Below are 144,179 nucleotides of genomic sequence, written 5' to 3' on the forward strand. Positions count from 1 at the left end.
ATATTTTCCAAACATTACGTTTCTGGCCCTGTCTTCTCCATATTTTCAACTCTCCTTTCGCAGTTTATTTTCTGTCTTATTGCATTAAACTTCATCATTTTTGCCTTCGTGGCTTGACGTTAACTTTTTCTGCCCATCCAAAAAGCATTATTTGGCAATTGGCTGTGTAGGCTATTTGGCTGTGTAGGATAAGTTTAGGCTTATGCAGTAATACCCGATAGCCGAAAACAATGAAAGAAAAACCTCAATGTAGCCTATATAAACTGAACAATAATTATATTTTTGAAGGTATTGTTTCTCTTTATTCAACCCGCCATTCAGCCACCCGCCCTTTAGCCACACATAATTTAATGACCTTAAACCCATGTGCCCCGTGGAGTTAACTGTGGGGACTGCGGGTTATGAGTCAATCTGCGCATCACTAGGCCATACCTGTCACGACTGTCTGAATGATCCGACCAAAATGCAGCGTGTTCGTAGTTCCACATATTTATTTATTCCATGAAACTAAATGCTGTACACTAAATACAAACTGTGACGCAGAGAGGAAAACACACTACTCAAAAGATAATAACCCACAAAAACAGGTGGGACAAACATCAACTTAAATATGACCTCCAATTAGAGGTAACGAGGATCAGCTGCCTCCAATTGGAGATCAACCCAAACAACACCAACATAGAAATACAAAACTAGAAACTGAACATAGAAATACAAAACAGACAAACACCCCCTGTCACGCCCTGACCTACTCTACCATAGAAAATAACAACTTACTATGGTCAGGACGTGACACTACCACATGAAGCTGAAATTTAAAGAGGTTAAGGTAAGGGTTAAAGTTAGGGTTTGGTAAAGGATAAAATGAAGGTAAGGGTAAGGGTAGGGTTAAGACGTCCCAAGGAAACCGGATAGCACGCACTGGTTGGAGAGTATCTGAGAGTGGCTCGGGTGCAGGGCTGTGATGCCCTGGACCAGAACTAGTTGGAAAACGTAGAAAATTCACTCAAACTCTGTTTCATTTTTCCGATCATGCTCACTGTAAATATAAGATTAATAAAATCTATCTATAAATTTGATAGCAAAGGAGATATTCTTGGTTTATTATTCCCACTAAAAAATGTATCAATTTGCTGGCCAGGAACCTTGGGAATTGGACAACTTGTATATGGACACATTAGTAGCAGTACTCAGCTACTAATCACTAAAGATGGAGCATTGTTTGTCTTTGAAATTATTGAATTTTAAATTGTTTTGTATTCAATTGTGTTATCTAACTTGTTCTTGGAGTTATTTTTCTTAATGAATGTGTGAGGCAGATTGCAAGATGAGCTGCTAGCTAGCTGGTTAACCATTTTGACAAATGCAAACGTTAACTAGCTAGCTAGATAGTCAGCTAGTTAATCAACACATTGATAACTTCAATATGCTTCTGTTGTTCTTGAAGTTGAGTTAGCAAATTAAATTAGCAAGTACCACTTTAAATCTTATGAAACAATAATACATTCCCTCATTCCTCTATCTTCTTTTGAGTTTGAAGTTGAAAATGTTTCACCCTAATAACTATTCACGTATTAGCTATAATGCAATGGCAGTGATTCATTGGCCCACCTTGTAGATAATTGTACGGTAGAGAACGTAGACAAGTCAGCATATGAGAGTAGATATTTAATTGTGGGTTTGATTGTGTTTGCATACTTTAGCTTATCAAATCTCTTAGGACAGAGTTAAATGCCCCTTATCTAAGCCTGTCTATGCATACTTTACAATAACACTATAGTTAGATAACGTTAGCTAGTTAGTTTTAGTCATGATGAAGGCTGAAGCATTTCATGAGGCTAAGGAGGCTTATATAAAATGAAGCATAGCAGTAGCTTTTGTTTAGCATTTTCTGGTCCTCATTCCTATTTTCTGAATGCTATGTTGAGAATAAAACATATAAGCTGTTGGTGCTTGATTTAAAGTTGTAGTTTTAACCAACCCTTGTGTGTCAAACCTTTACACACACACACACACGCACACACACACACACGCACACACACACACACACGGAAGCACTTCATAAACTATATTAGCCTATCCTCTTCTCAGGCATGTTAAAGCAAATGGATTTTTCCTTCAGAAAAAAGAACACTGAAATGGCTATAGCTAACTACTCCTACTCTCCCACCAATTAAAACATAATTGCTTGGATAAATCATGATAACCTAGCTAGATAAACATGTCAGATTAGAGTTGACGTTATCTGCTGTCTGAGAAACAGCCAGAGACCTGTGTTAAAACAGCTTGTCAGAGTGATGGATTATCACATAATAGCTGTAGGGCCTAAATCTTAAATGGAAGACAGACAAAGTTAGTTTATGTATTTTGAGGACATTCTATCCATAGCCAAACAAAGTTGCGATGAGCGTAATAGATCATCTAGGCTGTATCCTGTTCCTAATACGTATGCTTCAGTAGTCAAAGACACTGACTTACTGTACGGTTTATGAAGGATCACAAATTATATCCTGTTAGCACAGCACGCTGTAGGTTAATCATGAATCAGAGGCTGTGTCCCAAATGGCACCCCATTCCCTATGTAGTGTAGTGCACAACTTTTACCAGGGCCCATATAGGGCACTATAAAGGGAATAGGGTGCCATTTGGAATGTAAAAAAAAAGCAAGCCATCCCTCCTACTCCACGGCGGTTGATGGTCTCCCAGTCTGGTAGTGGTTTCCATTATAAAACAGGATAGGATTATGAATGGTTAACGTTAGCCGTCCTAATTCATTGTCTTCACTTCATAGATCAGTGTTCCATGTCATTTGATTCCTTGTTCATACTATTGTTTAAGCATAGCCTAGTCTTATTTGTGATGCATAGGATACATATTTTGTTTTCAACTGTGCTCCATTTGTTAACTTTCATTATTTGTCAGTGTTCCTGTGCAAGATAAAACAAGCTTCATATCAGACCGAGTCCACACTGTATTGTAATCTTTGCAACAGGAAACTGTAATCTGTTTTTCATTCTGCCAAAAATGGCAGCCATGTTATTAGATGGCAGCTATGTTATTAAATGGAAGCCATGTTATTTTGTAAACAGAATAAGTTAATCAGTTAATCAGATAAATGAGGCTTATTGATATGGTTGTTGTTCCTGCTACGTCATGCAATAGATGTTAAATAAATTTGACTATTAGGCCTAAATAATTTGTTTGTGGTAGAAATCCAAATTGCCTGGTGTGTACATCTAGGCTGTCAACTATGTGTGCGATCTAGGCCTAAACATGTATTCATTATGTGTTTAATCCTCACTGAGCTCTTCAACTAAAGCAAGTTTTCCCTCTCCTTCCTTCCTTCCTTCCTTCCTTCCTTCCTTCCTTCCTTCCTTCCTTCCTTCCTTCCTTCCTTCCTTCCTTCCTTCCTTCCTTCCTTCCTTCCTTCCTTCCTTCCTTCCTTCCTTCCAGACTCACAGCTTGCGGGATATGAAGCAGCAGGCGGCTACTGCTGCCAAAGTGTTCATCCAGAGAGACTACACCAGCGGCACTGTCTGCCATTTCCAGAACATGTTCCCTTCTGAACTGGAGAACAGGCTACGCTATAGCACTCTAATAGCACTGTGATCACAATAAATAAGATTGCATGGACAGAGAGAACCAAGGTCCGTATCCAAGCATCTCAGAGTAGAACATTGGTCGTAAGTGCTCAGAATAGCCATTTTACTCCTACTCTTATGAGTAAAAATAAAAGCTATGCATGAAGCCTCTTTAGTCACAAATCCAACCTAGTTGGCGGATATTTAGGAGACCTCATGAGGTTGAGAGTTAACAGCATGTGTCTTGATAATAGAAAAATTCAGTCAGGAAGTCAGTGGTTCCTGCACCACATACAATTGCTTTGGAGTTGTTCAAATAATATGTTGATATTTCTATATGATCAATCCATAAATAATCTAGGGTTACATGCAGCATAATCTCTTGCGCTTTTGACAATTATTTCATATGAGGCTTATTTCACATGATATGTCTAAATACTTTTTTGCCACTAGGCTAATAAATAAACATATTTTCAAATATTTAATGACCTACATCATGTTATTTCATGTTATAATTTTGGAGCACAACATCACGTTGTTAAAAAAAGATGCCTAAATTAGGCATGCCTATAAATTGGTCAATTAAAGGCTTCTAGGGGGCTTACAGTGCATTCGGAAAGTATTCAGACCCCTTGACTTTTTCACATTTTGTTACGTTACAACCTTATTCTAAAATTGATGAAATCGTTTTTTTTTTCCCTCATCAGTGTACACACAATAACCCATAATGACAAAGCTAAAACAGGTTTTTAGAAATGTTTGCAAATGTATATGGATATCACATTTACATAAGTATTCAGACCCTTTACTCTGAAGATCCTCTCAAGCTCTGTCAGGCTGGATGTGGAGCGTCGCTCCACAGCTATTTTCAGATCTCTCCAGAGATGTTCGATTGGATTCAAGTCCGGGCTCTGGCTGGGGCACTCAAGGACATTCTTAGACTTGTCCTGAAGCCACTCCTGCGTTGTCTTGGCTGTGTGATTAGGGTCGTTGTCCTGTTGGAAGGTGAACCTTCGCCCCAGTCTGAGGTCCTGAGCGCTGTGGAGCAGGTTTTCATCAAGGATCTCTCTGTACTTTGTTCTGTTTATCTTTCCCTCGATCCAGACTCGTCACCCTGTCTCTGCCGCTGAAAAACCTCCCCACAGCAGGATGCTGCCACCACCATGCTTCACAGTAGGGATGGTGCCAGGTTTCCTCCAGATGTGACCCTTGGCATTCATGCAAAAGAGTTAAAACTTGGCTTCATCAGACTAGAGAATCTTGTTTCTCATGGTCTGATAGTCCTTTAGGTGTCTTTTGGAAAACTCCAAGCGGGCTGTGATGCGCCTTTTATTGAGGGCTGACTTCCATCTGGCCACTCTACCATAAATGCCTGATTGATGGAGTGCTGGAGAGATGGTTGTCCTTCTGGAAGGTCCTCCCATCTCCACAGAGGAACTCTGTAGCTCTGTCAGAGTGACCATCGGGTTCTTGGTCACCTCCCTGACCAAGGCCCTTCTCCCCCGATTGCTCAGTTTGGCTGAGTCTTGGTGGTTCCAAACTTCTTCCATTTAAGAATGATGGAGGCCACTGTGTTCTTGGGGACCTTCAATGCTGCAGACATTAACCCTAACCCTAACCCTAACCCTAACCCAGATCTGTGCCTCGACACAACCCTGTCTCGGAGCTCTACAGACAATTCCTTCGACCTCATGGCTTGGTGTTTGCTCTGACATGTACTGTCAACTGTGGGCCCTTACTTAGACAGGTGTGTGCCTTTCCAAACCATGTCCAATCAATTGAATTTACCACAGATGGACTCCAATCAACTTGTAAAACATCTCAAGGATGATCAATGGAAACAAGATTCACCTGAGCTTAATTTCGAGCAAAAGGCATGAATTAGCTATTTCAGTTTTTGTTTTAATTAAATGTGCATAAATGTCTAAAAAACTGTTTTTGCTTTGTCATCATGGGGTATTGTGTGTAGATTGATGAGGGGGAAAATATTATTTAATCCATTTTAGAATAAGGCTGTAACGTAACTAAATGTGGAAAAAGGGAAGGGGTCTGAATACTTTCCGAATGCACCGTATACAGTGGACATCTGAAGCGTACTATAAAGTTCACAGCTGGTGATGCCTCATCGCCATTGGTTTTTTCCCCATTTGCAAAAATGTCAATGAGCGTCATCACTAGCTTTCCTTTGCGGTACCTCAAACTGTCGTGATTACCAGCTGAGAAACTTTTATGAGTTGCTTTTACTCCTGGCTCAGAGTGTGTTTGAGCAGTATTTTAACATATCCTTTAACCTACTCTGAGCTGGGAGGTTTTGTAGCCTTAAAACAGGTTTTAACAGGATTCCTTGGACTTTTTTCTGAGATGCTTTGTGGATACGGGCCCTGATCCTAGATCAGCAATCCTACTCTGAGACGCTTGATACATACGGCCCCTGATCTGCTAAGGCTCCTGCTGGTCAGACCCATTTGATCTACAAATCATTTTGAGACATATAACATGTTTATGTCCCGTGTCCAGCTCCTCTGTTCTCCTGCTTTTAGTTAGTGCCCTGTGGGGTTTTGTAGGCTAGGCGCCGAACACGTCAAGAAGTGCCGCTGATGCACTCTTCACTGATCTGGTCTTTATCCTCTGTTGAACTGTCACACTTGAGAGCAGAAACTGGTTTGAAAAGCAGGATTTGGTAATAATCCAGGGAATGGAGTGAAGCAGGTCCATGAGGATAAACACTTCTGCTCTATGCCCACATTAAAGAATGTGCAGCTAGCTAAATGGTTAGAGCAGAGTTCACAGGACAAAAACATATTTTTTTTTGCCATGCATGTGCCACATGAAAAGGGTATCTTTACAACACAGCTTTGTGGCACTTCCCTCTTGATTGGGTGGTCTCTCTTTAGCACACTTTTTTCCCTGTAGGATGCAGTACACATACCACTGCTGAAGAAATACAGCGTGCTACTCCTCAGGGAGTCCATCCACAGCTACAGTGCCTCATCATAAAACCTTTCCAACATTTCTCCCATCCCCTTGCTAGCTGTATATCATAGGAATTGTACTGCCAAACTTTTCAAGTGAGCTTGTAATTTTTTTATACAGTCATATTTATTTCACCAGATTTTCTTTTTTCCTTTTTTTCAGATGTCCAAGTGACAAAATACCAAATGCATAAATTCATAAAATACTTTATTTTATTCAACTTTGGATCCATGTTGGTCTTTTATCTGAAATAGATCATGGGGCAGCACATTTTGTTGATGATTTCCACCTCTATTGAAGAATATTGACTTATTGTTAAATGTTATTTTCTATTCCAAGGTTTAGTACAAGAACATGTCTGGCGAAGCACTAAGCTTTCAGTGTATTTGGCAGGTAGCGAGCCAGACCAGCCAAGGACAATAAAATAAATTGGTAATGCTGTCAAATTTTCTCCACATCCCCTTTCCCTTTCATTTTCCTTATTCACATATCTACAGTAGATTGCTTGACACAAAGTAGGCTAAATAACTTGTTTAAGATGGTATCTATCCTCAGAAACTCCTATCGTAGCACACTCTTATCCTAAAGCCTGTGTGCCATACACTTTTTAATGTTCAAATTACTGCATCCAACGTAATGGAAATATGTTCAGACGAAGGAGAAATGTGGTTTGAATCCCAGCCTTTAGATGGGAAATTAGAGGGAGAACAAAGACTCCTCACGGCGGGCACCAAACATGCCTAAGACAACTGATCTGTTGGCGCTTGTTGTTACATTCCTTGGGCAGTGGGTGCATGGGAACATAACTTGGAGGCTGTTCAGAGGCCCAAAAGGCCTGGCTGCTCTCCTCATCTGGTCTGGTTTGCAGGACACTGCAAGTCCGCTCTCTTATTTCTGTCCCAAATGGCACCCTATTCCCTATATAGTGCACTACTTTTGCCCAGTGACCTATGGGCCCTGGGCAAAAGGAATGCACGATATGGACAAAATATCTAATAGCGGGGAAAAAACTGTTGGGATATTGTGACTATGAATTGCGATTTTTCAAACATTTGTGTGAAAACATGGTAATTCCAGCAGACAAGGTTAAAATAAGTGTCAGGGTAGAGAACATCACTTCTAAAATGAGATCATTTGAATTAATACTTACTGTGCTAAATGAATACAAAACCAAATGAAACAAATATTTTCCATAATTGTTCTACATATGATAATAGGATTAGTACACCTACTTATTAACAAACATAACTTTTTAACATGATCATCTAAATATATAAGCGCAGCATTTGTAACACGTTTCGTCGGAAGGAGTGGACCAAAGCGCAGCGTGGTAAGTGTTCATGATTTTTATTCTCAAAAAACACTCAAACAAAATAACATACGGGAAAAACGAAAGCGCACAGTTCTGTCAGGTACAGATAACAAAACAGAAAACAACTACCCACAAACACAGGTGGGAAAAGGCTGCTTAAGTATGATTCCCAATCAGAGATAACGATAGACAGCTGCCTCTGATTGGGAACCCTACTCGGCCAAAACAAAGAAATAGATAACATAGAATGCCCACCCCACATCACACCCTGACCTAACCAAATAGAGAAATAAAGCCGCTCTCTAAGGTCAGGGTGTGACAGCATTAATTAATAAATTAATAACATCAGTTCCTATTTTACCATTATGAGTTCTTAACTAACCTAAGTAATTTATTCAGGCAGCTATAGGCTGCAAATGCAATAGGTAGCTTATGATTCTGTAATTATGTAGAAGTAGGCATTATCATTATTAGAATATAAATTATAAGCCAAAGTGCCTTAACATGTAACACATACCGATTGCAAGGTGCAGCCTGTGTCCAAAACATTGGAGTCTGGTCCAGTCAGTCAACGCGATGGCCTTTACCACGTTTGCGCTGATATCGTTATGCACCCTTGCTGCTACTTATTCAGATCACAGGCGGCTAAAGCTTCTCATCAATAAAGTGTTCTGTAAAATGAATATAGGGCTCAGTTGTTCTACTGGACCAAATGTCCGTTGTAGTCACGTAATAGTCAACATGTGAGCTCCTTCAACTTCTCCCTTAAATGCATACTTTGGGATTCCCCAGAGTCCAATGAACTCGTGGATACTATTTGTATGTCTCTGTGTCCAGTATGAAGGAAGTCAGAGGTAGTTTCGCGAGCCAATGCTAACTAGCGTTTATGCAATGACATTTACATTTACGTAATTTAGCAGACACTTATCTAGAGCGACTTACAAATTGGTGCATTCACCTTATGATATCCAGTGGAACAACCACTTTACAATAGTACATCTATATCTTTTGGGGGGGGGAGTTAGAAGGATTACTTAATCCTATCCCAGGTAGTCCTTAAAGAGGTGGGGTTTCAGGTGTCTCCGGAAGGTGGTGATTGACTCCGCTGTCCTGGCGTCGTGAGGGAGCTTGTTCCACCATTGGGGTGCCAGAGCAGCGAACAGTTTTGACTGGGCTGAGCGGGAACTGTGCTTCCTCAGAGGTAGGGAGGCGAGCAGGCCAGAGGTGGATGAACGCAGTGCCCTTCATTGGGTGTAGGGACTGATCAGAGCCTGAAGGTACGGAGGTGCCGTTCCGCTCACAGCTCCATAGGCAAGCACCATGGTCTTGTAGCAGATGCGAGCTTCAACTGGAAGCCAGTGGAGTGTGCGGTGGAGCGGGGTGACCTGAGAGAACTTGGGAAGGTTGAACACCAGACGGGCTGCGGCGTTCTGGATGAGTTGTAGGGGTTTAATGGCACAGGCAGGGAGCCCCGCCAACAGCGAGTTGCAGTAATCCAGACGGGAGATGACAAGTGCCTGGATTAGGACCTGCGCCGCTTCCTATGTGAGGCAGGGTCGTACTCTGCGAATGTTGTAGAGCATGAACCTACAGGATCGGGTCACCGCCTTGATGTTAGCGGAGAACGACAGGGTGTTGTCCAGGGTCACGCCAAGGCTCTTAGCACTCTGGGAGGAGGACACAATGGAGTTGTCAACCGTGATGGCGAGATCATGGAACGGGCAGTCCTTCCCCGGGAGGAAGAGCAGCTCCATCTTGCCGAGGTTCAGCTCGAGGTGGTGATCCGTCATCCTCACTGATATGTCTGCCAGACATGCAGAGATGCGATTCACCACCTGGTTATCAGAAGGGGGAAAGGAGAAGATTAATTGTGTGTCGTCTGCGTAGCAATGATAGGAGAGACCATGTGAGGATATGACAGCGCCAAGTGACTCGGTGCACAGCGAGAATAGGAGAGGGCCTAGAACTGAGCCCTGGGGGACACCAGTGGTGAGAGCACATGGTGCGGAGACGGATTCTCGCCACGCCACCTGGTAGGAACGACCTGTCAGGTAGGACACAATCCAAGAGTGAGCCGCGCCGGAGATGCCCAACTCGGAGAGGGTGGAGAGGAGGATCTGATGGTTCACAGTATCAAAGGCAGCAGATAGGTCTAGAAGGATGAGAGCAGAGGAGAGAGAGTCAGCTTTAGCAGTGCGGAGAGCCTCCGTGACACAGAGAAGAGCAGTCTCAGTTGAATGACCAGTCTTGAAACCTGACTGATTTGGATCAAGAAGGTAATTCTGAGAGAGATAGCAAGAGAGCTGGCCAAGGACGGCACGCTCAAGAGTTTTGGAGAGAAAAGAAAGAAGGGATACTGGTCTGTAGTTGTTGACATCAGAGGGATCGAGTGTAGGTTTTTTGAGAAGGGGTGCAACTCTCGCTCTCTTGAAGATGGAAGGGACGTAGCCAGCGGTCAAGGATGAGTTGATGAGCGAGGTGAGGTAAGGGAGAAGGTCTCCGGAAATGGTCTGGAGAAGAGAGGAGGGGATAGGGTCATGCGGGCAGGTTGTTGGGCGGCCGGCCGTCACAAGTCGCAAGATTCCATCTGGAGAGAGAGGGGAGAAAGAGGTTAAAGCATAGGGTAAGGCAATGTGAGCAGGACCAGCGGTGTCGTTTGACTTAACAAACGAGGATCGGATGTCGTCAACCTTCTTTTCAAAATGGTTGACAAAGTCATCCGCAGAGAGGGAGGAGGGGGCGGGGGGGAGGAGGATTCAGGAGGGAGGAGACGGTGGCAAAGAGCTTCCTAGGGTTAGAGGCAGATGCTTGGAATTTAGAGTGGTAGAAAGTGGCTTTAGCAGCAGAAACAGAGGAAGAAAATGTGGAGAGGAGGGAGTGAAAAGATGTCAGGTCCGCAGGGTATGCCCATACACTTCCAGTCCTTGTGCAAGTGATAGTTAGCAATTGCTCTCGCGCTAGTAAGCAACTTCCTTCAAACTGCACACAGAGACATAAAAATGGTATCCACGACTTCATCTGACTCTGGGGAAGTAGATAAAGGGCATCCTTGCCAAAATCCCTAAGTATTCTTCTGATTTGGTTATACAGTGTTGGGATGGCGACTTGGGGAGAAATGTGTATCTCCTGTCTAGCTTGTTAATTGTTATCCGGGTCATTGGGACGTCCCTACCCTAAAACCTAAACATTACATTTTTAACTCAGTATTACTATTATTTTATTATAAAATTGTCACATGCTTCATAAACAATAGGTGTAGACTAACAGTGAAATGCCAACAACGCAAAGAGAAAAATACAGAAATAATTGAAAAAGAATAACACGAGGAATAAATACACAATGAGTAATGATAACTTAGCTACTGTATATACATGGGGTAAGTACCGAATTGATGTGCAGGGGTACGAGGTAATTGAAGTAGATATGTACATATAGGTACAATAGGGATAAAGTGATAGGCAGCAGGATAGATAATAAAAAGTAACAGCAGTTAGTGCAAAAATGTCAATGCAGATAGTCCGGGTAGCTATTTGGTTAACTATTTAACTGAATATTTAGCAGTCTGAAGTCTTTCACCATTTTAGGGCTTTCCTCTGAAACCACCTGGTATAGAGGTCCGGGATGGCAGGGAGCTCGGCTCCAGTAATGTACGGGGCCATCCGTACTACCCTCTGTAGCGCCTTGCAGTCTGATACCAAGCAGTATGGCAACTGCTCGGCCTCCGACCGCAAGGGACTACAGAGAGTAGTGCTTACGGCCCAGTACATCACTGGGGCCAAGCTTCTTGCCATCCAGGACCTCTATACCAGGCGGTGTCAGAGGAAGGCTCTAAAAATGGTCAAATACTCCAGCCACCCTAGTCATAGACTGTTCTCTCTGTTACCGCACGGCAAGCGGTACCGGAGCGCCAAGTCTAGGTCCAAGAGGCTTCTAAATACACTGAGGGAAAAAAGTATTTGATCCCCTGCTGATTTTGTATGTTTGCCCACTGACAAAGAAATGTTCAGTCTATAATTTTAATGGTAGGTTTATTTGAACAGTGAGAGACAGAATAACAACAAAAAAATCCAGAAAAATGCAAAGTTTTATAAAATTATTTCCATTTTAATGAGGGAAATAAGTATTTGACCCCTCTGCAAAACATGACAGAACTTGGTGGCAAAACCCTTGTTGGCAATCACAGAGGTCAGACGTTTCTTGTAGTTGGCCACCGTGTTTGCACACATCTCAGGAAGGATTTTGTCCCACTCCTCTTTGCAGATCTTCTCCAAGTCATTAAGGTTTCGAGGCTGACGTTTGGCAACTCGAACCTTCAACTCCCTCCACAGATTTTCTATGGATTAAGGTCTGGAGACTGGCTAGGCCACTCCAGGACCTTAATGTGCTTCTTCTTGAGCCACTCCTTTGTTGCCTTGGCCGTGTTTTTTGGGTCATTGTCATGCTGGAATACCCATCCACGACCCATTTTCAATGCCCTGGCTGAGGGAAGGAGGTTCTCACCCTAGATTTGACGGTACATGGCCCCGTCCATCGTCCCTTTGATGCGGTGAAGTTGTCCTGTCCCCTTAGCAGAAAAACACCCCCAAAGCATAATGTTTCCACCTCCATGTTTGACGGTGGGGATGGTGTTCTTGGGGTCATAGGCAGCATTCCTCCTCCTCCAAACACAGCGAGTTGAGTTGATGCCAAAGAGCTCCATTTTGGTCTCATCTGACCACAACACTTTCAACCAGTTGTCCTCTGAATCATTCAGATGTTCATTGGCAAACTTCAGATGGGCATGTATATGTGCTTTCTTGAGCAGGGGGACCTTGCGGGCGCTGCAGGATTTCAGTCCTTCACGGGGTAGTGTGTTATCAATTATTTTCTTGGTGACTATGGTCCCAGCTGCCTTGAGATCATTGACACGATCCTATAGTTCTGGGCTGATTACTCACCGTTCTCATCATCATTGCAACTCCACGAGGTGAGATCTTGCATGGAGCCCCAGGCCGAGGGAGATTGAAAGATATTTTGTGTTTCTTCCATTTGCGAATAATCGCACCAACTGTTGTCACCTTCTCACCAAGCTGCTTGGCGATGGTCTTGTAGCCCATTCCAGCCTTGTGTAGGTCTACAATCTTGTCCCTGACATCCTTGAAGAGGTCTTTGGTCTTGGCCATGGTGGAGAGTTTGGAATCTGATTGATTGCTTCTGTGGACAGGTGTCTTTTATACAGGTAACAAGCTGAGATTAGGAGCACTCCCTTTAAGAGTGTGCTCCTAATCTTAGCTTGTTACCTGTATAACAGACACCTGGGAGCCAGAAATCTTTCTGATTGAGAGGGGGTCAAATACTTATTTCCCTCATTAAAATGCAAATCAATTCATAACATTTTTGACATGCGTTTTTCTAGATTTTATTGTTGTTATTCTGTCGCTCACTGTTCAAATAAACCTACCATTAAAATTATAGACTGATAATTTCTTTGTCAGTGGGCAAACATACAAAATCAGCAGGGGATCAAATACTTTTTTCCCTCACTGTAGCTTCTACCCCCAAGCTATAAGACTCCTGAACAGCTAATCAAATGGCTACCCAGACTATTTGCATTGCCCCCCCCCAACCACCCTTCTATGCTGCTGCTACTCTCTGTTAGCAAATATGCATTGTCACTTTAATAACTATGCCAACATGTACATATTACCTCAATTACCTCAACACCGGTGCCCCCGTACATTAACTCTGTACCGGTCCCCCCTGTATATAGCCCCGCTATTGTTATTTACTGCTGCTCTTTAATAATTTGTTATTCTTATCTCTTACTTTTTTTGTTAGTATTTTCTTAAAACAGCATTGTTGGTTAAGGGCTTGTAAGTAAGCATTTCACTGTAAGGTCTACACCTGTCTTATTCGGTGCATGTGACAAATACAATTCGATTTGATTTGATGCAGCCATTTAAGATGCTCTCAATGGTGCAGCTGTATAACTTTTTGAGGATCTGAGGGCCCATGACAAATCTTTTCAGCCTCCTGAGGGGGAAGAGGGGTCGTCGTGCCTTCTACATGACTGTGTTGGTGTGTGTGCACCATGATAAATCCTTAGTGATGTAGACACCTAGGAACTTTGACCTGCTCCACTACAGCCCCGTGGATGTGGATGAGGGAGTGCTTGTCCCTCCACTTCCTGTAGTCCATGATCATCTCCTTTGTCTTGCTGAAATTGAGGGGTAAGTTGTTGTTCTGGCACCACATTGCCAGGTCACTGATCACCTCCCAATTGACTGTCTCATCGTTGTCTGTGATCAGGCCAACTACCATCGTGTCATCAGCAAACTTAATGATGGTGTTGGAGTTGTCTGCAGAAACGCAGTCGTGGGTGAACAGTGAGTACAGGAGGGGACTAAGCACACACTCCTGAGGGGCCTCGGTGTTGAGGATCAGTATGGCGGATTTGTTGTTGTCTACCCTTACCACCAGGGGGTGGCCTGTCAGGAAGTCCAGGATCCAGTTGCAGAGGGAGGTGTTCAGTCCCAGGTTCCTGAGCTAAGCGATGAGCTTGGAGGCCACTATGGTGTTGAACAATGAACAGCATTCTCACATAGGTGTTCCTCTTGTCCAGGTGGGAGAGGGCAGTGTGGCGAGCATTAGAGATTGTGTCATATGTGGATCTGTTGGGGCTGAATTCTAATTGGGATGGCTCTGGGATGATGGTGTTGATGTGAGCCATGACCTTTCCAAGCATTTCATGGCTACAGATCTGAGTGCTACAGGGTGATAGTCATTTAGACAGGTTACCTTGGCGTTCTTGAGCACAAAGACTATGGTGGTCTGCGGTCTTGTGAATGTTAACCCTTTTTAGGCCTTAATTACATCGGCTACGAGGAATGAGATCAAACAATCATCCGGAACAGCTGGTGCTCTCATGCATGGTTCAGTGTTGCTTTCCTCGAAGCGAGCATAGAAGGCATTTAGCTCGTTTGGTAGGCTCACATCACTGGGAAGCTTGCGGCTGGGTTTCGTTTTGTAATCTATGAAAGTTTGCACGCCCTGCCACATCCGTTGAGCATCAGACCAGGCATAGTAGGATTCAATCTTAGTCCTGTTTTGACTTTTCGATGGATTGTTGGAGGTTGTAGTGGGATTTCTTATAAGTGTCCGGATTAGTGTCCCCCTACCTTGAAAGCAGCAGCTCTAGCCTTTAGCTCAGTGTGGATGTTGCCTATAATCCATGGCTTCTGGTTGGGATATGTACGTACTGTCACCGTGGGGACGATGCAATGCATTTATTAATGAAGCTGGTGACTGATGTGTTAAACTCCTCAATGCTATCAGATGAATCACGGAACATATTCCAATCCTCTAGCAAAACAATCCTGTAGCTTAGCATTGGCTTCATTAGATCACTTCTGTGTTGAGCATCACTGTACTTCCTGTTTGAGTTTTGCTTGTAAGCAAAAATTGGGATGATAGAGTTCTGGTCAGATTTGCTAAATGGAGGGCGAGGGAGAGCTTTGTATGAGTATTTGTGTGTGGAGTAATGGTGATCTAGAGTTTTGTCGCCTCCTAAAACAGATTTCAGTTTCCCTACTTTAAAATCACTGGCCACTAGGAGCGTTATCAAGGATAATGCTCTTGATAAATAGTATGGTCTGCAGCTTATCATGTGGCATTCCAAAACCTCAATACTTCCTTTTAACATTAGAGATCGCGCACCAGCTGATAACAAAGAGACCACAAACCACCCCCTTAACCTTACCCGAAGCTGCCATTTGGTCTTGACGGGCCTGGTCCGGAGCTGGCCCAGAGCTTCCGACTCGCTTCCGACACCAACACAGTCCAGAAGCTGTTTTTTTGGTTATAGGAAATGAGGGTGGAAATATTTTGTAAAACAAAAGTTAAGATCAGCGTAAAAAAAAGACACAAAATGGCCAGGAGCCCATAAGACGGCAGCTATCCACTGCAGCGCCATCTTCATCGCGTTACAACATTTTTACGTTTGACGTCAATGTCGTAGTTGTACATTTTCGGTGAAAATCACTACAATAAATGTTCTTTAGCTGTCACCCTGGCCTGATGTTGGCTACACTATTTAGAAAATGCCCTTTCCTTAGTGCTGCCAGTGGGAGCAAAGGACACTGTCCAGTGTTGTAGTGTTGTTGGCTTGCAGCGCAAACTCTCCCCATTGAGCAGTGTAGACTGTATCACGGTGACAACAGATGGTTACTACCAATATTACAAGTTATTTTTCGTGAAGGCTGCTTTCCTACTAAAAATAAAATCAAGTGGGATGGAACAATTTGGAGATGGTGACCAAATCCAGATGGTGATCAATACTATAAGTTATTTCTCCCTCATCATAAAATAAACATCACATTCTGGTGCAAGTTTCAATGAGCACCATGCAGTTGCCAGCTAGCCAGCATAAACTAGCTGGAAAGGGCAGCAAGGGCTTATCAGGACCGAATCCATTTGTTTCTACACTCGCCTGCAGGCATGTCCGTATAGCCTCTCCCCACCAGCATCTAACTGCGGGCTCTAAGCAGGGATGCTTGTGATTGACCAGCATGTGCATGCTATGCAAAGAATGAGAGAGCTTGCTTGTGATTGGTCTGCATCCTCTGTGCATGTACAGAGTGAATGAACAGAGTCTAGCACATCTCATTGGAGGAGGTACTGTATAGTTTTTGTTGTATTTTCATTTATCAGACACTCTTATCCTGAGTGATTTACAGTAGTGAGCACATAGATTTTCATATTTTTCACACTGGTCCCCTGTGGGAATCAAACCCACAAACCTGGCATTGCAAGTGCCATGGTCTACCATCTGAGCCACATTGGACCCTGGTATAAATTTAAAATAGCCCCCTTTTTTAAATTGTCACCTAAAATGACATACCCAAATCTAACTGCCTGTAGCTCAGGCCCTGAAGCAAGGGTATGCATATTCTTGATATCATTTGAAAGGAAACACTTTGACATTTGTGGAAATGTGAACTGAATGTAGGAGAATATAACACAATAGATTTGGTAGAAGAAAATACAAAGAAAAAAACAATATTTTTTTTCTACCACCGTCTTTGAAATGCAACAGGTCCCAACTCTAGCCATCACTCTGGTTGTAAGTCCGATGGTGTCCACAAGATGGCAGCAGTGTATGTGCAAAGTGTCAGACGGATAACTTGAAGTAGGAGCAAACTACATGACATTTAGTGTGAAGTCACCCAGGTACATTTGGGCAAATCGTGAAGGAGATATTTACATTCACATTACATTTTTCTGCAAGAATATCATCAAATCTGTATACTTGGACTGATTTAGCTTTCCAGTATTAGTAGCCATATTATAAGTTCAACATTTGCAAAACACCCAGTTTTCATAACTTCATAACTCTGCATATTCTTATAATTTTTGTCCAAAAGGAAACGGCTTGCTGTCGCACAAGGTTAGCAGCAACATTTTGCAACAGATACGGGGTTCCCGTAAAGCCCAGCTCTTGGCTATCTAGCTATCGTTATTTGACCCCGATTGGTGCTTATTTGACAAAGTTACAGTCAATCAAGTGAAGACCGCCCGCGTCATCGGCGTGCTATGAAGGCGTCGCTCTCTGACCAAATGTGGTGTCCTATCGGATATACTACACTCCTAATGATATAGTGAAGTCTGGTTACGTTCTAGGATCTCTGAGAAATAAATACGAACGTTATTTGACTGGTTGAAACAACGTTTAGGGTTAGATTTTCACAGATTATTTTCTTTGCAAATTGAATAAGTGGTAATACAAAATCGATCGTGCATGCTATATGGACCTTTTTAGGATATGAAAAAGGATTTTATCTAACAAAACGAGTCTTAATGTTATCTCTGGGACTCTTTCACCTTCAGAGGTGAATTAATTTGTCACGGCTATCACTGTAGCAGGAAGGGTCAGAGTCAAGGGCAGGAGACGGAGGTCCAAAAACACAGATATTTATTAACACAGTTTGGAAAAATAGGCCACCGCAATACTGGGTACGCCTAAACACCCGACAGGAGCACAGCTCCAAAACAATAAAGAGAACGGGGCGCAGCCCGGCAATAATAATAGACAGCTCCACAGAACGCTGAACTAACATGCAGCGTCAAAATACGAACAGCCCTTCGAAATGACACAAAACAATCGAATACCGTACGAATACCTGAACAAAAAGGACAAACTAAATCCCCCCCCACACACACTAATTACAAACAAGGAACAGGTGCAGACCTAGACAGACAAAACCAAACACAGAAACATAGATCGGTGGCAGCTAGTAGGCCGGCGACGACGAGCGCCGAGCGCCGCCCGACCGGGGAGGGGCGTCACCTTCTATGGATACTGTGACATTATTGTTGTTAGGAGCCCTCCTCTCCGCATGGCATTTGTTTGCATTAATAGCTACTGTAAATTGGACAGTGCAGGTACATTAACAAGAATTTAAGCTTTCAGCTGATATGAGACACTTATATGTACTGACATTTGTTTTTTCTCTAAAATCTGCGATCGTGACAAACGGAGCTGCATGATTTACAACTGTCCCATTGATGGAACGCCTATCCCTAATTAACAGGGATAGGCGTGTGTCAAAAAAATGAGAAAATCGCAGCCTCTTGCGAAATGGCTATTGCACATGTCAATATAGCAATTTCGATCTGAATTCTATTAATCCTTTAGCCCTAGTGCACAATATAGGTGATAGGGTGCTATTTGGGACGCAAGCTCAGTCTCTTCAATGGGCTTGCTCAGGAGACCAGATTGGAGACTCGCACCGACAGTCTTCACTACTTCCAGTGGTCCAACACCCCTTGGCCTAACCTGGCATGATGAGTTAATGTTAGCCACCCCTTATTTCCACTCTGTACGTAATTAGGGAGTGTGATTGCTTGAACTCTGTCAGAGCCACATTGCATCTCTCATATCAGCAACACCTATCATCACTGGTTTGATGGAAACCTTGGGAAAGGTTTTTTTTACTATGCTAGTCTGCCAGTAGATAAGGAGAGATTCCTCACTAGAGGTTTTGGTGTGTCCTGCAGGGGTATGAAGTGAAAACATGTGGTGAGCACAAGGCCAAGGCATCCTAATTATTTTGGGAGGCTTGGCCAATAGTGTAGAGGGATTGCAGCATTCTCTGATTCAATAGATTCTGGGAATCAAGCCACTTATTTATCCCAAGGATGAAAATAATGGAAAAATTGTACTTGCCATTTGTTAGATAACTAAAACTCCATTTCATTATTTAAAATAAAAAAATCATAACTTGGTTACTAGCTTGATTGCCATCCCTTAGAGCTCACCATATGTATCATCTTCAAGGGTACAGACTTTGATTTAACATGGGTTGGGTTACTTCCCAAATGGCTCCCTATACAGTGCCTTCGAAAAGTAGACCCCTTGACTTTTTCCACATTTTGTTACGTTACAGCCTTATTCTAAAATGGATTAAATAAATGTTTTTCCTCATCAACTACACAGAATACCTCATAATCACAAAGCAAAAACAGTTTTTTAGATATTGTTTTAAATGTAGAAATTTGCAACTGTATTAACAAGAAAAAACAGAAATACCTTATTTACATAGTATTCAAACCCTTTGCTATGAGACTCGAAATTGAGATCAGGTGATCCTGTTTCCATTGAGATGTTTCTACAACTTGATTGGAGTCCACCTGAGGTAAATTCAATCGATTGGAAAGGATTTGGAAAGGCACACACCTGTCTATATAAGGTCCCAGAGTTGACAGTGCATGTCAGAGCAAAAACCAAGCCATGAGGTCAAAGGAATTGCCTGTAGAGCTCCGAGACAGGATTGTGTCGAGGCACAGATCTGGGGAAGGGTACTAAAAACTTTCTGCAGCATTGAAGGTTCTCCAAGAACACAGTGGCCTCCATTCTTAAAAGGAAGAAGTTTGGAATCGCCAATACTCTTCCTAGAGCTGGCCTCCCTGCCAAACTGAGCAATCGGGGGAGAAGGGACTTGGTCAGGGAGGTGACCAAGAACATGATGGTCACTCTGATAGAGCTCCAGAGTTCCTCTGTGGAGATGGGAGTCCCTTCCAGAAGGACAACTATCCCTGCAGCACTCCATCAATCAGGCCTTTATGGTAGAGTGGCCAGACGGAAGTCACTCCTCAGTAAAAGGCACATGACAGCCCGCTTGGAGTTTGCCAAAAGGCACCTAAAGACTCTCAGACCATGAGAAACAAGATTCTCTGGTCTGATGAAACTAAGATTCAACTCTTTGCTCTGAATGCCAAGTAGCACGTCAGGAGGAAACCTGGCACCATCCCTACTGTGAAGCATGGTGGTAGCAGCATCATGCTGTGGAGATGTTTTTCAGAGGCAGGGACTGGGAGACTAGTCAGGATCGAGGGAAAGATGAACGGAGCAAAGTACAGAGATCCTTGTTGAAAACCTGCTCCAGAGTGCTCAGAACCTCAGACTGGGGTGAAGGTTCACCTTCCAACAGGACCATGACCCTTAGCACACAGCCAAGACAATGCAGGAGTGGCTTCGGGACAAGTCTCTGAAAGTCCTTGAGTGGCCGGCCATAGCCCGGACTTGAACCCGATCGAACATCTCTGGAGAGACCTGAAAATAGCTGTGCAGTGACACTCCCCATCCAACCTAACAGAGCTTGAGAGGCTCTGCAGAGAAAAATGGGAGAAGCTCCCCAAACACAGGTGCGCCAAGCTTGTAGCATCATACCCAAGAAGACTCGAGGCTCTAATCACTGCCAAAGTTGCTTCCACAAAGTACTGAATAAAGGGTCTGAATATTTACGTAAATATACTGTTTCCTTCTCTTTTTTTTGCAAAAATGTCTAAAAACCTGTTTTTACTTTGTCGGTATGGCGTATTGTGTGTAGGTTGATGAGGGGGAAAAAACTCTAATACATTTTACAATAAGGCTGTAACGTAACAAAAGGTACAGTACAGTGCACTACTAACTACTAGCTGGTCAAAAGTAGTGCACTACATTATGGATAGGGTGCTATTTGAGAAACAACTTTTTTTCAATTGTGGTTGGTGTTTCAGATTGATAAGCAGCAGTTTGATGAGACTGTGAGGACATTGAACAACCTGTATGCTGTGGCAGAGATGCTGGGAGGCTCGTCGTATCTGGAGGGCTGTCTGGCCTGCCTCACAGCTTACACCATCTTCCTCTGTATGGAGACACAGTACAAGAAGGTGGGAGACCCTCAACCATCCACACAACTTGGGTTTCCAGATATCGAGATTGGAAGTACAAAAAAAAAGTATGAATGTATGTAAGATTTGTAAGTCGGTGTGGATAAGAGTGTCAGCTAAATGACAACAACAACAAAAATATTCCATGAATCAGAAGGGAATGAGAAGGAAACGTGGAATCCTTCAAGGATTTCTGGAAAACCTGGGAATTTTGAGACACAAAACAGAATCCTGCATGCAACTTAATGTATGCTGACTACAAAGCTCCACCAAGTAGAGCCAATGTACTTTAAAAAATGCTTTGAAGTTATCAAATTTAGATTGAGGACAAACAGATTTAATAGATTTTATGCTAATCAGCAGCCCTATTTTGGAGTTGGAAAGAAAGGCCCCCTCATAGAATTGCTTGAAATTAAAGGGTATTTTGTTCCCACACTGAAGGTCTTTATTGCTGTCATGTAATCCGTCAAGATATTTGATCAATGGTTTTATCTTCATGTTGCAATTTAGTAAGTCTGAATTAGGAGTGAGGAACCCAAACCAGTACAGTGAAGGGAAATGAGATGTGAGGCATTGATATTAATATAATCACCTTTATGATGTACAGTCAGTTAAAATGGCAGCGAGCAGCACAGCTCTAACAGTAGAGCCCATACAAGCAGATATAGACAATCTGATTTTAAATGTGATTTAAAAATGTACCTCTTTAGTAATTTAGCAGACGCTCTTATCCAGAGCGACTTACATAATACTATTACTACACAAATGCCTTTCTCAGATCCAGCTCTACCGGGTGGCACAGACAACCATATAGGATTTGATTTATTTCTGTGATCCATTGATTCGGACTCCTCGTGGGAGTCATAAAGGGGCTTACATGTTAATGTCATCCTACCTGGAAATAATGTGGAGACTTGGTCATGTGCCTAAAGGAAATCCTAGTGGGAAAATAGATCATTGTAATTTAGGAGGATAAATGCTATTCCTCTTGGCCAGTCCTACGCATGTAACAGGACCCCAATAAGAGATATGGGTTATATCCCAATAATCTCTCCATCCTCCTGAAGTGTGCATTCGTTTACTACACCCAACAAATGTAAAAGTTTTAGATTGGTGTAATGAAAGTGCGTGCCTGCCTGCCCCTGTACCTGTTTCGATGGGGCCTGCTGCCCCACGAGGTCTTCTCCTCGCCGACCCTCTAGTGAGCCACTCTCTCTCTCTTTTCCCGGGGGAATAAAATGCTCCGGGAGAAAACAAAGTATTTTGATTGTATAACAACGGTTGGAGAGAGGAGGTTCTCAGATTCCTGTAGGTACCTCTAAATTTTGAGGTCAGTAGCAGAAATTTTACAAAGAAGATATTTGATATGGCTTTGAGATACACGAGCGCATGAAATACACATTGGCCATTGCATTGTGCAGTAGGATACAACTTCAACATTTTTTTTGGAACATTACATGTAATACATGGCTACTAGCAGTGGGTATTACATTTAGAGTTAGTGATCTAGCTAATGTGTTTGAAGTTTCCACTTTCTCAGGTGGTGAATTAGCCCCAAATAAATTGGCCTATGATATTAGATCACATAAAGATGCAGGCAAATTCATCTCTATTAAAAATAGTTTTTAAAATTGGAAAATTCTAGAGCCCTATTTTAACAGTAAAATACAACAATACCTTATTTATTAAATACCATCTCGGTAGTCTATTACACTGTTTAATAAAGCACAATGAATGACTTTATAAGACTATAGTAATAATATACCATTTAGCAGATGCTTTTATCCAAAGCGACTCAGTCATTGCGTGCCTACATTTTATGTTTGGATGGTCCCAGGAATCTAACCCACTATCCTGGCATTGCAAGCACCGTGCTCTACCAACTGAGCTACTGATTGTTTCTATTGTGACACCGCATAAATTTTTTGGTGCAACCAAATCATGGGCTGGTGCCACCAAGTGAAAAACCAGGTGAAAATGTTAGTTTGGAACCCTGGGCTAGCTAGAGGGAATGTCCATATGCCAGTCATTTTCTTTCAAATCCATGAAGTGAACAAGTGCACACTTTGGGAGTACGGTGAGATTATTAGGAAGCAACCCGTGGGCTCTCGTATATTGGTGAAATATTGTTATGTATGACCCAGCATTAAGACTCCTTTATGACCTATCAGATAGCTGGTTGCATAGGCCTACAGAGTACAGCCTACATCCCAAAAAAGCCCAATAAGGCTCATGATATTAGAGACTGTATCGTCCCCTGATGAAAATAAAGTGTCAGGGACTTTGTGAAATTGTCCATCACTGTTTTCATAGACGGAAAAGGAGTTGTAATGGAGAGCATCTATGCGGCTTGGGTGTAAATCGACATTTGACAAAGTTTGAATGATTTATATGAATCTGGTACCATAGAAAAGTTATAGTACGCTATGTACAGGAATAAGTGTGTCTGTCACGTCCTGACCAGTAAAGGGGTCATTTTGTTATTGTAGTATGGTCAGGACGTGGCAGGGGTGTGTTTGTTTTGTGTTGTTGGGATTTTTGGGTACTGTTCTATGTCATGTATTTCTATGTTTGTATTTCTAGTTCTATTTCTATGTTCAGGGTTTTGGTTTGGCCTTCAATTGGAGGCAGCTGTTCTTCGTTCCCTCTAATTGGAGGCCATATTTAAGTAGGAGTTTTCAGCTTGTGTTTTGTTGGTGGTTGTTTCCATGTATAGTCATTGTACCTTACAGGACTGTTTTTCGTCGTTGTTTTGTTTCAGTGTTTTGTATCCTCTTAATAAATAAGAAGATGAGCATTCACATACCCGCTGCATTTTGGCCCACTCAATACACCGTTTGTGACAGTGTCATTGGTGTTCCAATCTCATCTGGATTTCTATTCGACCAGACAGGTTTGATATGGGATGATTTGAACCATTGGCTTGATTTTATATTTTATGAGGACTCATAAAGATTGAAGTCAAGATGAATGATTTGAAATGACTTCTCAACTGAGCACACCCAAAAGATGAACTACAGTAAATTTGACAAAATGTACATCATAAGTTGATTATTATTATGTATTTTTTTTATTTTAGCTAACACTAACCCTTTTCCTAACCTTAACTTGATTCTCCTAACCTGCTATGTTATTTATCCTAACCTGCTGCGTAAGTTCTCCTAAACCTGCTCCAAAAAGTAAAGTCTCACAAAAGCTTGATACAGTACCTTCTAGCCATGACCCTCCTTCCAGTCCACTTAGAACATGAGGGGAAGAGGTCAAGGTTGAGAGAGACACAAGTCTACTCTCCTTATTGGTGAAAGGAAATTCTCCAGCTTGAAAGTAAAGTTGGCAATCTTCCAACATGAAATAATTGAACTTAAACTATGTATAGCAAGGAGAGTTGTAAAATGTAAAATGTTTTATTTTTTCCTTTTTCAGCTTTTGAAGAAGATTTCCAAGTTCATCCAGGAGCAGAATGATAAGATCTATGCTCCACAAGGTCTTCTCCTCATCGACCCTAATGAGAGATGCCTCAGAGGTGTATCCTTCTACACCAAGCAGTTTTATAGACATTAAAGCAACATGTCTATTTTTGAAAGGAGACTCAGACTCAGTGTCCCAAATGTCACCCTACTGTATTAAGGCTACTACTTTGTAAGGTAGTGCACTATATAGGAAATGGTGACATTTGGGATGCAGTCTCAATACGTACTAGGGACACAGGGTAAACCAGTTACTCTTAGCCAATAGCACTTAGAAAAACCTCTATTTAGAATTAGTATTCTGCTTTTTTTCAGTACCCACAGCAAACTCGGCCATTTGAAGGCATTTGAAAACGCCTTCAATGCGTTTTTTAAGCCTTCATTAAGTCTGTCAAATGGTTTACCTTGCAGATGTAAACACAGAAATACAAGCTGCTTGTATTACAATAACAGCACAATGAGTTGTGTGATGCTGTCACGTCCTGACCCTAGTAAGATGTCATTGTCTATAGTAGAGTAGGTCAGGGCGTGACAGGGGGTGTTTTTGGGTTGTTCTATGTTTAAGTTCTAGTTTTTCTGTTTCTATGTTGGGATTATTTGGGTTGATCTCTAATTGGAGGCAGCTGATCCTCGTTGCCTCTGATTAGAGTTCATATTTAAGTAGGGGTTTTTCTTCCTGGGTTTTGTGGGTAGTTGTTTTATGTTTAGTGTATGTCACCTGACGGAACTGTTATCGGTCGTTTTGTTGTTTTGTTTAAGTATATTCATTAAAAGGAAATATGAGCACTTCACACGCCGCGCCTTGGTCCCCTTTATACGACCCGCGTTACAGAACTACCCACCATGATTGGATCAAGCGGCGTTCCCGCGGCAGAAATGGACACCTGGTCACATCAGGAGTGGATTGAGAGACTGGACTTGGGGCCAGGTAATCGAGCGATATCAGAGCCTACCTGGGAAGAACGAGAGGCAGACCCAAAACATTTTGGGGGGTGGGGGGGCACACGGGTAGTTTGGCTGGTCCAGGACTGGGAACTGAGCCAATTCCCCGTGCTTTTTGTGGTAAGCATGTGCCTGCCTCTCGCACTCTCTCTCCAGTGTGCCTCCATAGCACAGTACGTCCTGTGCGTGTTCTTCGCACTCTCTCTCCTGTGCGCATCCATAACTCAGTACGGCCGGTGCCTGCTTTGAGCACTCGGTCCTCAGTGCATCTCCCCAGTCCAATGAGACCGGTTCCTGCTCCACGTACAAAGCCTCCAGTGATAATCGATGGTCCGACGCCTGTAGACATGATCCATGGCACTAAGCCTCTAGTGATGATCCATGGCCCGGAGCCTGTAGGGATATTCCATGGCACGAAGCCTGAAGAGGTAATCCATGGCCAGGAACCTGAAGAAATAATCCTTGGCAAAAAGCCTGGAGGGATTATAAATGGTCCGGAGCCTGTAGGGATAAACCATGGCACGAAGCCTGTAAGAATAATCCATGGCCCGGCACCTGTAGAGATAATCCATGATAAGAAGCCTCCAGTGATGATCCTTGGCGCAGAACCTGTAGAGATGATCCATGGCATGGAGCCAGCAGCAACGGTCACTAGTCCGGAACCTATTATGACGCCTCCCAGTCCGGAGCCTCCGGCGACGCTTTTCCGTCCGGAGCCTCCAGCGACACTCCACAGTTCAAAGCCTCCAGCGACGCTCCCTAGTCCGGAGCCTCCAGCGACGCTCCCCAGTCCGGAGCCTCCAGCGACGCTCCCCAGTCCGGAGCCTCCAGCGACGCTCCCCAGTCCGGAGCCTCCAGCGACGCTCCCCAGTCCGGAGCCTCCAGCGACGCTCTCCAGTCCGGAGCCTCCAGCGACGCTCTCCAGTCCGGAGCCTCCAGCGACGCTCTCCAATCCGGAGTCTTCAACGGCGGTCCGCAGCCCGGAGTCTTCAACGGCGGTCCGCAGGCCAGAACCTCCAGCAATGATCTACAGTCCGGTTCCTTCGACGACAATCCACGGTCAGGTGGTAATAAAGCAGAAGGATCAGCGGGTGGTGCGGGGAATACGCCCCGAACCGGAGCCGCCTCCTATGCTGGAGGTTTATGTGGACTGCATTTGAGCCGCCATAGTCAAGTATCACCCTCCCTACCCTCCCTTTTGTTTTGTGGTTTCTTTTGTTTTTGTTGCATTCGGGGTCTGCACCTTTGTGGGGGTACTGTCACGTCCTGACCCTAGTAAGATATCATTTTCTATAGTAGAGTAGGTCAGGGCGTGATGGGGTGTTTTTGGGTTGTTCTATGTTTTCTATTTCTATGTTTAAGTTCCAGTTTTTCTATTTCTATATTGGGATTGTTTGGGTGGATCTCTAATTGGAGGCAGCTGATCCTCATTGCCTCTGATTAGAGATCATATTTAAGTAGGGGTTTTTGTTCCTGGGTTTTGTGGGTAGTTGTTTTCTGTTTAGTGTATGTTATCGGTCGTTTTGTTGTTTTGTTTAAGTATATTCATAAAAAGGAAATATGAGCACTTCACACGCCGCGCCTTGGTCCCCTTTATACGACCCGCGTTACAGATGCAGCCTGATATTAGATATTAAAGTCGGGGCTGGGCTAGCTCCATATTGATGTGCTGTGCCGTGCTAGCTAGAACAATGAAGTTTCACAGTGACCTGCTGCTGATGTGCGACCGAGTGGTTATATGGTATTACCACGGATGCATCCCAAATAGCACCCTATTCTCTTTACAGTGCTCTACTTTTGACCAGAGCCCCATAAGGAATAGGGTGCCATTTGGGACATATACCCAGAGCACTGTGTGGTATGCTCCCCTCCAGAACACCTTCCTGCCTGTCTGTAAATGGAAACCAGGAGTCTGAACAGCTCACAGGAAACCTAGTGGTACCCTGTAATAACACCAGATAAAAGTTATATTTAATCCATTTCATCTGCATTAAATCATAGGGTGCAGAAACAGTCTCTGTTCTCCAAGTGTGTGGGGTGCAGCCTGAGTGACTGACTCAACATCCAAATTAATTGTACAGAGGGCTGGGGCAGGCAGTGAAATATGACTGAAATTGTTTGCAGCTGAGGACCTCCTCCTCTTGTATGATTTCATTACTGCGTCCTAAATGGAACCCTAATCCCTATATAGTGCACTACTTTTGACAAGAGCTCCATAGACTCTGGTCAAAAGTAGTGAACTATAGGATATGGTGTCATTTGGGAAATAGACCTTGGCTTTATGGAGACCTCTTGGATTATTTCTCCAGCACTGCAGAGCGTCTGATTTTGGCCTGGGAGTGGCAGGGATAGCAGAGTGGAGATGGACAGGAATGTCACACCTGCCTGGTTTCCATCCATGCCCTCTCAATGCACCCAAACAAATTAGATGTATGCATATTCTAATATCTGATATGAAGTCTTGACTATTGCTGCCCAAGTGCTTTACTCATAGCAGTATGTGTCTGTTGATGAACATTTTTAGAGGAATTTTGCATTGCCTTTAAACATTGTACTTTAACTGAACATAAGTAACCATCTTTGAAGACAGGAGCCTGGACAGATAAAATCTACAGTACTATGGTGAGTTTCTATGGAAGCATTTAGCTGCCCAAACTCAATTGGAAATTAAATGGGCAAATCACAAATCAATATCATGTTGAGTTCCTTTTCCTAAATGTGTATGCATTTTCTGTGACAGAATTGTAATTGAAATGCAAAAGAAGATATCGCATGATCATTTTCATGATTGGGTACGCATAGCGTCTGTTAATTTTGTTTGATATTTAATTTCCATTGTATTATCCAGTACAACAGTGACACAATTAAAAATTTGATGTAAATGCTTAAATGACAAATAATTGCTCATGTTTGCCATTTCATTTCCCTGTTGTGATTGCATGAATAGTTATAAAAATAATATATTTTCCCTACTCTGTGGTTTAAGACTGTCAATATTCAAATGATCAATTAAATGTTTTATATGCCATTTAGTTTCCTAATTTCCTCGTTCAACCTGTGTTGATTGTCAATCGAACACTGTGGGTGGCGTTTTGGTAATGTGAGGCGGAAGAGGTTGCCTGTGTTGCTGGCAACAGTCACTTTCGGTCATAGCTATTTTGATGTGATGTGTTTTTTGGCTGTCCCGGCAACAACAGCCAGTGTGAAACCCCACATAAGAAGAAGAAGAAGAACAGACCGTGCGTGCAAAGAGTTTGTGGGAGGAGACTATAAAGCTCAGTGGAGGGGACACGGGAGATACTAATAGCTAGTTAATATGGCTAATTGGGTATTATAGGTAGCTAGCTTCCGATAGGTTAGATAGCTTGCTATTAGCCTAGGAGCATCCAGACACAGATAGAACAATGAGCCAGATATTTCACCGGATGTATGAGTGTGAAGCATCCGGTTGGTGTTTCCACTCTACCAAATATGGTGATGAGAGGAAGCCCAGTTGCCGGCAGTAGGAGAATATGGTGCGAGATGGATTTTGGCAGACGTGCTAATTTTCACATCAAATTAACACTTGATCTCAATACATTTTTCTGTTCCCAAAAGTAGAATCTGTTACTAACAGAGTGGACTAAGTTTTGTGGATCTTACCCTTTCCAAAATAAAAAACAATTGTGTTCTTTAGAAGGAGTGCAAGGGCGAATTGAGTTATTGCATATGCTCACTTCACAGAGTAGGCGTTCCCTAATAGAAATATGAAAATACATGATAGATGTGCCAGTAGGATCTCACTAGCTCGTGCTTGGCTCTGCCACCCTCCTTGCTTGTTCTGACCACTGTGACACATTTTTTCCCATTGGAAACGTCAGGCTTCGGTCTATCTTGGTTTGTTATTAAAAAAATCTTTGATACAGAGAAGGAACTACCAGATGCGTCATAATAGCCTGGAAGTAAATTGAGCTCAGGTGCATCCTGTTTCTATTGATCATCCTTGAGATGTGTCCACAACTTGATTGGAGTCCACCTGTGGTAAATTAAATTGATTGGACATGATTTGGAAAGGCACACACCGGTCTATATAAGGACCCACAGTTGACAGTGCATGTCTGAGCAAAAACCAAGCCATGAGGTCGAAAGAATTGTCCGTAGAGTGCCGAGACAGGATTGTGTCGAGGGACAGATCGGGGGAAGGGAACCAAAACATTTCTGCAGCATTGAAGGTCCCCAAAACACAGTGGCTTCCATTATTCTGAAATGGAAGATGTTTGGAACCACCAATACTTTTCCTTGAGCTTGCCACCCTGCCAAACTGAGCAATCGGGGGAGAAGGGCTTTGGTCAGGGAGGTAACCAATAACCTGATGGTCACTCTGACAGAGCTCTAGAGTTCCTCTGTGGAGATGCGAGAATCTTCCAGAAGGACAACCATCTCTACAGCATTCCACCAGACAGACGGAAGCCACTCCTTAGTAAAAGGCACATGACAGTCCGCTTGGATTTAGCCAAAAGGCACCTAAAGGACTCTCAGACCATGAGATTCTCTGGTCTGATGAAACCAAGATCGAATTCTTTGGCCTGAATGCCAAGCATCACATCTGGAGGAAACCTGGCACCATCCCTATGGTGAAGCATGGTGGTGGCAGCATCATGCTGTGGGGATGTTTTTTAGCAGCAGGGACTGGGAGACTAGTCAGGATCAAGGCAAAGATGATTGGAGCAAAGTACAGAAAGATCCTTGATAAAAACCTGCTCCAGAGCGCTCAGGACCTCAGACTGGGGTGAAGGTTCACCTTCCAACAGGACAATGACCCTTAGCACACAGCCAAGACAATGCAGGAGTGGCTTCGGTACAAGTCTCTGAATGTGCTTGAGTGGCCCAGCCATAGACATGAACCTGATCAAACATCCCTGAAAATAGCTGTGCAGCAACGCTCCCCATACAACCTGACAGAGCTTGAGAGGATCTGCAGAGAAGAATGGGAGAAACTCCCAAAATACAAGTGTGCCAAGCTTGTAGCGTCATGAAGACTCGAATGTAACCGCTGCCAAAAGGTGCTTCAACAAAGTACTGGGGAAAGGGTCTGAACACTTATGTAAATGTGATACCATTTCTTTTTTTTACATATATAAATTAGTAAACATTTCTAAATCATTTTTTTCTATTTCATTATGGGGTATTGTGTGTAGATTGAGTGAATAAAAAAATCTCACGTCTGTGTAGGCTACATGTCATTGTTTCCTCTTCAGAGCGCACTGTGCACAAGTAATATATTGTAGAATTTCACTTGAACATGAGTTCCACAAGTTCTGTTCCACAAGTCTTTTTTGACAAAAGTGATGTGTGTGTATATACAGTATCAGGGATGGGCAACTTTGATGGGGTTGGGGCCTCAAAAAATTTGATCTCATCATGAGATCTACTCATCACGCAGTGGCTCATGGGTCTGCGTACGAGGAGTGACAGCACATATACTGAAGAGAATTTATAAGATTGATTTGGCTTCATTCTCTCGTTGATACATTACACACCTTCCCAATCCAGACCAAAACACACATTTGAGTTACACACACGAGGACTCAGAAAATTGTAAAGGAATAACATTAGGAAACAAGAATATCAACCTACAGCGGTCAAATTATTTATAAGTAGAAGCAAGCACAAACAGCTTAGTAAAATGTGTGAAACACACATGTGAAAACAGAATTATGATAATAATATTGGGAATATATCTATGATAAAAAAAGAGAATGGAATATAATTGGATAAATATCCAAAAAGACAAGTTGAGTTGCAGCCACCAATTGCGTGTGGATCGTTATTTCTAAAATCAATATGGACAGCGCCCGGTGCTGAAAGTTAAATTGGCAAATTTACTAACAAGGCTTTGTTGGCACACTAAGAAATAAGAGGTAGGCTTACCTGTTTGACAGACGCAATTATGCCTTCCTAAAATTGAGTTGCACCCCTTTTTGCCCTCAAAACACCCTCAATTCGTCGGGGCATGAACAATACAAGCTGTCGAAAGCGTTCCACAGGGAAACTGGCACATGTTGACCCCAATGCTTCCCACAGTTCTATCAAGTTGGCTGGATGTCCTTTGGGTGGTTGATCATTCTTGATACACACGGGAAACAATTGAGCGTGAAAAACCCAGCAACGTTGCAGTTCTTGACACAAACCGGTGTGCCTGGCACCTACTATAATATCCTGTTCAAAGGCACTTAAATCTTTTGTTTTGCCCATTCCCCCTCTGAATGGCACACACACAATCCATGTCTCAATTGTCACAATCCATGTCTCCTCCCCTTCATCTACACTGACTGAAGTGGATTTAACAAGTGACATCAATAAGGGATCATTGCTTTCACCTGGATTCACCTGGTCGGTCTATGTCATGGAAATATGTTTTGTACACTCAGTGTGTATAGTGAGTTGTTCAGTATATAGTACAGCTTTGCTTCTCCGTCACTGATCCATAAATACTTTAGAAATTAAGAGTATTTCTGTCTGAGCATAGCTAGCAAGACCAGGCAACCTCTTCTGCCGCACGTTACCAAAACCCAGCCCACTGTGTATGATTGACAGGTCAAACGCAGAGGAGCAATGAGGAAACTAAATAGCAAATTAATCATTACGATTGATTTATCTAATTTGATTGATCATTAGAATTTGGACAGTCTTAAACCACACAGAGTATGGAACATCATTTTCAATTGCAGTTGAGAATTCATTTTCTTTTTGTCACTATCCATGGTGTCACAACAAGGAAATTAAATGGCAAACATGAGAAATGTATGTGCTGTACTGGATAGTACCATGGAAATTACATTTTTGGGCATTTCAATTAGAATGTTGTCACAAATGCATACCCATTTAGAAAAAGGAATTGCAAAAATGATATTGATTTATCATTTAACCATTACAATTTAAGATTGAATTATGTCCCTCATAGGCATCCATAAGTTTCAAGACACAGTCATGCCACACAGGATGTGTACAAGAGATTCCATATGGGCAATTCTACGGGTAATAGAGGGATGTTGAGACTCAGATTCTTCACTTTAAAATGTTTGTCAAACTAAAAACAATGATTGCAAAGTTAAATAAACCATACAACTCTATGCACAAGGACTACTTTTAACAATTTACACTGACATTTGTTATAAAAAACACATTACTTGAAGAACTGCAGATGAAAATTGTGCCTTCACTCTGTTACCAAACTTTGCATCTACGCTGTTCCTCAAGTAAATGTGTTCTTTGTACTATTTTCTGTGGAAATTCTTAAAAGTAGTCATTGTGCATAGAATTGCCCATATGCCTGTCCTCATAGTCTTTCTGTACTGCGTACCAAATTACTCTGTAACAATCGAATACCATCAAAAACTGCTCAATGGGTGAAATCTAAAAGTATCTGTGAGTAGTGAGACTGCGTGAGAGCAATTTCTGTAATCTAATGATGGATAGAAATATGTGGCATGTTATTGAATTGAAATATGGCTGGTCTTGCTTTCCAAGACTGACATTATATTTTTCCTCGTTCACCCCATGCTTTAACTAAATCCAGAAAATCTTTGAGACCATGTCATTGCTCCAGAGCAATTTGTATTTACTCTCCTGCTGTGCAGTTCCCATCTACTCTGTTTTATATTGGTGGAATCATATGACAGTATTACAGCCACTCTGACAGCACAGTGTTTTTGTCCCAAGATTTTCAAGAGCACTAAAAAACATGTCTTGAATCTATTTGCCTCACTCAAGCACATCTTTACGCCTTGTGTAAGTTATTGCATATGACAAAGAACATAATTTTTCCAATGAGATCCCAACCCATTTTCATCAAAAAGTGTCATGCTGTGAAACGGTTTACTAACTCTTAATGACAACGTCTCAACTTAGTGTTTTTCAACACTCAGTCAGGCCTAACCCAAACTGTCTCTGTGAATTTTCTGCCTGTAGAGAGAGCCACCATTTTTAATGGATCGGCTGAAGAACATACAGTAAACAGTGCTTTCGGAAAGTATTCAGACCCCTTTACTTTTTACACATTTTGTTACACACGGGAAACAGGCACTGTACGCCATTTAGCAGACATTTTTATCCATACGTATGGGTGGCTCTGGGAATTTAACCCACAATCCTGGCGTTTCAAGCACATGCCCTACCAACTGAGCCATACAAGACCACATAGCCCTATTTGTTCATCGGGTGCTGGTGCTGCCCTTGTCCTGGTGGAACAAAGTGCATACACAGATAATTTTTTTCATTAGAAATTCCTGCCAGGCACCTCTGTACATATACATGTCTTTGTAAAGGAATGTAAACTGCTCTTTTATAAGTAGCTGTTGAAAGGGGTTTCCGTTGGATCGTTGCCATGTTCAAAGAAAGTATAAACAGCTCTTAGCAAAGGGAATGTGTTCGTGCTGTTTCAGTCATACAGTCTTTTATGACCACTGGACAGTGTTGCAATAGCATCGTCCTGCTGCTCTGCTGCATGCTTGTTCCTGCTTCTCTAGCACAGCAGAAGGCCCTCAGTGGACCTGCCGTGGAATTTCACAGTTCAGGGGGAAGTGTGTGATGAACAGTCCTCTGGCGTAATTGCTCCAGACCGCAGTGTAGGAAAACAGACGTTGAGCAGTTAATGGTTGAAAAATGTGTAATTAACAGATGACCGTGCCATGTCTATTTCCCCATGCTGCTTCTCCTGTTCCACCACAGTATTGTCTAGGAGCAAGACCAATGCCCTGGGTGTTTTCCTGGTGTCAACCTGCCAACCCGCTGATCGCTTTAGAAAGCTGTCAGATGTGAATATGGTATGTAAAATAAAGATACATGTAATGAAATACATGATAGCTGAGGAGTTTTCTCAGAACAGCTTTAAAATAACTGAATGGCTTTGATATAACCAACATTTATTTTGCTCTTCTGCACCCCAGTATCTCTACTTGCACATCATCATCTGCACATCTATCATGTCACAGGCGTCGAAAGGATTAGACCAAGGCGCAGCGTGGATAGTGCTCATTCTTAAATCTTTAATGAGTAACACTTACAAAATAACAAACACGACCAACAGTTCCGTCAGGTACAACAACTAAACGGAAAGTAACCACCCACAAAACCCAAAGGAAAACAGGTTGCCTAAGTATGGCTTCCAATCAGAGACAACGAAAGACACCTGCCTCTGATTGGAAACCATACTCGGCCAAACATGGAAAACAAAACATAGAAATAGAAAACTAGAACAAATTCCCCTAGAACCAAAAACCCCCCAAAACACACAAAACAACCCCCCTGCCACGCCCTGACCACTCTACTATGGCAAATGACTCTTTTCACTGGTCAGGGCGTGACATATCACTCCAGTGTTAATGCTAAATTGTAATTATTTCACCTCTATGGCCTATTTATTGCCTTACCTCCCTACTATTCTACATTTGCACACACTGTACATAGATTTTTTCTATTGTGTTATTGACTGTACGTTTGTTTATGTGTAACTCTGTGTTGTTGTTTTTGTCGCACTGCTTTGCTTTATCTTGACCAGGTCGCATAAAATAAAAAAATAAAAAGTAGAATAGAGTCAGGTAATAAATACTGGTTGAGCACGGTGATGTGTGAGGTGTAGTTGTGTGATGGTGAAGTCAATAGTGTGTGTTTAGAGCCATAGAGATGAGAGTATCTAGCTAACTGACATTTGTTTGACAGATCCCCAAAAAGATGGAAAGGTTTCACTACCTGCTGTTTAGGGGACTTTTTTTCACTGAGCTTTTCTTACATTTAGCAGATCCCAGGCTGTCTGGACTGGAGCTCTGAGGAGGCCGGGGCTGGTTTCATCTGGTTCTGTCACAGAGTCACCTGGTCTTGGGTGGGTGGGTCCACCTCCACACCTCCAGACTGAGGACCACCTGAACCTTCAGACGGCTGAACATTATACCAGCCCTCCTGGCTCCCATTCTGACTACTGTGTCTCTACAATCTCCCCTGTACTCTTCTCCCTTGTACTGTTCTATACTCCACTTTACTAACTCAGCTAGAGTAAATGATGCTGGGGACATAGTACAGAACAACATTTAAATCCCATCTTAAAGTGAGAGAAAATAGGATTTGACAATTAGGATGTTTCTGTAATGCATCCCCTTACTCCTACTCCTCTAGTTTTAAAATCGGTTTCCTATCATGTACAGTATACTGTATTATGCTGGGGCCATATTACCGAACAAAATCTTAAATGATGTACTAAAGTGAAATAAGATAAGCTAGAATATGACAGTTAGGATATTTTCTGTAATATGTCCCCTGACTCCTAATCCTCTAAAAGGTATTTTCTCTCTCTGTATTCATGCATTCTACTTGCATGTTGCGTCAATGCTCAGATGGTAATTTTGTAAAATGTACCTGTGCCATGCATAGTGTTTGTTTTGTGACTGCTGTTCAGTTTGCCATGCATTAATTGACTTGTGTGTATGTGTGTGGGTAGGCTATGTATGCACATTTGATTCCCTCAGCGTTAGGCTCAGAAGTGCTCTTGGTTGTCTCCAATGCCTGTAGTTGCTGTGCAGATTGCCTCAGTCAGTTCAGTGGGTTCAGGGCAGGTGCATCTTAGCATCACAGGTGGCTGGTGGCACCTTAATTGGGGAGGATGGGCTCATAGTAATGGCTGGAACAGAATTAATAGAATGGTATCAAGAATGGTTTCCATGTGTTTGATACCATTCCATTCACTCCATTCCAGCCATTATTATGAGCCATCCTCCCCTCACCAGCCTCCTGTGCTTAGCTGTCACAAAATATGTCGTACTGGAGAGAAGAGGACCAAGACGCAGCGGGAATATGGATACTCATATTTTAATTTCAAAGAAAAAGGAGTAAAGCATCCACTTGACAAAACAATAAGAGATACTCACGACAGTGCAACAGTTCTGCAGGCTATTAAATGCAGTGCAAAAACAACTACCCACAACCCCAAAGAAAAACACACACACCTATATAGGACTCCCAATCAAAGGCAACTCAACACACCTGCCTTCAATTGGAAGTCCCAATCACCAACACAAACATTCACACACACAAAACTGCCACGTCCTGACCCCAAAACTAATACAATAGCTCCATCTGCTGGTCAGGACGTGACAGTACCCCCCCTCAAGGTGCAGACCCCGGAATGCACCTACCAACAGAAAACACCAACAACAAAAAATCCCCAACAACAACCCATTAAACAATAACCCCTAAACAATAAGGGAGGAAAGGGAGGGTGGCTGCCGTCAACGACGGCACTGTGCTACACCCTCCCTCCCCAACCCACCTATCCTGGAGGTGGCTCAGGTGCAGGACGGGGGACCTCGCTCCACCTTCGGCGTCGCCCACTTCGGTGGCGCCGCTAGCTGCGCCGGGCAGACGGGCCACTCGGGCTGACCCTGGCAGACGGACCACTCGGGCTGGGCCGGAGGACAGGAGGGCCACTTGGGCTGGGCCGGAGGACAGGAGTGCCACTCGGGCTGGGCCGGAGGACAGGAGGGCCACTCGGGCTGGGCCGGAGGACAGGAGGGCCACTCGGGCTGGGCCGGAGGACAGGAGGGCCACTCGGGCTGGGCCAGAGGACAGGAGGGCCACTCGGGCTGGGCCGGAGGACAGGCGGGCCGCTCAGGCGACTCCTGACTGGCGGGCAGCTCAGTCGACTCTTGACTGGCGGGCAGCTCAGGCGACTCTTGACTGGTGGGCAGCTCAGGCGACTCTTGACTGGCGAGGCTGGGCTGACGCACTAGACGCCTGATGCGTGGGGCTGGTACTGGACGTGCCAGCCTGGAGACACGCACCTCCATGCTAGTGTGTATGGCGGGAAACACCGGACAGTAGAGGCGCACTGGTGGTCTTGAGCGCAGGGTTGGCATCACCCCTTCCGGCTCGATGCCTACTTCACCCTGGCACATGCGGGGCACTGGTACTGTGCCTACCGGCCTGAAAATCCCAGGCCTCACCACAGCCCCAACCCCAAAGCACGGGACCTGTCCAGTCTGCCCTACAAGGGTACGGGGAGTTGGCCTGGGGCTCCAATCTCGCCCCGCCAAATAGCCCTTGTGCCCCCCCCAAAAAAATTATTGGGGCTGCCTCTCGGGTTCTACCTGCCTCCCAGGCAGGTTGTCACAGTGGGCCCGGAACTGCTCCCATGTCCAGTCAATCCTCTCCTCCAATACTTCCAGCGACCAGGAATCCATCTCCTCCCGAGCGCGCTGCTTCCAATAATCCTCCTGTGGCTTCCTCCTCTTCCGCTGCTTGGTCCTTTGGTGGTGGGTAGTTCTGTCACAAAATATGTCGTACTGGAGAGAAGAGGACCAAGACGCAGCGGGAATATGGATACTCATATTTTAATTTCAAAGAAAAAGGAGTAAAGCATCCACTTGACAAAACAATAAGACATACTCACGACAGTGCAACAGTTCGGCAGGCTATTAAACGCAGTGCAAAAACAACTACCCACAACCCCAAAGAAAAACATACACACCTATATAGCAAAGGCAACTCAACACACCTGCCTTCAATTGGAAGTCCCAATAACCAACACAAACATTCACACACACAAAACTGCCACGTCCTGACCCCAAAACTAATACAATAGCTCCATCTGCTGGTCAGGACGTGACATTAGCATACTATCCTAGCAGCCATCTTATTTAGATTATTCTAATTTGTGCTCACTTTACTCTATAGAATTGACAGCAAGCAAGTTAAAAACCTAAGATGATTGTTAACATCTCCAACTTCTTGATTTTTTTGTTCTTGTATTGATCAAGTGTATGAAAGATGGACATTAGACTGATAATATTTTTGCTGATGATATAGAGATGCAATCACCGTAGGACGGTTGAATATGACATTGCTCAGTGGAACTACATCCATTTCATAGCGATTCCTATAGAATGTTAAATGCTGAGGTTATTTAGTCAGACTGAAATCTCAATGTTTCCCTGTTAGTGCTATATTATTGATAATCTAACACTACAAAATTCTTTAACTATAGATTTTATGGAATGTTTTGAGGATAGGTAAGAATGAAAGTCATAACTAAGTCATTCACATTAAATATCCTCATTTATTGCAAATATTATTCATTGCATTCTGAAAATGACGTTGACCAAAATGAAAATGTATTAAATTTGTCCTTTTTAACTTTTCTGTTTAGTTTGATAAATTAGTATACCTTGTATATGTTATTTTTTTAAGTTGAAATGCAAACTGTTTCTTAACTTGTGAATTGTATCACAATAAATCAAATGTGTACGTCTTCTACACCTGGATGCTGTAGAAGTTCATCTGGATTTTTTTCGCTTCAAGAAAACAAACCGTTCACAAACTGTAATCTGTAATAGAAATGTTATCTGTAAATTGACATCACGTTGTTAAATAGATTTTGGGATAGGATATTGGTCTGCAATCAGCCCTCCTCTTCATCCATACACTAATAGCATAAATGGACTAACATTGGTTTCATTCAGACTGTGTGTACTGATGTCTGGTCAGAGTGTAATTTAGAGAGGAAAAGTTGCAACCTAGGGTTGGAAAAACATCAGGACTTTCCAGAGAGCTGTTTTCAGTTCCAGGTAATATTTTCTCTTGTCCACAAGAGTTATAGGAGAGCACCAGCACTAATAAATCTCACTGAAAATAGTAGTATTTCTCTCTGTTAAACTAAACATTCACAGAAAAGTCATTCTGGGTATAACTAAGGAGGTTGAGAGAGATTTCTAGTAAGATTTGACAAAGGGATACAGCTACGGCTCCGGTCAAAAGTAGTGCACTACATAGGGAAAAGGGTGCAATTTGGGACATAAACACAGAACTTTCCCATGAGCTCTGCGGTAACTCTTGACTAAGAGAAATAAGAGCCCATCACCTGTTCTGGTTCCCAGTCCTCTCCCAAGCCGAGCCAGAGAAAGAGACTGCTCAACCATATCCCCTCTAGTTTTAGCTCGCACATACTCTATTGAGCCATGCCTCAAATATAATTGGATCTCCCTTCAACCTTTAATCACATGAATGCAGCTCTTTGTTACCTCATAGAGTAGAAGATTTTCCCTTGCCCAAGCATGTCTAGTCAAACGAATGTCTGTCGTTAGCCACTGAACTCAGTCTCAAGTTACCCGTGACATTCCCCTCCTGGTGGCACAGCATAGTAGGTGGTCTTCCCTCCCCGGCCACAAAACAAGACCCTCAACCATGTGAGGAGTGTGGTTAGTCTGTGTGTCTTGTTGGACATGTGTGTGTCTGTGTGGACTACAGTATATCAGGGGAATGGGTGGTCTTGGTAGTTGGAAGCGAATTAGACAAACACTTGGATACTAAAAACAAAAACAGTCAGAGGGTGATAGGTGTGGAGTTTATGGTCCTGGATGAATCACATCTTCCATGTTATTAGGCTTTGCATGGCTGGGTATAAATGCTGTATCTATATCTGCGTCCCAAATGGCACCCTATTCCCTTTTTACTGCTCAAGGCTTTTGACCAGGGCCCATGGGGCTCTAGTCAAAAGTAGTTCATTATATAGGGAATAGGGTGCCATTTGGGGCACAATCTATGCTTGAGACCTGGAGCATTTGTCTTAACCTGACAAGCTGCTTCACAGTTTTCTTAACAGCCCTGTTCCTGGGGGTGCTGGAGATAAACCTAACTAGACCTGAGTAGTGCAGGGCTGCTTACATTTGCACAGGAGACAGTCCTAACAAAGAGTAATGAGGCCTGGATTTACTCTGACGAATGTCAACGGGACGTCCATCTCTCTAGTTTTCCCTGAAAGCAGTCACCCTGTGAACAGCTCCAAACGCAATGTATACCATGCTCCTACAAAGCTTGTCATTTGGAGTAGCTTGCTGCAGAAAGTCCAGAACTTTTGTAATACGTCAAACTCATTCTGTCATTTGCTTTATGGACTTTGACAGCGTGTAATATAACTGTATTCCTCTCCTCTTTAGGTGTGGCACAATGCTCACATAACTCTCTAACAAATGGCAAGGAAGCATAAATGAAAGAGTTAAACTAGTTGTGAGAATGTTGCTGATGCCACACTAAAGCAAAGTCACTCCCGTTTAAGTAATTCAGAGTGCAGATGTTAAAGGACATCCCTTGGTCATACTGTAGAAATGATAGGAAAGTCAACAGAGCAGTGAAGAACAAACTGTAATGACTATAAATGACCAGAGGGTGGAGATCCTATATCATCATTGAGAATGATAGAGGCCTCTAGCGGCCAAAAGGCCACATTAGTCCTCTCTATCCCTGTATACACCAAACTGTCGTAGACGACTGCTTTACCGTACATTGTCAAATCACTACCTTAAAGTAAAACAACCAGAAGATGGCAGCAAATTCAAGGACTGAGGAAATCAGCATAGCGTGTGATCATGAGGATGGTGGCATTAGGCATTATTTATATCTGGGTGGCAGATAGCAGTTAAGAGCGCTGAGCCAGTAACGGAAAGGTAACTGGTTCGAATCCCTGAGCCGACTAGGTAAAAAATCTGTCTGTGCCCTTGAGCAAAGCACTTAACCCTCATTGCTCCTGTAAATTACTCTGGATAACAGCATCTGCTAAATGACCAAATTGTAAATATCTGAATATCCAACCAAAAACTTAGATTTGTTTGCTTTAATAATGTTATCAAACAAAGGACATTATGGATTTTTACACTCCATTCAAGTATACAGTTTGCATAACATACTGTAGCCATTCAGCTGTCACTGTACTGTACCCTCATAAAACAGAGGATGACAGTTTGGTAGCACCATTATTTTTTTAAAGTACAATAAAATAATGAGACACATTATTGTACAAAAAAACTGAAAGGAAAAAGTAAAAAAAAATGCAATTAAAATCCCTGACTTTTACAACAATAAGTTACTAATATGATGTTTGCTGGAAAAGGTGAGATTGTTCGTGAATGTTGAAAAGGAAGCATATGCATGAGAAAATAAAAATGACTTTATTTCTCTCAATATAAGGCACTGAGGGGCATTAGTTGTATCCCTCCATTTTAACTACCGTACTACCGCCACTACTGTTGTGGCGTGGAGTAGACTAATGTCTGCCATTTGGTCACAGTTTTTACATTGGAAAAGGAACTTCTCAGGCACTTGGGATGGGTACTGTGGCTGAATACAGATGTCAGAATGGGAAACATGACAGAATAACTTAAAGATAGAGCGTGTTGACCATAGAAATCTATACCACAGACTGAAAGATTGGTAAGGGTAACAACCTTGTACTTCAAAATAATGTCGTCTAAATTTCCAAAGAAAAAGAAAATAGAAGACAGGTGAAATTATTACATCACAGGATATCTGTTTGTTAAACACTTCACAACAACAATGCACTTACTGGCAGTTAGTTATTGGATCCTATTGTATTGCATTGTACTATACTGTGTCCTCAATAGTCATCTTCATTAAGCTACTTAGAGAGTAGCCTATATGAGGCCCTTACTTTATAAAGCCATACAAATCTATTATTAGATAATGATCAATGAAGTCTGTAGTATTCCTAAATATGCCTTTGTTCATAGTTCAAGAAAGAGTTCTTTGTCAGAGACATCCAACCTCTGCGGAAATTACCTTTGAATGTTTATCATTAAAAAAAATAAGAAAGTGCAGCAGGATTCACTTTCATTACTGTACATCAGAGAATTTACACAGCACCCAAAAGTAGTGTACAATATAGGGAATAAGGTGCTATTTGGTCTCATCATCACCTCTAGCGGGGAGCGTTGGGAATGTATATTTCATGTCTCTAACCCAGGGGTGTGGGAAACTGCATCAGTCCCTTCTTGATCTCATCCAGAGAGCTGGGAGAGACTGCCTGCTTTGGGGATGAACTAATGAGAGGGGATCGAATTTGAGATGACAGAAGGATACATTAAATGATCTGCCTAGGAAGGAGAGGGAATGTCTGAAAGAGGCGGGCAGCGGCCGGTGGGCTGCTTGTCCATATAGCATTCCTAACTAGGAGGGGGATTCTTAACAGTTGTAGTCTATTGGTGACAAGATAAAAGAGTTCACCCTGGACTGCTGACTGGGGAACAGAGAGAGAGGGGGGATGTCTAGTGGTTGGGGACATTTTGGCAGTTTCTCTGTGGTGGTGATGGTTGCTCTGTTCTTCTCTTCCATCCTTTTACCTGTGGGTCACCTGGTTGTTCAGTAGCCCAGGGAAGGACTCCTCAGTCTCAGTGCTTAACGATCCACCTGAACACAGGAAAGGGACAAATGGTCACACATTGTTACAATTCAACATTTAAAAACGTCTCAACGCTTTACACTTTCAAATCAAAGTTTGTCAGACGTTTTTTCAATTACTAAAGTAGTGTAATGTCAAGATGAAACCAAGTCCCACAACATCAGTTTTTTAACGGCAACTCCGCCACTTTTCAACCTCATTAATTATCTCCAGTACCAAACCAGTGTCTAAATATGTGAAGAGTGTATTTCTATGATCTGTAGTAAAATTATAAGAAGATTGGTCCTAAAAAAATGCTTGTCTGTGACATCATAAGGTAAGATTAAAAGTAAGAAAAGCAGTGATTTTCAAAACCTTCAACAAGTTTCTAGCCAGAGGGAGGGTATTTTCTTGCTCCCCAAGGCATCTCTCCCCGAATCTCATAGGGTTTGAAAATCACTCAAATGTTGTAATTTTTGATGATGTCATCTGGTAGAACTTATTTTTTTCTACAACACCGTTTTCACATATGTAGACACTGGTTTGGTGCTGGAGATAATGAATTTGAAGTTGTCCTTTAACATCCAGCAACTGAATATACCTCCAGCACAAATGAATGGTTGGATCTATACATCTTAACATTAGTCTACTTGTGAGGTCTGCAAACATCCAACTTTCATTTATGAAAGGGGTTGCGGAACAATGCAGTAACACAGAATTTCTGAGGTAAAACAGTCACACAAATTGTGGCACACCATTGTCTTACCATTATGACAGCTGTACATCCATATACGGTGGCCATCGTATCTACATCTACACTTCATTAAGTTGTTGGAGTAGTCAGACTCAGGCACCTCATAGTTAGGGTTAATAAAAACCTGTTGGAGAGAGCAAAATGCTGTGAATCATTATCCAACACAAAGAATGGAAATCAACATTGATAATCATAGTTTAGGGTTAGGGGTGTACTTTTTGCTCAGTTGAATGAAAAAACTCCATATGCATTTTACATTTGTCCAATAAAATGTATTAATTAATTCACTTCATTAGACCTCAATCGATAACATAGGATAATAGTGTAGAGGAATGACCTTGGTTGCGTCCCTAATGGCACTACTTTTGACCAGAGCCTTATGGGCCCTGGGATTTATAGGGAATAGGGTGCCATTTAGGATGCACTCCTTCACTGGAAAGACCTTACGTAAGCAGAAAGGCAATGTACCTGGAATATGTAATCTCCGGGCTTGATGTCTGTGATGTCAATCCACTGGCAGTCAATATCATGTCTGTACGTATCCCAGCAGCCAACAGTGATGCCTTGCTCTCCAAAGTTGGCACACTCGTATCTTTTCTCAATACCTGTCAAGATGACAATAAATCAAAGTTAATCAAATGACATACATTGGCACAGAATCTTTTGTGAGTGAAAGAGCATGTTGAGCTATTGCTCAGGCTGTATTATATATGTGCTATGCAAGGAGTGAGGAACACTAGGTAGACAAGATAGTATAAGTAGCTAGTCTGTCTGTGTCCCAAAAGGAACCCTATTCATTATAGAGTGAACTACTTTTGACCAGGGCCTTATGGGCTCTATGTAAGGGATAAGGTGCCATTTGGGACACACTTTTATTTCTCCAGGCTTTTACCCTCTTCACAGTCAGTGTCCTCCAGACAGAAGCTTGCCTTGTGTCCCTCAGCCACCTTGGTGCCGTTGAGGCTGAGCAGGTCATAGTGGGTGAATACCTCCATGCTGTGGTAGTGCCTGGGCACAGCAAGAAAGAGAGAGACACTGCATTTATAAATAGACCTGCCATCTACTGTAGAGTCTATTATATTCTCTCTGAAGCAGTTTTTATACAAGAGCTAGGGACTGTTGAAACATATGGCACTAAGGCAGACACTAAGAAACCCCAAATAAACATTTGCTTTCAAAATTGTATATGTTTAGCGATTCAGATTATATGCATAATCCCACAGGCACTGAGGGTTTTATTTGTGTAAAACTGTGTGAAGCTGCCAACATTGCACAGTTCACCCAATGCCTTGACAGAAAACATCTGAGACGTTTCAGTCCGTGGCCAATTACAGGGCAGAGAACGTATGGAAATGGAAAATGAGGCGTTATCTAGAGAGTTCAGTAGAACATTCCCTTAACGTCAGTCTCTTATAAAAAGACAACTAGGTAGTCATGGTGACAGACACAACTATGAGGTAAAATACACTCAGTGACCAGTTTATTAGTTACACCACCCAGTTCACAAAAATGGATCGCTCTTACAGACAGTGAGTCACGTAGCCGTGGCTTGCTTTATAAAACAAGCAGACAGGCATCGAGGCCAAGCAAGCAGACAGGCATCGAGGCATTCAGTTACTGTTTGATTAAACGATAGAACGGGCAAAACAAGTGATCTAAGTGACTTTAAGCGTGGTATGATCATTGATGCCAGGCGTGCCGGATCCAGTATCTCAGAAACAGGTGGCCTCCTGGGATTTTCACACACAACAGTGTCTAGGATTTACAGAGAATGGTGCAACAAACAAAAAACATCTAGTCAGCGGCAGTCCTGCGGGCGACAACAGCTCGTTGAAGAGAGAGGTCGAATGTGAATGGCAAGAATGGTGCAAGCTAACAGGCGGGCCACAAACACACAAATAACAGCGCAGTACAACAGTGGTGTGCAGAATGGCATCTCGGAACACACAACTCGTCAATGCTTGTCACAGATGGGTTATTGCAGCAGATGACCACACCGGGTTACACTCCTATCAGCTAAAAACAAGAAGCGGCTCTAGTGGGCAAGCGATCACCAACACTGGAAAATTGATGAGTGGAAAAACATTGCCTGATCTGACGAATCCCAGTTCCTGATGAGTCAGGATTTGGTGTAAGTAGCATGAGTCCATGGATCCATCCTACCTGGTGTCCACGGTACTGGTGTGGGGAATGTTTTCCTGGAACGCTTTAAGTCCCTTGATACCAATTGAGCAACGAACATTTCCGACACCTTGTAGAGTCCTGAAGAATTGTGTCTGTTCCGGAGGCAAAGGGGGGTCCAACCCGGTACTAGATGGTGTACCTAATAAACTGCAAACTGAGTGTATATCACCATATTAAACAAATAATACAATTCTAGCCTGGATAACGTTGTGCATAGCCCTGGGCTAACAACATGCTGTGTGAACAAAGCATATCTTTCAATTTCACAAACAAACAGGAAGGGCCATGGAGCAACTTGCCTATGGCAGTCATGCCACACCCAGGAGTGGCGTCCAGCCTTGGGTCTGAAGTCTGACTGTCCATTGTTGTGGATCTGGGAGGAGAAGCGCAGCAGGCGGCGGTAGGAGTTGGCAGGGGTCTTGCTGGAGGTGGTGGATAGGCAGTTCTCTTCATAAGCACACTGCAGCATGAACATGGGCCTGTCCTCCATATAGGTGGTCTGCTCCACTACCTGGGGGTTCAGGACCAGGTCAGGGGCCGCTGAGGGGGAGAGCAGGGAGGGAAGAGGGAGAGAGAGAGATAGTGGTTAAAAATGTGAGCATACTTCATCAATACAATGTTACAGTTATTATAGTTATTATGTTATAAAAAGGCCAGGACAGACAAATACATGTTTTGGTATTCAACCATTATTATCAGCAATCAATGTAAGGCATCTAGTACTGGTAGACGACTGAGAGGAAAGCTGCAAGGCATCTAGTACTGGTTGACTACTGAGAGGGAAAGGCAATAGGAGTGCTCTTATGCAGCATGAATGAGGTTTTGGCCACACCACATCCAAGGCTAATTATAATGATAGAGTTAACAGAAAAGTAGCAAATCTGATGTTGAAGAAAGGTAGATATTACTTCACATATTTTGTTAGTGTAACAACTCCCTTACTCTCTGAGCAGGAGACTCCGGCGGCGTTGCGTCCTCCTCCTTTAGGACAGGTGAGGTGAGCTCCGTGGTGCAGGCAGTGGGATAGGGACATCTCCGTGCCAGAACATCTCACCCCACTCATCACCACAGGGTCAGCACTCACCTCTCCAGGCCAGTACCACGTCTCCTAAAGGACAGGGACACAACATGACAGAGATCAGGGATGCTTTTTATCAGACAGAGAATTTGTGGAATTTGTCCTAGGTTATGTGTTTGTTATGCAATTGTTTTATTATATTTTATCATTATACAGTGCCTTCGGAAAGTATTCAGATCCCTTGACTTTTTCCACATGTTGTTACATTACAGCCTTACTCTAAAATTGATTAAATTAAATGTTTTTTCTTATCAATCTACACACAATACCACTTAATGAAAGCAAAAAACTGGTTTTTGGACATTTTTGCAAATGCATAAAAAACAGAAATACCTTATTTACATAAGTATTCAGGTCCTTTGCTGTGAGACTCAAAATTGAGCTCAGGTGCATCCTGTTTCCATTGATCATCCTTGAGATGTTTCTACAACTTGATTGGAGTCCACCTGTGGTAAATCCAATTGATTGGCAATGATTTGGAAAGGCACACACCTGTCTATATAAGGTTCCACAGTTGACAGTGCATGTCAAAGCAAAAACCAAGACATGAGGTCGAAGGAATTCTCCGTAGACAGGGTTGTGTAGAGAAAAAGGGGAAGGGTACCAAAACATTTCTGCAGCATTGAAGGTCCCCAAGAACACAACGGCCTCTATCATTCTTAAATGGAAGAAGTTTGGAACCACCAAGATTCTTCCTAGAACTGACCGACCGTCCAAACTGAAAAATTGGAGGAGAATGTCCTTGGTTAGGGAGGTGACCAAGAACCTGATGGTCACCCTGACAGAGCTCCAGAGTTCCTCTGTGGAGATGGGAGAACCTTCCAGAAGGACAACTATCTCTGCAGCACTCCACCAATCAGGCCTTTATGGTAGAGTGGCCAGACAGAAGCCACTCCTCAGTAAAAGGCACATGACAGCCCGCTTGGAGTTTGTCAAATGGCACCGAAAGGACTCTCAGACCAAGATTCTCTGGTCTGATGAAATCAAGATTGAACTCTTTGGCCTGAAGGCCAAGCGTCATGTCTAAAAGAAACCTGGCACCATCCCTACGGTGAAGCACCATCTCTACGGTGAACATCATGGGGAAGATGAACGGGGAAGATGAACGGAGCAAAGTACAGAGAGATCCTTGATGAAAACCTGCTCCAGAGCGCTCAGGACCTCAGACTGGGGCGAAGTTTCACCTTCCAACAGGACAACGGCCTTAAGTACACAGCGAAGACAAAGCAGGAGTGGCTTCAGGACAATTCTCCGAATGTCCATAAGTGGCCCAGCCAGAGCCCGGACTAGAACCAGATCGAACATCTCTGGAGAGACCTGAAAATAGTTGTGCAGCGACGCTTCCCATCCAACCTGATAAAGCTTGAGAGGATCTGCAGAGAGGAATGGGAGAAACTCTAAATACAGGTGTTCCAAGCTTGTAGCGCCATCCCCAAGAAGTCTCGCGGCTGTAATCGCTGCAAAAGGTGTTTCAATAAGGGGTCTGAATATTAATGTAAATGTGATTATTTAATTCATTTAAATGTTTTATATAAATTTGCAAACATTTCTAAAAACCTGTTTTTGCTTCGTCATTATGGGGTATTGTGTGTAGACTGATGGGGGGGACGATTTAATCAATTTTAGAATAAGGCTGTAACGTAACAAAATGTGGAAAAAGGGAAGGGGTATGAATATTTTCAGAATGCACTGTATAATGGGGTTAGAACAATGTACTGGTAGGATTCACATTCACAATGGATTCAAGGGGAATAGCAGCAAATATAAGCAAAACAATTTTTCTACTAACCACAAGAGGGGGCAGCCTGTTCATTATCTCTCTAGCTGTATTTAGTACTGTCACTATTACTTTATTTTGTCCCTCAGACAGAGGCGTCATGCCCATCGGGGGCACAGATGTCCTGTTTAATTGATACTGTTTATATTATATATATTTATTATACTGAGTGTACCAAAAATGAAGGACACCTGCTCCTTCCATGACTGACCAGGTGAATCCTGGTGAAAGCTATTATCCCATAAACATTGAACAAAAAATATACACGTAACGTGTTGGTCCCATGTTTCATGAGCTGAAATGAAAGATCCCAGAAAATGTTCATATACACGAGGCGTATTTCTCTCAAATTGTGTGCACAAATGAGTTTACTTCCCAGTTAGTGAGCATTTCTCCTTTGCCAAGATAATCCATCCACCTGACAGGTGTGGCATATCAATAAGCTGATTAAACAGCATGATCATTATACAGGTGCACCTTGTGCTGGGGACAATAAAAGGCCACAGCACAAATGTGAAGTTTTGTCACACAACACAATGCCACAGTCTCAAGTTTTGAGGGAGCGTGCAGTTGGCATGTTGACTGCAGGAATGTCCACCAGAGCTGTTGCCAGATAATTGAATGTTAATTTCTCTACCATAAGCCACCTCCAATGTTGTTTCAGAGAATTTGGCAGTACGTCCAACCGGCTTCACAACCGCAGACCACGTGTATGGTGTCGTGTGGGTGAGCTATTTGCGAAGAATGCCCCATGGGGGTGGTGGGGTTATGGTATGGCAGGCATAAGCTACGGACAACGAACACAATTGCATGTATTGATGGCAATTTGAATGCACAGAGATCCTGAGGTCCATTGTGAGGCCCATATTTCTAAAGGTATCTCTGACCAACAGATGCATATCTGTATTCCCAGTCATTTGAAATCAATAGATCAGGGCCTAATGAATGTATTTCAATTGACTGGATTCCCTTATATGAACTGTAACTCAGTAAAATATTTGAAATTGTTGCATGTTGCATTTATTTCATTGTTCAGTATATACAGTACTAGTCAAAGAAAGTCTCTTCTTCTTATTAGTCACCTTTAGTAGTGTTTTTTTCAGCAATTATACCATGAAGGCCTGATTCACCCAGTCTCCTCTGAACAGTTGATGTTGAGATGTATCTGTTACTTGAAGCTGTTACTTGATTTATTTGGGCTGCAATCTGAGGTGCAGTTAACTCTAATGAACGTATCCTCTGCAGCAGAGGTAACTCTGGGGCTTCCTTTCCTGTGGCGGTCCTCATGAGAGCCAGTTTCATCATAGCACTTGATGGTTTTTGCGACTGCACTTGAAGAAACTTTCAAAGTTCTTGAAATGTTCCGCATTGACTAACCTTCATGTTTTAAGGTAATGATGGACGTGTCGTTTCTCTTCACATATTTGAGCTGTTCTTGCCATAATATGGACTTGGTCTTTTACCAAATAGGGCTATCTTCTGTATACCTTGTCACAACACAACTGATTGGCTCAAACACATTAAGAAGTTAAGAAACTCCACAAATTAACTTTTAACAAGGCACACCTGTTAATTGAAATGCATTCCAGGTGACTAATTCATTAAGCTGGTTGAGAGAATGCCAAGAGTGTGCAAAGCTGTCATCAAGGCAAATGGTGTTATCTTTGAAGAATCTCAAATATAAAATATATTTTGATTAGTTTAACACTTTTGGTTCCTACATGATTCCATATTTGTTATTTCATAGTTTTGATGTCTTCACTATTATTCTGCAATGTAGAAAATAGTAAAAATAAAGGAAAACCCGGGGATGAGTAGGTATGTCCAAACTTTTGACTAGTACTGTATATATAGAAGGTCAGCATCCCAGAGTCGCCTCTTCACTGTTGATGTTGAGACTGGTGTTTTGCAGGTACTATTTAATGAAGCTGCCAGTTGAGGACTTGTGAGGCGTCTGTTTCTCAAACTTGACACTCTAATGTACTTGTCCTCTTGCTCGGTTGTGCACCGGGGCCTCCCACTCCTCTTTCTATTCTGGTTAGAGCCAGTTTGCTCTGTTCTGTGAAGGGAGTAAAACACAGCATTGTACAAGATCTTCAGTTTCTTGGCGATTTCCCGCATGGAATAGATTTAATTTCTCAGAACAAGAATAGACTGATGAGTTTCAGACAAAAGGTCTTTGTTTCTGGCCATTTTGAGCCTGTAATCGAACCCACAAATGCTGATGCTCCAGATACTCAGCTAGTCTAAAGAAGGCCAGTTTTATTGCTTCTTTAATCAGGACAACAGTTTTCAGCTGTGCTATCATAGTTGCAAAAGGGTTTTCTAATGATCAATTAGCCTTTTAAAATTATAAACTTGGATTAACTAACACAACATGGCATTGAAACACAGGAGTGATGGCTGCTGATAATGGGCCTCTGTACGCCTATGTAGATATTCCATAAAAGAAACTGCCGTTTCCAGCTACAATAGTAATTTACAACATTAACAATGTCTACACTGTATTTCTGATCGATTTGATGTTATTTTAATGGACAAAAAATGAGCTTTTCTTTCAAAAACAAGGAAATTTCTAAGTAACCCCAAACTTTTGAGCGGTAGTGAATATATTAAAACATTGTGTTGATATTGTTTCTCTGTAATACTACTAGCAACCTAGCAATTTTATGAAGTTGGCTTTAGCTAGCCCAATTAGGTTCCCAATGAGGTACTAGAGTCACTTTCAGCTGTGTCACTACTACCTCATAACTAGCTACCAAGAAGCCATTTCAGACTATCATCAAGTTAGAGTAGCTAGCTTGTCTAACTATCTTAGCTGGCATGCCTGCTGGTATGGTTGGTAGACTTTAGAAAAGCAAGCAATAACTAAATGTACTGAATAAGCCTCACATTCCTTTCAATCTTTTTCCCAGAGGCATAGAATCATATTTAGTTTCTTTAATAAAACAGCTCAAGATGTATGCTTAGATATGCAGAAATATATATATATGGAATCAAGCATAATAGTTATAGCTCTAAAGTGCCGACTAAAGCTGAACAATTATAAATTGTCCACTTTCCCTACGGGGGGCCTAGCCCCCTCCGGACCCCCCCCAGCCATCCTCACGTACTTTGTGCACCCTCAGATTTTTAGGGTGCATGACACCCCTGCCCTCAGATATCGTTATAGTGTAGCCATCACAAATATTAAACAAGCTACAGTCTATGAAATAGATAAGCTTTAAATGTATTCATATTAAGCTGTTTTATTATGTTGTTATTCGGTAGTCATTCCTCTGCTTCGAGGTAAACTAGACAGCCTACAATAACACATTATCCCTACATTGCAATTTCCACTCATAAATCTCTGGTTTGAAAGCAACATAATTTCTACTACTCCAAGGTTTACAGATATTTTCCAAACCAACTATTACTGTTATCAAGCAGTCTTGTAAAATCCATTTGCTCCAACAAATACTCTTCTGTCTGACTGGAAGGTCTCCTTACTGCTTTGCAGGTGGAAACAGTTCACAGAAACAGTTCACAGAAAGAGTTCACAGTCCTACATCAGTGAGAGTTACTGTATATTTCACCCTTGGCAACTACAGACACACACAGACACACACTAACACACTAAGATTTACAGCACTGACTGAAGGCCCTAATTTGGGAAAGCTCTAATTTGGAATGGCAATGCCGTAAAAAAGACAATGGAAAGGTTTAGACTCACAACAGCCAGAAATATTACCTCCTTGGCGATTATAATTGTCAGTACACAGAATTTTTTAAATTCCAAAATCTAATTCCAACCAAACTACTAAAAACACACTTTTTACAGAGTGAAGACCCACACTTCAATATCTTCCCAGTCTGATGTGACTCTGCTCAGAGCAGTCGGTACAGTTTGCGAGGTTGGTGGTGTCAATAAAACATCAAGGAGCCAAGGAACATCATTAAAGGATCAATGATTCCTCTTATTATACGAGACTATAACGAACAACACGGAACGTTCTGTACTTAATCAAAGCAGATTTTTATTTGAGTCTGTTTCTGGTAGGTAGTTGTGTGATCTTATTTTGACACGCAGTTCTGGAACTAGCCCTTCTAAGAACAGTAATCTGTGCCTGTAACACTCCAAGATACTTCACCCCTGAACTACCACTTCCACCTCTGTTACGTCATAGTCTGGAATAGGATAGAAACACATAAACCTTTTTTCCCTTAGGGCCCAAACTTGTGCGTACTGTAAACAGCAGTCATTGTTTTGCCTGCTACAACCTGTATGTCTGTAGATCATACACGTAAGAGAGAGAGGCCTCCTATTCCATCCATTAATTAAATATGAATGTGTAACTGTACTGTAATGCTGCTGAGAGACCTGCTGCATGTTTGGACAAGTGGTAAAAGCAGGAATTTGTTCTTAATTGACTTACCTGTATAAATACCGGTTAAATAAATAAAGAAATGTTTCTCACCTGGAAGGCATTACTGGCGAAGCCCAGGCCTAGCTGTCTGCATACCACCATGGCCTCCATGGTTCCCCAGCCATCACTGCACACCGTGCCCCACACCAAGGAGCCGTTCCTCTCCACCAACGCCTCCACGCGCCCCTCGTATGGGTTACGCCCCCCACTCAGACGCAGCTGCACAGAGAGAGACACAACACGGGAGAGATCTTTAGCTACTATCACACATGGAGCAATAGGAATAGTATAAGATTCTATATCATTATTCATCAACCAATGACTTTGAGACAAAAAAAGAAGAATGCTTATTTTTGATGATTTATGGTTTATCAAGTTGAGCACTCACCCTCTCCTGGAAGCCCATGGCTGGGACGTTACACGTGACGGCTGCATCTTCCTCATGGCTACAGCCCAAAGACTCCTTGTTGAAGAAACACTCTGTGACGGACTTCTCAAACCCAGAGCACTTCACCTCATTCATATGGACTGGGCCCATACCTGGGAAACAGGAACAGAGGAAGAATAATGGTAAGAGCTGGGCCGAGTAGGGTTAGGTTGCATTTACAACACATTTAGCATATTCTGTCTAGTTACATTCATCTGTCTAATTCATAATGGAGCATGTTAACAGGGAATAAATGGAACTGAAGAAAACCTAAGTCAGAGATTCAGTGTGTCAGTTCACAACCTTGTTACATGATGTTTTCATCTGTGTTCCATGATAGAACTTCTATCTGTGACTTATTTTCCTGGAAGCCTTAGTTACGGGGACAGTGTTCTTTCCTCCTTGACAGTAAATCATGATGGAAAATGATGATTTTTCCAAAAGGAAAAACCAGTCCTGAATTCCTGCTCTGCGTCCCAAAAAGGCAGCCTATATAGTGCACTACTTTTGACCAGACGCACCATAGGGCTCTGGTCAAAAGTAGTGCACTACGTGGGGGAATAGGGTGCCATTTGAGACAGCCTCTGTCTGCTGTTTCCAAGTTCCATAATATGCCATTATCCTGGAATTTACTACTCCTTTCCAGTCTCACGCCTGGGTGAACTAGCTTGCAGATGAAACGATTAATAGCTGTACCTATTTGAAAAACAGCAGTGTGCAATTCCTTTCAACCCTGTTATAGAGGTATATTATGAGAAACACAGTTACAAGAAAACATACCATCTACTTCAGCACATCAGACACTTCAATCTTCCTCAAAACAGGTAAATTATTTAAAGACACAGTTACTGTAACCTACATGCAGATCTGCTGACTACATAGTTTTGACTAGAAGAGAGTCAGTGATACATATATGGGGGGGGGGGGGATAAATGCCTCTGTGCCTCAGTTATTGGTTAAGCCCTCCATTTAGTTCTGCAGTAAAAGAATAAACACCATGGTAACCAATATCCCCGTAGGTAACACTGTGAGTTAGAGGACATTTTACCGTCACACCCACAAACCAGGACTTATAGGAATGCACCCCATAATTAGGGAAACTGGTCAATAAAGTGCAGGTCCTCTTTTGGGCAGGACCCATGTCCCTTGAGGGGAAGGCGAGGCCTTCCAAACTGATAAGGGAGTTGATACATTATGTACTCTTTAAATATAGTATTTCTCTCCACTACAGCCTTTCAATTATAGTACTGGAATATAGCAAGTATGGGCTTGCATTGTTCATCTCGCTGTGACTCTGGGCCTTTATTCAGAAAGCGTCAGAGCAGGAATGCTGATCTAGGAACAGGTCCCCCTTTTCCATGTTATCTTAGTCATTATGATCTCAAAGGCCAAACTGATTCCAGATCAACACTCCTACTCTGTGAAGCTTTATGAATATATTACATATCAATATCCCAGCCAGTTCCGGTTCTCCAGGGGACTTCCTATTGTTCAAGTCAAGGTGAATTAGTGTGGAGCTTAAAGAGTCCGCAAAGAAGGGATAGTATTACAGACTATGAGATCTTTTGGACATGTTCCCTTTGTAACATTTGGTGAGCAGATGTAGCTCTACACTACACAATTGAGCTGTTCATGTTAATTTTTCTTTGTATTTCAGGAATTCAAGTGGTTATCCTATTGGTACTCAAGCTTTGTGCAGTTAGGCCCGTGTTTCTTGATTAACTGTTGATTGATAATGGTGAATCAAATCCAATATTTCTCATACAACTGCTCGAAAAGAAGAGACCAGAAAAACCTCCTTGACCTCAGTCAATCCGATTTTGATTACTTCTGTAATAAGAAATATGTGTCTTGTTAATCTATCCAAGGCCTTCTACACAGATTAAATATTCAAATAGTCAAATTCATCTTCAGCCAAGTCAACTGCAAGACTGACCAATATGTTGGCCTGCCCATCATGTACTTGTCCAGATGTAGTATTGTGAATGGCACTGTTGTTATAAGTAGGACTGAGTTCTAATCCCTACCCTGTCCAAGCCGACCACCAGACAGGGCCTCCTTGGCACTCCCGAAGCCCAGTTCTCGACACACCACTGTGGCTGACAGCAGGCTCCAGTTATCATCACAGATGGTTCCCCACTCGCCGTTCCTCAGCACCTCCACACGACCTTCCCCTACAATGGCGCCACCTCGCAGACGCACCAACGGTTGCTGCAGGAACAAGAGAGAGATCACTCATAGTAAGGCTGAGTTATTCGAACACTCAAAGCAAGCTATTATGTTGCATTAACTCATAATGAAACATGAAAGACAATAGGTGGGTTTTCAAGACAATAGAAGGTCAGGTAATTATGCCTTACTGGTCCGAGAAGCAGAATTACAGAGGTCAACTTTCTATAAATGAATGACTCTTGAGCCCGAGAAATATATAACTAATATATAACTAGAGGGGGCCATCCATAAAGAGTTACAAAACTCTGTTTTGAGTTGGCTCTTTCCTAGACGTTCAGAGAAGCTAGAAGAACGGTTGAGTGAAGGCTGTGAGGCTACAGAGTGGGTCGCTTCACATTTACACAGCAGGTAAATGTTACTCCCATTAATGGTTTTGGCAAATTGGAAGTGTTTAATTTAACAAGGGTCTCACGACTTCGACCGAAGGTGGCTCCTCTCCCTGTTCCGGCGGTGCTCGGCGGTCGTCGTCGCCAGCCTACTAGCTGCCAGCGATCCCATTTTCCTTTTCATATTTAGTTCTGTCTGGTTTTACACACCTGTGTCTTGTTTTGTTGATTTCGGTGGCTTTATATTTCCCCGCTGCAGGTTAGGCTGTGTGCGAGATTATTTTGCTGTAGGCAACATGTAAGGGTTGCGTGCCTGCACCACGGGCGTTGTTAGTTGTTTGTACGGTATGTGTTACCGTGGACATTTTGCTTGTAGGCATTACGATGAGATTTCTCCCCTGTATGTGTCGTTGTGTTTTTTCGGATCGGCCAAAATAAACGGTGGATTTTCCTGGAACCCTTCTGCTCTCCTGCTCCTGATTCCACACACCCCCCTCCATAGAGAGGCTACGTTACAAAGGGGATACATTAGTAGCATAACTGTATCTTATTTATGCGGATTTGTAATTACAAACAGCAATGCACAGGTGTTTTCATGCAGTTTAGGATTGGCTCTGCTTTGTGGTTTGTGTTCCCATTCCAAAAAAGAAAACTATGACATGTATTTATTCCCAGTGCAAGAATATTCTAAACAGGTATCTAAAATAAAATGTAAACAATACCAAAACCATCATAAAATGTGTACATATCCAAAAGCATTAAGTATTTGGGTAAGTATGTGTTTTACGACTAAATATTTCTTAGGTGAAACTGTGGCAGTTGAAGAGGGAAAAAGGTTTTAGAAAAGGGGATTGGCACAATCTGAACCCAAGCAAGGACAGGAATGGCATTCTGAAATATACACTACTGTTCAAAAGTTTGGGGTTACTTAGAAAAGTCCTTGTTTTTGAAAGAAAAGCAACTTTTTTGTCCATTAAAATAACATCAAATTGATCAGAAATACAGTGTAGACATTGTTAATGGCGTAAATGACTTTTGTAGCTGGAAACGGGTGTTTTTTATGGAATATCTACATAGGCGTACAGAGGCCCATTAACGGCAACCATCACTCCTGTGTTTCAATGGTACGTTGTGTTAGCTAATCCAAGTTTATCAAATTAAAGGACAATTGGTCATTAGAAAACCCTTTTGCAATTATGTTAGCAGAGCTGAAAACTATTGTCCTGATTAAAGAAGCAATAAAACTGGCCTTCTTTAGACTAGTTGAGTATCTGGAGCATCAGCATTTGTGAGTTCGATTACAAGCTCAAAATGGCCAGAATCAAAGACCTTTCTTCTGAAACTCATCAGTCTATTCTTGTTCTGAGAAATGAAAGCTATTCCATGTGAGAAATTGCCAAGAAACGGAAGGTCTTGTACAACGCTGTGTTTTACTCCCTTCACAGAACAGAGCAAACTGGCTCTAACCAGAATAGAAAGAGGAGTGGGAGGCCCCGGTGCACAACCGAGCAAGAGGACAAGTACATTAGAGTGTCTAGTTTGAGAAACAGACGCCTCACAAGTCCTCAACTGGCAGCTTCAATAAATAGTACCCGCAAAACACCAGTCTCAACGTCAACAGTGAAGAGGCGACTCCGGGATGCTGGCCTTCTAGGCAGAGTTCCTCTGTCCAGTGTCTGTGTTCTTTTGCCCATCTTAATCTTTTGTTTTTATTGGCCAGTCTGAGATATGGCTTTTTCTTTGCAGCTCTGCCTAGAAGGCCACCCTCTTGGAGTCGCCCCTTCACTGTTGAAGAGAGCAGGGAGGCAGGCAGGCTTAGACTACAGCACTTGCTGTGCAAAATAGAGGTGGGAGAAAGGGTGAAATAGAGGAAAGAGAGAGAAATGAGAGAGAGTGAAATGAGAGAGAGAGAGAGAGAGAGAGAGAGAGAGATAAATGAGAGAGAGAGAGAGACAGAGAGAGAGTGAAATGAGAGCGAGAGAGAGAGAGATAGAGAGAGAGAGAGAAAGAGAGAGAGAGAGAGAGAAATGAGAGAGAGAGAGACAGAGAGACTGAAATGAGAGAGAGAGAGAGAGAGAGAGAGAGAGAGAGAGGGGGAAAGTGAAATGAGAGAGAGAGAAAGACAGAAATGAGAGAGAGAAAAATGAGAGAGTGAAATGAGAGAGAGAGAAATGGGAGAGAGAGAGAAATGTGAGAGAGAGAGAAATGAGTGAGAGAGAGAGAGAAATGAGAGAGAGAAATAGAGAAGAATGGAGAAAGAGAAATAGAGAGTAATGAGAGAGAGAGAGAGAGAGAGAGAGAGAGAGAGAGAGAAAAAAAAAATTAGAGCGAGAGAGAGAGAAAGGGAAATGAGAGAGAGAGAGAGAGAGAGAGAGAGAGAGAGGGTGCAATAGAGGAGAGAGAGGGTGCAATAGTGGAGAGAGAGAGAGAGGGTGAAATAGAAGAGAGAGGGTGACATAGAAGAGAGAGAGGGTGAAATAGAGGAGGGGGAGAGGGTGAAATAAAGGATTCGATCACCGCCAGAGGAAATGTCTGTTAGCGCGGATTCCCACAAGATGTTTTCATGGACGAGCATGAATTATCTACTACCCACAGATCCTGAGTCCATGATGAATCACTTGACAGCAAACATTCAAAACATCTGCAGATGGGCTTCACAAAACATCGAGTGTCAGAGTAACAGTAATGCATCTCAGAAAACCCCATTGTCTATCGATCTCCCACAGGATTCATCAGATCAGAGATAAAATAGCCCACTCAGTTTGACAGTATGAAGTTAAACCCCCACAGCTACAGTACCAGTCAAAACAGTACATTCAAAACATCTGCAGATGGGCTTCACAAAACATCGAGTGTCAGAGTAACAGCAATGCATCTCAGAAAACCCCATTGTCTATCGATCTCCCACAGGATTCATCAGATCAGAGATAAAATAGCCCACTCAGTTTGACAGTATGTAGTTAAAGGGTTTTTCTTTATTTTTACTATTTTCTACATTGTAGAATAATAGTAAAGACATCAAAATAACACATATGGAATCATGTAACATTAGTAACCAAAAAAGTGTTAAACAAATCAAAATATATTTTATATTATGATTCTTCAAAGTTGCCACCCTTTGCTTTGATGACAGCTTTGCAGACGCTTGGCATTCTCTCAACCAGCTTGAGTTGACCACCTGGAATGCTTTTCCAACAGGCTTGAAGGAGTTCCCACATATGCTGAGCACTTATTGTCTGCTTGTCCTTCATTCTGTGGTTCCACTCATGCCAAACCATCTAAATTGGGTTGAGGCCAGGTGATTGTGGAGGCCAGGTCATCTGATGCAGATCTCCATCAATTAAGTGTGCCTTGAATTCTAAATAAATCACTAACAGTGTCACCAGAAAAGCACCCCCACACCTCCTCCTCCTTGCTTCACGGTGGGAACCACAGATGCAGAGATCATCCGTTAACCTACTCTGCGTCTCACAAAGCCATGGCGGTTGGTACCAAAAATATCAAATTTGGACTCATCAGACCAAAGGACAGATTTCCACCGGTCTAATGTCCATTGCTCGTGTTTCTTGGCCCAAGCAAGTCTCTTATTATTATTGGTGTCCTTAAGTAGTGGTTTCTTTGCTGCAATTTGACCACGAAGGCATGATTCACTCAGTCTCCTCTGAACAGCTGATGTTGAGATGTGTCTGTTACTCGAACTCAGTGAAGCATTTATGTGGCTGCAATTTCTGTATACCACCCCTACCTTGTCACAACACAACTGATTGTCTCAAATGCATTAAGAATTAAGAAATTCCACAAATTAAATTTTAACAAGGCACACCTGTTAATTGAAATGCATTCCAGGTGATTACCTCATGAAGCTGGTTGAGAGAATGCCAAGAGTGTGCAAAGCTGTCATCAAGGCAAAGGGTGGCTACTATTTGGTTAACACTTTTTTGGTTACTACATGATTCCATATGTGTTATTTCATAGTTTTGATGTCTTCACTATTATTCTACAATGTAGAAAATAGTAAAAAGAAAATAAAAACCCTTGAATGAGTAGGTGTCTCCAAACTTTTGACTGGTACTGCATTTCCCTACCTATATTTTATTTGCCATAACCCTGCAGTGGCACAACATAAATCAGTCCAATTCTAAAGAGGGTGACAGAATCATAGAAATAGAATCACTAGAACAGGAATCCCCATTCAAGTGAATAGGTCTGGCTATATCTGCTCTAGTGATTATATTTCTATGGACAGAATGCATTGGTTTAGTGAGTCCATGGTGCCTACCTCCTGCCTGAAGGCCTTCCGGAAGCCAGTCATGGGGGTTGGGGAGAAGGCTCTTCCTGGCACACAGCTGACAACCACAGGCGTGCCCCCTTCACATGTGCTGTTGGCCTTCGCTGCCACGGCATGGCCCAGCTTGCAGCTCGACAGGTGCGCCTCATTTCCAGTGCAGTTGACAGAGTAGTCCCAATAAGAGGGCTTTCTCCTGCGAGCAAACATCCTGAGAACACAGGGAAAACATAAAGTAGTCAAATAATAACACATTTTAGACAGACATTTCATTCAATATTTACACAAGGCTGCTATCCCATTTTCCCTAACACCTACTGTACATACTACACTACAGCATTAACTGTATGTAGTCAGCTAGTTGCTAAATACTGATAAAGACTCATATCTCCCTCTCTAACTTTATGCACCAGCTGTCAGAGCAGCTCACAGATCACTGCACCTGTACATAGCCCATCTGTAAATAGCCCATCCAACTACCTCATCCCCAAACTGTTTTTTTTTGTTGTTCCTTTGCACCCCAGTATCTCTACTTGCACATTCATCTTCTGCACATCTATCACTCCAGTGTTTAATTGCTACATTAAATTGTAATTATTTTGCCACTATGGCCTATTTATTGCCTTACCTCCCTTATCTTACCTCATTTGCACACACTGTAAATTGACTTTTCTATTGTGTTATTGACTGTATGTGTGTTTATTCCATGTGTAACTCTGTGTTGTTGTTTGTGTCACACTGCTTTGCTTTATCTTGGCCAGGTCGCAGTTGTAAATGAGAACATGCTCTCAACTGGCCTACCAGGTGAAAGAAAATAAAAAATAAAAATAACATCACTAGTCCGATAACAAAGGGTTCAGTATTAGGCTACAGGTGTGCCTGTTTAGTCTGTGATGTGAACAACAGGTGAGGTAATTGAGGTCCTCCAGGCATGCAGGGATGTTAATTAATTCCTTTACTTTTCAATGGTGAGCCAACCAACGTGTATAATGAACGTTTGGGGCAGCACAGCCTGTCCTTGTCCTGTCTCTTTATCACATGTCTTAGATGTGTACATGAAAGCAGATTAAAGAGGACAGGAGCAGACACACACACAGCATTTGTTTTCCATTTGGAACCTGGATAAAAGAACATTGCTGATCACTGTCCGGAACCCATCCAAAGCCTGCGTTCTAAGCCTCTGAGTCTGCGGGGGGGACATACAGAAGTTGTGAGTGAAGGATGGATAAATAGAACTCAGGGAAAGAAGCATCTTGATCCGTTCACATGTGTTCAAGCAACAGCTGTGAAGGTTCAACCAAGTAAAAACTGAACATGGACTGGCGGTAGGAGCTGTAAACTCAAAACATATTACATAAGTCACATTAGGCAATTGGAACAGTGATCTATTGTTACTTTTCATCAGCTTGAAAGTTTGTGCCTGCTACCATTTACTTTGAAAAATTTGCTTTTGGAATGATACATACCACACTACACACATAAACCATTGAAAAGCACGGATGACGTCTGCTAAATCCTATGCTCTCCAAATATTTTGGAATATGCTAAGCGGGCATACAGAGGCATTTGAACAGAGACCAAGTTGGATTATGAAAGAACTGTAGACCTTGGCTGTCTGCCGCCGCCTGGACCAAACGGCAGACTATAAAAACACGTTCTGCACGTTTCATAAGTTTCAAGCGGTTGCATGCCGGCAGTCACATAGATGGAAAGTAGGGTGCTGCTGTACTGTGGTTACCTAAGCAGAGAAAACTTCTCTCCCTCTCTACCCTGAATGAGACAGTAAATTCAAGGTTGGCTTCAGAGCTAGAGACGAGGTCTCAGGTTTGAAGTGATTAATTAACTGCTGGCTATTCCTCTGCAGGTTTCCACGTGTAAATAAGAGTTAGATCCTTCCCCAGCCCAGTCAGTATCCCATTACAACTACTTTAAGGAATGCACTGATCCTGGATATATACATACGAAGGGGGGAGGGGTTACTTAAGTTCTATGAGAGTGTTTGATGTGAAGCAGAATACAGAAAGTTTCTATAGAATTCAGCATTATTGCTCTGTATTAGGGCAAATATGTTCTGTATGCAATATACAGTATAAGTCAAACAGCAAAGATCTAAAAGATTTATCCACCACGGTAGGGTAAGAAGCTCAAAGTTCTGGTGAGTTGTCAGTCTGTTGAATAACAGCCTGAACTTTCAGTAGCATAGTGGGGTTAAAAAGTAACCACATGGGTTCATAATTTTCACAATGGGAGAACTCTGAGTTGACATCCCTCTCCAGAGTTTAAGAATCAAGGTTTCTGTGTAATGTGTACCAAGAATGAATCTTGACTGAGATGAGGTATGGGTCTGTCAACGGCTTGTTGCCCTGGGCCTGGGAGAGTAACTGTCCATGGTACATCGCCTCCCCAGGTTTAACACATCTGAAGATAAATCAAGGGCTGTGCCTGACCAAACCAAACAAGTTGACATAATAAGAATATGTACAGCAGAGGAGGCTGGTGGGAGGAGCTATAGGAGGAAGGGCTCATTGTATTGGCTGGAATGGATTAAATGGAAGTCAAGCATGGGGTTTCCATATGTTTGATGTGTTTAATACGATTCCACTTGTTCCATTCCAGCCATTACAATGAGCCCATCCTCCTATAGCTACACCTACCAGCCTCCTCTGATGTATATTAATGTCCTGTCCAGGGGGTGTACTTGTACATCCAGCTGCCTCACGCTACAGAAACAGGAGATAGACTCCTGCCCTATGTGCCATTCTGGCTTGGACACGGCTTACTTACTTATGTTTACAGTAGTCCTGCTCCATAACACTCCAGTAAAATGGAACCTGCTGCTGCCACTGCCCATCCATTGAGACACATATAGTATTCCTTTCTACACTCCCATCCCTTTCATCAAAGAATGGCAGGAGCTCATTGTGGCCTTAATTCCCAATGAGGACCAAGAGGATTCAGTTAAACAAAGTCCCATCCCTCACTCACTTGTAGACTCTGGCATTGTACTTCCTCTCTCCGGGGAAACCGAACATGCCACAGATAACTCTGCTGTTGTGCTTCGTCCACTCCGCGTCACAGATCTGCTTCCATTTCCCCCCATCCTTCACCTCCACGTAGCCCTCTGTCACAGGGATGCGCTTGCGGTACGATGACAGAATGGCCCGGATACGCACATCCTCCACTTGAATGTTTAAACTCTGTGAAGAAAAATGAGGTATGATTCATTTCACATGAATAGGCCAAGTCGTCTCTTCCTCTGCAGTCCTCTATGGTCCTCTCTTCCTCACTGCTCTCTTACATATTTCTCTGGAAATAATCACTCCAAATCTGTCTGCATTTTGACAGTTTGCCCTTGTTATATAGCCGTATAATGAATGTAAGGCACTCACCCTCCGGCACCAACCCCAGCAAGACACCAACCCCACAAGACTGCATTCCCTTGTAAAGCCTCTCCAGCTTACCCAAACATTTTTACAATCCTATCACCTAGTGAATCACAGGCCAGACCCAGCTGTACTGCAACTGCTTGGCTTTTGAACAAGGATATCAAAGGAGTGACCATGGCAACTCATACAATACTTTCTCGTCATGTTTTAAAGGGTGTCACTGGACAGATGCTGGTAGGTGACGAAGATCCAGTTTAGGATCAAAAGTTGGCCTATTAAACATAAACACTTTCGGAGCATTATGCAAGATTTACTTTTTGATCCTAGTCGTGAAAATCCAATGGCGGCTCTCCACCAAAGATACTTAATTTACTGTAATATCACAAGAATATTTTTGAACTTGCTGAACCGTCTGTGGTGGAATTGACATGCTGACTTGCCTGGGCTGTTATCTCATCTCTTGAAAGCATTACCTGATCAATACCATATAATTTCAAAGGCAATGAGTCTATCCATCTGTCTACATGTCTGTCTTTGTCAAAAAAATGTGGAGACCTTCCTCTGTGAAGCCTGTTGGGGTTTGAACAAACAGCCTCTCTCCTAAAGACCCAGCCCACATTCCTGTGCTACGTGACAGTGCAGGCCATGGGAGAAGACAGGAGGCAAGATGAGAACTGGCGGATGGATATTTGCTTGTCTCAGCAGATGGGCTGGCTGATGGGCTGGCTGAGACACATATCAAACCCAGCCCCTGTCCTGTCCTGTCAGACGTGAAGTCAATGGCTTTGTCTCAAATTGCACCCTATAGCCCATAGGGCTCTGAACAAAACATGGTGCATTATATAGGGATTAGAGTGCCATTTGGGACAGAGACAGTTAGACCTCCAAACGTTCAATAATGAAAAGGAAAGTTTTCCTGAAATGACATCATACATCAGTCCACAGGATGAAAGCGAACCACAGAGAAACTGTAAATGTTCAGTCTGCTATTCCTTAACAATTCTTTTACGCAGATGACCGCATTAACCAGCGAGTGGAAGGATGAGATCCAGCATGTTGAGCTATCTGAGGGGATTCAAACCCTGGGACATGATCATTTAGAGAACTGTGGTGATAGTGACCTTGTCTGTATTTAAGATCTCTAGTAGAATACTGTAGTGTACTTTGATAAAAAGTCTGCACAATAAAGACCAAATGAAACAGGGTGTGCTACAGTTGTGTGTTTCTTACATCATAACAGGGTCTTTCAGCAACAATGTGTTCATCTTATTCTTAATGGTGGAAAAATACCATTCAGAGCAAGATCCCTAAAATGTAGACCTGGCTGCAAGCAGGGTCTTTGCAAACAACACACATGCATTTTACTTATCACCTCCACCAAAACCAGGGGCACAACTTTCACTGGGGACGGGAGGGACATGATTCCCCCCACATTCTGAAATTGCATTTTTGTCTCCCCCAGTTTTATCAATGCACTGTGATACAAAAAGCGGCATTGTGTGCTTTAGGATCATTCGGACGCCTCAGAGAGGTTGGGTAGGCTGTTTGGCGATATCAACCACCTGGATTTAGGACCGTGCGAGCAGAGGCGGCTGTTGTCTGTGTGTGTTGTGCTTTTTCTCAGAGTTGTAAAAGCAAGCAGAGCAGAAACTGGCTACTCTTTATTTGATGTAGCTGACAAGGTAACTGCTGTTTAACTTAACAGGGGAAGAAAAGTATTTATTCACAATGTTGAGTTTGTAGTGTAACTGACATGAAATGTTAGCTAATGCATTACCTACATGTTTCATCCCCTCTCAACTGAAGTTCTGTCTGAAGTGAATGAACTAGCTAGCTAGCTAGTAGCAGCCAGTTCAGCTCTAGCCTCTAGTTTTATGATAGGTAGCAGAATCTAACAAATCACATTTTATTTGTCACATGCGCCGAATACAACAGATGTATGGAAATGTTTTGTAGCCTTTGTTTTGTCCTGTTTCAACAGAAGTAAATTAACTTGGCTAGTTTTCGCCAGTTGATGAACCATTAGCGCTAGCCAGAAGTTGGCTAATGTTAGCAAGCTAGTCAGCTAGCGTTAGCTATTCTTTTTGCAACAATTACACTAGTCTAGACCTGATTCAAACGATGAAACCGGCGGACAAACGATTGAAGACCGATATTCTGACGTTTTTTGACAGCACAATGTGACTTTTATTTCACTATAGCATATAAATAGCTCTACAGACTTCACTGTCATGGTGCACAGTTGCTACACAACAGTATGCTCATCATGCCTTACCATGATCAAATAGTGACAGGTGTCCCAGCAGGGTTAGCCAGTCAGGGAAGAACAGTCTACAGAGCTCTGGGGAGTTTTACAGTATATTATAACAACCAGTGAATGGATGCAAAGTTCCATCTTGAGTTGATGGGTGGGCTACAGTCTGAGGTCTGGGATCTGGGAATAATGGTCATTTCAATTATTGAACCATTGATTCTACTCTTGGATAATGCAATGTATAAATGTACACCAAGGTAATTATTTGTCATGCCTCATCTGAGCAGGATCTGATGGTAACTGGGGTCTCAGCAGGGTCAGGCAACCGGGTGGGGGGGACCCCTAGGCGCAGGACGGGGCGATCCAGCTATATTGTTTGCAAGTAAAAAGAGCTCTAGAGTACTTTTAGGCATATGATATGAATAACAGTGCCCTCTGTAATTATTGGGACAGTTAAGCATTTGTTCTTCTTTTGGCTCTATACTCCAAAAGTGTGGATTTGAAATCAAGTTAAAATGCAGAGTGTCAGCTTTAATTCATCCATACTAGGTGAACCTTTTGAAATTATAGCACTTTTTGTACATAGTCCCCTACTCCCCATTTTAGGGGAGCAAAAGTATTGGGACAAATTCACTTATGTGTATTAAAGTAGTAACACATTCATAGCACGCAAGTTTATGACTCTACACATTTGTTGGATGCATTTGCTGTTTGTTTTGGTTGTGTTTCACATTATTTTGTCTCCAATAAAAATGTATGGTAAATAATGTATTGTCATTTTGGATTCACTTTTATTGTAAATAAAAATAGATTGTTTCTAAACACTTCTACATAAATCTGCATGCTACCATGATTATGGATAATCCTGAATGAATCGTGAATAATGATGAGTAAGAAAGTTATAGAATGCCTTGGAATGGCCTAGTCAAAGCCCAGACCTCAATCCAATTGAGAATCTGTGGTATGACTTAAAGATTGCTGTTCACCAGCGGAACCCATCCAACTTCAAGGAGGTGGAGCAGTTTTTCCTTGAAGAATGGGCAAAAATCCCAGTGGCTAGATGTGCCAAGATTATAGATGCATACCCCAAGAGACTTCCAGTTTTAATTGCTGCAAAAGGTGGCTCTACAAAGTATTGACTTTGGGGGGGTGAATAGTTATGCACGCTCACGTTTTCTGTTTTATTGTCTTATGTCTTGTTTGTTTCACAATAAAAAAATATTTTGCATCTTCAAAGTGGTAGGCATGTTGTGTAAATCAAATGATACAATTTTAATTCCAGGTTGTAAGGCAACAAAATAGGAAAAATGCCAAGGGGGTGAATACTTTCTCAAGCCACTGTACATGATTTACTTGTACAGATGAAATACTCACTCAGCTGTAGTTAAACCCAAAAGACTTATACAGAAAGAACCCAGTCAGTTACAAAATATTATTCTGAAAAACTCCCTTTTAATGTGAAATAGAGGAGTGAACTTGTTTCACCAACTTAAACTCACATGGCAAACCAACCTCCCCATTCCCTCCTTGCCACTTGGCATCCAACCCTTTCTAATTATTGATTTCCTGTTTAGAATTCAGGACTGCACGTGCATCGATGCCTAGTTTAAATGACTAGAAAATGGAATGCCTGTTGATTGCAACGGTGGTGTGGTAGAAAAGTAGAAACACAGCAGCGGCCGGTGAGATACTTCTAACATATGTGGCTTGTTTCTATACACTCTGGGGAAGGGGTTTCCAGAAATTGGCAGCAGGGGGAGGAAGGTGCAGAAGATGGAAAAGCCATAAGTGGGATGCATCTTTGAGGAGGTAGAAAGAAGCAGAGGAGAGGAAGCTGGTGGGCCCTCTGTCTCAACTAAGTCCTGAATCACTCTGAGACCACTTCTCCAGAAGGAGACATAGGTACAAGTGGTAAACCGATACCTTCTTATGGAAAACACTGAGGCAGTGGAACAGCATTACGTCATTGTTGCTGTCATTCAGAATCAATTAGGTCATCCAGGATGGCTATATATCTATATACTGATGTTTAATTTGAATGTTAATGAGAAAGGAATATCTACACGTTTAAGTCCATAAAAGATAACCTTTCTGCCCCTGACTGCTCCATGAAGTCAATGCAGTGCATTTGTAGGCCTACTACTGGTAGGTGAAGAGATTATGTCATTCAGCTAAACAAGTTAAAAGAGGTCCCTTGGAATGAGACCAGAGTCAGTGGGTCATTCTTACCCTCCGGGCTTGTATTTGAAGTTGAGCCTGTCAACGTATTTTCTGATGTCAAACAATAAGCTATCTTATGCATAGACCACAGGACTGAAGAATCAGCCATGGTCCAGCTGGAAAGCAAAAATATCCCCACAATGGCTAACATTCATGATTCCCATATGTGTGAGGTTTATTATGTAGGCTGCAATAGTCCATTCCCCGAATCATACACTAGAAAGTGAGTTCTGGGCATTAGTTCTAAAATGAACAAATGATGCTACATTTGAGAAAGTAACAAAAATATGTATATCAAAACCAACTGAAACCAAGAAGACATTGCAGTGAAACATGACAAAAAATAAATACATAAGTCATTTTTCAAGTGTCACTTGCACTGACAGTACCCAGGTGCAATATTCTTTATGACGTGGATGCCAGTTTGGAGCATTTGACAATGGTGTGACTTAGCGTATCGACTTTAATGAACATACTTCTCATCATCTCATGCCAGAATGTGACCTCAAGCCTCTACTAGAACACAGTACTAATGCCAGCAATAACAACGCCCACGGAGCCTACAGCATATGGTTCCAATAGAAATCATGAACTACATTCACTTCTAACAGAAATCCCCATAGATCCTAGTAGTCAAACTGGGTTACATAGAAATTCCAAGTGAGAGAACAAACCAATGGGAAAAAACTGGATGTATCATCAACGTTGTTTTCACCTCATTTCAAAAAAAATATTAAATGTGATGACATTGAATCAACGTAGAAAACTGATTGGATTTGCAAAAAGTCATCATCGTTATTTTTCACCCAACTTTTAAACTAAATCCATTGTCATTGTCAATTTTTTTGTTGATTTCATATTAAATTCACGTTAGTTGACAACTCATTCAACCAAATGTAAATCAAATAAAAATAGTCATTGAACTGGCGTCTGTGCCTAGAGGGAAATCATTTATTGAACATCATAACAGTATTTACTTCCTGGGATAAAGTTTGCTAAGATGTTTGTTGATATCATGTTTGCCACAGAGTGACCACTCCCTCCCTGGGCTTGTGTTTCGATATCACATGTGCTGTGCTCACCAGGCCAGCACTGTTTGGGTGCTGATAATTCTTTGAGCCACAACACAAATGGATGATTATCTCTTTCCTGAAACAGTGTTTATAGTGTGGCAGTGAATGATGTCATGTACCTCATGTCTCTGTTCCACTTGTTCCTGCTCCTTAGAAGCCATTAAAAGAGCCTTTTAACAAAGTGGATACAGATGTTCCACAACACCTTCACAAATCCTGAAAAACTACAGTTTAACTTATTTGTCTATTAAAAGAAAGAAGGCTATTATTCTTTTTAGTTTAATTTAAGTTTCAGAAAAACTAGTTTAACTCAGCAGAAAATCTCCCTACCTATCATTCAGTGGCATGTATAAATTAGAGACACAGAAGTTCATGGTTTGTGCCAAACTGGCACCAACTCACACAATGACTGTAAAAACCACTTCTGCCGAGGCTTGATTTCCCTAGCAACGCGTTGTTAGAGACTGCGGGCTTTATAATATCATGTGTATTTCAATAGGGTAAACTAAACATGCTATTCAGTTGAGTTATAATGTAGGAATGTAGTGCCCTGCAGGGTGTGAACTTTTATCTGCAGTTGTGACATGACCAGAAAACAATCTATCAGTTATGTGAGAAGTTAATTAAATAGTTCAAATTAAATCAAATTACTTTTTCAACCCCACATTAGTCAAGTTCATGGTGCCTTTCCCATTAGGCTTTATTAGAACCCTACTGTGATGACAAGGCTAGAGTATAGAGGAGAACGTGGATGGTTTGTACCATGCTGCGTGACGCTTGGCAACAAAAACAATAACAACTGTGGTGGGGCGGCCAGTGGCGCTATTTCCCTCTACAGCGGATTCCATCTATAAGCCTAAGGGGAAAAACTGAGAGGAGGAAGATATAATAAACTATTGCTTTGTGTATGTGTGTGTGTGTGTGTGTGTGTGTGTGTGTGTGTGTGTGTGTGTGTGTGTGTGTGTGTGTGTGTGTGTGTGTGTGTGTGTGTGTGTGTGTGTGTGAGAGAGTGATAGAGAGAGACAGTGAAAGAAAAAGAGAGAGACAGACAGACAGACAGACAGACAGACAGACAGACAGACAGACAGACAGACAGACAGACAGACAGACAGACAGACAGACAGACAGACAGACAGACAGACAGACAGACAGACAGACAGACAGACAGACAGACAGACAGACAGACAGACAGACAGACAGACAGACAGACAGACAGACAGACAGACAGACAGACAGACAGACAGACAGACAGACAGACAGACAGACAGACAGACAGACAGACAGACAGAGACCAGGGGAGAGACCTGCTCTGGCACAGTAGCCCTGCCTCCACCTAGACTCCCAGTTTCCCAGCCCCAGCTCATATAACAGGATGATAGGACATTCCTCCAAAACAAAAGAGTGAAAACTAATGAAGGTACATACATCAAAGTTGGGCAAGGCCTTGTTTCAAGGTGTGTTATCACATAAATCAACTAACTACAGTAAAGATCTTTTCATCTAAACTTTAAAAAAAAGAGTACTGTGCCCCAGTCCTTTATGATGAAGCACCATTAAACCTTACTTTATATCACTTTAATAAACCACCTTTATGGTGATGTATTTACATGGATGTTTCAACAACAGATGTTCAATATTGAGCCCACAAATTTGAACCAAAGAATAAACTTATTTCAAGATGTGTTCCGTATAATTTTTAAGAGCCCACAGTATGCTGTTTGTTCCTCACCGAGGATGCAGAGAGATAAATAAATCTCAAATATTTCCTCCTGAAATTCTCCTGCAATGGAACACATTGGTGTATACATAAAGTCTGCATTGATAAAAGCTGCTCGCTGGTTAGCCAAGAATGACCTGCATAAACACTGAGGAATGCTCAATGTTGAAATTTGGTTAGAACAGAACGTACCCTAATGCATGTGCTTGATCACAGGTCAGACAACCACACAAACCTCACTTCTAAATCATGTCTATACAGCCACCTCTATTTACAAGCTGAAATGATGTGAGAGGATATTACTAAGGATAATAGAGAGGGCCAGCTGTAGCTCCTGACCTTTTCATGACCTAACTAGGAAAAACTCTGAGCACTAATCTTAAGATGCTGTATGCCAAACAACCTTAAGGACATGACTGAAAAGAATGTGTGTGTGATAAACACGAGGAACAGAAAATGTATATTTATATAATAACAGTCTTAATGGAAAGCACACGGTAACTTCTCAGAAGAGCACTGGATGTCCTTTACTGTTGTTTTAAAGTGCAGACGACTGAGACACAATGCCACTAAAACTGCAATCCATTCAAACCCATAAACTGCACGGCCCACAAAGCAAATTCTTGCTGAGTTCACATGCTATGGGTATTTTCCAGAGTTATAGTTAACCTTGGTTATTTGAAACAGAAACAAGGCATTCACAGAGGAATCGGTCAAAAATGTCCTAAGAAGCCATAGGTGACACATGCATGCAAGCTTCAGGTTTCAACACTCTCTTAAGTCCTAAGTCTTTGAAACATTTCCTTTGTGGTTGACTGGCCAGCAATTATCCTGAAGTCATCGCAAGTGTCCCACGATGAAAGGGTAACAGTCTCTAAAATGTAGGCGGAAATGTTCTCACCCCAAGCACCTACTTTGAGTCCCCATACCTCTCATCATCCCCCACCACAGTATCACACTAGTCTGTCGTCATGCCTAACATTAGACAGTGTACGTCCCAAGTGGCACCCTATTCCCTCTATATGACACTACTTTTGATGGGCCCTGATCAAAAATAGTGCACTACATAGGGAATAGGGTGCCATTTGGAACATAACCTGTGTGTGTGGAGGGCTTTGCCTCAGCCTGGCTGTGTTTTACATTGCTTCTGTGTGGAGCTAACCCGGCGTGCCCCACATCTTAGTGAATGGAAAAGATGAGCCTGATATTCTCTCAGTGAATATCACAGCTTGAGACATCACAAAGGGCTGAAGGCGGACTCCAGATGTCTGGACCTCTACAGCGCAGCTCTTTGGAGCATTATAATCTCTACCTTTTGTCTTTATAAACCCCACCAGAGGAAGTGAACTGGAGCCATTCTTCCTCATCTTGTCCCATTACAGGAGTTGAATAGCATTGGAATTTGACTCAAACTCGTAAACGGTGTACAGTCACTTCTCTGAAAAGATACTACCAAAGTACTTATTGAGGATGTTCAGCTATGGTGTGGGCCAGGGGCGCAACTTTGGTTTTAGAAGTGTGGGGGACATAACATATAAATATATATATACAGTACCAGTCAAAGGTTTGGACACATCTACTCATTCAACGGTTTTTCTTTATTTTTACTATTTTATACATAGTAGAATAATAGTGAAGATATCAAAACTATGAAATAACACATATGGAATCATGTAGTAACCAAAAAAGTGTTAACCAAATCCAAATTTATTTTATTTTTGAGATTCATCAAAGTGGCCACCCCTTTGCCTTGATGACAGCTTTGCACACTCCTGGCATTCTCTCAACCATCTTCATGAGGTAGACACCTGGAATGCATTTCAATTAACAGATGTGTTAAAAGTTAATTTGTAGAATTTCTTTCCTTCTTAATGCGTTTGAGCCAATCAGTTGTCTTGCGACAAGGTAGGGGTGGTAAACGGAAGATAGTCCTATTTGGTAAATGACCAAGTCCATATTATGCCATGAACAGCTCAAATAAGCAAAGATTAATGACAGTCCATAATTACTTGAAGATATGGAGGTCAGTCAACGCGGAACATTTCAAGAACTTTGAAAGTTTCTTCAAGTGCAGTCGCTTGAACCATTAAGCTCTATGATGAAACTGGCTCACATGAGGACAACCACAGGAAAGGAAGACCCAGAGTTGCCTCTGATACAGAGGATAAGTTCATTAGAGTCACCAGCCTCAGAAATTGAAGCCCAAGTAAATGCTTCACCGAGTTCAAGTAACAGACACATCTCAACATCAACTGTTCAGAGGAGACTGCGTGAATCTGGCCTTCATGGTTTAATTGCTGCAAAGAAACCATTACTTAAGGACACCAATAAGAAGAAGAGACTTGCTTGGGCCTAGAAACACAAGCAACGGACATTAGAGCGGTGGAAATCTGTCCTTTGGTCTGATGAGTCTAAATTTGAGATTATTGCTTCTACCCGCCGTGTCTTTGTAAAACGCGGAGTAGGTGAATGGATGATCTCCGCATGTGTGGTTCCCACTGTGAAGCATGGAGGAGGAGGTGTGATGGTGCTTTGTTGATGACACTGTCTGTGATTTATTTAGAATTCAAGGCACACTTAACCAGCATTGCTACCACATCATTCTGCAGCGATACGCCATCCCATCTGGTTTGGACTTAGTGGGACAATCAGTGTTTTTAAACTGGACAATGACCCAACACACCTCCAGGCTGTGTAATGGCTATTTGACCAAGAAGGAGAGTGATGGAGTGCTGCATCAGATGACCTGGCCTCCACAATCCCTCGACCTCAACCCAATTGAGATGGTTTGGTATGAGTTGGACAGCAGAGTGAAGGAAAAGCAGCCAACAAGTTCTCAGCATATGTGGAAACTGCTTCAAGACTGTGGGAAAAGCATACCAGGTGAAGTTGGTTGAGAGAATGTCAAGCGTGTGCAAAGCTGTCATCAAGGCAACGGGTGGCTACTTTGACGAATCTAAAATGTAAAATATTATTTGACACAATATAGAAAATAGTAAAAATAGGTGTCCAAACTTTTGACTGGTAGTGTGTATATATATATATTTTTTCTTTATCCATTTGGATAAACACTCCAACAGTCTTCCCGTTGCCTTGTTTTGTATCACATTCCAATGAAAAACGGGGCAGGGACAAAAATGCAATTTAAGAATGTCCCCCCTGTCCCCAATGAAAGTTGCGTCTCTGGTGTGGGCTGTCAACCAAGTAACTCAGAATCACCCTGAAACACCTAGTCCTGGTGGGGTCATACTTGCGGAAACTAGAAAAAGTTTAAGTTCAAGGTTAAGTTGAGGCATCAGCCAGTTAATATGTGATAGAATGCTACATTGTAGCTGGTCCCATCAGATAAGCTGGCACACGTTAGCCCTAAATTAACCTCACAAGGTGGCAGTGATTTTTTCCTGTAACAAATTCCTCAGCAGCCTATCAAACTTTTTCTCCACAAACCAATGGCATTTCTTAAAATAGGTCAACTCGACCACCAGAGGGATACATGTTAACCTTGAATTTGGAGGTGTCAGTCATCGCTGGAGTCAAATAGAGACATGATTTGAGCTGACTCTCCTGGAGAGTGCTGGTCTGCACTAACTCATGAAATTGGAATGTGAACTCTTGAGGGCCTACAGTGAGTGAGCGCAACAACACATAACACTCTGCCTTTGGTGTCAATTAGCTGCAGGCTTTAATACAAAGGGTAGGTCTAATCCTGAATGCTGATTGGTTAAAAGTGCATTCCAGCTAGTGTCTATTCCACAAGTTACCAACGGCTAAATCTATGACATTAAAATGCCCTTTTTACACTGTTCCATCTGACTGCGCAATCCACTGTCTCACCAGCCCAGGCAGGGAAGTTATAAACTTGATCTCCACTATAAAAAGCACCTAACATTATCTCGCATTTCTTTGAGACTAACATTTAGTTTTCAACAGTGGAGATTTGTATAAACCTTGCTGTCTGTCTGACCGACATTTGCAACATTGTTTCAATACTCAAACTCGATCTTCAACTGTCCCATAGTAATGAACTTGTAGGGGTCGGGAGTCATGACGACAGAGAGAGGCAGGCAGAGTTTCTCAGCCAGTCAAAATTATGAATCAGCTGGCATCATTTTTATGGATTTACACAAAGAAATGTCAATTGAAAAAAAGGTAGAACGAAAGTCCGGCTAGTTTGCAGTCTTTCCAGCTTCAGATTGAAGTTATTGTGTTAGCTGTGTTGTTGGCAAGATCCACTGAAAAACAGTGTCCTGACGACAGAGCACATGTTCTATGCCAGGTGAAATCGTGCCTCAATGTCTCATTGTTATGGATGTATCCAAATAAATGTTACTAGAAAACAGCTTAAACAAATGCAGCTACTGTTGTTATTCTGGCTGCACTGTTTGACGTGACTGTAAGTTAGCCATAGTTGGCTACCTAGCAAGCAAGGGATAAGAACATTGCCATACAGATGGCAATGGAACATTTAGAATGAACGACTGGGTCACGTCCATTGATACATAACAAAAAGACTGAACGACTGGGTCCCGTCTCTGGCAATCAAACCAATAGAACGAACGACCAGCTGGTTGGGAAGCAAGCCTAGATTTGTTTCAGGACTATATGTTGTGGAAGGATGAAACAGTATGAATAAATTCATAAAAATAAAGTTTTTAATTAAAATATGTCAATCATTATCTGAATATGTTGGTAAATGCAAACCATTACAGACTACAAAGGGAAGCACAGCCAAGAGCTGCCCAGTGACACGAGCCTACCGGACGAGCTAAACTACTTCTATGCTCGCTTCAAGGCAAATAACACTGAAACATGCATGAGAGCACCAGCTGTACTGGAAGACTGTGTGATCACCCTCTCCGCAGCCGATGTGAGTGAGACCTTTAGACAGGTCAACATTCACAAGGCCGCAGGGCCAGACGGATTACCAGGACGTGTACTGCGAGCATGCTCTGACCAACTAGCAAGTGTCTTCACTAACATTTTCAACCTCTCCCTGTCCAAGTCTGTAATACCAACATGTTTTAAGCAGACCACCATAGTGCCTGTGCTCAAGAACACTAGGGTAACATGCCTAAATGACTACCGACCCGTTGCACTCACGTCTGTAACCATGAAGTGCTTTGAAAGGGTGGTCATGGCTCACATCAACACCATTATCCCAGAAACACTAGACCCACTCCAATTTGCATACCGCCCCAACAGATCCACATATGATGCAATCTATATTCCACTCCACACTGCCCTTTCCCACCTGGACAAAAGGAACACCTATGTGAGAATGCTATTCATTGACTACAGCTCAGCGTTCAACACCATAGTGCCCTTAAACAGCTTGGAAAATTCCAGAAAATTATGTCATGGCTTTAGAAGCTTCAGATAGGCTAAGACCTCCAATAAATTGTAGACCTCCACAAGTCTGGTTCATCCTCGGTAGCAATTTCCAAATGCCTGAAGGTACCACTTTCATCTGTACAAACAATAGTACGCAAGTATAAACACCATGGGACCACGCAGCTGTCATACCGCTCAGGAAGGAGACGCGTTCTGTCTCCTAGAGATGAACGTACTTTGGGAAAATCAATCCCAGAACAACAGCAAAGGACCTTGTGAAGATGCTGGAGGAAACAGGTACAAAAGTATCTATATCCACAGTAAAACGAGTCCTATATCAGCATAACCTGAGAGACAGCTCAGCAAGGAAGAAGCCACTGCTCCAAAACCACCATAAAAAAGCCAGACTACGGTTTGCAACTGCACATGGGGACAAAGATCATACTTTTTGGAGAAATGTCCTCTGGTCTGATAAAACAAAAATAGAACTGTTTGGCCATAATGACCATTGTTATGTTTGGAGGAAAAAGGAGGATGCTTGCAAGCCGAAGAACACCATCCCAACCGTGATGCACGGGGGTGGCAGCATCATGTTGTGGGGGTTCTTTGCTGCAGGAGGGACTGGTGCACTTCACAAAATAGATAGCATCATGAGGTTGGAAAATTATGTGAATATATTGAAGCAGCATCTCAAGACATCAGTCAGGAAGTTAAAACTTGGTCGCAAATGGGTCTTCCAAATGGACAATGACCCCAAGCATACTTCCAAAGTTGTGGCAAAATGGCTTAAGGACAACAAAGTCAAGGTATTGGACTTTTGAGCGCTTACCTCAATCCTATAGAAAATGTGTGGGCAGAACTGAAAAAGCGTGTGCGAGCAAGGAGGCCTACAAACCTGACTCAGTTACACCAGCTCTGTCAGGAGGAATGAGCCAAAATTCACCCAACTTATTCTGGGAAGCTTGAAGAAGGCTACCCGAAATGTTTGATCAAAGTTAAACAATTTAAAGGCAATGCTACAAAATACTAATTGAGTGTATGTAAACTTCTGACCCACTGGGAATGTGATGAAATAATTAAAATCTGAAATAAATCATTCTCTCTACTATTATTCTGACATTTCACATTCTTAAAATAAGGTGGGGATCCTAACTGACATAAAACAGGGAATTGTTACTAGGATTAAATGTCAGGAATTGTGAAAAACTGAGTTTAAATGTATTTGACTAAGGTGTATGTAAACTTCCGACTTCAACTGTATATATGCCTATATATTCTCCAAACATCGGCTTCGAGGGCATTATCATTTTTATACAATGGGTTAAATCAAATCAAGTCAAATTTTATTAGTCACATGCGCCGAATACAACAGGTGTAGACCTTACAGTGAAATGCTTACTTACTAGCCCTTAACCGACAGTGCAGTTTCAAAAAATATGGATAAGAATAAGAAATAAAAGTAACAAATAATTAAAGAGGAGCTGTAAAAAATAACAACATACACAGGGGGGTGCCGGTACAGAGTCAATGTGCGGGGGCACCGGTTATTTGAGGTAGTATGTACATGTAGGTAGAGTTAATTAAAGTGACTATGCATAGATGACAACAGAGAGTGGCAGTGGTGTGAAGAGTGGAGGGGGGGCAATGTGAATAGTCTGGGTGGCCATTTGACTAGATCTTCAGGAGTGTTATTGCTTGGGGGTAGAAGCTGTTTAGAAGCCTCTTGGACCTAGACTTGGCGCTCCGGTACCGTTTGCCGTGTGGTAGCAGAGAGAACAGTCTATGACTAGGGTGGCTGGAGTCTTTGACAATTTTCAGGGCCTTCCTCTGACACCGCCTGGTATAGAGGTCCTGGATGGCAGGAAGCTTGGCCCCAGTGATGTACTGGGCCGTTCGCATTACCCTCTGTAGTGCCTTGTGGTCGGAGGCCGAGCAGTTGCCATACCAGGCAGTGATAAAACCTGTCAGGATGCTCTCGATGGTGCAGCTGTAGAATCTTTTGAGGATCTGAGGACCCATGCCAAATCTTTTCAGTCTCCTGAGGGGGAATAGGTTTTATCTTGCCCGCTTCACGACTGTCACGGTGTGCTTCGACCATGTTAGTTTGTTGGTGATGTGGACACCAAGGAACTTGAAGCTCTCAACCTGCTCCACTGCAGCCCCGTCGATGAGAATGGGGGCGTGCTCGGTCCTCTTTTTCCTGTAGTCCACAATCATCTCCTTTGTCTTGATCACATTGAGGTTGTTGTCCTGGCACCACACGGCCAGGTCTCTGACCTCCTCCCTATAGGCTGTCTCGTTGTTGTCGGTGATCAGGCCTACCACTGTTGTGTCGTCTGCAAATTTAATGTTGGTGTTGGAGTCGTGCCTGGCCGTGCAGTCATGAGTGAACAGGGAGTACAGGAGGGGGCTGAGCACACACCTCTGAGTGGCCCCTGTGTTGAGGATCAGCGTGGCGGATGTGTTGTTACCTACCCTTACCACCTTGGGGCAGCCCGTCAGGAAGTCCAGGATCCAGGTGCAGAGGGAGGTGTTTAGTCCCAGGATCCTTAGCTTATTGATGAGCTTTAACCTGTTGGGGCTCGGGGGCAGTATTGAGAAATTTTGAAAAAAATATGTGCCCATTTTTAACTGCCTCCTACACCAACTCAGAAGCTAGGATATGCATATTATTAACACATTCGGATAGAAAACACTCTGAATTTTCTAAAACAGTTTGAATGGTGTCTGTAAGTATAACAAAACTCATATTGCAGGCAAAAACCTGTGAAAAATAGATTTAAAAAAAAGTGAATTTTGTGACTGTACTATTTAGTGTCATTGTTTTATAGATACCATAGTGAGAAAGGATTCATTTCGCAACACCTACGGCTTCCACTAGATGTCAACGATCTTTATAAAGTTGTTTGAAGCGTCTATGATAAACAGAGAGCAAATTAGAATGCAGGGAAGTTGATATGTCATCACTTCATTTTTTGGCGCCTGCGCATAAATCTGAGAAGCGTGAGTTTGTCATTAATTGTTTATCAAGACATAGGATAGGTTGTGTGAAAATATTACTGATGTTTAACGTTAAAAATGGACCAAAAGATTAATGCTAAACAAGGTTTGACATGTTTGAACGAACGTAAATAGATTATTTACTAGTTTTTTTTAGCTTTTCGGCGTGATTTTACAACCCCCCCCCCCCACCACGTTTTGTGGGAGCATAATGAACGCTAACTGCTTGGTGTTATTTGGACATAAATTATGAACTTTGTCAAAAGAAACCACATTTGTTCCGGACCTGGGAAATCCTGGCAGTGCCTTCTGATGGAGATAATCAAAGGTAAGGGGATATTTACAATGTTATTATCGATATTAGATGATGCTAACTGTATAGCATAGCTTGTTGTTCTTAGCATAGCACCCCGTTTATTGCAAAATGTGATTTCCCAGTAAAGTTATTTTGAGATCTGGCCATTCGGTAGCAATTACGAGATGATAATATATTATTCTTTGAATGACAATATTATAATTTACCAATGTTTTCGAATAGTAATTTTGTTATGTTCACCGGAAGCATTTCAGAGAAGAAAAAATCTGAATTTCACGCTACTGTAAAATGCTGTTTTTGGATATAAATATGAACTTGATGGAACAAAAAATGCATGTATTGTATAACATAATGTCCTAGGAGTGTCATCTGATGGAGATTGACAAAGGTTAGTACATAATTCTAGCTGGTTTCTGCTTTTGGTGACGCCTGACCTTGAATTGAAAATGGATGTTTGTACTTTTGTGGCTATGTACTGTCCTAACATAATCTAACTTTATGCTTTTGCCGTAAAGCCTCTTTGAAAATCGAACAATGTGGTTAGATTAAGGAGATGTTTATCTTTTAAATTGTGTAAAATAGTTGATTGTTTGAGAAATTGAAATTATTAGATTTTTGATGTTTTGAATTTCCAGCCTTGTTAGCAATCCCGACTCGGGGTTCATTGCTAACCTGTAGCCCCAACAGGCTAAAGGCACAGTCAACTTAGTGTATGCAAACTTCTGACCCACTGGAATTGCAATACAGTGAATTATAAGTGAAATAATCTGTCTGTAAACAATTGTTGGAAGAATTGCACAAAGTAGATGTCTTAACCGACTTGCCAAAACTATAGTTTGTTAACAATACATTTTTGGAGTGGTTGAAAAACGACTTTTAATGACTCCAACCTAAGTGTATGTAAACTTCCGACTTCAACTGTATTTAACACCAGTGCCAATATATCCTCCAAATACCGGCTTCTCAGGCATTTTCACTTAAATAAGACATACCACTCTGAGGTGCTGAATGAACCCTTTAGGAGCCCAGTATGTATGAGGTATGAGTTAGTAGGTAGGATTAGTTTGTTTGTTTCCGGTAGCCTCACTTTCACTAAAAATGTAATGTGGGCTTCTGCACTTTGAAGTCATCATTGGGTTCAAGCTGTGATTTTGGCTTGACACTTTTTTCGAAAGCCACGTGTACTACTTATGTCAAAAGGTGTGTCTGCACTCTGCACAGAACAGCTCAATAACAAAAAGACCAGCTGTGAGGGCCTTCTTGGATGAGGAGTCAAGAGCCAAATGTTCTGGAACATTGCAGTGCAAGAATCTCAGTCAACAACAATGTCAACCAAAGCCTCTTCAGGACCATTTCCTGGACACAGATTAAGCCTAGTCCTAGAATTTTCAATTTTTTTCACACAACTTTTAACTTAAATCCAATGACGTTGTGGCATTTTTGGTTGATTTCACATTGAATTCATGTTAGTTGACAACTCAACCAAATGTAAATCAAAAGTGGGTTTGTAGTCGGTTTGTAGTAGGTCTGTAGTGGGTTTGTAGTAGGCAGGTTGTGTACCTCCACATTATTGGCCATGGTGTTGATGAATTTAAATCCTGGAATCCTTTTGTCGCTGCACACCACGCCCACGTCCTCTGTGTGCTTGCAGTCGGAGACGCCGATCCCGTTGGACATGCACAGTGCCAGGGTCTTTTCTTTCCCAGTGCACTGGACATTGTCAAACCAGATGCGCCCTGAAAAAAAGCAGGATTCTCAACACATTGTAGATACATCAAGACCTCCGCAGGGAGGAATCTTTTTTCACCTGACCAGTGGTAGCTAGCGAGGCCAAACAGCCAAGCAAATTTGGCAAAGTGGACTGGACACTGGCAACAATTCTGCTGCTGAGTAGTACACTCACTCCCTTATCCCTACCGTATCTCCGCTATAGATGTGGATTATTCATTTTGGTGAAAGATGAGTCAGAATGTATTGTAAAAGCTTCACTAGGAAAATTGCTTAACATTGGCCAATAAAAAACATCCCTGAAAATAGAGTCAATTATTTCTCCTTTCCCTTATCATTACACACATGCATAATGGGTTGAAGTGTAATAGCAGACATTTTACCTTCTCCTTTCCCATATTTAGAGGACGGAGACCAGGAGACAGCCTCCAAGTAGCCCAACTCCCTGCACACCACCTGGGCAGAGTGAATAGAGAAGTCATCATCGCAGACCGTGCCCCACTCGCCATCATAGAAAACCTCCACGCGCCCCTCGTTGTGCTTGCGCTTATCCCCCGCCAAACGCAGCTGTATCCTGGGTGTGTCAGCTGGCAGCTCCGGGGCAGTGTACTGCTCCTGCTCTGGCTCTGGGTAGCCCTGTGGATAGCCCTGTGGGTAGCCTAGTTGTTCATACTGGGCCAGACACAGCTTTAACAGGCCCAGCAGGATAGTGAAGCAGTAAGGGAGCAACCACGGGGCCAGCATGGTGGTGTCTGTCAAGTCAGACAGAAGAGGTTATCTGTGGGAGGGTAGAGAGTAGGAAAAGAACATTACTCATAAAAATAAAAAAAATCAATTGGCTACTTTGTCATATGTTTTTTTACTGGGAGACTGGTGGTTAGAATTCAGCTAAAGAAGTACCCTACAGTCAAAGTATTACAGTGACACTGATTGAGGCCATTATTAGGTGGAGGAACAGAGTTGTGGCATGATGTCATCATGAGGCATGAAGTCACAGAGAAAAACACTGATTTACAGCATGTCCTGACTCCTGCTCCGAGGTGCCCCTTGGAGCCTTGTGAGTCAGTAACAAAGAGCATTTAAAAACACAAATGTACATCTGTAGATCACATAGCCTATCCTCGGACCTGAGCAATAGTGTCTAAATCAAGTTATGGTCTTACAACCAGTATCAATTAGATTCAAAGATATGTATGACAGATGGTTTTAATCAAACAGCATAACTCCTTTTAAGACTGCTGAAACATTTCACACAAAGCACTGAGCCATTGAACAATAAAGTGGCTTTCAAATTATGTAAACTAAAGGCTATGTCTGTCTGGAAGTGGAAGCTGGATCTTTCTATTTGCCAGCATCTTTCTTTTTCCCTCGCTGTAACGTGGCAGTTGGTTACACAAGTTACAAAACGTAGATGTTACAAAATCAAGCCCAACAGCTGGCATCAAGCCCACAGGGAGTGCATCTCCCCACAACGGCACATAGGCGTCATAACCAGGCTGATGTTTTCTTTAAACCACATGGATAAAGATCCACACAGAAGATACAGTACTGTATGACTAATGTGATCTGGAATCTAGGATATATGAACCGCTATCTTTCATTTAAACTCAATCCTGCTTCAGCACTCTAAGATTTAGGGTCTCAAAGTGGAACGCAGACAGTACAGAATCACAAAGAAGTTCCTAGAGCAAAGGTAAAGATTCAAAAGTATAAGATGGACCACCCCATGAAATGGTGACCTCTTGGATCAAACAGAAGTCTCCTGGCAACAGCCAATCAAACGAGGTATTCAGGAAGCTCTGGCTCCCTTTGGTCTTAAGTAAAAAACAATTATGTCCAGGCAGAGAAACTCAACACATCAGCATCTATCAACAATATAGAACGCTTCTTTTACTGCTTTTAAAAAAGAAAGACATTAATTCCATGATGAGACATAGAAGAATGGCACACTTGTCTTTTCTCCTCATGTTTCACCGCGAGACAGCTAGACACATAACTATCACTGACTAGGGACAGCAGGGCATCTGGGTCAAAGGGAGGAGGTTCCGGGGTCAATATGTCAGGTCAGAACAAAGAGTTAGAGCCTTCCTAATATCTTGCCCAGACCATTAGAATGTTTAGAACGAACTGGATCATTCTAGATAGAAGAAGTCTGTCTTATCATGCATGGATGGCAATAGAATACTCTATAAATGCATTATACATATGCAGCTCATAGAAAGTGTTACCAAACCATCAACTTGAATAGTTATTTCACTGTTCCTTCTAGGACAAGACAGTAAAGTAGAATCAAGTCAGAGAACTCCTGGCACATGCCATTGATTTACAGGTAACTGTCAAAATAAAGGAAACACCAAAGCGTCTTCATAAGGTGTTGGGCCACCACGAGCTGCCAGAACAGCTACAATGCTCCTTGGCATAGATTTTACAAGTGTCTGGAACTATTGGAGGGATGCGACACCATTCTTCCATGAGAAATTCCATAATTTGGGGTTTTAATGATGTGGAAAAAGCTGTCTCAGGCATGTTCAAATGAGTTGAGATCTGTTGACTCACACACACACACACACACACACACACACACACACACACACACACACACACACACACACACACACACACACACAAACACACACACTTTAAAACCCCTATGGTCCTTTGAGTCCCCTCTTTCAAAGTTACTGAGATCTCTTCTTCTAGCCATGGTAGCCAAAATAATGGGTAACAATCTTTATATGTGACCCTATTAGCATGATAGAACTCAGGAACCACACTTGTGTGGAAGCACCTGCTTTTAATATACTATGTATCTGTTTACTCAAGTGTTTCCTTTATTTTGGCAATTACCTGTATATGACAGAAGAGCACATCCAGGTAATAATACACAATATAGCCATATAACATTCTCTGCAACCTAATTACATAGCTACTATGGGCTATAGAGACTGAAATCACTAACCGTCATTGGCAAGAGTGAGAAATCAGCTTGCAATCATGAAGTCCACAAAAGCAAAACACATTTATCTCCTCCTGTAGTCTACTGCATCTAAACTGTAGTTGAAAACACTGCACACCCTACAGCACACCTGGCACCAACATATCACAAACACCACAACTATCCACACCTGGAATAACTTATATCAGAGATCCCACAATGATGACATCATCCTTGTGTGGGAACCATGTAAAACAAACTGTGGTGAATTCCATCTCAGTAATATCCTACAGTATTACAGGCAAATAGAAACTTCTATAAGAATTTGTTACAAATAAGACATACCGTTCAAGCAGATCAACATGAAATCAAACTGCATTTGGTTATATGTGGTGTGGCATATAAGGATAAAGCATAAACACCTAATTTTACATGACAATCTCAAAGACCAAAAGTCAAACACATTTTTTCCAGTAATATCCTTAAATAATTGTTGCATTAACCAACTTTTCAAGTTATTTCCAAAAACATAGAAAAAAGCTCTCACCAAAGTCGATTTTTTTAAATCCTCTTGATCCTTTATTAAAGCCTATAGATGGCTGTCTAATATCATGCCCAAGTCACAAAATCGTCGCTTTACTCCCCAAAGATTGCTATGTGCCTTCGGATGTTTTACTCCGCTAAACTTTCACTCCCACATGCAATTTCAATACCGCCTTCGACCAAATTACGCCTTGTGCAACTGCCCAGTAACGCCCACTGCTGAAATGACCTCATCGATGGCCTGAGCGCTGAAATTGGAATAGCCTGAATTCCTATGGATTTGGAGCAACACCGGGGACGCGATAGCATCGCAGAAGGGCAGCAAAATGTATCCTAGGTCAATCAGGTCCGGTGCAGCTCAACAACCATGTTGCTTTTGTGCCAGATTGGTAATTTCGGCACACATAACCAAAAAGCACACATGAATTGAGTGTATACATGTATGGTAACACTGTGACATTCAGAAAGCAAAGATCCACATACTTTTTTTGTGATCAAAGGTTTATTTAGTAATAATAGTCAGCAAACATGAATACATACAAACATGAATACATACAAAATTAAGCTACACCACCATCACAATCCCACCCAAGGACCAAATTAAATAACAGATCCACATACTTTGTGTAACATTTTGCACTTGTATAGCCTAGCCTACTGTATCTAAAATGTCTTGTAGTCTGCTATACACAAATGTGCTATTGCGCATTACGCATGACTATCAATTTAGTCTGATATTTGCTCTCTACACTGAATCCTTGATACTGCTGCCACCATGTGAAAAACATATAGCCCACGTTTTTTCCATCAAATTCATGTTTTAGGATTTTTATTTAACAAGGTAAGTTGACCGAGAACACATTCTCATTTACAGCAACAACCTGGGGAATAGTTACAGGGGAGAGGAGATGAATGAGCCAATTATAAACTGGGGATGATTAGGTGACCATGATGGTATGTGGGCCAGATTGGGAATTTAGCCAGGACACCAGGGTTAACACCCCTATTCTTACAATATGTTCCATGGGATCTTCAGTGACCACAGAGTCAGGACACCCATTTAACAACCCATCCGAAAGACAGCACCCTACACAGGGCAATGCCCCCAATCACTGCCCTGGGGCATTGGTATATTTTATTTTTTAAACCAAAGGAAAGGGTGCCTCCTACTGGCCCTCCAACACCACTTCCAGCAGCATCTGGTCACCCATCCAGGGACCAACCCTACTTAGCTTCAGAAACAAGCCAGCAGTGGGATGCAGGGTGGTATGCTGCTGGCAAAATAGGTATAGCTGTAGCTTTCTCTACTCCATAATTACACAACATATTGTTTGTGTGGCCAAACACTAAATGGTCAATATAAAGAATTGAAATGACCATTGAACAGATTCCAAAATCCCAGACTGTAGCTTTAATGAGACTACAGCCTAAATTGCATGCACAACAGGAATGGCAGTCACAAAGAAATGCTGAAATACCGTGTTATCTTTGAGTATATCATACTTTATTCATTATCTTATTCATTAAAAAAACAAGGCAGCGATATAAAATCTACTATTTAATACATTTATAAAACTTATCTTGATGGGACACATATTATTTCTTACAACACTGTCATGACCAGGGCCAGCACTAGCCTTTTGGGGGCCCTAAGAAAGATTTGCTTGGGGGGGTTCCACCTCGCAGCCAAAACATTTCCGTGGTCCCATCTTGACGGCGGAGAGAAACATTTTTAAGTTTGAAAGTAAATTTCATGCAATTCTACTCATTTTGCCATGGAACATTGAGAAACATTTGCAGTTTTACAGCTGATTTCCAGCAATTTTACACATTTTGCCATGACTTATGCCATGTTAAAGGATACTTTGGGATTTTGACACTGAGGGCCTTTATCGACTTCCCCAGAGTTAGATGAACTTCTTGATACCATTTTAATGTCTCTGTGTGCGGTTTGAAGGAAGTTGCTAACTAGCGCTATTGCAATGTCTAACTAGCGTTAGCGCAATGACTGGAGGTCTATTGGTATCTGCTAGCATGCCAGCAGATACCCATAAACTTCCAGTTATTGTGCTAACACTAGTTAGCATTGGCTGGCGAAACTACCTCTAGCCTGCCTCATACTGGACACAGAACCATGAAAATGGTATCCACAAGTTCAGACTCTGGAGAAGTAGATAAAGGGCCTCACTGCCGAAATCCCGAAGTACCACTTTAATATGATATCTGAGTGAGAATGACTAACAAAATCAATGTGAGCGCCCTGGAGTTCAGGGCCCCTTGGCATGTGCCTTGCGTGCCGAGTCAGTAATTTGGCCATGATTACTACAAGGTTTAGATAGCTGGCTAGACTAATTTACCAATCAAAACATTTTTAGCTGACATGGGCTAATTCAGTGACTGTCAGTGACTGACATAAGAGAAAAACTGCTGATGTAATACCACATTTTGAAATTCTACCTAGTGTATTTTACTATATTAACTCTCAACAGTATTACTATATTAACTCTCAACAGTAAGTTCAGACCCCCAAGTGGCCAGGGGCCCTTATGCCCAGGGTTGGCCCTGGTCCTGACATTGGCTAGGACATTCAGCATCTCATTATTTGCTTAAGGCAACTTTGGACCCAGCAGGGGCAGATCATATTTCTGGATAGCTTGCGTAGTATAGTTAGCGGCTCATTGCGGGTTTGAAGCCTCCTCATCTCTTCTATTAGCTGTCGTCTTGAAGCAGTGGCTGCATGTGGAAACATTAAAGTTTGTTAAAAACACAAAAGGAGTTGAATACATCTGTGAATACACTTTCACCTAGTATGAATATACCGTAAATTCCGGACTATAAGCCGCAACTTTTTTCCCAGCTTTGAACCTCGTGGCTTAAACAATGACGCGGCTAATATATGGATTTTTCCCGCTTTCAATTTTTTTTCTCCAAAAAAACACATTCTGTGACTTGCTCAGTTTTTTGGTGGCATGAAGCTTTCATTAGACCAATGAAATTGCCGAACGGGTTAAGGTCAAACAACTTTTTTGTTTACTGTTTAGATTAAATCGAGCGCTCTCAAACTTCCCATCATTCTGATTACGGTAGTCATTTTGACACCCTCATCATGGCAAAGACACGGAGAAATGCATATGATGCAGCTTTCAAGTTGAAGGCGATTGATCTGGCTGTTGGAAAAGGAAATAGAGCTGCTGCACGGGAGCTTGGTCTTAATGAGTCGATGATAAGACGTTGGAAACAGCAGCGTGAGGAATTGACTCAGTGCAAAAAGACAACTAAAGCTTACTGCTAATTTTTAATTTTTTGTTACAAGCCGTGTTTCGTTAACGTCTATTTATTTTTCTTACAAGCCGTGTTTCGTTAACGTCTATTTATTTTTGTTACAAGCCGTGTTTCGTTAACGTCTATTTATTTTTGTTACAAGCCGTGTTTCGTTAACGTCTATTTATTTTTGTTACAAGCCGTGTTTTGTTAAAGCCTATTTATTTTTGTTACAAGCCGTGTTTCGTTAAAGCCTGTGTAAAGTTAATTTGTTTCAATGTACCGGTAGGCACCTGCGACTTATAGACATGTGCGGCTTATTTATGTTCAAAATAAAAATAAATAAAAAATTCAGTGGGTGCGGCTTATATTCAGGTGCGCTTAATAGTCCGGAAATTACAGTAGTATTGGAAAATAAAATAGCATTTTCAGATGTCATTCAAATAATGAATTTGTTTTAGACCAAACAGGGTTTATAACCATCTCACAGCACACAATACTGCACTTATAAAAAAAAATACAAACAGCTATGAAGATAATACAGCTCTATCTGCATACATAGTATGGGACAAATCTGTTCTGGTTTTTACACATCATATTCAGTGCTGCACTCGGTCAGGACATCTGACTTGGCAACATGACATCAGAAGGTTTGTTGCACTCACACTGTAGCCCATGTCTTCACTTCGAGGCTCTGGTCGCTGCCATTTCTGATTGGACAGAATCTTCAGGACGACCAATCCAAAGGCTACAATCAAGACTCCTAACGAGTTGGCGACCAATGCCTCAGGTGGCAGGTTGCCATATGGCATTGTCCCATTGGTGGTTCCTTTCCTGAAGAAAGAATCAACACAACACTTTGTACACGTTCTGAATAATATTGTCCAACACAGGTTGATGTCCTTTTTGTCTTTAGCTATATTATGGAAATATGTGTTTAAAGAGTACATTGTTTCCTACTCAATAAAAAAATAGAAAATGTTTCCCAAATGGCAACCTATTCCCTAGTACAATATTTCTCAATCCTGTTCCTTGGGATTCAAAGGGGTGCACATGTTAGTTTTTTCCCTAGCACTAACATACAGTGCCTTTGGAAAGTATTCAGACCCGTTGACTTGTTCCACATTTTGTCACGTTACAGCCTTATTCTAAAATGGATTCAATCGTTTTTTCCCCTCGTCAACCTACACACAATACCCCATAATGACAAAGCAAAAACAGGTTTTAAGAATTTTTTGCAATATATATATATAAAGAAGTACATTTCATATTTACATAAGCTTTCAGACCCTTTACTCAGACCCGATTACAGCCTCGCGTCTTCTTTGGTATAACGCTACAAGCTTGGCACACCTGTATTTGGGGAGTTTCTCCCATTCATCTCTGCAGATCCTCTCAAGCTCTGTCAGGTTGGATGGGGAGTGACGCTGCACAGGTATTTTCAGGTCTCTCAGGAGATGTTAGATCTCATTCAAATCTGGGCTCTGGCTGGGCTACTGAAGCACATTCAAGACTTGCCCCGAAACCACTCCTGCATTGTTTTGGCTGTGTGCTTAGGGTTGTTGTCCTGTTGGAAGTCTGAGGTTCTGAGCGCTCTGGAGCAGGATTTAATCAGGGATCTCTCTGTACTTTGCTCTGTTAATCTTTCCCTCAATGCAGACTAGTCTCCCAGTCTCTGTCGCTGAAAAACATCCCCAAAGAATGATGCTGCCACCACCATGCTTCACCGTAGGGATGGTGCCAGGTTTCCTCCAGAAGTGACACTTGGCATTCAGGCCAAAGAGTTCAATCTTGGTTTCATCAGACCAGAGAATCTTGTCTCTCATGATCTGAGAGTCTTCAGGTGCCTTTTGGCAAACTCCAAGCGGGCTGTCATGTGCCTTTTACTGATGAGTGGCTTCTGTCTGGCCACTCTACCATAAAGGCCTGATTGGTGGAGTGCTGCAGAGATGGCTGTCCTTCTGGAAGGCTCTCACATCTCCACAGAGGAACTCTGGAGCTCTGTCAGAGTGACCATCGGGTTCTTGGTCACCTTCCTGACCAAGGCCCTTCTCCACCGATTGCTCAGTTTGGCCTGGCGTCCAGCTCAAGGAAGAGTCTTGGTGGTTCCACACTTCTTCCATTTAAGAATGATGGAGGCCACTGTGTTCTTGGGGACCTTCAATGTTGAAGAAATTTTTTGGTACGCTTCCCCAGATCTGTGCCTCGACAAAATCCTGTCTTGGAGCTATACGGACACTTCCTTTGACCACATGGCTTGGTTTTTGCGCTGACATAAACTGTCAACTGTGGGACCTTATATAGACAGGTGTGTGCCTTTCCAAATTATGTCCAATCAATTGAATTTACCACAGGTGGACTCCAATCAAGTTGTAGAAACATCTCAAGGATGATGAATGGAAACGGGATGGACCTGAGCTCAATTCCAAGTCTCATAGCAAAGGGTCTGAATACTTATGTAAATAAAGTATTTCCGTTTTTTATTTTTAATACATTTGCAAAATATTCTAAGAACCTGTTTTCTACTTTGTGTGTAGATTGATGAGGAACAAATGTAATTTAATCCATTTTAGAATAAGTCTGTAAGGTAACAAAATGTGGATAAAGTCAAGGGGTCTGAATACTTTCAGAATGCGCTGTACATGATTAGAATCAAAGGCTTGAATGAAATGTTAGCGCTTCCCCAAAAAAATTGAGAAACAGTGCCCTAGTGTACTGCTTTTCACCTATGGGGCCTAGTCAAAAGTATTGAACTACACTCTTAGAAAAAAGGGAGCTATCGAGAACCTAAAAGGGCTCTTCGGCTGTCCCCATAGAATATCCATTTGAATAACCCTTTTTGGTTCCAGGTAGAACCCTTTTGGATTCCATGTTCATTTTCAACAGAGGGTTCTACATGGAACCCAACAGGGTTCTAAGTGGAACCAAAAAGGGTTCTCCTATGGGGACAACCAAAGAACCCTTTTCGAACCCTTTTTTCTAAGAGTGTATAGTGAATAGGGTGCTATTTGAGACGCAGCCAATGTCTCTTACAGTGCAAAGAAGAGCTTCTCGTTGATCCCTGAGATGCAGGACACAATGCTGAGTATCAGTATGCAGCCTCCCATCCACACATGGGCAGGCTTAAGCAGCTTGCGGAATGACATGGGTGAGCAGGGCAGGAGGAAGCCAACAAGGCCCATCACCCACTGAAAACACAACATATGTCACCATCTCACAGCCATAGAAAGTGGCATTACGATTCTAACAATCACCATACATGCCAAGTACGACATAATACGTCTAGGCCATTATATGGCGTAATATGAGCTGACAATTGTTTTTAAGACAATGCCGCTTTAATTTGTGTGCTGGCAGTGGCAGATATACTAAACCTGAGTGGTGAAGAGTGCTGTAGTGCAAATGCCAATCCAGCTGTGCAAGGAGTAGAGGTTGGGAGTGCTGTTGGTGTGGTGGAAGTCAAACACAGCACAGAGGCCAAGGATGGAGCAGAGCAGGGCCAGGAGCATGACACCAGCATGCAGCAGTTTCCAGGGCAGCTTATTCTGCCCCCATGTGAGGGGAATGCGGTACAACACTGCTCCTAGAGATAAGAGGGGTAAAGACACAAAAAATTTAAAAGGTCACCACTCACTTTACTTGGATATAAGCTGCAATTTAAGCTTTGTTTTAATTGTCTTTATCTCATGTATACAGTACACCAGGGCTATTCAACTATATTCTAACAGGGGACAGATCTAAAATTGCAGGGGGCCAGACATTCTCCATAAACGATTATTCTTTGAAAGAACTGTATAAAAAAGCAACACACACACACCAATAAAGCACTTATCTTAAAATTGAATGTTGCTAAAAGTAATTACGAAAGAAGTGGAAGGCGCTCAACCAACTAAGTCGAGGTGCAACCAAAACATTTTATAATCATTGAAAAGCAAAAGCACAACTCGGGCTGTGGCGGTCATGAAATTTCATCAGCCTGTGATTGTCAAGCAAATAACTGTCGGTCTCACGGTAATTGACAGTTAATTAACATAAACACATGTCGCATCTCCTGGCTTCCAAATATAGCCTACAATACATTTTTAAAAGTCTAATAAATCCATGTAATATAGCCTACACTTTCACAATAATTCCATTACTTATTTTAGACAGGTCAAAGACGCATGATATTAAGAAAATGTAGTCTATTTCAGAAGAACAGAATAGCATACTCTGAGTTGTCCTTATGTTAGGTCCTGATCTGGCTATGCCAAATGGCAGTGGGCTACACTAGTTCATTTAGAAGACAATATTTCCTTAACATTCCATTTCATTATTTGATAGTATGAAGAAAACAATTGAGCAAAGCTGAATAAAATATAAATATTTTCTCCAAACGATTTGAGGGAGTGCTCACATGCGGCTATTCTGCGTTGAGCGGTTAACAAATATATAGGTACCCCTTATATGCTACATTTAGAGTTATTAATGTAACTTTACTTGTTCTACAAACGTTGGGCTATATGTTTAGATGTTTTATTAATTGTTTTTTTGCGCAGGCTGTACACACTCCAATAGTCTCTCATTCACAATTTGACAAGCACTTGATAATGTATCGAATTTCACGGCGGCATCCCCTTTCTGGCCGTAATGCACTCTGAAAAAATCCATGACTTTTGCGGTCCGGAGTGCGGCGGCGGTCCTTCGCAATCCGAAGCGTCTCTCACTCGCATGGCTCTCCATCACGTGATCGGGTCTTTCTCACACAGTGATGCCAATTTAGCAATTTTGTTGCTAGATTTAGCAACTTTTCAGACTACCCTGGCAACATTTTTTTAAATAGCACCTAGCAACAAATGTAGCTACTTTTAAAAATGTATTTGGAACTTTTAGCAACTTTTGAAAAGTGACTCAAATGCTAAAATGCACTCATTTTCCCTCTAAATGACACAAAAACGATGTTCTCTGTCACAACACACGTGCCTGGCTGCAAAAGTGCATTGTGAGTGACGTCAGCAGCAGGCGCTCAGCTTGTGGACAGGCAGCAGCAGGCCAGCAGAAATGTCAGCAAATTGCAAATAATTGTTGGCTGACTGCAGCAGCAGTAGTACGGGTTCGACGAGTCACGAATGTTTGATCTTGAACAGAACTTACAACATCAATCAACATGTCTCAATCAAAATTGTACAGCCAGAAGTACAGAAAATAGTGGGAGTCTGTACCTGAACAAATGTCAAATCATATTTTTTGCCGAGCTGGCCAGTCAATTTGAGTAACGTTATTGTGTATTCAATGTAATGACGTCGTTTTACGTTGTCACGCAATGACATCACAACGTCATTTAGCAACTTTTATCAACAAATCAACTTGCCTCTAGCAATTTACCCGGATAATTAGTTGGCAACACTGTTCTCACAGGCTACAAATCAGACACATCGGGGACGCAACTGCGCTAATTCCTTATCCAATTCCGAGGTGCAATATGTATTTATTGCACATAATATTGGAAGAAATGTCCACATTTACTTTTCGTCAGCCAACAAGATGAGTAGGCCTAACGAACAGCAAAAGCACTAGCCTATGTTAATCTACTATCCCCCTTCGTACAAAAGTCGACCTATTATATTTATGTGCGAGAAATAAATATTCCAAACATAGTCTGGAACAGTTGTGGGATGAGACGGATCCCAAATTAATACAACCACTAGCATCCACATTTTTTTTTTTATGTGGCTGACGCAACAGATCAGAACGTTTAGCTTAAAATGTTGATAAACTATTAGGTTATTTCTTCACATTATAAGCGCAGCAATACGCACATGGTAGCAGGCTATAAGTGCGAATGTTCCATTGGCGGAAAACACCATTATCAAAAGTGACTGCAAATATATTGATGCATGTAATGCTTGTATTATAACGGTCATTTTTACGGTGAAAATTGTCCTCCTCAAACTTGAAACTCACGCCGGAGGAGATGGTTGCCGTTTTACTGTCTCCTAACCAATTGTGCTATTGTGTGTTTTTTCACGTTATTTCTAACTTAATTTGTACATAGTGTTTCTGCCACCATCTCTTATGACCGAAAATAACTTCAAGATATCAGGACAGCGATTACTCACCTCGTACTGGAAGAAGATTATTTTAACGAGTCGAATGCGAAGGATTTACTTCCGACACCCGAACAAGGCCCCCATCCCCATCATTCGCAGGAGAAAGAGACGGAGATATCGGGACGTAGGTTGGGGTGCCTTGTAAGGATCCGACTGCAATTGGATAATCTGTCTTTACCATCAGTCCTATTAGCCAACGTACAATCATTGGATAACAAAATAGATTAACTACGATCACATATACAATGGCAAGAAAAAGTATGTCAACCCTTTGGAATTACCTGGATGTCTGCATATATTTTACTTAGATGAAGATCAGATCAAATTTTAAGTCACCACAATAGACAAACACAGTGTGCTTAAACTAATAACACACAAATTATTGTATTTTTCTTGTCTATATTGAATAGATCATTTAAACATTCACAGTGTAGGTTGGGAAAAGTATGTAAACACCTAGGCTAATGACTTCTCCAAAAGCTAATTGGAATCAGGAGTCAACTAACCTGGAGTTGAATCAATGAGACGAGATTTGAGATTTTGGTTAGAGCTGCCCTGCCCCATAAAAAACAGTCACAAAATTTGAGTTTGCTATTCACAAGAAGCATTGCCTGATGTGAACCATGCCTCGAACAAAAGAGATCTCAGAAGACCTAAGATTAAGAATTGCTGCCTTGCATAAAGCTGAAGAGGGTTACAAAAGTATCTCTAAAAGTCAGTCCACAGTAAGACAAATTGTCTATAAATGGAGAAATTTCAGCACTGTTGCTACTGTCCCTAGGAGTGGCCGTCCTGCAAAGATGACTACAAGAGCACAGCGCATAATGCTCAATGAGGTTAAGAAGAATCCTAGAGTGTCAGCTAAAGACTTACAGAAATCTCTGGAACATGCTAACATCTCTGTTGACGAGTCTACAATTCTGCTTACGAGCAAATTTAAAGCAGTAAGCACCAGTGACTAAGGTCAATAAAGAAGTGGTCAGATGACGCAGATACTAAGCTACAGGACTGTTTTGCAAGCACAGACTGGAATATGTTCTGGGATTCTGTAATGGAAATTATATGATTAAAGGTTTGACTAAATGATTTCACTCAGAAACCCTATAACCTGTTGAAATGTATTCGAAATAAGGATATAATAATGGGTTAAAAACGATATTGCAATACTGTGTGTGAGTAAGACACTGGTACCACTTCAAAATGAGCAGGGCAGAGTTGATAAGACGACCTTGGGAAAGGAACAGGAGAAGAGGCCTCCTTAAGTTAGGGAGAGAAACAACGGCCTGGGAACAGCTAGGCTGGTAAAAGATAAGGAGACAGGTGGTCTGGGTACTGTGGAAAAATACAGCCGCCTAAAGCTGGGTGGAGTTCTCTACTGGTGTGTGTGTGTGTGTTAATATAAAAGGCTTTGTACATTGTAAGGATTTTCAGAGCTCTCATAAATAAACGTTTTGACCATTGTGGGCTGGTTCTCCGTCTGCGTCATTTAACCAGAATCTTACACACTCTGGGGGGGCAGACTAAGTAGTTTAATTGAAGTTCGGTTTAAGAACATTGATAATTTAATTCACGTAACAGATTCTTCCAATGGCATTGAGGAGTACACCACATCAGTCACTGTCTTCATCAATAAGTGCATCGATGACATCATCCCCACAGTGACTGTATGTACACACCCCAACCAAAAGCCATGGATTACAGGCAACATTCGCACTGAGCTAAAGGGTAGAGCTGCTGCTTTCAAGGAGTGGGACTCTAACTCGGAAGCTTAAGATAAATCCTGCTATGCCCTCCGACGAACCATCAAACAGGCAAAGCGTTACAGGGTTAAGATTGAATCGTATTACACCGGCTCTGACGCACGTCGGATGTGGCAGGGCTGGAAAACTATTACAGACTACAAAGGGAAGCACAGCTGCAAGCTGCCCAGTGACACAAGCCTACCAGACGAGCTAAATTACTTCTATGCTCGCTTCGAGGAGAGCAACACTGAAACATGCATGAGAGCGTCAGCTGTTCCGGATGACTGTGTGATCACGCTCTCCGTAGCCGACTTGAGTAATACCTTTGAACAGGTCAACATTCACAAGGCAGCAGGGCCAGATGGATTACCATGATGTTTACTCCGAGCATGCGCTGACCAACTGGCATTCACTGACATTTTCAATCTCTCCTTGACTGAGTCTGTAATACCAACATGTTTCAAGCAGACCACCATAGTCCCTGTGCCCAAGAACATGCCTAAATGACTACCGACCCGTAGCACTCACGTCTGTAACCATGAACTGCTTTGAAAGGCTGGTCATGGCTCACATCAATACCATTATCCCAGAAACACTAGACCCACTCCAATTTGCATACCGCCTCAACAGATCCACAGATGATGCAATCTATATTGCACTCCACACTGCCCTTTCCCACCTGGACAAAAGGAACACCTATGTGAGAAGGCTATTCATTGACTACAGCTCAGCGTTAACACCATAGTGACCTCAAAGCTCGTCACTAAGATAAGGACCCTGGGACTAAACACCTCCCTCTGCAACTGGATCCTGGACTTCCTGACAGGTGGTAAGGGTAGGTAACAACACATCCGCCACACTGTTCCTCAACACGTGGGCCCCTCAGGGGTGCGTGCTCAGTGCCCTCCTGTACTCCCTGTTCACTCATGACTGCATGGCCAGGCACAACTCCAACACCATCATTAAGTTTGCCGATGACACAACAGTCATCGATGAGACAACCTATAGGGAGGTAAGAGACCTGGCCGTGTTGTGCCAGGATAACAACCTCTTCCTCAACATGATCAGGACAAAGGAGATGATTGTGGACTACAGGAAAAGGAGGACTGAGCACACCCCCATTCTCATCGACGGGGCTGTAGTGGAGCAGGTTGAGAGCTTCAAGTTCCTTGGCGTCCACATCACCAACAAACTATCATGGTCCAAACACACCAAGACAGTTGTGAAGAGGGCACGACAACGACTATTCCCCCTCAGGAGTCTGAAAAGATTTGGCATGGGTTCTCAGATCCTCAAAAAGTTCTACAGCTGCACCATCAAGAGCATCCTGACTGGTTGCACCACTGCCTGGAATGGCAACTGCTCGGGCTCCGACCGCAAGGCACTACAGAGGGTAGTGCATACGGCCCAGTACATCACTGGGTCCAAGCTTCCTGACATCCAGGACCTCTATACCAGGCGGTGTCAGAGGAAGGCCCTAAAAATTGTCAAAGACTCCCGCCACCCTAGTCATAGACCGTTCTCTCTGCTACCGCATGGCAAGCGGTACCGCAGCGCCAAGTCTAGGTCCAAAAGGCTTCTTAACAGCTTCTACCCCCAAGCCATAAGACTCCTGAACAGCTAATCAAATGGCTACCCTAACTATTTGCATTGCCCACCCCCCACGCTGCTGCTACTCTGTTTATTATCTATGCATAGTCACAAACTCTACCGACATGTACATTTGACCTCAATTACCTCTACTAACATGTGCCCCCGCAAATTGACTCTGTACCAGTACCCTGTGTATATAGCCTCGCTGATGTTATTTTACTGCTGCTCTTTAATTATTTGTTATTTTACTTTTTTTTTTTTACACTTATTTTTCTTAAAACTGCATTGTTGGTTAAGGGCTTGTAAATAAGCATTTCACTGTAAGGTGAAATACCTGTAGTATTCGGCATATGTGACAAAAATACAAATTGATTTAAAAGTGGTAACGCGCATGCTAGCAGTTGCTCCCGACGCCACTTGGGTACACTGCAGCATCCACTGAGAGCAGGGGCGGAAATCCCGGGGGGGACGGGGGACACACGACCCCCCCCATCCTGGGAAAAATATGATTTGTCACCCCCAATATATCACTGTAAACATAACTATGTAATTTAAATAATATTAATAATACGCAATGAAAGCAATTGTGCTGATTATAGACACTTAATAGCGCGTTTTTAAGTTTCAAAAGATTGCGACCTCCCCACCCTTTGCCTCACAATGGTTTGATCCACTGCCAGTTCCTTAGTTGGCAAGGTAACAGAGGGGTCATGTCTACTGTCTGAAAGGCACTCAATGCACGTAACTGACGTGAGGTTCATCCAGTCAATCGTGCCAATGCAATGTTTTGTTTTATGTTGGCAGGGTTCACACACACACTAGCTGAATATGCAGAGCTAGCGCGCAAATATTAACTATTAAGCTAGCTAGTACCTATTCCATTTATGTGGCGTCGTCAAAGATGGAATCTTTGCTATCGTCAATTTATTCCAAGATCAGCATGCAGATGATGTAAGTTAGTGCTTCAAAGTCCCTGTGATAAGGTTAGCGATAAACTGAAGTCCAAACTGAACAGAATAACACTCTCTTCTACCATTGTCTTAAATATATTTAATGGTCTCGTTGCAAAAGCTAAATTGTCGCAAGGGAACTTTTATTTATTTATTTTATTTCACCTTTATTTAACCCGGGTAGCAAAGATTATAGCAAACAACACTGAAACGGAATAGGTGCTCGCTAGCTTTGCAAATTCAGCTATTGTTGGAAGCCAGCCAATATGAAACAAACTATTAAAATTACAAAAGGTTGCAGCATATGTTGTGTAAATGGTGAACTCATACAGCTGTCAACTCTTGTCACTGCAATCCGTTTCACATTTGCTAGCTACCTTTTAGATCGAAGCCCAAATAGAATGATAGAAGATAAGATGATAGAAGCCCATCTCCTACTGTAAATAACCTACACACTGTGTGTGTGTAGCCAGCCAGCCAGCCAGCTAGAAAAATGGCAGAAAAATAAAAAAGACGGACATCAGAGTATTTTTCAGTACACCAAAACGCAAAGTAAGAACCCTAGTAGCCTAATATCTCAAAGACTAGTTGATAAAATGTTCATAAGAAAGAAATGAAATTCTAATGGTCATGTTTCACAATGATGTCATTAGGCAGAGCAGGCAACAGATGGCACACAGACAGCAGAGTTGGGGACAGATATGCAGGGACAGACTGGCAGAGACAGGGAGTCTCAGGTAAGTTTGTTGAGTCTTTGTTTGGCAACATTATGAAAGGTTCTCCATTTTTTGGACTTGTAAAATAGGAACATAATTGGAAAATGCCATGGATACCCCCACTCTCAACTTAAACTGGTGACTGAACTAAGATTTGTTAAAGGCAATAGTATTGCTGTTGTGATTAGTTGTGTAGTTTTGGGTACCGGTAGTTAGGAGTATGGCAAACATCTTATTTCTTTGGTTCCTCAATATACATTTACCATGTTACAATGTAGGCTGTGTTACAGCACTACTTTTGGTGTCCCCCTCAGGAATTGCTCTTGAGAAAATTTAATGTAATTGTCCCCTCCAAAGTTGATATCAGATTTTCGCCCCTGACTGAGAGGCTCTTGCTGCCAAGGGAATGCCTGACAGCTTGAAAGACGTTTTGGACACTACAGTGAAAATGGTTAGCTTGTTCAAGCAAGGCCCCTGAACTCTCGTGTATTTTCTGCACTATGCAATGACATGGGCAGCGACCATGTAACACTTTTACAACATACAGAAGGGCGCTAGTTATCAAGGGGCAAAGTATTGACACGTTTTTTTTAAATTGAAAGACGAGCTTAAAGTTTTCTTTACTGATCATAATTTTCACTTGTCTGACTGCTTGCATGATGACGAGTTTCTCACACAACTGGCCTATCTGGGTGATGTTTTTTCTCGCCTGAATGATCTGAATCTAGGATTACAGGGACTCTCCGCAACTATATTCAATGTGCGGGACAAAATTGAGGCTATGATTAAGAAGTTGGAGCTCTTCTCTGTCTGCATTAACAAGGACAACACACAGGTATTTCCATCATTGTATGATGTTTTGTGTGCAAATGAACTCAAGCTTATGGACAATGTCAAATGTGATATAGCGAAGCACCTGAGTGAGTTGGGTGCACAATTACGCAGGCACTTTCCCTAAACTGATGACACAAACAACTGGATTCGTTATCCCTTTCATGCCCTGCCTCCAGTCCACTTACCGCTATCTGAACAAGAGAGCCTCATCGAAATTGCAACAAGCGGTTCTGTGAAAATTGAATTTAATCAGAAGCCACTGCCAGATTTCTGGATTGGGCTGTGTTCAGAGTATCCTGCCTTGGCAAATCGCGCTGTTAAGACACTGATGCCCTTTGCAACCACGTACCTATGTGAGAGTGGATTCTCGGCCCTCACTAGCATGAAAACTAAATACAGGCAGACTGTGTGTGGAAAATTATTTAAGACAGACTCTCCCCAATACAACCCAACATTGCAGAGTTATGTGCATCCTTTCAAGCACACCCTTCTCATTAACCTGTGTTGAGTTATTCTCAATTTTTGATGAACAAATAAGGTTTTATATGTAAGATGGTTAAATAAAGAGCAAAATGATTTATTATTATTATTTGTCACTTCCCACAATCCGGGTTGTGACAAAAACTCAAACACACAATGAAGGCAAAAAAAATTTACATTTGAGAGTACGCTGACCCTAGTGCTAGAGGGGGTGCACAGCTGGAGGTTGAATGTTTGAAGGGGTACAGGACTATAAAAAGTTTGGGAACCACTGGGCTAGGCTACATGAGGTGTGCAACTCTGATTAGAAAATGTTGCAAAAAAAGGCTTTGTTTCTTATGCTGGGTATCATTCACAAGTGATAATATATAACTCACCAGTGATAGGCTGATTTTGTCACCCATCAGACTATTCTTGATTTAATCTTGTCTTTACATACACTAAATAATATATGTGTGACATTTGTTTTGATTTAGAATGGACCATTATCATGCACCTGTATCGAAAAATACATGTAATCTAAGCACTTAAATAGCAAATGGAGGATGCTTTTCCCCATGATTTATTTTCATGCCAGCCAGGTAAGCTATACTCCTGTTGTAAAGAGAAGCAATGTGCTTAATATTAGGAAAGTTTAGAAATAAATATAGTAGGCCTAGCCTATAGAAAGCTGATGGTATCCTCGTCTTTTTATTTACGGCTATCACTGTTTTCTCCCGCAATTGCCTAGCCTATAGAAACGTTGTGCAACATGAGCTCATGGGCTCTCATGAAGTGTTTGATGGGATTTTGACTAGAGGTACAATAGAGTGCTGAGTACCAGACAGTTAGCAAGTTTGGTAGGCTACTAATGACCAGCAGCAGCATTAGAGCTTGGAGAAGCCTAATTACCGTGACTAAATGGTCATGTGGAATTTGACTGCCTTCATGACTCGTGACCGCCAGTGTGGCGGTAATACGGTCAGCACAACAGCCCTAGGCACAACGCTCGCTCACCATTTTTACCATTAAAAGCTTCTTAAAAGTAATTAGGTAATTTTAAAATGATCTGAAAACTATGCATCTCAATAAATAACAGAAGGATGTGTCAAATCAGGTAAAGCCAAATTCCAGTCTGAAGGAAGTATGCTTTGAATTAATTTCCCCCAGTCATTAGATGTTTTTCTGTCACGCTCCCTTCTAATGATTCCTTGTGAGCATCAGAGAGGGAAACAGAAGGCACGTATTTGTTCCTGAGCGTCGTAGCTTTTAGGAATGTGGTCATAATATTGTGTAGATTAAACTGTTCAAACGCTTGAGCCAAATTCATATGAAGAATTTTTTCCCACATAGGCGCTAAAGACTGCAAAAAATCACATTTTGGCACTGAATGTCAGATTTTGGCAGGGATTTCTTTTGCAGATCTTTTATTAATGTTCAGAATTGATCAAAGGGCCAGTCTAAATTAATAAACGGCCCAGATCTGGGCCGCGGGCCTCCAGTTGAATAGCCCTGCGGTACACTGTCAACATGGTTAAGTTCTTGACATGCCTACGGTGCAAGGGAAAGACGAGAAGGGAGCAGTGAAGGAAGTTAAGGTGACTTTATTTAGCTTTCTATGTGCCCGAAACACCAGCACAGAACATCTTCATATCCTACATAACATTATATATCCAAACATGAATCATTCATTGTGATTTAAATGCTTTCAGTTCTTATTTCCAATTAATGTCTGAGACACATTCATCTGCATCAACAAGGGAAAGTGAAACCACTTGATTGTAGTTTCACTACAACTGACTAAAGCCTCTCACCTACATAACAAACCCCCATACATAACACAAACTATCCAAACCTGAGACAGTCATTGTAATTAAAAAACATCAAGTTCTCATTTCAAAGGCTGAGACACATCTACCTGCACTGGAAGACTGGAAGTAAAAGCACTTCCTGAGCCACTCACCATTGCCGTAGAGCACGACCAGACCTGTGACCATCAGGACAGGGTGCCAGTTAAACTGAAGGGCCGAGCCATCCCAGGCAAAGCCACCACGCCAGTGGGAGTTCCAGATGGACACAAACACCACACAGGCGATCCCCAGGCACAGGCACAGCAGGTAGCAGAAGTAGAAAGACACAATGGATCTCATCCTGGTAGAACAATCTGCAAGCTAGTTTGAGAACACAAGAAAAAAATGGAAAGAAAGTTATTTAATGGATGGTTACAGAAGTCTGGACATTTTCAGAGTAGGAACAAACCTCCACTCTGAGAAGTGTGAAGCAGGTGAAATTGACAATAATAAAAGCCTAGGCTATACAGTAAAAACATACGTACAGTTTGTCCTCACTATCTTGTCTCGCCGTCAACACAACATGAGTAAGATAAGACAGCTCAAGTGTGATTCGGTTTCTGTTCCACTTCTGTGTCTAGTGGCTTGTGAAATCCCTAAATGGTTTCTGACCAAAATCCGTTGGGTCTAAATACCTTAATATGGCTCCCACGTATGATGCTGCGTTCATAACCAAGTGGGGTGGTGGTAATTACCAGTTGTGAAGTCGTAAATACGAGTTGGAGGCATTCACATGTTTTGAACTCATTGAGAAACGTCGATTGGCTAATTGCAAAAAAGCTGCGTCAACATTAAATAAAAGTACAGCTATCACGCTCGCAAACAAATTATAGTGTTCAAAAAAACATTAATAGATTGTTATAAATAATGTTTTGTTGTTGCATTTAACTGCCCGAAATACAGTTGGTCATTTTCTTAATATGTGACATCAGAGTTGGAGGGCCATTCAACTGGATTCTTCCCAGTCGTATGTGGTAAATACCACCTTCCCACTTGGTTATGAACGCAGCATTGGGCTACTCACAATGGCCCTTGATTTCAGTTCCTTTTTCATTGTGTCAACTGCTAACTCGCTTCCACATTCCATTGTCTCATTCCACTGGCTTAGGGGGAAGCACTCAGATGGGGTTGAACAGGTGATAGGTGGGGTATAGTCATGCATCCGGTCAGGTGCCCTAAATGAAAATAGTAAGGTATCACACATAGACTTAGGTAGACATCGCATCATTGTATCTGTCCCATTGTGGTGTCTGTGAGAGCCCGGGCAGTGTCATTTAGGCCATCTGCATTTTGAAATAATCAATTTTCTTCTTCTAATACATCTATAAGTTGGCAACAAGGGCCTGGGTTCTGGCCAAGAAGCACGGTTTTGACTGCTCCTACAGTTTTGCTTCGGTACGGCAGTTTAACTGACGCCCGGCCCAGAAAGACAATTTGCATAGACAGCAACTTAGAGAAGTCATATTTGAAAATTCCTAATCAGAAACTTTGGTCATCACCTTCGTGCACAAAACTTCCAATTAATTATTAAAATCATCGCTGAGGCCTATTTCTTTTCCCATCACACACATATTAACATTTTATATTCATCCAATGTCTGCCATGTTTTTGGATGACGTCGTTTCTGCTCTCTGTGCGTACTGAGTGCTTGTGCGCATGTGAACCGGATGCAACCCAGATATAGACAGTCCATGAATGGACTGAGGTATAATTCATTATCATGAGTAGATTAACTTGAAAACAACGGTCGAACATATTGGACACAATCTCCAGTTCTAATTATACATCAGTGGTTGGCAAACAAACTGAAAAAGTGCACACTTTGAACAGGTATAAAGCCAAGGTTGGCGATTTACTGCCACCTGCAGTTATGGAACATTTCCTCACGCGTATAATTCATTATCTGATCCGTCCTGATGGCATCATGTGATCCTTTCTTAACCCATAGGAAATCCCACCCAGTTGATAACTTCAAAATGGTGAAAGTCCTCAATGGTGCTCCCCATGCTAACACAAGCTTTAGGGCACTAGAGTCCTTCATCTATCTCTATGGCATCACATCCATGATGCTTTGTGGGCAAATTGTGACGACTGAACAATAAATAATAAGTAGGCCTTGCTAGTTATTTATGATGCAAGGTTATTTGAAAATCAGTTATTCAGAAGTTGTCTGCACTGTCGAACAAGCCCAGTTTCTATCCAAAATGGCAGCACTTTTGACGAGAGACCGTACTTTCTAAAGAGCACAGGGATTGGGGAGGGAGGGACAGAATACACCCTACCATGAAGATAAACATTGAGCATGGATTATGTCTAAACAAAACTAAGGGCTTTTGAACCCTGGGGATATCAAACAGGTCTCACAAGAAAAATACTAGCTAGCTATGCACCGAGATTGCCTACCTTAGAATACAGTATGATACAGTGTGAATATTGTATGCAACAAGCCACATATGATATAAATCATAGTACACACATCGGTAAAAACTAAAAACAACGGGAAATATTCCTGGGAATTTTTTTTGTCAAAGCCACATATGCCACAAACTGAACAAAAAAAACATACTTTGCTAGCTAGCTAGCTAACAAAGCTGTTGTTGATTGACCCGACTACATGAGTACACATAACGTTAGCTAGTTAAAACTTGAAGCAATTCAGCACTTCCTACCTATCTTACGATTCTTCCATATCAGCTTAGGTCGAGATAATTAAATACTACTTGTAATCATTGCCAAATGTTGTAAAGTTTAGAAATAAATTATATTCAAGCAGCACTAAAACGGCTGCTGGTGTTTACTACAAGTCACATTTACATAATGACCTCGCAAGGCATGATGGGAAATGTATTCCAGGCTACAAACCACAAACTGTGTGCCCGATTTGCCATAGTAGGCAACAACAACAGTAATACGGTGTTGCATTGAACCTTTCTGTTCAAAATCACTCCAGCTAACAAAGCTGTTGCTTGTATTATGAAGCCAAGATCAATAATGTAAATAATCATGCCAACAAACTTTGGAGAACTTTAAATGAAATGATGAGCAGAAAGACACATTCAACTCGATCGTTCATCGAATCAGATGGCTCATTCATCACAAAAACATTTGATATTTCCAAATATTTTAATGATTACTTCATTGGCAAAGTGGAAAAACTTTGGAAATGCCCACAACGAACAGTGAACCTTTGTATTCATGTATAAAATTAAAGAAAAGCATTGTAAATTTGAATTTTGTAAAGTTAGTATGGGAGAGGTGAAAAAGTATTGTTATCGATCAATATTGAAAAACCTCCTGGCATTAATTAACAACTTAGATGGAAAGCTACTGAGGATGGCAGCTGACTCTATATCCACTCCTATACAGTTGAAGTCAGATGTTTACATACATTTAGGTTGGAGTCATTAAAACTTGTTTTTCAACCACTCTACAAATATCTTGGTAACAAATGATAGTTTTGGCAAGTCGGTTAGGACATCTACTTTGTGCAGGACACAAGTAATTTTTTCAACAATTGCTTACAGACAGATTATTTCACTTATAAACTCACTGTATCACAATTCCAGTGGGTCAGAAGTTTACATACACTAAGTTGACTGTGCCTTTAAACAGCTTGGAAAATTCGAGAAAAAGATGTCATGGTTTTAGAAGCTTCTGATAGGCTAATTGACATCATCTGAGTCAATTGGAGGTGTACCTGTGGATGTATTTCAAGGCCTACCTTCAAACTCAGTGCTTCTTTGCTTGACATCACGGAAAAAAATCTAAAGAAATCAGCCAAGACCTCAGAATTTTTTTTTTTTAGACCTCCACAAGTCTGGTTCATCATTGGGAGCAATTTCCAAACGCCTGAAGGTACCACGTTCATCTGTAAAAACAATAGTACGCAAGTATTAGCAACATGGGACCATGCAGCCGTCATACCGCTCAGGAAAGAGACACGCTCTGTCTCCTAGAGATGAACGTACTTTGGTGCGAAAAAAGCAAATCAATCCCAGAACAACAGCAAAGGACCTTGTGAAGATGCTGGAGGAAACAGGTACACAAGTATCTATATCCACAGTAAAACTAGTCATATATCGACATAACCTGAAAGGCCGCTCAGCAAGGAAGAAGCCACTGCTCCAAAACCACCATAAAAAAAGCCAGACTGCAGTTTGCAACTGCACATGGGGACAAAGATCATACTTTTTGGAGAAATGTCCTCTGGTCTGATGAAACAAAAATATAACTGTTTGACCATAATGACCATCCCAACCTTGAAGCACGAGGGTGGCAGCATCATGTTGTGGGGGTGCTCTGCTGCAGGAGGGACTGCTGCACTTCACAAAATAGATGGCATCATGAGAAAGGAAAATTATGTGGATATATTGAAGCAACATCTCAAGACATCAGTCAGGAAGTTAAATCTTGGTCGCAAATGGGTCTTCCAAATGGACAATGACCCCAAGCATATTTCCAAAGTTGTGGCAAAATGGCTTAAGGACAACAAAGTCAAGGTATTGGAGTGTCGTGTCTTTGGCTATGCCGGATTAAGTGATATGACATGCTATTCTATAAAATCATTTCTCTGTAATTAATATTACCTGATTAAGCTAATCAACTAAATTAACTAGACAGTCGGGGCACCACAAAATAATGTTTATAGAGTTGTTATCTTCCGAATAATCTCTTAAAGACCTTGTAATCTTTTACATCAGTAGCAGTCAATATTTAATCCTCACCTTATTTAGTCTCATCTGAAAGTTGTAAATTGTTGGTTATCTTCACAAACCCTGGCTAACAAGTTGAATCAGCAATACAAAATTTGGTTTAATTATTTATTTACTAAATACCTAACTAATCACACAGAATTACATATACACAGAATTAATCATACATTGATGGACCTGGTGAACGGAGCCGATATAGTGGCTGGTTACACATCGAAAAGGGGGGGTTTGAGTGAAAGAGCGGGAAGACTGAGTAACAAAGGGAGAAGCTATGCTATCATAAATACAGAATCTTATGCATTCTAAATAACCGCCCATTTGCAAAAGGAGAATGCAATAAATATTTACTGAGTTGCGCTTCGGTAGATTGGTCGTTGATGGAAGGCCAGTTTGTCCTTTATCGATCTCTGGTCCTCCGAAGAATGTCTAGTGGTGAACTGGAGCGTGGTAGAATGAATACTCTGTCCGTCCTGTCCTAGCCCACGTTTAGCGACTGCTGCTAACTCAACGGCTAGGAGGTATCACTTCTGGAGTGAATAAGAGTTCAAAGTTCATACCAAGTTATCATACTTTTAAGCTCATGCCAAATTCTGGCTGGTATAGTCAAAATTCATCCTTCCGTGGTGTAGGTCGTCACCTTCACATTGAAATTTGATGCTAATTTTGTTAGGTTCTCTAAGGTTGGCTTAGTTCTGTAGGTGGTCCTTGTCCTTTCAACGTGGGGACCTCAAGTCCACACGTCCTTGGAACAGCTTATTATCTGAGCCCTTTTAACGTAGGACTGTCGCCCTAATGTCCTCGGAACATAAAGTTACATTTTTGTCAAGGGCTTTATATAGTGGTAGGAGATAGGGCATGTTTCATAGTTTACAACCAATGTCTCTTCACATGGGCGGGGCCACTGAGTGAGCATAGCTTTAACCTTATGAAAACCCAATTCTCTCATTTGGAAGCTAAAATTACATTTTAACTTTTCACAAATAGTTTCATATTAAGCATTTAAATTGCACAACAATTCCATGTGAATCTGATAAATAGAATGTGTAGACTTTCCAAGATACAGTTTGTCGTCCTATCATCAGTAATAATGTCTCAGATGCCAACTGATCTGGCATCATATTCATTAAGTACCAATGCTTAGGAGAAAGGTATTTATGGGGGGGGGTCATAAACATCATCTTCAAATCCAAGATGGCGTAGCAGTTCAGACGTCCTTTACCCTCCTCTTGTCGTGTCCCGTGTATATATATATTTACATATTTTTCTTCGCATATCTTTTTACATTTTTTCTTCTAAAAACTCAACCTCAAAGCACTCTCCTGCAACCGCCTCACCAATTTAAAAAATAAAGTATTATTTACCTCAAATCTGAAATCCACAACAGAAGCTAGCCAGAGGTTAGCCATTTTCACTGGCTAACGTTGGAGTTCAGCTATCCATTAGCTCGAAAAGCTATCGCCAGTTTTTGTACAGCGCGACTCAGACCAGAGCATACCAGACCTATTATCTCTCCTTTCCCCCGATTTCTACCGCAGGCTCTGGACATTTACACCTGGATCTTGCCGCTAACTAGCTGCTACCTGAGTGACTATTGGCAACGTCGGTCCCGGAATTAACACACATTATTCCGGAGCTAGCCAGCTGAAGATTTCCGTCAGCCACTCGTGGGCTTTTCCTGAGCTAGCCAGCTGAAGTGTCTCCTGGGCTACAATCACCTATCCTGACCCGTTTTACTGCCGATGCGGAGCCCCATCGGGCCTTCACGACTGGACCACCGACGTTATCTGCCCGAGGGAGTTATCCAACTGGCCCCTCCGTCGCGACGTAACCTGATCGCCCATCTGCGGCCCACTAATCGTTAGCTGTCTTATCGGCTGCGATCTGAATAGGTCTATCGGACACTTTTCTTGGGCCACTATAACTAACTATTTTGCCAACTTGGACTGGTCCCCCCTTCCACACGGAACCCCACTAACCCACAGACGGAAACGCACGAGGTGGCTAAAAACAGACCTCCCTCCATCTTCCACCAGCTTGCTACCTATGGCCCGGCTAGCTGTCTGAATCTCACTGGACCCTTTGATCACTCGGCTAAGCATGTCTCTCCTTAATGTCAATACGCAATGTCCATTGCTGATCTGGTTAGTGTTTATTGGCTTATTTCACTGTAGAGCCTCTAGCCCTGCTCATTATACCTTATCCAACCTCTCAGTTCCTCCACCCACACATGCTATGACATCTTCTGGTTTCAATGATGTTTCTAGAGACAATATCTCTCTCATCATCACTAAATGCCTAGGTTTACCTCCTCTGTATTCACATCCCACCCTACCTTTGTCTGTACATTATACCTTGAAGCTATTTTATCGCCCCCAGAAACCTGCTCCTTTTTCTCTCTATTCTGGACGTCACAGACGACCAATTCTTATAGCTTTTAGCCGTACCCTCATACTTATTCTTCTCTGCTCCTCTGGGGATGTAGAGGTGAATCCAGGCCCTGCAGTGCCTGGCTCCACTCCTACTCCCCAGGCGCTCTCTTTTGATGACTTCTGTAACCGTAATAGCCTTGGTTTCATGCATGTTAACATTAGAAGCCTCCTCCCTAAGTTTGTTTTATTCACTGCTTTAGCACACTCTGCCAACCTGGATGTCCTAGCTGTGTCTGAATCTTGGCTTAGGAAGTCCACCAAAAGCTCTGAAATCTTCATCCCTAACTACAACGTTTTCAGACAAGATAGAACGACCAAAGGGGGCGGTGTTGCAATCTACTGCAGAGATAGCCTGCAGAGCTCTGTCCTGCTATCCAGGTCTGTACCCAAACAAATTGAACTTCTACTTTTAAAAATCCACCTCTCCAAAAACAAGTCTCTCACCGTCGCCGCCTGCTATAGACCCCCCTCGGCTCCTAGCTGTGCTCTGGACACCATATGTGAACTGATTGCCCCCCATCTATCTTCAGAGCTCGTGCTACTAGGTGACCTAAACTGGGACATGCTTAACACCCCAGCCATCCTACAATCCAAGCTTGATGCCCTCAATCTCACACAAATTATTAATGAACCCACCAGGTACAACCCCAAAGCTGCAAACACTGGCACCCTCATAGATATCATCCTAACCAACGTGCCCTCTAAATACACCTCTGCTGTTTTCAACCAAGATCTCAGCGATCACTGCCCTCATTGCATGCACCCGTAATGGGTCAGCGGTCAAACGACCTCCACTCATCACTGTCAAACGCTCCCTGAAACATTTCAACGAGCAAGCCTTTCTAATCGACCTGGCCCTGGTATCCTGGAAGGATATTGACCTCATCCCGTCAGTAGAGGTTGCCTGGTTATTTTTTTTAAATGCCTTCCTCACCATCTTAAATAAGCATGCCCCTTTCAAGAAATTTAGAACCAGGAACAGATATAGCCCTTTGTTCTCCCCAGACCTGACTGCCCTTAACCAACACAAAAATATCCTGTTGCGTTCTGCATTAGCATCAAACTGCCCCCGCGATATGCAACTTTTCAGGGAAGTTAGAAACCAATACACACAGGCAGTTAGAAACGCCAAGGCTAGCTTTTTCAAACAGAAATTTTCTTCCTGCAACTCAAACTCTAAAAAGTTCTGGGACATTGTCCATGGAGAATAAGAACACCTCCTCCCCACTGCACTGAGGATAGGAAACTCTGTCACCACCGATAAGCCCACTATAATTGAAAATGTCAATAAGCATTTTTCTACAGCTGGCCATGCTTTCCACCTAACTACCCCTACTGCATTCAACAGCACTGCACCCCCCACAGCTATTCGCCCAAGCCTCCCCCATTTCTCCTTCTCCCAAATCCATTCAGCTGATGTTCTGAAAGAGCTGCAAAATCTGGAACCCTACAAATCAGCTGGACTTGACAATCTGGACCCTTTCTTTCTAAAATTATCTGACGAAATTATTGCAACCCCTATTACTAGCCTGTTCAACCTCTCTTTCGTGTCGTCTGAGATTCCCATAGATTGGAAAGCAGCTGCTGTCATCCCCCTCTTCAAAGGAAGTGACACTCTTGATCCAAATTGCTACAGACCTATATCCATCCTACCCTGCCTTTCTAAGGTCTTCGAAAGCCAAATCAACAAACAGATTACCGACCATTTCGAATCCCACCGCACCCTCTCCGCTATGCAATCTGGTTTCAGAGCTGGTCATGGGTGCACCTCAGCCACGCTCAAGGTCCTAAACGACATCGTAACCGCCATCGATAAGAAACAATACTGTGCTGCCGTATTCATTGACCTGGCCAAAGCTTTTGACTCTGTTAACCTGTTGGGTCTAGGGGGCAGCATTTGCACGTCTGGATAAAAAAAATGTACCCGATTTAATCTGGTTACTAATCCTACCCAGTAACTAGAATATGCATATACTTATTATATATGGATAGAAAACACTCTAAAGTTTCTAAAACTGTTTGAATGGTGTCTGTGAGTATAACAGAACTCATTTGGCAGGCAAAACCCTGAGACATTTTCTGACAGGAAGTGGATACCTGATGTGTTGTATTGACTTTAAACCTATCCCATTGAAAAACACAGGGGTTTAGGAATATTTTGGCACTTCCTATTGCTTCCACTAGATGTCACCAGCCTTTACAAAGTGTTTTGAGTCTTCTGGAGGGAGATCTGACCGAACAAGAGCCATGGAACGATGATGTCCCATTAGACACCTGGCGCGCGAGTTCATGTTGGGTACCCTCGTTCAAATACGTTATAAAAGAGTATGCATTCGTCCACCTTGAATATTATTCATGTTCTGGTTAAAAAAGGCCCTAATGATTTATGCTATACAACGTTTGACATGTTTGAACGAACGGAAATATATTTTTTCCCCTCGTTCATGACGAGAAGTCCGGCTGGCTTACATCATGTGCTAACGAGACGGAGATTTTTGGACATAAATGATGAGCTTTTTTGAACAAAACTACATTCGTTATGGACCTGTGATACCTGGAAGTGACATCTGATGAAGAGAATCAAAGGTAATGGATTATTTACATAGTATTTTCGATTTTAGATCTCCCCAACATGACGTCTAGTCTGTATCGCAACGCGTATTTTTCTGGGCGCAGTGCTCAGATTATTGCAAAGTGTGATTTCCCAGTAAGGTTATTTTTAAATCTGGCAAGTTGATTGAGTTCAAGAGATGTAAATCTATAATTCTTTAAATGACAATATAATATTTTACCAATGTTTTCTAATTTTAATTATTTAATTTGTGACGCTGACTTGACTGCCGGTTATTGGAGGGAAACGATTTCCTCAACATCAATGCCATAGTAAAACGCTGTTTTTGGATATAAATATGAACTTGATAGAACTAAAAATGCATGCATTGTCTAACATAATGTCCTAGGAGTGTCATCTGATGGAGATTGTAAAAGGTTAGTGCATCATTTTAGCTGGTTTTATGGTTTTGGTGACCCTGTCTTTGACTTGACAAAACATTACACACAACTCTTGTAAATGTACTGTCCTAACATACTCGAAATTTATGCTTTCGCCGTAAAACCTTTTTGAAATCGTAAAACGTGGTTAGATTAAGGAGATGTTTATCTTTCAAATGGTGTAAAATAGTTGTATTTGTGAAAAATTTGAATTTTGACATTTATTTGGATTCAAATTTGCCGCTCTTGAAATGCACCTGCTGTTGATGGAGTGCACCACGGGTGGCACGCTAGCGTCCCACCTAGCCCCAAGAGGTTTTAATCACCACATCCTCATCGGCAGACTCAGTAGCCTTGGTTTCTCAAACGATTGCGTCGCCTGGTTCACCAACTACTTCTCTGATAGAGTTCAGTGTGTCAAATCGGAGGGCCTGCTGTCCGGACCTCTGGCAGTCTCTATGGGGGTACCACAGGGTTCAATTCTTGGGCCAACTCTTTTCTCTGTATACATCAATGATGTCGCTCTTGCTGCTGGTGAATCTCTGATCCACCTCTATGCAGACGACACCATTCTGTATACTTCTGGCCCTTCTTTGGACACTGTGTTAACAACCCTCCAGACGAGCTTCAATGCCATACAACTCTCCTTCCGTGGTCTCCAACTGCTCCTAAATACAAGTAAAACTAAATGCATGCTCTTCAACCGATCGCTGCCTGCGCCTGCCCGCCTATCCAGCATCACTTCTCTGGACGGTTCTGACTTAGAATTTGTGGACAACTACAAATACCTAGGTGTCTGGTTAGACTGTAAACTCTCCTTCCAGACTCACATCAATCATCTCCAATCCAAAGTTAAATCTAGAATTGGCTTCCTATTTCGCAACAAAGCATCCTTCACTCATGCTGCCAAACATACCCTCGTAAAACTGACCATCCTACCAATCCTCGACTTCGGCGATGTCATTTACAAAATAGCCTCCAATACCCTACTCAACAAGCTGGATGCAGTCTATCACAGTGCCATCCGTTTTGTCACCAAAGCCCCATATACTACCCACCACTGCGACCTGTACGCTCTCGTTGGCTGGCCTTCGCTTCATAATCGTCGCCAAACACATTGGCTTCAGGTCATCTACAAGACCCTGCTAGGTAAAGTCCCCCCTTATCTCCGCTCACTGGTCACCATAGCAGCACCCACCTGTAGCACGCGCTCCAGCAGGTATATCTCTCTGGTCACCCCTAAAGCCAATTCCTCCTTTGGCAATCTCTCCTTCCAGTTCTCTGCTGCCAATGACTGGAACGAACTACAAAAATCTCTGAAACTGGACACACTTATCTCCCTCACTAGCTTTAAGCACCAGCTATCAGAGCAGCTCCCAGATCACTGCACCTGTACATATCCCATCTATAATTTAGCCCAAACTACTACCTCTTCCCCTACTGTATTTATTTATTTTATTTATTATTTTGCTCCTTTGCACCATATTATTTATATTCTAACTTTGAACTTTCTTCAAATTACAAATCTACCATTCCAGTGTTTTACTTGCTATACTTTATTTACTTTGCCACCATGGCCTTTTTTGCCTTTACCTCCCTTATCTCACATTTGCTCACATTATATATAGTCTTATTTTTTTCTACTGTATTATTGATTGTATGTTGTTTTACTCCATGTGTAACTGTGTTTTTGTATGTTGTCGAACTGCTTTGCTTTATCTTGGCCAGGTCGCAATTGTAAATGAGAACTTGTTCTCAACTTGCCTACCTGGTTAAATAAAGGTGAAATGAATAAATAAAAAATAAACCTCACCCACAGGCCAAGGTCATGCCAGGAGGAATGGGCCAAAATTCACTCAACTTATTGATGGAAGGTTATGGAAGGCTACCTGAAACGTTTAACCCAAGAGTTAAACAATTTAAAGGCAATGCTACCAAATACTAATTCAGTGTATGTAAACTTCTGACCCACTGGGAATGTGACGAAAGAAATAAAAGCTGAAATAAATCATTCTCTCTACTATTATTCTGACATTTCACATTCTCAAAATAAAGTGGTGATCCTAACTGACCTAAAACAGGGAATTTTTACTATGATTAAATGTCAGGAATTGTGAAAAACTGAGTTGAAATGTATTTGGCTAAGGTGTATGTAAACTTCCGACTTCAACTCTACATGCACAGTATCTGGGTAGGCGAAGAGAGAAGTGGAGAAGTGAAGCATTCCTAGGTTTATGGTGATGATCCAGCATGGTTTTAATCATATTTTCATATTCAAAGTCGAGAAGTGAATAAGTGAGGGATACAGTAGAGAGATGCGTGTCTGTTAACAGGTAGCAACAGTTTAATACTTGCTAATTGTGTAATGAACCTCCAGTGGCTAGTGGTTTCTGGCAACCTTTTTCCCATTGCAATTCCATGGGAAGGATAGAAAGGGGAGAACATACTTCCCGAGTGGTGCTGCTGTCTAAAGCACTGCATTGCAGTGCTTGAGGCATCACTACATGGGTTCGATATCAGGCTGTGTCACAGTCGGCTGTGACCGGGAGACCCATGAGGTGGCGCACAATTGGCCCACAGTCGTCCGGGCAAGGGGAGGGTTTGGCCAGCCGAGATTTCCTTGTCCCATCGCTCTCTAGCGACTCCTTGTTTCGGGCAGAGCGCCTGCAAGCTGACCTCGGTCGCTAGATTTACGGTGTTTCCTCTGACACATTGGTGCGGCTGGCGTGCGGCTTGGCAGGGTCGTGTTTCTGGGGACGCATGGCTCTCAACCTTCGCCTGTTCCGAGTCCGTACGGGAGTTGCAGCCCCACCAATGTGCGGTAGTCCGTGACTACCAATTGGATATCACAAAATTGGGGTGAAAAAGGGGTAAAAAGAAAAAAAAGAAAGGGGCAACAAATGGCATGTTCCATCAGGATGATTGTAGGGAGGCAACTATTAGCTCAATGCGTACAATGCATAGATACCGCAACATTTTTACATTTACATTTTAGTCATTTAGCAGACGCTCTTATCCAGAGCGACTTACAGTAGTGAATGCATACATTTAATTTCATGCATTTTTTTAAAGGTTTTTTGTATTGGCCCCCGTGGGAATCGAACCCACAACCCTGGCATTGCACACACCATGCAGGCATTGCAAACACCATGCTCTACCAACTGAGCCACAGGGAACATAATCCAACCATGGCTTCTGGTTGGGTTATGTACATATGGTCACTGTGGGGATGACGTCATCGATGCACTTATTGATGAAGTCAGTGACTGATGTGGTGTACTTCTGAATGCCATCGGAAAAATCCAGTATTCCAGTCTGTGCTTGCAAAACTGATAGGTGGCCTTATCAATTTTCTGGCCTTTTATAGTTAAAATCTGCAAGTGGGTGAGTGATGTAGCAATTGTAAAAAATCGGCATGATCCACTGTGTCCAGATTTGTTTAAGGTACTTGCTGAGGCCTGCCTATAGACAATATCGCAATAATTCAGCACTGATTAAAAAATCAAGATTTTTTACTAAAATAGAAACCCAATTTTAACTTCAGTCAAGTTATCAACGTATTGTTTAAAATGTAGCATTTCATCTAACCAAATCCCAAGATACTTATAGGAGGTGACTATATCAATTTGCTGGCCTTATATAGTTAAAATCTGCAAGTGACTCCATATGTTTACTTTCAGAGAAGAGAAGACAATATAATTTGTTTTCCTTGCATTAAGCACAAGTTTCAATTCGAAAAGATGCCTTTGAATAACGACAAAATCCAACTGTAAGTCCTGAAAAGCCTTCTCAATATTAGATGCACTAGAATAAATAATTGTCGTCGGCATACAGATGGAGATTTGCAGAGTCAACAGTCTTCCTTAAATCATTTATATACAGTGTAAAACGGATCGGATGTAAAATTGAGCCCTGGGGAACTACTTTTGTTAGCCTTCAAACTCCGATTTCATACCCTCCTGTGCTACACATTGCACCGGTTGCATACACATACAGTACCAGTCAAAAGTTTGGACACACCTACTCATTCAAGGGTTTTTCTTCATTTTTCCTATTTTCTACATTGTAGAATCATAGTGAAGACATCAAAACTATGAAATAACAAATATGGAATCATGTAGTAACCAAAAAAGTGTTAAACAAATTAAAATATATTTTAGTTTTTAGATTCTTCAAAGTAGCCACCCTTTGCCTTGATGACAGCTTTGCACACTCTTGGCATTCTCTCAACCAGCTTCATGAGGTAGTCACCTGGAATGCATTTCAATTAACAGGTGTGCCTTGTTAAAAGTTAATTTGTGGAATTTCTTTCCTCCTTAATGTGTTTGATCCAATCAGTGTTGATGTGACAAGGTAGGGGTGATATACAGAAGAAAGCACTATTTGGTAAAAGACCAAGTCCATATTATGGCAAGAACAGCTCAAATAAGCAAAGAGAAATGACAGTTCATAATTGATTTAAGACATGAAGGTCAGTCAACACGGAAAATGTCAAGAACTTTGAAAGTTTCTTCAAGTGCAGTCGCAAAAACCATCAAGCACTATGATGAAACTGGCTCTCATGAGGACCGCCATGGGAAAGGAAGACCCAGAGTTACCTCTGCTGCAGAGAACAAGTTCGGTAGAGTTAACTGCACCTCAGATTGCAGCCTAAATAAATGCTTCACAAAGTTCAAGGAACAGATACATCTCAACATCAACATCAACTGTTCAGAGGAGACTGCATGAATTGGTATTTCGTATTTTTTGGTATTGTAATTGGTATTTTATTAGGATCCCCATTAGCTGTTGCAAAAGCAGCAGCTATTCTTCCTGGGGTCCACACAAAACATGAAACATAATACAGAATGGCATATTAAAAGACATCAATAGACAAGAATAGCTCAAGAACAGAACTACATAAAAAAAATTAAAGGCACACGTAGCCTATATGTCAATGCATACACACAAACTATCTAGGTCAAATAGGGGAAATGCGTTGTGCCACGAGGTGTTGCTTTATCTGTTCTTTGAAACCAGGTTTGCTGTTTTTTTTAGCAATATGAGATGGAATGAAGTTCCATGCAAAAGGGCTCTATATAATACTGTACCCTTTTTTGAATTTGTTCTGGATTTGGGGACTGTGTGTGTGTCAGAGCAGTGTGTAAGTTGACTATGCAACCAATTTGGGATTTTCAACACATTAATGTTTCTTATAAAAAGAAGAAGTGATGCAGTCAGTCTCTCCTTAATTCTTAGCCAAGAGAGACTGGCATGCATAGTATTTATATCAGCCTCTGATTACAATTAAGAGCAAAAGTGCCACTGTGTTCTAGGCCAGCAGCAGCCTAACTAGGTCTTTCCTTGCAGCACTGGACCACACGACTGGACAATAATCAAGATTAGACAAAACTAGAGCCTGCAGAACTTGCTTTTTGGAGTGTGGTGTCAAAAAAGCAGAGCATCTCTTTATTATTACTAGACCTCTCCCCATCTTTACAACCATTGCATCTATATTTTTTGACCTGACAGTTTACAATCTAAGGTAACGCCAAGTAATTTAGTCTCCTCAACTTGTTCAACAGCCACACCATTCATGACCAGATTTAGCTGAGGTCTAGCACTTAAGGAATTATTTGTACCAAATACAATGCTCTTAGTTTTAGAGATGTTCAGGACCAGTTCATTACTGGCCACCCATTCCAAAACAGACTGCAACTCTTTGTTAATAACCTCTTGAGCATCTGATCCCGTTAGCGGGATCAAAATCCAGCGAAAAATCATATCGCCAATTAGCATTAAAAAATTATCATAATTTTTTACAAAAATAAAAAATATATATTTTTTTTTTTTATAGATACACCTCTCCTGAATCGACCCACGTCGTCCGATTTCAAAAAGGTTTTACAGGAAAAGCAAATCATTAGATTATATTAGATGAGTCCATCGAAAAGCAGCTTCATAGCCATTTTCCGACCAACCACTTCCATCACATATTATCAATAAACAGCTAAATGTAGCACTAACCTTTTACAAACTTCATCAGATGGCACCCCTAGGACATCATGTTATACACATGCATGCATTCTTTTGTTCAATAAAGGTCATATTTATATATAAAAACAGCATTTTACATCTCTGTCTGAGCGTTGACTACCTAATTTCCCCTCAAAAGCGTCCCGGTAAACAATGCTACGTTTCAATAAATTGCTATACTATAACGATTTTTTAAATGTATATTGTCAATCTAACATTTATAGATGAATATCTCTTGAGAACACCCGTCATACCAGATTTTAAATTAACTTTACTGGGTAATCACACTTTGCGATAAAAGGAGATGCGATACTCAGAAAATCAGCTAATATACAGTGCTCGGCGCCATCTTGGACGCAACAGTATGAACCATCTCATCTTCAATAATATTGTCAATAATCGCCTACCTTTAGTTGTCTTCATCAGAAAGCATCCCAGGTCCACAACAGATGTATTTTTCGGTCAAAAAGTCCATACTTCACGTTCCATTAGCCTGATGTTGGTAGCGCGTCCTATGGCTCTCTCCAAACGCAGCTCTGCACTTCATACTGAAAGCAATCCTCGCGCATGTAGGTTCGTTCAAACATGTCAAACGTTGTATAAAATAAATGTTCAGGGCCTCTAACACCAAGAGAGCCAATAAGATTCGAGGGGATGATTTCATTGCCTTTAAAACCGTTTCCAAAGGTGGGGGCAGACATGGCGCCGGCGTCATAATGGTGATGGCCCATCCCCTGTGACCAATTTCAAACTCCTGTCATTCACTGAGTTTTGACTCTATAAGGCTCAAACCACTGTGAAAGGACTGGCGACATCTAGTGGAAGCAATAGGAAGTGCCAAAATATTCCTAAACCCCTGTGTTTTTCAATGGGATAGGTTTAAAGTCAATACAACACATCAGGTATCCACTTCCTGTCAGAAAATGTCTCAGGGTTTTGCCTGCCAAATGAGTTCTGTTATACTCACAGACACCATTCAAACAGTTTTAGAAACTTTAGAGTGTTTTCTATCCATATATAATAAGTATATGCATGCCCTATCTTCTGAGTTTGATTAGTAGGCCGTTGAAAATGGGAACGATTTTTTTTTCAAAATGCGCTGTGGCGCCCCCCTATCCTAGGGTATCCTCAAGAGGTTTTAAGGGTTTCAGTGACTTCATTAGCTGTGGTTGCTGATGCGTATATGGTTGAATCATCAGCATACATGGACACACGTGCTTTGTTTAATGCCAATGGCAGGTCATTGGTAAAAATAGAAAAGAGTAGAGGGCCTAGAGAGCTGCCCTGCGGTACACCACACTTTACATGTTTGACATTAGAGATGCTTCCATTAAAGAAAACCCTTTGAGTTCTATTAGATAGATAGCTCTGAATCCACAATATGGCAAAGGTTGAAAAGCCATAGCACATACGTTTTTTCAACATCAGGTTTTGGTCAGTAATATCAAAGGCTGCACTGAAATTTAACAGTACAGCTCCCATAATCCTCTTATTATCAATTTCTTTCAACCAATCATCAGTCATTTGTGTCAGTGCAGTACATGTTGAGTGCCCTTCTCTATAAGCATGGTGAAAGTCTGCTGTTATTTGTATTTTTTCCAACAGTTTGCTAAAAGCTCTCAGAAAGCTTATAGTTCTGCTGTTAGAACCAGTAAAGGCTGCTTTACCACTCTTGGTTAGCGGAATTACTTTGGCTTCCCTCCAGGCCTGAGGACAAAGACTTTCCTCTAGGCTCAGATTAAAAATATGAGAGATAGGAGTGGCTATAGAGTCAGCTACTATCCTCCATAGCTTTCCATCTAAGTTGTCAATGCCAGGAGGCTTGTCATTATTGATCGATAACAATACATTTTCCACCTCTCCCACACTAACTTTACAAAATTAAAACTTGCAATGCTTTTCTTTCATTATTTGTTTTTTTGTATGCATGAATACAGTTGCTCACTGTTTGTTGTTGGCAGTTTCTGCCTAAGTTTTCCCACTTTGCCGATGAAATAATCATTAAAATAATATGCAACATTAAATGGTTTTGTGATGAATTAAGCAATCTGATTCGATGAAAGATGGACTTGAATTTGTCTTCCTGCCCAGAATTTCATTTAAAGCACTCCAAAGTTTTTTTCCATCATTCTTTATATCATTGATCTTGGCTTCATAATAAAGTTTCTTTTTCTTTTTGTTGAGTTTAGTCGTATCATTTCTCAATTTGCAGTAAGTAAGCCAGTCAGATGTGCAGCCAGACTTATTAGCCACTCCTTTTGCCCCATCTCTTTCAACCATACAATTCTTCATCAATCCATGGAGACTTAACAGTTATTACAGTCAGTTTCTTAACAGGTGCATGTTTATCAATAATTGGAAGGAGCAATTTCATAAATTCATTAAGTGCAGCATCTGGATGCTCCTCATTAATCACATCAGACTACAAATATTTTTAACATCATCCACATAAGAGTCACAGCAAAATCTTTTGTATGATCTCTTATACATTATTTTAAGCCCAGCTATTGTAACTTTGGCTTTCCTGGATATAGCCAGTATATTGTGATCACTGCATCCAATGGGTACGGATACAGCTCAAAGAACAAAGTTCAATAGCATTAGTAAAAATGTGATCGATAAATGTGGATGATCTTGTTCCTGTAGTGTTTGTAAACACCCTGGTAGGTTGATTAATAACCTGAATCAGATTAAAGGCACTGGTTACAGTAAGAATAACCTCTTGAGCGCTTGAGAAGAAGCTCTTGAGTGGACAGCTTGATGAAAACCAGTCATTATTCAGGTCCCCAAGAAAGTAGAGCTCTCTGTTTACATCACATACACTATCAAGCATTTCACACATATTATTTAGATACTGACTGTTAGCACTTTGTGGCCTATAGCAACACCCCACAAGAGAAGGCTTTAGATGTGCCAAGGTAACCTGCAACCACAACACTTCAATAACACTTGACATAAGATCTTATCCAAGCATTACAGGGATATGGCTCTGAATATATACAGCAACAGCTCTCCCATAAGCCTTTCTGTCTCTTCTATAGATGTTATATCCTTGTATTACTACTGATGTATCATCAAATAAATTATCTAAGTGAGTCTCAGAAAGGGCTAATATATGAATGTTATCTGGTGTTAGCAAGTTATTGATTTCATGAACCTTATTTTTACGGCTACATATATTAATTTGGGCTATTTTCAGCCCTTTCCTGGGAAGCTTATCAGAGATAGACATAATACTGAAAAGAGCAGACAAAGCAAGAGAAAAAAAATATACATTCAGCAGTCCATTAATCAATTGGTGTGTGTGTGTGTTCTGCGGGGTTGAAGCTACGAACCCATAGGCTTGGATCTCTCATCCTTTCCAGGCTTCTGGGAGGGAGGGTAGACAATGAGCCTGTCATAGTGGATGCAATCAAGGTCCTCACGCGCTCTGGCAGCTTTCATGGCTGTGATCAGTTCTTTCCTTTTCTGGCACACAGCTTCAGGCCTTCATGGTTGAATTGCTGAAAAGAAACCACTACTAAAGGACACCAATAAGAAGAAGAGACTTGCTTGGGCCAGGAAACACAACCAATGGACATTAGACCGGTGGAATGATGGATGGCACTAAATACAGGGAAATTCTTGAGGGAAAACTGTTTCAATCTTCCAGAGATTTGAGACTGGGACGGAGGTTCACCTTCCAGTATTACAATGACCCTAAGCATACTCCTAAAGCAACACTCAAGTGGTTTAAGGGGAAACATTTAAATGTCTTGGAATGACATGGTCAAAGCCAGACCTCAATCCAATTGAGAATCTGTGGTATGACTTAAAGATTGCTGTACACCAGCAGAACCCATCCAACTTCAAGGAGCTGGAGCAGTTTTTCCTTGAAGAATGGGCAAAAATCCCAGTGGCTAGATGTGCCAAGCTTATAGAGACATACCTCAAGAGATTTGCAGCTGTAATTGCTGCAAAAAGTGGCTTATTTGTCTTATTTCAAAAAAAGTGGCTTACTTGTCTTATTTCTTGTTTGTTTCAGATTTTAAAATATTTTGCATCTTCAAAGTGGTAGGCTTGTTGTGTAAAATCAAATGATACAAACCCCACAAAAATCTATTTTAATTCCAGGTTGTAAGGCAACAAAATGAAAAATGCAAAGGGGGGTGAATACTTTCGCAAGCCACTGTATCTACTAAACCTAGCCCTAACCCTTACCCTAACTCTCAACTTAATCCTTACCCTAGCTCTAACCCTAACCCTAATCCTTATAATAAACCTAACCTTACCCACATTTTTTCATTAGCAAGCAGTTGCTTATCAACAGATGGTTGCTTATCAAAAGATAACAGTTTGTTGATAGTCCGGATAGTCCATCTGTAGACTATCCAAATAAAGTGTGACCAGACGTCTGAGGATGAGAAGGATCATATTGAACACCGTAGACATACATTAAGTATACAAAACATTATGAACACCTTTCTTTCCTTGACATAGATTGACCAGGTGAATCTAGGTGAAAGCTATGCTCCCTTATTGATGTAACTTGTTATTAAATCCACTTCAATCAGTGTAGATGAAGGGGAGGAGAGGTTAAAGGAGGATTTCTAAGCCTTGAGACATGGATTGTGTGTGTGCCATTCAGAGGGTGAATAGGCAAGACAAAATATTTAAGTGCCTTTGAACGGGGTATGGTAGTTGGTGCCAGGCACACCATTTTGTGTCAAGAACTGCAACTCTGGGTTTTTCACGCTCAACAGTTTCCCGTGTTTATCAAGAATGATCCATATCAAGAATATGCAACTCAATATTAGGAAGGTGTTCTTAATATTTTATACACTCAGTGTAGACTCACCCTAGCTGCTCCATGTGTGGGGATTGATTCATTGTACAGGTTTAAAGAGATATTCAGAGAGAATTCTTGTTCATAATGAAGGTAATGTTACAGATTATTCTTATCTCCAAGCTCCTGGAAATGCTATCACTGACTCAGCAGCAAATACATTACTGGCTAAGCCATATGGAGATAGCAAAAATGAAAAAACTGTCGAAGACAATGATAAACCAATGAGTATTTTTACCAGAGAATACAGATGAAATCAGTAATTCACATAAATATAAAAGGTAGAGACCAACAGGTGGAAGATGCAACTCATGAAGAAATGACCAAACCTAATAATAGTCTCAAATTATTACCGCTCATTACTAACATACTTGAGTAGAATGACACCTTTAAAAGTGCAGAAGAAGAACAGTCACTTTTATTATTTTGGTGGAAAGATGAGGCAAGCTGGGGATTCCAAACAACAAAGGCAGATTACAAGTATCCATGAATCTGAAGAAAACCCACCCATTCTTCCAACATCAAAAACAGACAAATTGGAAAACATTTAAAATAACCATCCGCAAACGAAGGACGTAGTCCCTTTTGAACGTAAGCAAAGAGTAGTCTCCATGTGTAATGGACTCTGGAGGGTCTAGAAATGTGGTTTGGCTGGCTTGCCCCAGTTCCACAGCTTTGCTTTTGCTCTGTGAGGAGGATGTGCTCTCCTGTTGCTCAGTTCCTGTTGCCACTGACACATGTGTAGGAACATTCGTAGCTACAGACACATGGGTAGGATCATTCCCTGTAGCTATAGACACATGGGTAGGGCCATTCCCTGTAACTACAGACACATGGGTAGGGTCATTCCCTGTAGCTACAGACACATGGGTAGGGCCATTCCCTGTAGCTACAGACACATGGGTAGGGTCATCCCTTGTAGCTACAGACACATGGGTAGTGTCATTCCCTGTTGCTAGACACATGGGTAGAATCATTCCCTGTAGGGTGCTGTGTGCCACTGCCACCTGCTGGACTATTCTGAGAAAACACATCACTGCTCTGAGAAGACACATAACTGTTCTGAGAAAAGACATTCTGAGAAGACACATCACTGTTCGGAGAAGACATCACTCTGCCTATTTCTGTTTTCTCTCCGGGATGGTCTTGCCTCTGCGTTGGTGGTTCCTGAAGCTCACCAATCTACTGGAATTGCCCAATGTAATGCCAGTCAGCTGGATGAGCTGCCTGGCGGTGCAGCGGTTGAAGTCAAATGAAGTGTTGTTTGCCATCCTCACACCAAGTACAGGTGCTGAGTCCAGGCCTGCTTCTATTGTTGAGGTGGTCTTACCAGCACTTTTACAGCCGCCGAAGCATCACCCAGGTGGAAGCTACATTTCAGTAGTGGACACTGATCTACGGAGGAGGAACTGTGACTATCGAAAATGACAAGGTGCCTGATGAAGAGCTCCGGGGCCTGTCTGTCAGATGTCTCTACCTCCCTGCCTGGCTGTACCATCTATGCTCCCTCCTCTCAAGATAGAAGATAAGCAGTTGAGAAAGCTGCTAAGGCTGTGGATGACCATCACCCAAGAACAACCAGATCCTCCTACATTTGTTTTGTGAAATTGTTTTCCTTTTTCTCCCCCCCTTTGTTTTCCTTTATAAAAGCAACTTTGAGATTCAACATGTAATTAAAAGAGCTACCTATATAAAATAAATCTATTATTATTATTATTATTATTCTGACAATTTATTGATTCAGAATGACCCTTGGAATAACACACAATTATGACATCACGGAACATGTCAACAGAACAACCCATGTCGTTTTCTCTGATGTCAAAAAGCATACTCTTTTGAGTGATATCCACGTGAAACATTTTAGTACATTTGAGTGCTAGTTAGACATATTTAGAAAATGGCATAACATTTTAATAATATTTATTTCAAAACTGATGCATTACCATCAAAATTCTATCGAAAAAAAAAAGACAATATTTAGTTGTAAAGAACATCGACATACAATAATAAATATTGACATACATCATGTGTGAAATGTTATATTAAAAATGACACTGGCAAGGCAACTGCACTTTGGATCCAACTCAAGGAAATATTCTGTAAACTAACAGAGAAGATATGAAAATACTTGAATGTTAGTGAAACTGTCCCGAAGGGCAATCTGTGAAGACAAGAACATAGCTAACAATGTAGAGAGAAGATAGTCTCATGATTGCAAAAGACAAACCAAAATCATTCCATCAATGTTAAAAAAGGCCATGCTAAATACTACATCACTAAATACAGTGTACAGTACTACAGGCTGGGAATAGCAGCTCATCATTAGACAGCAGAAGACTAGATTATTTCCATAGATAGCGCCACCTAGTGGAAACTACCTGCTCTGAACTCATGACCTGATCAACATTGCCCATTTACAAATACCAAATTGTCAATGCCATTTTAAACACTTGGTTACACTGAAACATCCTTCAAATAAATCATGTTTAAAATAAATATATATATATATATATATACACACATTTTATGCTTAAGGAGCAACAGGAACTTTGGCATTATCAGTGTTAAGACAGAACTTTGTTGCAATTTCATGGACAGTGACAGCATTTAAATTTCCTGATGAAGTTAAATTGAGATAAAAGTATCGTTTTTACACAAGGTTCATCATCAATACAAATAAACAAAACCACAACAACCAATAAATTATTGCTCAACAAGACCAAAATATATTTTTAAATCTCATAATTACATGTATTTTTTGATCATGTGTAAATATGTGTTTTACATTCATTGCCGACTCTTCAAGAGACACCACTGGGAGTACTTCCCAAATGCCACCCTATTTCCTATATAGTGCATTGCTTTTGAACAGAGCCCTGGTCAAAAGTAATAGGGTTCCATTTGGGAAGCAGCCTTGGTGTTTAAAATACATTCAGGCCAGTCCATAATGGCCCGATCACTATGCACTACATCAGCGTAGACAACATCCGGTGTATATAATCCTGTACCCTTACAGCAGTGTTTCCCAGCTCCAGTAACCCCAAAAGCACAACTTTTTGCTGTAGTCCATTACAAACTCACCTGATTCAACTCATTGAGGGTTTGATGATTAGTTGAATCAGGTGTGCTTGTCCAGGGCTAAAACAGAGTTTTGCCATTAGGGGTACTGGAGGACTGAAGTTGTGAAACACTAAACATCCACCACCAGCTCTACAGTCACTAGCCAGTGCATAGCCTACCAGTTCACTGTGTGAAACTGTACAGAGGAAATTACTCAACAGCAAGCCAATAGGCCTGTAACAGCAAGTACCTGGGATCATTTAACGACACACATACGGCTCAGTTCTGACTCATACTGTACACCTTATCCAAGTATTTTTTGTATTTTCCCCATAACTCCGTAGAAGCAGGCATACATTCACTTTTCATTTTCTGCATATTCATAATAACCATTTTCAATGGCTTTAGAAATAATATTTTCTGCTGATAACCTTTGGCCAAAATAAAATAATGCTTTAATTAGGTCATTCATGTCAGCTTCCATGCCCACTTTCTCCAACCATACTTTCAACAGTTCATAGACTCGATCTTCAGGATGAAGGTGCGCAGTGCTTTTTATAGCGTTGTCAGAGAGTCCGATGTGCCTGAAGAATCTGTTATGGTAGTGAACATCCAGCTCTTCAAAAAGTTCAAAACTTTTCTTCAAGGACTCATCACCTGAAAACAAAAAGGCATGTCAAGACCATTACATCAAAGCCCACCATTCAATAGTGTATTATCATCTTAGGATAAATATTAGTTTATGTTAACTAGTCTAAAACCATAAAATACAGAGGGTATACTCTCACCATTCAAAGGAACCAGTTTTATGAGGACAACATTTTCCTAAAAAAATAGAAATAAAGAAACAACATGGTTCGTTATAAATCCTAAAACATAAGTCTGGCTCCTTAATTAGGCCTGTGCACTATCTCTGAAGTTAACTCTTGGAGGATCATGCAGGAGGGTAGGGGAAGGACCTCTACAACAGCTCTGGGCTTCTTGTCTCTGCCCTTAATCCCTTCCTTGACCCTGCATGTGCATCTATAAATCACATTTACAATGCCTTCAGAAAGTATTGACACCCCTTGGCTTTTTCCACATTTGGTTGTGTTACAGCCTGAATTGAAAATGGATTAAACTTAGTTTTTTTTGTCACTGGCCAAAACAAAACACCCTATAATGTCAAAGTGGAAGCATGTTTAAAAACATGTTTTGTGCAAATTAATTAAAAAAGAAAAGCTGAAATGTCTTGAGTCAATAAGCATTCAACCCCTTTGCAAGCCTAAAGAAGTTCAGAAATAAAAATGTGCTCAACTCACATAATAAGTTGCATGGACTCACTCCGTGTGCAATAAAAGTATTTAACATGATTTTTGAATGACTGACTGACTACCTTATCTCTATACCCCACACATACAATTATCTGTAAGGTCCCTCTGTCGAGCAGTGCATTTCAAACACAGATTCAACCACAAAGACCAGGGAGGTTTTCCAATGCTTCGCAAAAGGCACCTATTGCTAGTTTGGTAAAAAAAAAAAAAAAAGCAGACATTGAATATCCCTTTGAGCATGGTGGAGTTATTAATTACACTTTGGATGGTGTATAGGATACCTGGAATAGGATTAAGTAATCCCCCCCCACCAAAAAGATATAGGTGTACTATTGTAAAGTGGTTGTTCCACTGGATATCATAAGGTGAATGGACCAATTTGTAAGTCGCTCTGGATAAGAGCGTCTGCTAAATGACGTAAATGTAAAATGTATCAATACACTCAGTCTCTACAAAGATACAGGCGTCCTGCCTAACACAGTTGCCGGAGAGGAAGGAAACCGCTCAGGGATTTCACCATAAGGCCAACTGTGACTTTGAAACAGTTAAGAGTTTAATGGCTGTGACAGGAGACAACTGAAGACGGATCAACCACATTTTAGTTACTCCACAATGCTAGCCTAGTTGACAGTGAAAAGCCTGTACCGAATACAAATATTCCAAAACATGCATCCTGTTCACAACAAGGCAAGGAAGTAATACTGAAAAAATGTGGCAAAGAAATTCCATTTTTGTCCTGAATAAAAAGTGTTATGTTTGGGGAAAATCAAATACAACACATTACTGAGTACTACTCTCAATATTTTCAAGCATAGTGTTGGCTGCCTCATGTTATGGGTATGCTGGTAATCGTTAAGGACTGGAGAGTTTCAGGATAAAAAAAGCTAAGCACAGGTAAAATCCTAGAGGAAGCTGGTTCAGTCTGCTTTTCACCAGACACTGGGAGATTAATTCACCTTTCAGCAGGACAATAACTTAAAACAAGGCCAAATCTACACTAGAGTTGCTTACCAAGAACACAGTGAATGTTCCTGAGTGGCTGACTGACAGTTTTGACTTAAATCTACGTGAAAATCTCTGGCAAGATCTGAAAATGGTTATCTGCAATGATCAATAACTAATTTGACAGAGCTTGAAGTATTCTGAAAATAACAAAATCCAGGTGTGGAAATATCTTAGAATTACCAAGAAGGACTTACAGCTGTAATCGGACTCAGGGGTGTCTCATGTAAATTAGATATTTCTGTATTTCATTCTCAATAAATCAGCAAACATTTCTAAAAACATGTTTTCACTTTGTCATTATGGGGTACTGTGTGTAGATGTGTGAGAGATTTTTTTTTGATTTAATCCATTTAGAATTCAGGCTGTAACACAACAAAATGTGGAATAAGTCAAAGGGTCTGAATACTTTCTGAAGGCACTGTATGTGCTTGGGCTTGGCCATTAGCAATAGTTCAGCAAATCTTCAAAAACAAGTCTAAAAATGCACACTAGAAAAAACTGGTGAACGACCTAGTAAGTCTTCGTCAAGATGGTGCAAAAGGAGTAGCACTACTTCAAAATGGGACATGGTGGCTAAGCGTCCATTTGACCGTAAGATTAATTATTAATTGTGTGTACTAATGCGATTGTAACCGATGTGAAATGGCTAGTTCGTTAGCGGTTGTGTGCGCTAATAGCGTTTCAATCGGGTGACGTCACTCGCTCTGCGACCTTAAGTAGTTGTTCCCCTTGCTCTGCAACAGCTTTTGTGGCGCGATGGGTAATGATGCTTCGTGGGGTGTCAGTTGTTGATGTGTGCAGAGGGTCCCTGGTTCAAGCCCAGGTTGGGGCGAGGAGAGGGACGGAAGCTAAACTGTTACACTATCATACATCAGACAACTGTGGCTTTCAACAAACAGTAAGTTAATGGAGCAGAGAATAGAAAGATGAAAAGAAAGTAAGACCAGATCCAGAATAGGATGAGTAGTAAATGAACTATAAGGATGGAGTTAGAAAAGAGCTTGGGGGAAGACAGGGGAAGGTAAGTTAGCCTGAGCATGACCAGAGCAGCTGCTCTCACCCCAGCCGCAGTGCCAGGCTGCCTCATGGCCGAAGGGCTGGGAAGCGGGGAGGATCTGGGGAGGGGGGCTGAGGGTAGTGCAGACAGACTGGACTGGGAGGAGTTGGTGGTGTTGGGGAGGCTGTCGCCCAGTCCATTGTCCTCATCCTCTGAGGCTTTGGCACCCACCGCCTGGGTCTGCTGCAGCAAGGGATGGAGCTGTGTGTCATCCAGCACAGCATTCTGGTTGTTCTGCCTCTCCTCAATTGACCTGTTATTTTGATCATCCTGAAAAATTATGTTGTCTAATGAGGAACATTTTTTGCTGTTCAATGGTGCTGTTTGCCATGTTCTCACAAAATGTGTGTAATTTTATCAGCTCATCCCTCAGTAATTTTATCAGAATTAATCAAATTCGATATGCAGTGCTGATTGAGTGACACCGTGAATGTGAAAATAACATTTGAATGAGACTGACTGACTCACCACCACGACTTTTAGCATCGCACTGGGATTATTCTGGGTGTCTGGAACAGAGGAAATGTGACTCAGACACGGTACTTTACATCCAGGTACAATATTGACTGTTCTGTTGACAGCCTTAAGACGCAGTGAGCTTCAAAGCTTTGAGACTATGTGCCCTCTGGTTGGCACCCTATTCTCTTTATAGTGCACTACTTTTGACCAGGGCATATAGGGCTCTAGCCAAAAGTAGTGCACTATATATGGAATAAGGTGCTATTTGGAACACAGCCTGAGCTATGGAATAGGGTGCTATTTGGAACACAGCCTGAGCTATGGAATAGGGTGCTATTTGGAACACAGCCGGAGCCTTCACTATTGAAAGCAAAGGTATTTATTTTATATAAAATGACCTTACCTGTCCTTTTAAAGCGCTTTCGCCTCATCCAATAGACACCGGCAAGTGCAGCAGTGATACCCAGTACTGCCACCACAATCACCACTACGGTTTCAATAGAGAGAAAATGGTCAACCACATCCCTCTGCTGTTTTCCAAATTAGCAGCAGTTGTTTGAATCCCGGATTGAAACAGTAAATTATCAAATACATGCAAAATTAATACCATTTACAAAAATAACGACACAACAGCGCATGCAGCAAGGTGATGTATGCTGTACCTGGGCCTGGAGTTTTACCTGAGATGGTGCTGGATGTGGGCAGTCTGGTCTCACAGACCGTGTTGGACGTAGTGGTGCAGTTCTTCACCCTTACCTCATTGTCTTTACATCTGGGAGAAGAGGAGGGTTTCAACAAAAATAGATTTAAAAAAATAAAAAGATATGGAATGTGTAAGGTGAACAGTCTTCATTTTGTAATGTTTAATGATAATCTAATGGAAGTTAGTTTGTCAAGTATCAGTGAGTATGCTTAAATATTCTATGGACCTACCTTGAGCACTTTCTGCACACCTCGCAGGCTTGGTCAGGGGCACAGAAATACCCTGGTTTACACTGGCACTCTGTGTTCTGAGTGATGGTGCATGTCTTTGTGGTCACCTGATCTGTGACAGGAACACAGAGTTTGGCATGTTGAAGACAAAAAGAGCAGGGCCTGCATTCATAAAGCATCAGAGTAGAACTGCTGATGTCGGCTCTGTTTTGTCATTCATTTTAATGGCATAACTTCATCGTCAAACAGAATTTACCTGAGCGACACTTAGTGCACTTTAAGCACTGTCGCAGTCCGTTGTCATGTTCAGTGTATGTGTCGAGGTCACAGTCCTCACATGTTCCTTTCTCCAAGGCACCCGTGCAGTACGCTTTGACATATTTACCTGAGGCCATAGAGAAACAACAGTTGTCTACCTGTACATAAAGCAGACACTTGACGGTCAGCTGAATATTCATTACTGTAGCCATATAACTGGAGTCATTACAAGGTCAAACTTGCTTCAGTAGTTCACATGATGGAATTCACCTTGTGACAGACTGGCTTCGTCCCAAATAGCACCCTATTCCCTATATAGTACACTACTTTTGACCAAGGCCCATAGGGCTCTGGTCACAGGTAGTGCACTATATAAGGAATAGCATAGGGTACCATTTCGGATGCATACACTGTGGATCTCAAATCTTCATTTGTCTCACCAGCTGGGCAACTCAAACAGCAGATGTTGTCATGTGGGTACTCCAGGTTTTCCCTGCATGAGATGTCCCGCTGTTTCCTGTTCCTGATGCTGCCTCCTGTCTGTGTCAACTCAAGGCCAGATTGAGCTGCCGCCATGGGGGTGAGGGCCCAGATGAGGACAACCTTAGATAAAGATGAACAACTTGTATTAAAAACACTGTCATCCAGTTGTCCCCTTGCTTCCTTTAGACACCCATAGCATTTAAGCAAAGTGTAATCAAAGTGGTTTAGCAAATCTGCATTGTAGAGCTAGTTATTTATTGTCTTACAATATGGCATTATCAAATCTAACTTATTTTTGTCATATGCACAGGAAACAGTGTAGTCTACACAGTACAATGCCATTATTGACTTTACAATAAAACCGGGAATACCTCTAGGTTCCATATTAATGATTAACCAGGGAAGGGCTAAATCACAATCCCAGAATATTTTGGAGATCATCCAAACCTTGTTAGCAAAGCAATTTCTTAGCATTTGCACATACAGAGCTCCTTGTCCGAATGACATCATAGTTTGCAACACTTAGGTTTAATAACAGGACCAATATAATTTAATTCCTGATCACACCACTGACTCTCTAGCAAAACAAATACAAAGTTCAGCTACTGCGGAAGAGGGGAAGCAATAAATCGGAATTTCCATCAACGGCAATATTGGAGATGGCTCATAAATCTCTCACTTAAATATTGAGACATGGTTGACCACTAATATGCCATTTAATGTGATGTGTAGAAAATGAGACATCAGCAAGTTGCCAGTCATTGAGAATGTGGTTATTTTAGGCTGCATTTAAAGGCCACACAATTCTGATCTCTTGCTATTAATTGGGCAAAAGATCAGAATTGGGATGCCTCTGTAAACGCAGCCTCATACACAGTGAACATGGAAGATATGTTAAAATCTGTCTTTCTTATCCCTGTCACTTGAACTATAAGTGAAGCAAGCCTAATGATAAGTCATTTCTATAGTTCTACAAACATGATTTTGAAACTGTTCCAATTAATCTCCAAACAGAAACATGTGCTGAATTAATAAGATCCCTGAAAAATAATGTAATTAGTGTAATTATGAGGTAGAAATGTTCTATAGCCTAGGTCTTTATATGGTTGAACTAGGCCTGTGTGTGTGCTGTATTTCTCAGCTAAAGACAAACAAGAACGGTGTTTGCAATTTCCCCACTAATCCCTTTGGAATTGCCGCTGAGTCACAAGATACATGGGCACACCCAATTTAGCAACCTGTATTCATCTGTACGTTACAGTGGAGTATGTCCAAATATGGCCTTCCTACAAACCTGCTGAACAAATTAAAACCCAAGCACATTCCAGACAAGACGCTACATGACAGCTACACTGCATTATAAACAGTGATTCGAGCCCTGAATCCTGATTGGCTGACAGGCGTGGTATATCAGACCGTATACCATGGGTATGACAAAACATGTACTTACTTCTCTAATTACGTTGGTAACCAGTTTATAATAGCAATAAGGCACCTCAGTGGTTTGTGATGTATGGCCAATATACCAAAGCTAAGGGCTATATTCAGGCACTCAGCTTTGCGTCGTCTGTAAGAACAGCCCTTAGCCGTGGTATATTAGCCATATACAGTTGAAGTCGGAAGTTTACATACACTTAGGTTGGAGTCATTAAAACTTGTTTTTCAACCACACCACAAATTTTGTTAACAAACTATAGTTTTGGCAAGTTGATTAGGACATCTACTTTGCGCATGACAATACATTTTTCCAACAATTGTTTCCAGATTATTTCACTTAACCTGTTGGTGCTAGGGGGCAGTATTGACACGGCCGGATAAAAAACGTACCCGATTTAATCTGGTTACTACTCCTGCCCAGTAACTAGAATATGCATATAATTATTGGCTTTGGATAGAAAACACCCTAAAGTTTCTAAAACAGTTTGAATGGTGTCTACGAGTATAACAGAACTCATATGGCAGTCAAAAACCTGAGAAGATTCTGAACAGGAAGTGGCCTGTCTGACAAGTTGTTGTTCATCTTGGCTCTTTTTATTGAAGACTGAGGTTCTTTGCTGTAACGTTACACTTCCTACGGCTCCCATAGGCTCTCAGAGCCCGGGAAAAAGCTGAATGATATCGAGGCAGCCCCAGGCTGAAACACATTATCGCGTTTGGATAGTGGCTGGTCAGAGTACTCAGACTCAGGCTCGTGCACAAGGGCACGAGATGTTTTTATTTTCTCTATCTTTGTACGTATACACGCTTTCCCGGTCGGAATATTATCACTTTTTTACGAGAAAAATGGCATAAAAATTGATTTTAAACAGCGGTTGACATGCTTCGAAGTACGGTAATGGAATATTTATACATTTTTTGTCACGAAATGCGCCATGCTCGTCACCCTTATTTACCCTTTCGGATAGTGTCTTGAACGCACGAACAAAACGCCGCTATTTGGATATAACAATGGATTATTTGGGACCAAACCAACATTTGTTATTGAAGTAGAAGTCCTGGGAGTGCATTCTGACAAAGAACAGCAAAGGTAATAACATTTTTCTTATAGTAAATCTGACTTTGGTGAGTGCTAAACTTGCTGGGTGTCTAAATAGCTAGCCCTGTGATGCCGGGCTATCTACTTAGAATATTGCAAAATGTGCTTTCACCGAAAAGCTATCTTAAAATCAGACATAGAGTGCATAGAGGAGTTCTGTATCTATAACTCTTAAAATAATTGTTATGTTTTTTGTGAACGTTTATCGTGAGTAATTTAGTAAATTCACCGGCAGTGTTCGGTCGGAATGCTAGTCACATGCTAGTCACATGCTAATGTAAAAAGCTGGTTTTTGATATAAATATGAACTTGATTGAACAAAACATGCATGTATTGTATAACATAATGTCCTAGGGTTGTCAACTGATGAAGATCATCAAAGGTTAGTGCTGCATTTAGCTGTGGTTTGGGTTTATGTGACATTATATGCTAGCTTGAAAAATGGGTGTCTGATTATTTCTGGCTGGGTACTCTGCTGACATAATCTAATGTTTTGATTTCGTTGTAAAGCCTTTTTGAAATCGGACAGTGTGGTTAGATTAACGAGAGTCTTGTCTTTAAAATGGTGTAAAATAGTCATATGTTTGAAAAATTGAAGTTTTTGCATTTTTGAGGTATTTGAATATCGCGCCACGGGATTACACTGGCTGTTGAGTAGGTGGGACGCAAGCGTCCCACCTAGCCCATAGAGGTTAATCACAATTCCAGTGGGTCAGGAGTTTACATACCCGAAGTTGACTGTGCCTTTAAACAGCTTGGAAAATTCCAGAAAATTATGTCATGGCCTTAGAAGCTTCTGATAGGCTAATTGACATCTTTTGAGTCAATTGAAGGTGTACCTGTGGATGTACTTCAAGGCCTACCTTCAAACTCAGTGCCTCCTTGATTGACATCATGGGAAAATCAAAAGAAATCAGCCAAGACCTCAGAAAAAAAAATTGTAGACCTCCACAAGTCTGGTTCATCCTTGGGAGCAATTTCCAAATGCCTGAAGGTACCACATTCATCTGTACAAACAATAGTATGCAAGTATAAACACCATGGGACCACGCAGCCGTCATACTGCTCAGGAAGGAGACGTGTTCTGTCTCCTAGACATGAACGTACTTTGGTGCGAAAAGTGCAAATCAATCCCAGAACAACAGCAAAGGACCTTGTGAAGATGCTGTAGGAAACAGGTACAAAAGTATCTATAGCCATAGTAAAATGAGTCCTAGTTTGCAACTGCACATGGGGACAAAGATCATACTTTTTGGAGACATGTCCTCTAGGCTGATGAAACTAAAATAGAACTGTTTGGCCATAATGACCATTGTTATGTTTGGAGGAAAAAAGGGGAGGCTTGCAAGCCGAAGAACACCATCCCAACCGTGAAGCATGGGGGTGGCAGCATCATGTTGTGGTGGTGCTTTGCTGCAGGAGGGACTGGTGCACTTCACAAAATAGATGGCATCATGAGGATGGAAAATTATGTGGATATATTGAAGCAACATCTCAAGACATCAGTCAGGAAGTTAAAGCTTGGTCACAAATGGGTCTTCCAAATGGACAATGACCCCAAGCATATTTCCAAAGTTGTGGCAAAATAGCTTAAGGACAACAAAGGCAAGGTATTGGAGTGGCCATCACAAAGCTCTAATCTCAATCCTATAGAAAATATGTGGGCAGAACTGAAAAAGTGTGTGCGTGCAAGGAGGCCTACAAACCTGACTCAATTAAACCAGCTCAGGAGGAATGGGCCAAAATTCACCCAACTTATTGTGGGAAGCTTGTGGAAGGCTACCCGAAACGTTTGACCCAAGTTAAACAATTTAACCTGTCTGGGCTAGGGGGCAGTATTTTCACGGCTGGATAAAAAAACGTTCCCGATTTAAACTGGTTACTACTCTTGCCCAGAAATGAGAATATGCATATTATTAGTAGATTTGGATAGAAAACACTGACGTTTCTAAAACTGTTTGAATGGTGTCTGTGAGTATAACAGAACTCATATGGCAGGCAAAAACCTGAGAAAATTCCAAGCAGGAAGTGGCCTGTGAGAATTTGTAGTTCTTTTGATTCTCTATCGAAACTACAGTATCTGTGGGGTTACGTTGCACTTTCTAAGGCTTCCATTGGCTGTCCAAAGCCTTTCAGAAAGCGGATTGAGCCGTCTCCTGTCTCTGGGCAGAGTATAGTAGCTCAGTTTCTCAGTGGTCTGCCTGGGGACAAAGGGATTGGATATGCGCATTCACACTGTTTTTTCTTTTCCTCTTTGAATGAATTTCTTCTTTGAATGAATACACTATTGTCTGGTTGGAATATTATCGCTATTTTACGAGAAAAATACCATAAAAATTGATTTTAAACAGCGTTTGACATGCTTCTAAGTACGGTAATGGAACATTTTGACTTTTTTGGTCTTGAAATGCGCTCGCGCGTCACCCTTCGGATAGTGACCTGAACGCACGAACAAAACGGAGGTATTTGGACATAACTATGGATTATTTGGAACAAAAGCAACATTTCTTGTGGAAGTAGCAGTCCTGGGAGTGCATTCTGACGAAGATCAGCAAAGGTAATACAATATTTCTAATACTAATTCTGAGTTTAGTTTGCTCCGAACATGGCGGGTGTCAAAATAGCTAGCCGTGATGGCTGAGCTATGTACTCAGAATATTGAAAAATGTGCTTTCACCGAAAAGCTATTTTAAAATCTGACAAATCTGACATAGCGATAAAGGAGTTCTGTATCTATAATTCTTAAAATAATTGTTATGTATTTTGTCAATGTTTATGATGAGTAATTTTGTAAATTCACCGGAAGTTTTTGGTGGGAATACACGTTCTGAACATCACACGCCAATGTAAAAAGCAGTTTTGGGATATAAACATGAACTTGATTAAACAAAACTTACATGTATTGTATAACATAATGTCCTAGGAGTGTCATCTGATGAAGATCAAAGGTTAGTGCTTCATTTAGCTGTGTTTTGGGTTTTTGTGACATATATGCTTACTTGGAAAATGGCTGTGTGATTATTTTGGTCTATGTACTCTCCTAACATAATGTAATGTTTTGCTTTCGCTGTAAAGCCTTTTTGAAATCGGACAATGTGGTTAGATTAACGAGAGACTTATCTTTAAAATGGTGTAAAATAGTCGTATGTTTGAAAAATTGAAATTATTGCATTTTTGAGGTTTTGTATTTCGCGCCACGCTGTTCCACTGGATGTTGAATGGAGTGGGATGGTCACGTCCCACCTAGCGCAGAGAGGTTAAAGGCATTGCTACCAAATACTAATTGAGTGTATGTAAACTTTTGACCCACTGGGAATGTGATGAAAGAAATAAAAGCTTAAATAAATCATTCTCTACTATTATTCTGACATTTCACATTCTTAAAATAAAGTGGTGATCCTAACTGACCTAAAAACAGGGAATTTTTACTAGGTTTAAATGTCAGGAATTGTAAAAAACTGAGTTTAACCTCTCTTGGGTAGGGGGCAGTATTTTCACGTCCGGATGAAAAGCGTGCCCAAAGTAAACTGCCTGTTACTCAGGCCCAGAAGCAAGGATATGCATACAATTGGTAGATTTGGATAGAAAACTCTAAAGTTTCTAAAATTGTTAAAATTATGTCTGAATATAACAGAACTGATATGGCAGGCAAAACCCCGAGGACAAACCATCCCCCCAAAAAATGTTTCAGCCTACCACTGTTTTCAATGGCTGTCACTTTTATTATAAGGAGAAATCCTCCCAGACTGCAGTTCCTAGGACTTCCACTAGATGTCAACAGTCTTTAGAAAGAGTTTCATGCTGGTTTTTGGAAAAATGAGCCAGAAATTGTAGTTTTTCTAGGTGGCTCCCATTTTGGCTGTAGTGTTTCCAAGTGCGAGGAAGAGAGCGCGTTCTTTGGTATTTTTCTCCGGTAAAGACAATAACGATTCTCCGTCTTAAATTGTATTGTTTATTTATGTATTAGGGTACCTAAGGTTTGATTATAAACGTTGTTTGACTTGTTTGGAAATTTTTAGTAACGTTTGGGATTCATTTTGTATTCATTTTGATGGAAGGGAAACTGGGTGGATTATTGACTGAAGCGCGCCAGCTAAACTGAGTTTGTATGCATATAAAGGACATTATCAAACAAAAGGACCATTTGTGATGTATCTGGGACCTTTGAGTGCCAACAGAAGATCAAAGGCATTTATTATATCGCTATTTCTGACTTTTGTGGCGCACCTACCTGGTTGAAATATGTTTTTCATGCTTTTGTATGCGGGGCGCTGTCCTCAGATAATCGCATGGTGTGCTTTCGCCGTAAAGCTTTTTTGAAATCTGACACAGCGGCTGGATTAACAAGAAGTTAAGCTTTATTTTGATGTATTACATTTGTGATTTTATGAAAGTTAAATATTTATAATTCTGTAGTTTGAATTTCGCGCTCTGCAATTTCACAGGATGTTGGCCAGGTGGGACGCTACCGTCCGACCTGCCCATAAGAAGTTAAATGTATTTGGCTAAGGTGTATGTAAACTTCCGACTTCAACTGTATATGAATGTCAGCATGTATTCTTTCTGTAGATAATAGCATCCTGTTGGGCTGTATCACCGCCTGGTACAGCAACTGCACTGCCCGCAACCGCAGGGGTCTCCAGAGAGTGGTGCGGTCTGCCACGGCCTGTTCACCCCGCTATCAGAAGGCGAGGTCAGTACAGGTGCATGAAAGCTGGGACCGAGATACTGAAAAACAGCTTCTCTCTCAAGGCTATCAGACTGTTTAATAGCCATCACTAACTAGGTTCCATCCGGTTACGCAACCCTGCAACCCAGCAGCTGCCCTATATACTTAGACTTGGATTCACTGGCCACTTTAATAATGGAACACTAGTCACTTTAATAATGTTTACATATTGCTTTACTCATCTCATATGTATATACTGTATTCTACTGTATTTTAGTCAATGCCACTCTGACATTGCTAGATGTAATATTTATTTTACATTTACATTTTAGTCATTTAGCAGACGCTCTTATCCAGAGCGACTTACAGTAGCTCCCGTGGGAATCGAACCCACAACCCTGGCATTGCACACACCATTCTGGTGTTGCAAACACCATGCTCTACCAACTGAGCCACAGGGAATTATTTTACATTTAGATTTGTGTATTGTTGTGAATTGTTAGATACTACTGCACTGTTGGAGTTAGGAACACAAGCATTTCACTACACCAGCAATAACATCTGCTAAATATGTGCATGTGACCATTAAACTTTGATTTGATGATTCTGCCAGTGTCTTTGTGCAAAGTTGAGGGTCGCTAGACTTCAATGTTCATAGTATTGATGTCAGACTGAAGAACAGAGGACACAGATGATTATTGTATTGTGTGAAACTTTCAGACTTTCTGATGTTGTGGGATTCTCTCTGGTGTTTACAGAACATTGGTGCTGTGAGATTAGGATATCAGGGCCTGCTTAGACAAAACAATTGTAGCAGTAGAACAAAGGATAACAATGTATGAGAAGAAAATTAGCTGTTATTGGCAGAGAGGTTTGGAACTGTCTTTTTTATTGGTTTATTAACTACATTTACCGCCTGGTGATGGCACCATGGAAGGCCAAAACTCCATCCCACCAAAACAGACTGAAATTTCAGGCAGTCTTTTCAAACAGCTGTTAAACTAAAAGGGCATTATCATAATTTTCACAATATTATTCCAACCTCATAGTACGGCTGGGCGATATGGACAAAATATCATATCACAATATTTTTGACGGTATGATGGTATTTGACGATATTTTATGTTTTTGGATAATAAAAGTTTGAAATATGCTTCATGAGTAGTTCATGACTATAGGGTGGCAACACAAATTATAAGTGATTTCAATGGGGCTTTCTCCATTTATACTGTTCAATCCAACTCCAAACAAAGATCATTTTCATCAATTTCTGCACTTTTATTAGAAATGTCCACACGCAGCATGATATGGGCAAAAACATCTAAGCCCATTTAATTGGTGAACTGTTGGAATCACGAAATATAATGATTATTCTAATTCTATAGTTGGAATATAGTGGGCAGCACCTTGATGAATATATTGTTGTTTGACATGACAACGATTGAATAAGCCAGGGAGGAATTATTGACAGGGTTGGTCAGTGTTTCCAGGAGACCGTAATTAGATGTTACCCTTTCCATGACATAGACTGACCAGGTGAATCCTTGTGAAAGCTATGATCCCTTATTGATGTCACTTTTTGAATCCACTTAAAACCAGTGTAGATGAAGGGGAGGACACGGGTTGAAGAAGGATTTCTAAGGCTTGAGACATGGATTGTGTATGTGTGCCATTCAGAGGGTGACTGGACAAGACAAAATATGTAAGTGCCTTTGAACAGGGTAGTAGATGCCAGGCGCACCGGTTTGAGTATGTAAAGAACTGCAACGCTGCTGGGTTTTTCAAACTCAACAGTGACCCGTGTGTATCACGAATGGTCCACCACCCATGTCCCTGTGAATTGAGGCTGTTCTGAGGGCAAATGGGGGGGGCAACGCAATATTAGGAAGGTGTGACTCATGTTTGGTATACTCAGTGTATATAAAACACAGGAAATCAAGTTTGACTGCACTGGGCCTTTAAGGCTTATTTATTTTAAATGTATGTAGTTCTATCCTTGTGATGCAGGCCCACTTCTACATTCATGTTAAGTATTATCTAACGTTTGATCTGTTTGGATCCGAGTAAGAGGAAAGGGGATACCTACTCAGTTGCACAACTGAATGCATTCAAACAAAATACAGCTATTTTTTCCTCTTGCCGTAGCTTCTGCTTTAGCTGCTAATGGGGATCCTAATAAAATACAAAAACTATATAGGCCTACTTTTGAAAAGGCATTGAGGCTAATAAACATAAGTAATCTTGAGTACAACCTCAACTGATTTAAATCCTTCATAAAACGAGTAAATAGGATCAGTGACAAACAATGTCATATATTGGAAACATTCTCCTACCATGAAAGCTTAATAACTTGACCCACATTTGTGATAATAACACGTGGTAGTGTCAGAGATGTACAACCTCCTACAGCACAATATAACAACTTATGCAAACAGCTTGAACTTTTAACACATTTGCTTGAGTAGTAGCCCAGAGGCTGTATACAGTGCATTCGGAAAGTATTCAGACCCCTTACCTTTTTCCACATTTTGTTACATTACAGCCCGATTCTAAAATGTATTAAAAATTGTCCCCCCCCTTTCAATCTTCACAATACCCCATAATGACATAGCAACAACAGGTTTGTAGAAATTGTAGCAAAATTAAACCCTGGAAATATCACATTTAAATAAGTATCCAGACCCTTTATTCAGTACTTTGTTGGGGCACCTTTGGCAACAATTACAGTCTCAAGTCTTCTTGTGTATGACGCTACAAGCTTGGCACACCTGTATTTGGGAAATTTCTCCCATTCTTCTCTGCAGATCCTCTCAAGCTCTGTCAGGTTGATTGGGGAGCACTGCTGCACAGCTATTTTCAGGTCTCTCCAGAGATGTTCCATCGGGTTCAAATCCGGGCTCTTGCTGGACCACTTGTCCCGAAGCCACTCCTGCGTTGTCTTGGCTGTGGGGTTAGGGTCGTTGTCTTGTTGGAAAGTGAACCGTCGCCCTGGTTGACTCCAATCAAGTTGTAGAAACATCTCAAGGATGATCAATGGAAACAGTATGCACCTGAGCTCAATTACAAGTCCCATAAAGGGTCTCAATATTTATGTAAATAAGATATGTATTTTATTTTTAATACATTTGGCAAACATCTCCAAAAACCTGTTTTCACTTTGTCATTATGGGGTATTGTGTGTAGATTGATGAGAAAAGGGGTAAAAGATGAACGGAGCAAAGTGAAGAGAGAATTTTGATAGCAACCTGCTCCAGAGCGGACACAGCCAAGACAACGACCCTAGGCACACAGCCAAGACAACGACCCTAGGCACACAGCCAAGACAACGACCCTAGGCACACAGCCAAGACAACGACCCTAGGCACACAGCCAAGACAACGACCCTAGGCACACAGCCAAGACAACGACCCTAGGCACACAGCCAAGACAACGAAGGAGTGGCTTCGGGACATGTCTCTCAATGTCCTTGAGTGGCCCAGCCAGAGCCCGGACTTGAACCCGATCTAACATCTCTGGAGAGACCTGAAAATAGCTGTGCAGCGACGCTCCCCATCCAACCTGACAGAGCTTGAGAGGATCTGCAGAGAAGAATGGGGAAAAACTCCCCAAATACAGGTGTGCCAAGCTTGTAGCATCATACCCAAGAAGACTTAAGGCTGTAATCGCTACCAAAGGTGCCCCAACAAAGTACTGAATAAAGGGTCTGAATACTTATGTAAATGTGATATTTCCATTAAAAATGTGTAATCAATTAGCAAAAATGTCTAAATACCATTTTTTGCGTTGTCATTATGGGGTATTGTGTGTAGGCTGATGAGTGGGAAAAAAACAATTCGATCAATTTTAGAATAAGGCTGTAGCGTAACAAAATGTGGAAAAAGTCAATGCACTGAACATCAAACTTCTCAGAGTGGGAGTGCTGATCTAGAAACAGTTTTGCCTTTTAAGATCTTAATGAATAAGATCGCATGGATAGGGGGACTTCACCACTCCTACTCTGAGAAGCTTGATAACTAGTCTCCCTAGGCCGATGGGAAGTCCAGGATTTCCGTGACTTGATGATAGCTGTAGCTTGATGATAGCTGTAGCTTGATGATAGCTGTAGCTTGATGATAGCTACTTCAGGAGGTAATCAGACTCATCATTTTCCACAAGTAGATCATAATAGTTAGTTATTTTACACAGAACACAAGATGACATGTTTCCCCCATAGTAGATATTCTAAGACCTTGTTCGTTGTAAAAAGATATCCTTTAATTTTAACTCTAATCAAATGGCATGTTGTTGCCATTTTTCAACAGGTGCACACCTGGGAAATAAAATATAGGCATAGACTACCGTATGGAGCAGCCACCTCATTGCATTATATATATATATATATAGATATATTTTTTCTCTCAGCATGAGGTACACAAACTGCACAACTTTAAGGGCATATCAGATTAAAAAACATGTATGAGTATGTACAGCAGTGTTCTAGAATATTGGACCGTCAGCATTTTTCCTTTCTAATTCCAGGAGATGCGTTCAGAAATCTGCATTTTCAAAATGCAGACCATCAAAAAAATAATCAGTTTTAAACCATTTCATCTGCGTTTTATATTGCTTGCAATGAAATAAAGCTATTTTTTGCTAAAACTATGCATGGTCATCATATTTATAATGTTTATCATAGAAAGAGTGTAGCCAGCTACATTTCCTAATGTTTTGCTTGAAGTTAATCTTGCATTTTACCAGAGAAAAGTAGGCTACACTGAGAAAAGTACTGGAGAAAAGTATACTGAACAAAAATATAAATGCAACAATTTCCAAGATTTAACTGAGTTACAGTTCGTATAAGGAAATCAGTCAATTGAAATAAATATATTAGGCCCTAATCTATGGATTTCACATGACTGGGCAGGGGTGCAGCCATGGGTGGGCTTTGGAAGGCATATGTCCACCCCCTGGGGAGCCAGGCCAAGCCAATCCGAATGAATTTTTCGCCAAAAAAGGGCTTTATTACAGACAGAAATACTCCTCAGACGATCCCACAGGTGAGGAAGCCAGATGTGCAGGACCTAGGCTGGCGTGGTTACACGCGGTATGCGGTTGAGGCCGGTTGAACGCACTGCCAAATTCTCTAAAATAACATTATGGTACAGAAATGAACATTCAATTCTCTGGCAACAGCTACTGTTATTTGAGCTCATGAAAGCAACACTTTACATGTGATGTTTATATTTTTGTTCAGAGTAGCTGCACATCAGCGTCCTCTATTCATTTGCATGTGTTGACATTTGGAGAAATTGCTTGAGCTGCGCTGAGA

General features: G+C 41.7%; 4 protein-coding genes across 10 annotated transcripts in view; 1 reads left to right on the forward strand and 3 right to left on the reverse strand.

The window, feature by feature from the left end:
- Positions 1 to 864: 864 nt before the first annotated feature.
- Positions 865 to 24,615, forward strand: LOC106580544 (golgin subfamily A member 7-like). The gene is made up of 4 exons (XM_014161732.1): positions 865 to 870; positions 3,454 to 3,580; positions 20,903 to 21,054; positions 24,478 to 24,615. Exons 1-4 carry the CDS (start codon positions 865 to 867, stop codon positions 24,613 to 24,615), a joined length of 423 nt encoding a protein of 140 aa, XP_014017207.1.
- Positions 24,616 to 41,082: 16,467 nt separating this feature from the next.
- On the reverse strand, positions 41,083 to 84,835 carry LOC106580522 (lysyl oxidase homolog 2B). 2 transcript variants are annotated; one of them, XM_014161685.2, is made up of 14 exons: positions 84,634 to 84,835; positions 81,535 to 81,929; positions 80,984 to 81,159; positions 63,112 to 63,323; positions 60,121 to 60,337; positions 55,311 to 55,494; positions 53,245 to 53,396; positions 52,908 to 53,075; positions 46,538 to 46,703; positions 45,895 to 46,135; positions 44,304 to 44,419; positions 43,880 to 44,016; positions 43,424 to 43,535; positions 41,083 to 42,686 (listed from the first exon to the last, which is right to left on the reverse strand). In XM_014161685.2, the coding sequence occupies exons 2-14, from the start codon at positions 81,893 to 81,895 to the stop codon at positions 42,616 to 42,618; spliced, it is 2,313 nt and encodes a 770-aa protein (XP_014017160.1). In that variant the 5' UTR covers positions 81,896 to 81,929; positions 84,634 to 84,835; the 3' UTR covers positions 41,083 to 42,615. The 2 variants fall into 2 exon arrangements, with proteins under 2 accessions (XP_014017160.1, XP_014017161.1); XM_014161686.2 differs by lacking the exon at positions 84,634 to 84,835 and adding an exon at positions 84,111 to 84,240.
- Positions 84,836 to 86,111: 1,276 nt separating this feature from the next.
- On the reverse strand, positions 86,112 to 104,971 carry cyb561a3a (cytochrome b561 family, member A3a). Of its 3 annotated transcripts, XM_014161687.2 has the most exons (7): positions 104,793 to 104,971; positions 103,148 to 103,298; positions 102,237 to 102,444; positions 91,265 to 91,473; positions 90,924 to 91,078; positions 88,556 to 88,724; positions 86,112 to 87,362 (listed from the first exon to the last, which is right to left on the reverse strand). In XM_014161687.2, exons 2-7 carry the CDS (start codon positions 103,283 to 103,285, stop codon positions 87,339 to 87,341), a joined length of 903 nt encoding a protein of 300 aa, XP_014017162.1. In that variant the 5' UTR covers positions 103,286 to 103,298; positions 104,793 to 104,971; the 3' UTR covers positions 86,112 to 87,338. The 3 variants fall into 3 exon arrangements, with proteins under 3 accessions (XP_014017162.1, XP_014017163.1, XP_014017164.1); XM_014161688.2 differs by lacking the exon at positions 103,148 to 103,298 and having other exon boundaries at positions 104,793 to 104,961; XM_014161689.2 differs by lacking the exons at positions 103,148 to 103,298; positions 104,793 to 104,971 and adding an exon at positions 102,609 to 102,785.
- Positions 104,972 to 125,001: 20,030 nt separating this feature from the next.
- hdr (hematopoietic death receptor) overlaps positions 125,002 to 144,179 on the reverse strand; it is a 20,667-nt gene continuing 1,489 nt past the window's right edge. Inside the window, exons 2-10 of one of the 4 annotated variants that reach the window (XM_014161690.2) lie at positions 131,624 to 131,786; positions 131,182 to 131,310; positions 130,926 to 131,037; positions 130,655 to 130,764; positions 130,396 to 130,479; positions 130,002 to 130,042; positions 129,537 to 129,803; positions 126,947 to 126,983; positions 125,002 to 126,815 (exon numbers count right to left, since the gene is read on the reverse strand). In XM_014161690.2, the coding sequence (XP_014017165.2) occupies positions 126,517 to 126,815; positions 126,947 to 126,983; positions 129,537 to 129,803; positions 130,002 to 130,042; positions 130,396 to 130,479; positions 130,655 to 130,764; positions 130,926 to 131,037; positions 131,182 to 131,310; positions 131,624 to 131,786 (1,242 nt within the window). In that variant the 3' untranslated portion in view covers positions 125,002 to 126,516. The remainder of the gene's footprint in view (positions 126,816 to 126,946; positions 126,984 to 129,536; positions 129,804 to 130,001; positions 130,043 to 130,395; positions 130,480 to 130,654; positions 130,765 to 130,925; positions 131,038 to 131,181; positions 131,311 to 131,623; positions 131,787 to 144,179) is intronic. The other 3 variants (XM_014161692.2, XM_014161691.2, XM_045703278.1) reach the window with 3 other exon arrangements.

This window comes from Salmo salar, chromosome ssa20 (genome assembly GCF_905237065.1).
Source record: "Salmo salar chromosome ssa20, Ssal_v3.1, whole genome shotgun sequence".
NCBI lineage: Eukaryota > Metazoa > Chordata > Actinopteri > Salmoniformes > Salmonidae > Salmo > Salmo salar.

Excerpts from the sequence above, each read along its gene's own strand:
- LOC106580544 (XM_014161732.1), top strand. Across the intron at positions 3,581-20,902 it reads TTCTGAACTGGAGAACAGGC|TTGATAAGCAGCAGTTTGAT; the intron begins TACGCTATAGCA and ends TGGTGTTTCAGA. Across the intron at positions 21,055-24,477 it reads TGGAGACACAGTACAAGAAG|CTTTTGAAGAAGATTTCCAA; the intron begins GTGGGAGACCCT and ends TTCCTTTTTCAG.
- LOC106580522 (XM_014161685.2), bottom strand. The coding sequence starts at position 81,895 with ATGCTGGCCCCGTGGTTGCTCCCTTACTGCTTCACTATCCTGCTGGGC. Across the intron at positions 44,420-45,894 it reads GTGTGGCATGACTGCCATAG|GCACTACCACAGCATGGAGG; the intron begins GCAAGTTGCTCC and ends TGCTGTGCCCAG. Across the intron at positions 43,536-43,879 it reads CCGGAGATTACATATTCCAG|GTTTTTATTAACCCTAACTA; the intron begins GTACATTGCCTT and ends TCTCTCCAACAG.
- cyb561a3a (XM_014161687.2), bottom strand. The coding sequence starts at position 103,285 with ATGCATGACTATACCCCACCTATCACCTGTTCAACCCCATCTGAGTGC. Across the intron at positions 91,079-91,264 it reads CAGCACTCTTCACCACTCAG|TGGGTGATGGGCCTTGTTGG; the intron begins GTTTAGTATATC and ends TTGTGTTTTCAG. Across the intron at positions 87,363-88,555 it reads GTGAAGACATGGGCTACAGT|CCACTGCTTCAAGACGACAG; the intron begins GTGAGTGCAACA and ends TTCCACATGCAG.